The sequence below is a fragment of the Carassius carassius genome, chromosome 18 (genome assembly GCF_963082965.1).
Source record: "Carassius carassius chromosome 18, fCarCar2.1, whole genome shotgun sequence".
In the NCBI taxonomy this organism is placed as follows: domain Eukaryota; kingdom Metazoa; phylum Chordata; class Actinopteri; order Cypriniformes; family Cyprinidae; genus Carassius; species Carassius carassius.
Genome location: NC_081772.1, coordinates 10370731 through 10514909, shown reverse-complemented (window position 1 = coordinate 10514909; position 144179 = coordinate 10370731). Strand labels below are relative to the sequence as shown.

General features: G+C 37.8%; 5 protein-coding genes across 11 annotated transcripts; 4 read left to right on the top strand and 1 right to left on the bottom strand.

The window, feature by feature from the left end:
* Positions 1-14828: 14828 nt before the first annotated feature.
* On the top strand, positions 14829-38168 carry LOC132092346 (sorting nexin-3-like). Its single transcript, XM_059498530.1, has 4 exons — positions 14829-15048; positions 35244-35339; positions 35606-35730; positions 37372-38168. Exons 1-4 carry the CDS (start codon positions 14887-14889, stop codon positions 37475-37477), a joined length of 489 nt encoding a protein of 162 aa, XP_059354513.1. The 5' UTR covers positions 14829-14886; the 3' UTR covers positions 37478-38168.
* A 1533-nt stretch (positions 38169-39701) lies between these two features.
* Positions 39702-47486, bottom strand: LOC132092344 (nuclear receptor subfamily 2 group E member 1-like). Of its 2 annotated transcripts, none has more exons than XM_059498529.1 (9): positions 46991-47486; positions 43412-43557; positions 42909-42996; positions 42180-42415; positions 41882-42028; positions 41656-41752; positions 41371-41520; positions 41141-41246; positions 39702-40994 (listed from the first exon to the last, which is right to left on the bottom strand). In XM_059498529.1, the coding sequence occupies exons 1-9, from the start codon at positions 47046-47048 to the stop codon at positions 40832-40834; spliced, it is 1191 nt and encodes a 396-aa protein (XP_059354512.1). In that variant the 5' UTR covers positions 47049-47486; the 3' UTR covers positions 39702-40831. The 2 variants fall into 2 exon arrangements, 1 of the variants encoding a protein (XP_059354512.1); XR_009422217.1 differs by having other exon boundaries at positions 40863-40994; positions 41141-41281.
* A 26823-nt stretch (positions 47487-74309) lies between these two features.
* Positions 74310-77795, top strand: LOC132092343 (osteopetrosis-associated transmembrane protein 1-like). Its single transcript, XM_059498528.1, has 6 exons — positions 74310-74818; positions 75414-75528; positions 75746-75840; positions 75918-76028; positions 76987-77152; positions 77470-77795. Exons 1-6 carry the CDS (start codon positions 74456-74458, stop codon positions 77523-77525), a joined length of 906 nt encoding a protein of 301 aa, XP_059354511.1. The 5' UTR covers positions 74310-74455; the 3' UTR covers positions 77526-77795.
* An 8125-nt stretch (positions 77796-85920) lies between these two features.
* LOC132092342 (translocation protein SEC63 homolog) lies at positions 85921-103829 on the top strand. Its single transcript, XM_059498527.1, has 20 exons — positions 85921-86168; positions 87323-87422; positions 88152-88266; positions 88358-88470; positions 88769-88830; positions 88933-88991; positions 89122-89172; positions 89672-89780; positions 89859-89953; positions 90066-90198; positions 90378-90470; positions 90980-91125; positions 91214-91361; positions 91460-91542; positions 91840-91896; positions 92028-92192; positions 92804-92965; positions 93050-93250; positions 101033-101137; positions 101716-103829. The coding sequence occupies exons 1-20, from the start codon at positions 86045-86047 to the stop codon at positions 101851-101853; spliced, it is 2259 nt and encodes a 752-aa protein (XP_059354510.1). The 5' UTR covers positions 85921-86044; the 3' UTR covers positions 101854-103829.
* A 1471-nt stretch (positions 103830-105300) lies between these two features.
* On the top strand, positions 105301-128980 carry LOC132092341 (sex comb on midleg-like protein 4). 6 transcript variants are annotated; one of them, XM_059498522.1, is made up of 9 exons: positions 105301-105745; positions 111141-111378; positions 118667-118893; positions 119716-119842; positions 123111-123311; positions 123907-124107; positions 125245-125448; positions 125738-125883; positions 126963-128980. In XM_059498522.1, the coding sequence occupies exons 2-9, from the start codon at positions 111177-111179 to the stop codon at positions 127086-127088; spliced, it is 1434 nt and encodes a 477-aa protein (XP_059354505.1). In that variant the 5' UTR covers positions 105301-105745; positions 111141-111176; the 3' UTR covers positions 127089-128980. The 6 variants fall into 6 exon arrangements, with proteins under 6 accessions (XP_059354505.1, XP_059354504.1, XP_059354507.1 ...); XM_059498521.1 differs by having other exon boundaries at positions 125242-125448; XM_059498524.1 differs by lacking the exon at positions 105301-105745 and adding an exon at positions 118269-118339 and having other exon boundaries at positions 111241-111378; positions 125242-125448.
* Positions 128981-144179: the final 15199 nt, after the last annotated feature.

The window sequence follows — 144179 nt, the reverse complement described above, 5'->3', positions numbered from 1 at the left end:
GATTTAAATGGATAGTTCAGCCAAACTTGTCGCACACATCATTTTAAACCTGTATGATTTTCTTTCTTCGATGGAACACAAAATGAGATATTTAGAAGAATGTCCAAGCTGCTTTTTTCTTTTGACAGCTTTTGCCACCATTCACTTTCATTGAACGGAATTTAACAGCTTAGAGATTCTGCTAGATATCTGCCTTTGTCTTCCACAGAAACCAATAAAGACATAAAGGTGAGTAAATAATGAAATCAAATTTATTTTGGGGTGAATTATTCCTTATAACAAAAAAGCACATAGGAAATGGTTTGCTGATGAACTAAGGGTTTAAAGTTCAGATGGATGCTGCAATCGTTGTATTTCAGCCCTGAATAACACTAGATTAGTTTCATGTAATCCACACAGAAGCAGCCAATGACAGGTGTTGGTAAGAAAGGACGAGAGCAATAAAAAGCTGAAAAGGAGTGAGAGACTTTACGTGGATTATCAATAGACCTCAAACATCATGGCATCAAAATACACATATTAACCAAAGAGTGACTTAAAGGGGAGGTGAACTTTAAAAAGATGTAAAAAGGAAGAAATAAGGTCCTGACACATGAGATCGTGCAGAACTGGATTAGAACACGAGATGGATGTGTAGTTTAGGAACATGTTTTACTTTCTGGACACACAAAAGACTGAGAAGAATGAGAATGGTACGTTGGTCTATTGTTGGGAAGTTGGTAGCAAACAATACAAGGTGAAAAAGTAGAAGAGTCATGTGTGCAGTGTAGGTGACAGGTCAGTATCAGAAAACACTTAACCCTGGAAAATGATGGAGGGAATGAAAGGAATAAACTGCTTTTACTCTCAGATTTGTTTTTGCAAAAATGATTATGAATTATGAAGTCTAATTTAAATAAATACCTTTACACTTTTGGATCTGTGATATTTGTTAATGTTTTTGAAAGAAGCCTCTTTCAAAGGGTGCATTTATTTGACCAAAATACAAGAAAATGGTAATATTATTAAATATTATCACAATTTAAAAGAACTGATCTGTATTTTAATATTTTTTTAAATGCAACTTGTTCCGGTGATGGCAAAATTGAAGTTGTCTTCAGTCTTTTTTCAGTCTTTTCAGTATTCTAGGATGTTTTGTAACATTGTAACATTGTAAATTATGTAGTGAGACAGGTACATTTTTAACTTAACTTTTCAAGTTTCAGTTTATTCAGATCGAAAAATAAATAACTGCTTAAATAACTGCTTCAGAATCACAGCATTGGCTATATCTACCACCTGGAAAATAAAATAAAAAAGACAAATATTATTCATTGTACGGTATTGTGAAGAAAAACATTTAGTATGGCAACACATATAATCTGCATCAACATTTACTTTTCCTGCTCATGTAAAATACAGCATACCATCAGTTAAGTTCATAGGAATAGGTCAAACTGAATCTTTGGCTCTGAATTCTAGAAACTGCCAAACTGTAATAAGATGAATGAATGTGTACACTCACAGAAATATTTCACCCAAAATTTAAGATTTATGTAATTTTATTACATGACAAATTCCCATTTATATTTTTTTCATAATTTGAACACAAATCTACCAAATAAACTTTATACGATTTATTTTCATTAGGATAATAAAACCTATTTATTTTAAATGCATAATCCTCAGGTTTATGTAAATAGTTTATGTAAAGTGTAATTATTCTTAATTAATAATAAAAAGTTTATTTATTTAAAATACATAAAGTTTATTGTATAAATTGCATAATAATTAAGAGAACTAAATCAGGATAATTGAAAAAGTTAAATAACATTTATTTGAATCATGTTTAATGTATGCTTATATACTAAACCAAATTAAACAATGCATCACATTTATGCAATTGTTTCCCCATCTTATAAAAAAAAAAATAGAATTAGACAAACACAAAAACAACTCTATTAGGTTATTTGTGAACTTACCCACTGTGCAAAGTTACGTCCAGTGGACGTCTTTTTATGTCTTTGCAGACGTTGAAAAGACGTCCACTGAGGAGCCAGAATGAAAGTTTTTATGACGTCTTTTTTTGACGTCTTCTGTACGTCTGATTTAGACGTTCACAGAACCTCCTTACAAGGTTAAAAACTAGTTAACAAGTGGTCAGTGGAAATATTTCAACATCATTTAAGTTTCATTTAGACATCATTTATACTGTTTCTGGACCAAATCAACAGTCTCAGGATGCATTAGATTTAGACTCGTGTTATTTCAATGTAATTTCCAGACACTGTGTTTGTCCTAAAATCAAGAAAATAAAATAATCTTCATGAAATAATGAAATAACTGATGATTGAGCATGTGGTAAAATCAACTGCAAAACAAAGACATTAAATCTCTGAAGATCTCAGCAGAGGAGGATCAATTTACATCATTTACATCAACATCATTTGAAGTCACCATTGTGGTGGACAGTGTTTGGTTTAGTTGGGATCTTGGTCCTCATTCTTCTTGTGTTAGCTTGTCTCTGGCTGTTATAACTGTGTGTTATAAAACACTTTTATTGTGGCAGAGAGCATTAAGATCAAGTGCTAACATCTTTATTTTAATGTTGATTAAACTACAGCACAATAAGTTATTAATGTTTTGTTGCACCTATGTATTTATTTTCATGGACAGACACCTTGTAGAAATAAAGAATGTACTTATTTTTAAAAAACACATCATGTAGTCACACACAGACATCAAGATTGTGGATATGCATCACATCAATGATGACAATTAAAACTAAAAAGGCTGGAAAATAAGGATGAGTTTATCTAGAGAAGCTCTTATTGAGAATTAACAGAGGTTTAAATGTTGATATTTGATTCATTTGAAGTCACCATTGTTGTGATGCATATGCTAAATCTTGATGTCTGTGTGTGAGTACATGATGCTTTTGCTCAAAATATTTCAAACGCATGCATTTTGTAAGTATTTTGCTCTTGGTGCCTGTACTGCAGAGTCATAAGGTTTAGGAGATCCATACAAACAAATCACCAACAAAGAGCTGATAACACATGAGCTCTCTTAAATTTGTCTTTCTGTGCTACAACAACAGTGTTTCACAAACACACAGTTATAACAGCCAGAGACAAGCTAACACAAGAAGAATGAGGACCAAGATCCCAACTAAACCTAACACTGTCCACCACAATGGTGACTTCAAATGAATCAAATATCAACATTTAAACCTCTGTTAATTCTCAATAAGAGCTTCTCTAGATGTCTGACAGAAATAAAGTCAATCTAATGATTCCATGTTTGTGGAGATGTTTGATCCTCCTCTGCTGAGATCTTCAGGGATTTAATGTCTTTGATTTGCAGTTGATTTTACCACATGCTCAATCATCAGTTATTTATTTATAGTTAATTATTTCATAAAGATTATTTCATAAAGATTATTTTATTTTCTTGATTTTAGGACAAACACAGTGTCTGGAAATTACATTGAAATAACACGAGTCTAAATCTAATGCATCCTGAGACTGTTGATTTGGTCCAGAAACAGTATAAATGATGTCTAAATGAACCTTAAATGATGTTGAAATATTTCCACTGACCACTTTTGAACTAGTTTTTAACCTTGTAAGGAGGTTCTGTGAACGTCTAAATCGGACGTACAGAAGACGTCAAAAAAAGACGTCATAAAAACTTTCATTCTGGCTCCTCAGTGGACGTCTTTTCAACGTCTGCAAAGACATAAAAAGACGTCCACTGGACGTAACTTTGCACAGTGGGTAAGTTCACAAATAACCTAATAGAGTTGTTTTTGTGTTTGTCTAATTCTATTTTATTTTTATAAGATGGGGAAACAATTGCATAAATGTGATGCATTGTTTAATTTGGTTTAGTATATAAGCATACATTAAACATGATTCAAATAAATGTTATTTAACTTTTTTAATTATCCTGATTTAGTTCTCTTAATTATTATGCAATTTATACAATAAACTTTATGTATTTTAAATAAATAAACTTTTTATTATTAATTAAGAATAATTACACTTTACATAAACTATTTACATAAACCTGAGGATTATGCATTTAAAATAAATAGGTTTTATTATCCTAATGAAAATAAATCGTATAAAGTTTATTTGGTAGATTTGTGTTCAAATTATGAAAAAAATATAAATGGGAATTTGTCATAAATCTTAAATTTTGGGTGAAATATTTCTGTGAGTGTATTAATATATTAAAAAGGTCACTTTTAATTTCATGCTGACTTTAAAGCAACCTATACTGTTGTTTCCATTCAGTTCTCTGGGCAGGACTGTCAAACACTAAGGGAGCGAGCACAGATGATTTAGCTGAAGATGAGCGAGGAGCAACTCTCTCCCCTTTGCCCTTCCTCTGCCTTGAACTAATTACCACAATTGTGTGCATGCATGCATACTTGTGCATGCGTGTACATGTAAATGAATGAGCAAAAACCAGGTGTTGTTACATTTTAAAACCAAAGCCTTGGCCAAGGTCCTGTGACATCACACGCCCGCACACAGATGCAGGACAGACACAAAGCCACTCCACCTGACTGTAAAATGACCACACAGGCTTTCTGCTAGAGACAAGGACAAGTGGCCCAAGCGCTGAAGAAGGTAAATAATTGAATACATAAATAAAGAAATGAACAGCGTTTTGAGGTAAAATCAGTGGCACAATGACAGCCAGATGGCCACACAGAGACAAATACATACACACACAGATGCGCTCCCATTGTGCTCTTGAGGGCCTGGCATGGCTGTCCCTGAATCTCAGAAGCGAGAGGATGAGTGGTTCTTTCATTATTATCATTTTCATCATCATCATTCATTATTATCATTTAAACGTTGCCTTTTTCACAGCAAAGAGCTGTTGCCTCACACACATCTGCAGCAACACTGGGCCTGCTGACCCTTCCTTGACAAAAAGGAGCCCTTTAGTCAATAACACACAATGAGACCGACCATGGTCCGCTCTCATCTTCTCCCACGTTTCTGCTACTTTTTCAGGGTTGAAATGCATTTAGTCAAAGCACATATAGAGTTTCTCCTCGCTTCGCATTGATACTTTATCAGCGTTTGCATATCTGGCAACGAGGGGCCAAATTTGGGGCTGGGGATGTTTTTGTTATGTAGAAGATCTCCTCATTCACTGAGCTGTACTATTCTTAGAAGGACACACTTAAGACTGCCATACCCCCAACATATGTTGTTTTTCTTATATTGAAGTGTTTCCCTTTTTTGCATATTAATCCTCCAGCTCCATCAAACCCAATTAGCATCTTCTATAGTGGCCTTACGTGCGACAAGGTGGAGGGCATGCGTGTGTGTTGTCGGAAGGGTGGTCGGTTACAAAATGAGGTGCTATTGCATAAATTGGATCCCATTTCCTTTAACCGTCCTCTTCTATTCTTTATTTCAAAGGAGTCATTTAATTATGACCTTTTCATCCGTCCTGTATTTGTTTTTTGTTTGTTGCACAGGCACCGCGACACTCATGTGTGAGTGTGTATACACACACACTTTTAGTCTCAGGGTATTGATTGCCAGGTTGAGTGCAAGAAAGCCCTCTGTGTGGCGTTGTTGTGGACGACAGCGAAAACAACACGGATATTCAAATGAGCATCCAATTATGCCAGCAAAGAGTCACTTTTGTGTGGTGCACACGGGTGCCAAATTGCACTCTTTTGATCTTAAATCTTTACTTACACAACTCTGTCGATGAGTAATTTCACCCGGCGACTGACAGGGGCCTGAGACAATGCCTCAAGCGGTTTCTGCTCGCTCTTTCCTCTTTCTATATCTCTCTTGGTCCTTCTCTCAATACCTTGCATTCATTAAGGGAGTGGAGAGGGACAAAAGGGGAAGGCTACAAATTACTGATAATGATGCCGGACTAATGAAGAGAATGGAGAAATTTCATTAGCATTTAAGAGGCATGGATACATGCGACCCGCCATAGTTGTTCTCCATTACCCCTCACTCAAGGAAGCAAGAGAGACTGACTGAAACTCGATGCCTCATTTGCATACTTAAGTGGCAGTGGCTCCTGATTGGTAATGGGCTGTCAGCTTCTCATTTATGCATCATAAACAAAATCTGTGTGCTTTCCATAATGCGCTAGCGACGATTGGCGAGCAGATTGACAGAAGGTAGGCTTTCGGGCAATATTAACTAAATAAATATATATATAAAAAAACTAAACTAAATAAGCTTTTAGCTCTGAGGTAAACATTTAAATTTAAAAGCCGTTAAAACATAAAAATAGAAGTCTTTCATCCTTAAGGTAGAGAAATCTTGATTATCAGAAATTAAATCTACACAGGTTAGTGGAGTACTGTGTGTAATATTAATAAGATAACTGGACATTTTTTTAATAAATAGCTACCACACTGATTCTGAACCAGAGAATACTAAACGAGATAATAGTTACTATGCATATAATTATTTAAGGAAAATATTATCGATTGAGAAATGGACTGATTTCTGAGTTTAAAATGGCAAAAGTTTATGTGACATTTCATTTAATAAATCTTTTTGTGTTTGCGAAGAATAGTTTTCTGTTTAATTCTTTCTCATTTCGGTTACCTGTGGCCTCAGCATGTGTTTTCTGCTTTGTGTGAAGGTATCTGACTCCACTAGATGGCTCCAAAATGAGCAAGCCTTATATCTATGAAGAGCTATATTCCACACTCTAGTCAGATAAATATACCACAAGCATGCTGATTCTTACTTACAATATTACATTTGGGATTTCTGCAGCTTACATTATTTCCCTCACTCAGAAAATATGCATTGAATTGCAGCTTAGAAATTTTTCAACAATTTCACAAACTCCTCACCCTCCCAATTTCCCTACTCCTGCCCTCACCTGAAACCCAACAAAGAATAGTAGACAGGTTTCCCCTGCGATCTCCATAGCAACCTGGAAAGATGGGGTCATACATTGTCATTTTACCAATCTGTTGCTTTGGCAGGCTCTGTTTCAGTTTGTGGATCTTTTTATTCATCAAATAATCCTGAATTTTTTTTTTATCACAGTTTCAAAAAAAAAAAAAAATATATATATATTAAGCAGCACAACTGTTAACTATGATAAGAATAAGAAATGTTTATTGAGCATCAAATCAGCATTTTAGAATTAATTCTGAAGTATCATGTGACATTGAAGACTGCAGTGAAGGCTGCTGAAAATTCGGCTTTGCCATCACAGGAATAAATTACATTTTAGCATGGGCTAAAATAAAAACAAATTTTTAATACAATTTTTGAAATATATATATATATATATATATATATATATATTACTGTGACTGTCACACACCTGGACTTATTTTGTGTGTTTTTTCCCCTGTGACCCAGTTTCTGTCTTCCGTGTGTGGTTTTGATTAGTTCCCAGGTGTGTCTAGTCATTTCCCCATGTGTTCCATGTCCCTGTTAATTTAGTCATGCCATCCACCTGTGTTTCCCCAATTATCCCTTCTACTTAAGCCTTGTCCTTTCAGTTCTGTTTTGTCGGGTCTACTAGTCTACTTGTCTACCTGTCCACTTGTTATCTGTTACTTGCCACTTGCCACCTGTTATTTACTACTTACCTTGTTTATGTTTGATTTAATAAATCCTTGTTTCGTTTATCCCTCGGCTTCGTGTTCCTTCCAGCAGCGTAAGGCGTGACAGAAGACCCGACCTGAAAAAGTTAAAAACTGCGTGTTTTTCCTCCGTTTTGTTTTCCGTTTTTTTTCACAGTCTTTTTTCTTTGCGTAGTGTCATGGATCCCCTCTATCGCCCCGAATACCTCCTCCTCCTGCTGGAGCAGGAGGGACTGTCTCTCGAGGACCATACCAGACGGTTTCTCTGGCTAGCTAATGCCACCAGCTACCCGGACCACGCGCTTCGGGTTGTCGCCCGAAGATGGTCCTCGGGAGGATTTCGCCGCATTTATAGAGTGGAATCTGGTGAGAAATGGGTCACCTCTCACGGTCGGCCCAATGGAGGATCTCGCCAGGTCCACTCTGGACCCAGAGCCCAGCCTACAATCTCCCCACGGTACGAGGCATAAGCCCGAGCCCACCGATGACGGAGAGCCAGAGAGCAACCCGTCAGACCAGGTGCGAGAGCCGGCGACACTGCCCACCACGAGGGAGCATAATGTGGAGCGCCAAATGGGTCAAAATGTGGGGGTTTCCTATTCACCTATGTCAGTTTCTCAGTTAAGCCCAGGACGGACTCCTGATCTTCCGTTAAGCCCAGGACGGGCTCCTGATCTTCCGTTAAGCCCAGGAAGGGCTCCTGATCTTCCGTTAAGCCCAGGAAGGGCTCCTGATCTTCCGTTAAGCCCAGGACGGGCTCCTGATCCTCCTGTAAGCCCAGGATGGGCTCCTGATCCTCTGTTTAGCCCAAGACGGGCTCCTGATTCCCCGGTAAGCCCAGGACGGGCTCCTGATCCTCTGTTAAGCCCAGGATGGGCTCCTGATTCCCCGTTAAGCCCAGGACGGGCTCCTGTTCCCCCGTTAAGCCCAGGACGGGCTCCTGATCCTCCTTTAAGCCCAGGACGGGCTCCTGTTCCCCCGTTAAGCCCAGGACGGGCTCCTGTTCCCCCGTTAAGCCCAGGACGGGCTCCTGTTCCCCCGTTAAGCCCAGGACGGGCTCCTGTTCCCCCGTTAAGCCCAGGACGGGCTCCTGTTCCCCCGTTAAGCCCAGGACGGGCTCCTGATCCTCCTGTAAGCCCAGGACGGGCTCCTGATCCTCCTGTAAGCCCAGGACGGGCTCCTGATCCTCCTGTAAGCCCAGGACGGGCTCCTGATCCTCCTGTAAGCCCAGGACGGGCTCCTGATCCTCCGGTAAGCCCAGGACGGGCTCCTGATCCTCCGGTAAGCCCAGGACGGGCTCCTGATCCTCCTGTAAGCCCAGGACGGGCTCCTGATCCTCCTGTAAGCCCAGGACGGGCTCCTGATCCTCCTGTAAGCCCAGGACGGGCTCCTGAACCCCCGTTAAGCCCAGGACGGGCTCCTGAACCCCCGTTAAGCCCAGGACGGGCTCCTGAACCCCCGTTAAGCCCAGGACGGGCTCCTGATCCTCCGTTAAGCCCAGGATGGGCTCCTGATCCTCCGTTAAGCCCAGGAAGGGCTCCAGCCCCAGAGCTTACTCCAATGCCTGCTCCTCCAAAATTCCCACCCACTCCTGCCTCCTCCTCCGCTGTCGTCTGGCTGCCCCTCTGCTCGCCCTCAGCCTACCATCATTGTGGTGCGAGCTCAGCGGGACCGCCATCCTACAGCGACGCCTTGGTCGGCGTCTCCCTCACCTCCGCCTCCAGCCTCTGAGGCCTGGACTCCGCCTCGGCCCGTTGACCCGTCGGCTCCACCATGGCTCCTAGCTCCTTCCTCTCCGCCGTGGCCCGGCAGTCCGCAGGCTCTGCCTGGCTCCCTCGTCCCTCCGGCTCCGCCTTGGTCTGGCGTCGTCCTTCCTATGCCTCGGGACTCCACTCCTCCGGCTTCGCCTCATCCCTCCGTCCCTCCGGCTCCGTCAGGCTCCTTCATCCCCTCGGCTACACCTCTGTCCTCGGTCACTCTGGCCTCACCGCGGCCTTCCGGATCCACATCGCCGCGTCAGTCACCAGAGCCATCTGTTCCGCCTAGGACCTCCGGCTCCTCCCCGTCACCCTGGCTCTTCGGCTCTCCGTCTCCGCCTCGGGCTCCTCCTCCACTTGCTCCGTTGCCGTGGGTCGAGTCCCTGGAGTCCGTGACCATTCCTCCTCCATGGCTCCTTCCACCGTCGGCCCCACCTTGGGCCGTTATGGCTGTGGCCTGGGTCCTGCTGGGTACCTCCTGCTTCACATCCTTCCTGGCTCCTCCCTCCGTCATCTCCTCCCTGGCTCCTTCCTCTGTAGTCCCTGTCTGCTGGCCCCCTCCTGGGAGGCTGTCCTCCACCGGAACCTCCTCCCAAGTTCCCACCCACGCCTCCCTTTGTTGTTTCTACGGTGCGAGGACGCACCTACCGGGAGGGGGGAGTACTGTCACACACCTGGACTTATTTTGTGTGTTTTTTTTCCCCTGTGACCCAGTTTCTGTCTTCCGTGTGTGGTTTTGATTAGTTCCCAGGTGTGTCTAGTCATTTCCCCATGTGTTCCATGTCCCTGTTAATTTAGTCATGCCATCCACCTGTGTTTCCCCAATTATCCCTTCTACTTAAGCCTTGTCCTTTTCAGTTCTGTTTTGTCGGGTCTACTTGTCTACCTGTCCACTTGTTATCTGTTACTTGCCACTTGCCACCTGTTATTTACTACTTACCTTGTTTATGTTTGATTTAATAAATCCTTGTTTCGTTTATCCCTCGGCTTCGTGTTCCTTCCAGCAGCGTAAGCCGTGACCGTGACCAATATTACTAATTTCTACTGTATTTTTGGTCAAATAAATGCAGCCTGGGTGGACCCAGAATAAACTTCATTCAAAAACATTTAAAAAATCTCACAGACACCAAACTATTGAATGGTTGTGTACTGTATATGACCTTTCATGATGTGTCCACACTTACTTACTGCATCTTCTATGTGAACACTGTTGTTTCTTCTGCTTTTCACAAATGAATAAAAATGTCCATCAGCATTGTTTTCTCAGTGCCTCTTGTTTATAAAACAATAAAACAGAATAGGTATTAATTTGCCTCTCCAATGTAAGGTCCAGTCCAATCCCTCCAAAGTCGATGCATGTTTAAAATGACTGATTATTTTGTTCCCATAGCTAAAAAATGATCTCAAGCTTACCAACATTACCATAGATATAGGAACCGTGAGGAGAATGTGGCTTTGAGGACTCCTGTAAAACAAGAACAAATATACCATCTTCTTCAAAGCTGTAAAAAGCTTGTTTGGTTAACTCTGCAGATTCTAGCCTACATAGCTCATATCATAAAACAAATGTATAAAAATGCACAAATCTAAAGATCATAAAAACACCTGAAGGTTTTTATTTTGTCACCCACTAAGAAATACAATTATTTTTCAGGAAATTTAAAAGCATTAAGAGTCCCATTGACTTAACATTTCCAAACAATGTCAGCATTGCATTCAGCTTTAAGAGTACAAGGGGTTTGATGAGCTAGTCCAAAACTGTCTGTGGCTGCAAACAGTTGATTATTAAGGAAAGACAGAGAACCGTATTCTGATTTTTTCCTGGTTGGGTGAATGCTGTTTGAGCAGTGAAGCGCAGCGTTCTTGGATGACAGCGTGTGACTTCTCACTGACTTCCAGAACTCTCTGTAGCTCGTTATTGTGGATGGTGGCAGTGGTCCAGTCACAGTAGAGTGGACAAACACAGTGAAGACACTGAGCGAGAGCGGACACAGGCCCTCTCAGGGACGGGTCCACAAGGTGGAGTCATGCTCTACACTTTCACAGGGGAAAAGTTCAAATCCCAACACTCTTAGTTAGAAAGTCTGTTTTCCACTCACTTTAACAAATGAACTGTTGTTTACTCTGGTAATGCTTTAGATATACAATGACTTTGGGATTTTAATACATTTTTTAGGAAGGAATATCTTTGGTTAATATATTAACCAAATATATTTGGTTAATAACGATTAACTTTTAAATAAAAAGAATGCATTTATTCATCCCTTGCACTGTTCAATTCACCCTATGCACAAAACATTTAGCTTTTTTTGTCCTAAATAATCACCACAAGAGCACATTGCTGTACATGTTTATGTTTATTTCCCCTTATTAAAAATGGAGCTGGGAATCTCTTTCCCAGACAATAGCGACCTCTCATTACTGAGACGAGGGGTAGGTGGGGTGTCCTGACTCAGTAGGGGGCTATGCTGTGATCCAACAAGTGCTTGGTCTGGTCTTTCCTCCAACTCTCCACCCCCACAAACACAGACAGTCTGCTTTGACCTACAAATAACAATCCCACAGCAAATAGTGAATAGTGAAGTGACATTCAGCCAAGTATGGTGACCCATACTCAGAATTTGTGCTCTGCATTTAACCCATCCGAAATGCACACACACAGAGCAGTGAACACACACACACACACACACTGTGAGCACACACCCGGAGCAGTGGGCAGCCATTTATGCTGCGGCGCCCGGGGAGCAGTTGGGGGTTCGATGCCTTGCTCAAGGGCACCTAAGTCGTGGTATTGAAGGTGGAGAGAGAACTGTACATGCACTCCCCCCACCCACAATTCCTGCCGGCCCGGGACTCGAACTCACAACCTTTCGATTGGGAGTCCGACTCTCTAACCACTAGGCCACGACTTCCCCAGAAAAGGCAATGGCACAGTGCAAGCGCTGGGGTCTGACTGAAGGTTGGACTGCTAAGCATTTTCTTCATTGTAAAAATTCACAGAATACATTGCTCAGTTACGCACATACTATACGAACCACACCTCCTGTGTGTCATTAACATCTCTGTCTTCTTTTTCATTTGATTTTACTTTATTCTCCAGTTCTGAGGTGGGTTGACTCTGTAAACAGACCTAAAGTTTGAGAGAGAATTATTGGGAATGTTGTTATAGTCTGTCATCACTCATAACTCTGTTTAACTGTCCTAACTGAAGAAGTGCAGCTCTCTGTTGAACGTCCTCTCGCAGTGAAGTGTTAGTTTACTTAAATATGCTGATGACATGGCCTTGGTAGAACTTCTCACAGAAAATAATGCAGCACATGAGGAAGCTTATTTTAGCCAAGTCACTTTATTGCAGGATTGGTGTCAGACTGTTAAATTGGAAATTAACGTGACTAAAACAAAAGAACTTAGAAGACAAATGAAACCAAGAGGGGCCAGTAACATCAACCCTGTTGTACTTAAAAGCCGGCCTGTGGAAGTAGTTGAAAATTTTAAGTACTTGGGTACAATCATTGATCGTACTTTAAGTTTTAATGTCAACTCAGAGAGTATTTTTAAGAGAGCTAATCAGCGATTGTTTTTAATTAGAAAACTGAGGAGTTTCAGGGTCTGTCAGCATATTCTTGAGATGGCATATAGGGGCCTTGTAGAAAGTATTTTACAGTTTAATATAACAGCTTGTTATGGTAACCTGAATGTGAAAGATAAAAACAAGTTTTCTAAAATTGTTAATACTTTAGGGAAGGTGATTGGCAAGTCACAAAGGCAGCTTGGGGATGTATTTGATAAGGCGGTACTCAGGAAGGCCCGACAGATGTCAACAGACACCCTACACCCCCTAAACTCAGAGTTTGAATTGCTTCCATCTGTCCGTAGATTTAGGGTCCCAAGGGCGAGCCGGAACATCTATAAGAGATCTTTTATTCCCCATGCCATACAGGAACTTATTCTAAACTGAAATTGTTTTAAAAATGTGTTTATTGTAGATCGAAACCTATCTTATTTTAATCAGCTGCGCTGCTTTCCATTTTCTGTTGTTGTATGTTGATGGTGGTAGTATTGTACTCTTAACTGTGTGTATTTTGATGTAAGTTTAAATGTGGTGTCATTGATGTATTTCTGTTGGAGAAGTCGAAGACAAATTTCCACTAAGGTGGACAATAAAGTCTAATGAATGAATGAATGAACCAGAGCGGACAAGTCTGTCAAAGTGGCTGATGAGTCCGAACAGCCCAAGGTGCTGATGTAGTATGTCCTGCAAAAAATAAACATTTATTAGACATCTATTTAGTAAAGTATTTTTACAGTGCTTACATCACATAATACTTGATAATAATACATTACTAATTCACATTAAGACTTTGTGAATATGTTTTATTTATTGAATGCAGAACAACAGAACTAAAAAACGAACAAAGGTATATGGCAAGAGAATAATGTTAGCATGAGTAAAAGATGACCATTTAAATTTTGGGGTGAACTATACATTTTAGGCAAAACATACAAGTGGCCATATCTTGAAATAAAATATGGTCAAAATATGGATGATAATGAAATAGTAATGAATGCATAATCAAAAAAGCCATACTGACCAACACCTTCAAATTAAAAAAAAGATTGTTCAAAAGGAGATATTTAAACTTAAAAGATTTAAATTTGTGGAAAGATTCAAGAAATATGCTCTTATATGTAAAATAATACAGCACAATAAAAAGTTTGACAGACTGGTTATTCGTTTTTTAAATAAATATAATAATAAACTCTCTGTCTCTCTTTCTCTCTGACAGCTTTATATCCCTTTATGTAGATCAGATACTCTGCTTCTGCATGGTGCTCTTTCAGGTTTATGTGAGTTACATTATATGAGAAATCTATAATGTAGCAAACACGTTATTACATAAGAAATGTGTCTTTATAAATATAAACTGAGGCAAAACCTAAATCATATCTCATTCATGAATAAATGCAAGATATTATACTGCAGGCTGTTATAAATCGTAATTGAGAATTTATAGCATATTTTTAACATTACAGATTAACATAAAAACTGCACTGTTGTTGCTTTGACTGCACTTAGAATGCTGTCACGTGAACCTGAATGAATGACAAATATTCAGTTCAATTCAAGTTTATTTGTATAGCGCTTTTCATTGCAACGCAGCTTTGCAGAAAATTTAGGTTTCTATATATTATATTTTGTATCACTGTACAAAAGTTGAACATGACAGATTTTCTCCAAAAACTGCATTGTACTTGCTTTGCTAACATTTATCCAGTCACCGAGTATTTTGGCACGTGACCGTATAAACGCTAAGCATTACTCTTGGACGGTTATAAATAGTCATGTAACATAACATTTTTGACTTCAAAAATGTAGCCTGCCCTACACCAATAAGTACAATCTACTTGCTATGACAGCTTCCATCCAATCAAAGTACAGGGATAGTACCACGTGACCGTGTCGGTATGTCACATGTCAGCTGTTCCTCAGCTGATCGGAAGTGTAATCGCTTGTTTGCTAAGACCTAACAGAAAGCCATGGCTGAGGCCATAGCAGATACGAGAAGGCTGTATACTAAACCACAAAACCTGAACGATGCGTATGGGCCACCGAGTAACTTTCTAGAGATTGATGTTGCCAGCCCCGAGACGGTTGGCGTCGGTCGGAACAGGTTCACGACATATGAGATCAGACTGAAGGTGAGCAGCCAATGCTGGCCTGATCTCCTGATCTCTGCCACACTGATCTGATCTGATCTGATCAGATCAGACTGATGCTTGAATATTATCTTAATGCGATTATAAGGAGTGATCTATATTGTGATAGACCATAGTGTAGTATGGCTCGCGTTAGTTAATAATTCCATGACTTCTGTTGACTTGCGCGTCCAGGTATAACTTTATAAAACTTGATGGCTTGCTAAATATTTCCATGACAGTGTAATTGTTCAGCTTGGTTTTGATTTTGATTTAACAAAGCATTGAGGACATCTTCGTGTTTATCAAACCCATATAACTTTCTTTCTTGACTGGAAAACAAAAGGAGATGTGAACAGTTCACTTTTATTGAATGGAATCAGGTTCATTGAAAGGTGGCTGAAACTGGCAGTTGTTAACATTCTACTTAACATCTCCTTTCTTTTGAGTTCACTAATAGGAATGAATACATGTTTGGATCAAAATGAGGGTGAAGACAGATTATTCAGGTTTTGGTGAACTATCCGTTTAATTTTTCCACTTGACACTGACCTAAATATTTTCTTATGCCTGAACATAACAACTATAAACAACTATGTTGTGTAGTCGAGTACCGTACGTAGTTAAGTTGGCATGAAAGACTTTTAAGACAAGTTTCAAGGAATTTCCAGTAAGATCTCAAGTATATAGTCTTTGTATAAGTCCAAGATAATGGTGCTTATAACAATAATGATAAACCTGGTTAACGCTGAAGTACTGTGCACATGTTCTTTATCAAGTGAGACCTTTCAGTTTGCTAGTTAAAATGCTTTATTTATTTACAATTTTTTTTGTTCTCACATATGCCTTATTCAATCAGGAATTGGTTTTATGCCTGTTTCTTTAAGTTGTCTTATGATCAAATTCTTCTGAAGCCACTGTGTAGATTATGGCATATATTTTCCACACTTACACAAACCATTCCTAAGACCAGAGTCAGCTTGCCCATATGTGTGCTGATAAAATGCATACCCTTTGGTTTGTTGGCCAAATTATTCTGAATGCTAGAGGAAGTTTAGAACAGTGAGACAAAGACACATGTGGCTTCCGTCTGCTTTGTGTATGTGTGTGTCTGTGCATGCACGGTTATGCATTGAATCAACCTCCTAAATTCCCAGACTGTTATGGTAAAAAGGTGAAGTTATGGTACATGTAATTTGAATTCTAGGTATCCAGAGACAGCTAAAATTGCAAATGTTCATCCAAAAGCAAATGATGCCCAGACAGAGCAATGATACAATTTGGGGCAGTTGCTGATATTAATATGCCTAAAAAGTAAGATGAATTCTGATAGCATATAATGTGAATCAATAAGATCTTTGTAAACATTGTACAATGCTACTTACAAGCTTCTAGCATTATATTTAGTGTTTCAACACTATACTTTGCTTTCTGTTTTGCATTACTTCAGATTGCTTGTGCTTTCTGTTTTAAATTACTTCAAATGCATGAGAAAATCATTTACATCAAAATCATCAAGCAGGCCAAATCAGAAAGCAAGCTGACTCATGTCATCATTTTGTTTCCAGGGGCATTCAGTATCTGCCCCTGAAAAGCAGTGGGTCAGTTGGTGCAAGTAGTGTAATTCCTTTCAGGGTTTTCCCTGTATAGAGATGAAATGAAAAGAAAACAGAACATAAAAAGATTAGAAAGCTAAGAAAGGGTTTTTTAAAGGGAAAAGTGTTATGTATTTTTTATTTATATTTATTTATTTAGCTAAATATAAAAGGCTACAAAAAACTTATCTCAACAACATTATATGACACAAATGCAAAAAAGTTATTGCAAACACTCAATGGTGGTTTGAAGGGAGATTTGTCTGAAATCGTTGTATTAATCTTATAAATAGTCTTATGTAACTTGATGCTAATGTTAGCTCAGATACACCTGTTACCCTTCTGTGCTTAAATTTCATGATGTATTCTATCAAATAATTTACTTGATGTTGTAAGAAAATGTTTTGTTTTCTAGAAATCCAATTTTTAATAAGTGGATAAATGTATATTGGATCAAAGCGGTGTGTACCAGGAGACTCTTAAGGACCAGGAGTGGATCAAGGTTTTCAATTTAATGCAATGTTTAACGACCTGATGTTATGTTTACCTACACTGTATAAGGGCCCCTTTTAGCTGTTATGTTGTATTTAATATAATGTTCAACAGGTTTGGTTTGTGTTGCGTGTAAGAAGTGTTTGCTTCTGCCAGTTAAAGGGTGGGTACAATGTGTGCATGATGTCAATGTCAATGTCACCTTTATTTATATAGCGCTTTAAACAAAATACATTGCGTCAAAGCAACTGAACAACATTCATTAGGAAAACAGTGTCAATAATGCAAAAATGATAGTTAAAGGCAGTTCATCATTGGATTCAGTTATGTCATCTCTGTTCAGTTAAATAGTGTCTGTGCATTTATTTGCAATCAAGTCAACGATATCGCTGTAGATGAAGTGTCCCCAACTAAGCAAGCCAGAGGCGACAGCGGCAAGGAACCGAAACTCCATCGGTGACAGAATGGAGAAAAAAACCTTGGGAGAAACCAGGCTCAGTTGGGGGGCCAGTTCTCCTCTGACCAGACGAAACCAGTAGTTCAATTCCAGGCTGCAGCAAAGTCAGATTGTGCAGAAGAATCATCTGTTTCCTGTGGTCTTGTCCTGGTGCTCCTCTGAGACAAGGTCTTTACAGGGGATCTGTATCTGGGGCTCTAGTTGTCCTGGTCTCCGCTGTCTTTCAGGGATGTAGAGGTCCTTTCTAGGTGCTGATCCAGCATCTGGTCTGGATACGTACTGGATCCGGGTGACTGCAGTGACCCTCTGATCTGGACACAGACTGGATCTGGTGGCCACGGTGACCTCGGAACAAGAGAGAAACAGACAAATATTAGCGTAGATGCCATTCTTCTAATGATTTAGCAAGTACATAGGTTGTTATGGGAAGTGTTTCCGGTTCCGGTTTACCTAATTAATGCAGCCTAAAAATCCTTTAACGGATTTGGATAATAAAAGCATATTAGTATGTTATGTGTATGCCAGGTTAAAGAGATGGGTCTTTAATCTAGATTTAAACTGCAAGAGTGTGTCTGCCTCCCGAACAATGTTAGGTAGGTTATTCCAGAGTTTGGGCGCCAAATAGGAAAAGGATCTGCCGCCTGCAGTTGATTTTGATATTCTAGGTATTATCAAATTGCCTGAGTTTTGAGAACATAGCGGACGTAGAGGATTATAATGTAAAAGGAGCTCATTCAAATACTGAGGTGCTAAACCATTCAGGACTTTATAAGTAATAAGCAATATTTTAAAATCTATGCGATGCTTGATAGGGAGCCAGTGCAGTGTTGACAGGACCGGGCTAATATGGTCATACTTCCTGGTTCTAGTAAGAACTCTTGCTGCTGCATTTTGGACTAGCTGTAGTTTGTTTACTAAGCGTGCAGAACAACCACCCAATAAAGCATTACAATAATCTAACCTTGAGGTCATAAATGCATGGATTAACATTTCTGCATTTGACATTGAGAGCATAGGCCGTAATTTAGATATATTTTTGAGATGGAAAAATGCAGTTTTACAAATGCTAGAAACGTGGCTTTCTAAGGAAAGATTGCGATCAAGTAGCACACCTAGGTTCCTAACTGATGACGAAGAATTGACAGAGCAACCATCAAGTCTTAGACAGTGTTCTAGGTTATTACAAGCAGAGTTTTTAGGTCCTATAATTAACACCTCTGTTTTTTCAGAATTTAGCAGTAAGAAATTACTCGTCATCCAGTTTTTTATATCGAATATGCAATCCATTAGTTTTTCAAATTGGTGTGTTTCACCGGGCTGCAAAGAAATATAGAGCTGAGTATCATCAGCATAACAGTGAAAGCTAATACCATTTTTTCCTGATGATATCTCCCAAGGGTAACATATAAAGCGTGAAGAGTAGCGGCCCTAGTACTGAGCCTTGAGGTACTCCATACTGCACTTGTGATCGATAGGATACATCTTCATTCACTGCTACGAACTGATGTCATATAAGTACGATTTAAACCATGCTAATGCACTTCCACTGATGCCAACAAAGTATTCAAGTCTATGCAAAAGAATGTTGATGTTGCATGATCAGGATGGTACCACCTCCACCTGATTTTGAGCCAGGAAACCCCTGTCTTCCTTATAGTTTTTAGAAGATTCCTAGAACTAAGCATAAAATTTAACAGCTCTCAGTTGTCCTCAGTATTTTTGGGACTCATATTGGTCCAGACATACTGTTGTTTTCTAAGAGGGCGTTTATGTATCAGGTGCCGGTTAACTGTCTGTACTTCCACTGGTAGTCACACAATGCATTACTGCTTATTTTCATGAAGTTAAACTCAAGTTTGAACTGTATTGCTAATGGTCGAAGTTGCTCAAATTGCAGAAATCACCAGAAATAACTTTGTTGCTGTGTGTGAAATGTCTCTTTAGCAAGGATACATTTGACTTAGGTGTGGGTGTGTAGCGAAGTTAGAAGTCATCCTAGTGGTTAAAGATTAAGGTTGGAAAACAAAAGATTGCTCTGACTATTGTAGGGCTGCAACTAACGATTATTTTGATAATCGATTAATCTGTCGATTATTTTTACGATTAATCGATTAATCGGTTTATGTACATATATTTTAGTTTTTTCAATTTTTTCCCCAAGTAAATTATTAATAAATGTTATTTATTCTTCAGCATACATTTTTAAGAGATTTTAACCATTTTGCACTGTCATATCCTCATCAAAAATAGAGTTGTTTTATTGTGTTAGTAATCCTTTGTCGAGCTCTTCTGCAATCAGAACACTGACCCATACTCTAGCAAATTTCACAAGTAGATTTCAAATAATGTTTTCACCATGGCAGTCCTTAGAGCTCCTAAAGTAGTTTAACATCCCGAACAAAGCTTATTAAGGAATCTTTCAGAACATATTTTCACGAAGAATAAGGATAAAACAGAATAAAATTGCAGTGCATTGTATTTTATTATTTACTGGGAAACAGCTTTATAGCTTTTGCTGTGAAATTGTAAACAATCCTTCGAAAAAAAGTGCCAATGGCATGAAACCTGAATGGAACTCACAATTTAAAGTAAAATCCATCAGAAGGTTGTCCAGAAAAAAAATTGGACACACAAAAAACCTGCTGTGTGAAAAAAAGCAGTGAATACTTAGGAAAAAAAAGTACATTTCAAATATCTTTAAACATTTACCTCTCTCATTCAGTCATAATTAGGCTGCACGACTGAATTTTGAACTGGTAAACGACAAACTGATCACAGAACAGGTTTGTAAAGCTTAAAATGTTAACTGTTAAAAAGCAATGTTATCAGCTTTTACGACTAAACATTTGCAAACAACATTGTACTGGAGAATCTGCACAAATGAAAGTCTTAGGGGCCGTTCTCAAATCGCGCCTAAAAACGCATGGAAAACGCTAGGCGCACCGCTTTCTCCTTCTTTCCAAAGCGCTCGGGCAGAAGCGCCCCTGAGGCGTCTGCCTTTGCTAAGCAACCATGACGTGCTCTCTCCTTGAAGACGCGGAAATTTCAGCAAAGGATAAATGGATTTGCAGCTCAAAAAATCGCTTGCAGTAGCTCTGCTACTAAATTTATTTCAAAATGGAAATCCATATACAACTATGATCAGCTGTTCCTTTCATCTTGACTGAGCTTTTAACGTTGTTACGGGAAAGGATGAAGCTGATTGGCATTCTGAAAAGTTGAAATGTTTTTAACTCGATGCGGTGCGGTGTTGGAAATAACGAACTTGAGCGCGCAAAAGTCGCGATATGTGAACGTCCCCTTAAACAGTTCAGTAGTGCAGAGTTTACAGGTTACTCTTCTTTTTTTAAAGGCTCAAAGTAAAGTACTCCCACATCACGCTTGAATGCTGCAGAGACGCTGTTCGGGAAGCACGTGACATAAAACGAGGCCAGCTATTGGCTATTCGCTACTTCTCCTGCTGTACTGGCTGAGTAAAACCTCCGGTGGCTCATTACTGCCACACTTTGGTCACCGCAGATTTGAAATATGCACGAAATGAGCCGCTTACGGCAAATAAAAGTTATTTAGCAACGAATCGATGACTAAATTAGTTGACAACTATTTTAATAATCGATTTTAATCGATTAAATCGATTCGTTGTTTCAGCTCTAGACTATTGTGCACTCGCTGTCCCTGCAGCTTAACATTGCAACATTACCTGAAAGTAGTGGAAACAAATTTTCGCATTTCTCAATTGTTTGTTGGTCTACAATTGTGTTCTATTATCTGTTCTACTTTATTTATTTCTTGACATTTGTAACAATACTCAAAGGCTTTATACTTTCAGAAGTTATGATGAAAGATGTAATATTCATCGGACTCAGGTGTTGTTGTTGAAACTCTTCCCATCTACTGGTAACTAATTTTTTTTCTTCCCTTAATAGCCTAAATTCTCCTTTGAAATGTGATACTTTTAAATTTAAGGTGCTCGTCGAAAGGAGGCGGGGGCGAAGATAAGACATTGTCAGAACCCCTTGCAGTCCTAAGCAGTGATTTAACACAACTGATGAGTTGTGACAAGTGCTGTTGTGTCTGCTAATAGGCCACTGTCTTCCCTGCTTTCCTATAGTATTTTTAGCTTTCTCCTACCTACAGAGTGAGCCACCGCCTGCCATTAGCCCAAATCTAAAGCTACTGTACTTGATTAGCATATAATAATTAGCATATGCGTGTAATCAGTATTATTGTGTGTCTCTGAGTCGACGGAGACCCTGCTTTGCATAAGGGAACACCCCACACATCCCTCTCACGCTATCGCTCTCTCGCTCTAGCCCTCAAGACCGCGAGAAAGAGAGGAGCTGTCAACTTTTGATTTGCTACTGAAGTAGCCCAATCGCAACAATGAGAGGAGATAAAGAGATTCTGTTTGTATTTGTCATAGTAACACTGCCTGTGTTGATTACATGCTTTTGCGTGCCAAGGGCACCATATTTCTTTAACGCTCTTTCGCACCATCCATGCACGCTTTCTCTCTTTCGCTCGGTGGCCAACCATTATCCTTTCCATCGTCATATCCCACATCCCATAGATGATCCTGGCATGGTTAGTGAGAGAAAGAAGCCAAGCCATATTTGTGTCTGTGTGTCTTGGAGAGGGAGCGAGAAGCTTCTTAATCCCTTCTTTTAAAGTGGAACGTGTGAATGACTGTGGGGGTGCAGACCTCGTCTTAACCCCCTGCCAAACCCACCCCCCACTGGATTGCACAAACATGCCCATCCCCCGTCACCTGCTTCTCTGGTCTCATCTCAGGGCGGGCATATCTCTTCCTCAGTTCAGATAGTGATGGATTTTTAAAAAAGCTCTGTTGGATTATTTTTTTTTATCTGTAATTTAAATTTAAAGGTAGAATTTATTTACCCTCATGTCATTCCAATCTGAATATCAAACTGGCATAATATAAAAAGTGAATATTTCCAACATAATGAATCAGTAGCATTCATTTGAGCAGTATCCGATTTATGGACACATCTTGTTGTGTGAGTACAATCTTTGTCATCAGACAATCGATTCGGTTCACAAAACCAAAACTGAATGATTTGTTTGTGAACTGACTGACTCAATCAAACCTAAATTTTGTGTGTTCCTATAAGACTGTCATATGACTCAGAAGATATAAAAATGTACCACACAAGTTGCACGTACAACTTTTATGATCCTTTTATTGTTTTGCATCCTCTTTAAAGCCTCGATTCCCATTCTTGTAGTTGGAAAGTGCAACCAGTACAGTTCTTCAGAATCTGTCCTTTTGTGTTAAAGAGAGAAAGTCAATAAGGATTGAAATGACATTAGGGTGAGTAATTTATGACAATTTTAATTTTGGGAAGAATTGTTCAGGAGATTTTAATGCAGTAACACAAAGCAGGTATATAGTTCTGTTCAAAGGATACATTTAGTTGATTAATAAAGACTTTTGTTCATTCATTCATTCATTCATTCATTCATTCAAGGTCTTTTGAACTTTCTGTTCATCAATTCTAAAATAAAGCACTGTTTTCACAAAAATATAAAGCAGCACAGCTGTTTTAACATTAATGATAATACAAAATGGTTCTGATCACCAAATCAGCATGTTAAAATCAAACCAGCAACTTACTCAGGTAATTTAAAATTCAGCTTTCACATCACAGAAATAAATTGTTTTAAAATATATTAAGATAGAAGAGTTATTTTAAATTGTAATAATATTCGACAATAATACTGTTCTATTGCATTTTTGATCAAATAAATGCAGCCTTGGTGAGCAAAAGACACTTCTTTCAAAAACACAAAAAAAATCTTACAGACCCCAAACCTTTGAAAGGTAGTCTAACTTTTCTGTTTCTGCCTGATATTTGAGTTTGTCATACTTCTTTTTGCTTATGAGATAGGAAGCTCAAATAGAGAACAGTTGCTTTGTGTCATAATTTGAAAAAAAAAAAGTCCCTTTAGTACTTTAAACAGCTGAACGTTGACTTCATTGCCTCTAATCTTTCACTTTATGGTTTATGCAAATTTGGAACTGTGATATATTCACTTGTTCCTGGAATATGTCAGTTTTATTGGGTTTGTCACAGGCAGTTTGAGCTCATATTCACATGACAGCACATCATAAGCATGGTCTCTTTGGTAATGACTTTCTGTCGTAGAAGTTCTGTTTGTTGGCTTCATTTCATATAACTTCATATCCGATCCATATTGTGACCGTCTCACCATGGCTTTAATTCTTTGTTTGTGGCCACCTTGTTTACAGTGCTAAAGTTGCGTGACATGAGACCACTGATGTTGTTTACAGACAAGAGAATCCTCAGCCCCCCTTCTGCGTTTTTGTATACAACACTCTCTTTCCCTACCCATCTTTCACTCTCTTTCTCCTCTCTTCACCTCCTCCTCCTTGTCATCCCCCTTTCATTCTCTTTTCCAATTTCCAAAAAGCCCTCTCTCTCATTCGCTCTCCCTTTCTGCAATTACTAAAAATGGCTTGCTTGCTTGCCTGGTTGTCAGTCCCAGTCAAGTGTAATCCAAAGTCTGCAGCATCCTCCCCGACAACTATTTTAATGGTAATGGGCAGCATATTGTATCAAGGCTACCATATCCTACTTGAGATGACAGTATCAAAAGTGGGAGTTGATGCTATGGGAACAAAGACAGGGGGCAGCTTTTTGCTAGAGTGATGGTGTCGGGCGGGTGTGTGTGTGTGTGAGAGAGAGAGAGAGAGAGAGAGCAACTTGTGTGTTAAACACAGAGGGGGATGATGGTGGGGCGTGAGTGCTCTTATTGTCCCTCTGTCCTCTTCTCTTTGGAGCTATGATGCAATGAGATTGTATTGTGCTTCCATTTTTGCTACTTTTATTTTGAAAAAGAGAGAGCAGAGCGGAGAGATGAAATGCTCGCTCTTAAACTTGACTTGATCCGACTCGCTAAAAGCTAATGCATAGCCACTGCAGAGCCCTTCGCAGGGTGAGGTGACCCCTCGGCTGTTTTTTCACTGCCCTCGCTCTCCTCCTAATGAGGATACATCATTGTCCCCAGCACACGCATGCATCTGAAAAAGAGGAGAGAGACCTGGATTCTGCCATCTCCTCATATCGGCATAAGCCATGTGGAAGCTTTTAACAGTGCAGAAGAGTGACTAAAAGAAAGAACGCTTTTAGTGCAGCTTTCACACAATTGGCTATTTTGGGGTGTTGTGCATAAAACGGACTTGGTCTGTATTTCTCTGTCTCTCTCCGACTTTGTCTTACCCAGTCACTCTGTCCCATTCTTTCTGGGTTGTTTTGTTTGTGTTTTTGACACTTTTAAGGTATTTTTTTATCTAATTTGTTTGTACGAGATGAATGTGCTTATAACATTGATCATACTTGTTGAATCTTGAAGCCTTTTCCTCTGGTTAATAGACATAATTCTGACCAGTGAAAGGGCAATTTCCACACATGCTACTTTTTATTATCTAATTTTAGTCCATTTTGCAATCCAAACTGAGCCAAGAAGAATATGTCATGACAATATAGTCCTCTTTATTTATTTTTTTCATTTATTTTAAACCGCCTTATTGACTTACAGCCTTGTTTATTATTATCAATGTCGAAAACGGCTTATTATATTTTTGTGGAAACAAAATCTTCTTTCAGGATTATTTGATGAATTCAAAGTTAAAAAGAACAGCATTTGAAATAGAAACACTAAAAATAAGTTGCTACCTTAAATTAAGTCAGTAAGTCATTATCAACTTAAATTTTATTAAAATGACTTAACATCAAGTAAAATCTCTTTTATAACTTCATAAAGTTGAAACTGGTTCAACTGTTTTGATTAAGTTGAAGTAATGGAAAACATGTTGACATGTATCATTTTTTACTCTGAATCTTTTGTAACATTTTAAATGTCTTTACTGTCACTTTTGATCAATTTAATGCATCCATGCTGATCTTTTAAAAACATTTAATTTCTTAAAAAAAGAACTTATTGGCTTAAAATGTATCACTGTGTCTTTGGTCATCGCATTATGTGTGTAAAATGTATTGTTGTTATCCAGCCACAAAGGGTTTTTCCTATTAACTCTGAATGTGAAAATGCTATGCGATGTTACAAACATCTAGATCAGAACATATTTAAATGTTTAAAGGATTAGTTCACTTCTCAAATACAGTTTCCTGATAATTTACTCACCTCCGTGTCATCCAAGATTTTCATGTCTTTTTTGTCTTTTGTCACAAAGAAATTAAGGTTTTTGAGGTTTTTTCTCCATATAATGGACTTCAATGGTGGTCATTGGGTTAAAGGTCCAAATTGCAGCTTTAATTGGCTTTACATGATCCCAACCGAGGAATAGGGGTCTTATCTAGTGAAATAATTCATTTTCTTAAAAAAAAAAAAAAAAAAAAAACCTTAAAAAATGTATATCCTTTTTAACCAAAAATGCACCTCTATAATACATTTATGTGTAGCAGGACATTGAGGTTTCACTGTGTCTGGGCTACTTCTGATTGGTTAGTGTTAGGGGTTAATTTTTGTTAAAGCATTCACCTTTCACCACACCACATTTTGCCACGCCCATTTCTCTGTCCCAAGTCGCACCCTAAACCCTCGCGTTCTTCCTCTGAGTCCACACGTTCGTGACATAATGCCGCTTTGACTGATGATGACTGAGTAAATCACGCCGAGCATAAGGATACCGCTCCCCACAGTGGAGCAGCAGCGTGGTGGGAATCACTCGTCTGTCAGCAACTGTTGTTTGTGGATCAAAAATAAGCAGGTAAAATGCATATTTTCTGAACAATTGCTTCTAGCATTTAGAACTTTGTTTTAAGCGTCATTGTTTAGTCATTAGCCGTCTCATCTCGAAGGTTGCATCCTCTGTAGGTCAAATCTTCTAAAGGATATGTATACGGAGTGTCCTCAAACCAGAATTAAACGAGACGGCCTACACATTTATAGTGTTGTTGCACACTCACGCTAGTTAAATGAAGATTAAAATTTTGAACATAAATTTCATAAAACTAATTGTAGAAATCAATTTATTATAAAATTATTATAAGATTATTGCCTCCGTTCAGTTTCTGTAGCTAACAATATGAAAGAGACCCCTAACTGTACAATTCCAGAGGCAGGGGCATCATGCATTCATGATTTTTGAGGGGGCACATTTGGGGGGGGGGGGGGGGGGGAGTATAAGTCATTCTACGAAAGCACTGTATAACTGATATAGGCTTATTTTTTTTATTATTTTTTTTCCTTTTTATTCAAAACAATTCCAAACATGCTTAATAGATCAGGAAATATCTCGTTTCTCAAATATGTGTAGGTAAACGCGTTTTGCACCTTTATAGATTATTTGATCAATATATGGAAATTTAGTGTAATCTATTAACTACACATAAAAACCTAACTTTTTACTTAAGTGCCATATCATGCCATAAAATATTTTTAATACGACTGAATTTGCATTTAATGTAAATTTTAATAACAATATTGTAAGATACTTATTTTAACACTTTCATTTTACAGAGAGTAAAGAACATTTACATTATCAAAAAACATTTTCATTCAGTCTAGCCAGAGTTCAGGCACTCTCAAAAACTCCCATTAAAATCACTGAAGCACTTTACATTATGAAACGAATATCTTACATTCGTATGCACATCTGCACTTTTTGTTGTTTCTGATGAGAGAATTCGCTAAAATAATTCAGTCAGCGAGCAAGTGAACAAAACACCGCGTTTCAGTGATGACTCTTCTGGACGTCTCTCATTGGCCATTGCATCCATAAGCGCAACAGAATAGTTTCTGATTGGTTATCATGAAGCGTTGTACGAACGCAGATTTGAATTTAGCAGCTGATGCTGTGCACTGAACGATCTAATCACACCGCTGTGATTGTATCAAATATATAAAAAATATTATTCTGCAATTTTTTTTTTTTCGTTTGGAAGCTGCATTTAAAATCCACTTGGCTCAGAAATCTGAGGGGGCACTTGCCCCCTCACTTTGAATGGGCACGACGCCTCTGTCCAGAGGGTTAACCAAATTGAAAATTTTTCGCCTGGCTATAGCAAAGTACTGTTGTTTATGGTGACACAAAGAATTGCGTAACCTTCGAAATGAGACGCAGCAATTATTACACTTGATCTTAAATGTGTGTTTTTAAACTTTGATGTGGACTGTTAATCATTTAAAATTTGATAATGATTTTTAAATTTGAGGTCTTGTTTTAGTTAAAGGTGGTGTAGTTATGTTTGTTGCTTGACACTAGTCAAGTCATGCTCCCTATTTTGTTTGCTGTTGCATTTTGTCGAATAAGCTACTGCACCATGGTAATACTTTTAGAATAGGGTTCACTTATTCACTATTAACTACGGCTTTTCCCCAAAAAAAATTTTTTAGTTAGCTGCTTATTAACAGTTAGTAAGGTAGTTGTTAAGGTTAGGTTTTGTGTAGGATTAGGGATGTAGAATTAGGTCATTAATATGTGCCTAATTAGTACTAATAAATGGCTAATATTCTAGTAATATTCATGCTAATAAGCAACTAGTTAAGAGACCCTAAAATACCAACTGTCCTTTCTTTCATTCATATAATGAGGTGGATGGGGATGAGAACAAAACAAAACTGATTCAATTCAACAAATGTAGTAAGATGGAGGTGGTTACTCTCAAACCAGTACCAACCGAATGCCATCTGTAGCCTTTAACAAAAGTAATATAAGTATAACTTTAAGTAATATGCCTTAATAGGTACATTGATCATTATAATAATAATAATAAAGTTGAATTGCATGCTGGTTTCGTCAGAAATCCTCCAAGAATAGAACACGTGTAAGCCAGTTATGTGAACATATTTGTAATTTGATCACCCTTGCTTCACTTGTGTACATTTGAAGTATTTATGGTACTTATAAGTAATAAAAACTAATTAAATGTTGTTTACATCTTGTTTTTTTATGGCAAACTGTTTTAATTTTATCTTTCAGGTACCAATGCAGAATATGTGCAGAATATGTGAATAAATCTGGAAGGAAATGGCTATGTAAGTTACTTTTCAGACATTACATTATATGAAAAGACCATACAAGTGTCAGATATCTCAGATGTTCAAATGATCAGAAGTTGGTCATTTTGGTTTTTGTACATTTTTAGAATTGGAGGTTTTTGATTTTTAGGGGTAAGTGTATTCCTATACATTAACACAGACCTTCTCTAACCTGTCCTGAAGCCCCACTATTTAACTCCAAGAACAATAAATAATAAATATATTATAAAAAAATAAATATATTAGCATCCACGGAAAAGGAATGATAACATTCTGTTTATTTAAGTGGTTGCTGCAGTTAAATAATCTGCTGCTTTAAGTGCTTGACCTTTTTATGTCAGATTAGTTGTCAATGTTTTTATTGTTCGGTAAAATAAATATCATATAGTCACCATAGCTGTGGTAATTAAAACTTTATAGTGGGCCTTGACTGAATATATTTAAATGAGGTCAACTAAAAAGTAAGATCAAATCAGATAAATTGTTTGTGCATTTAACTTTGAACTTTATTTTTTTTATTTGGATTCCCTAGGAATTTGTTGCCATTGAAGATACATAATCATGCGAATGCCTTAATTATTCAGTGTAATGTGTATTCAGTAGGGGTGTAACGCTACACGTATTCGTACAAAATATTTTTGGGCCTTTCAGTAAAACAAATACATTGTTTTAACCACTGCATGAGTGGAACTTAATTGGAAAAGTAAAGTTTTATATATTGTTACTCATGTTAAAGGTACAGGTTTTAGGACCTGCCACTAGAGGGCGCACCACCAAAACAGTAACAGTCGCGTGGTTTGATGACGCTAAGGAGGAGCGTGGAACGATGGGATTTGTTGTCTTCTACCCAACCGCTGACGGCCATCAGATGGAAAGATAAATCATGGATTTAACGTGAGTTCAACGATTTGCCCTAGTAGATTACATACAAAGTCAATGTAAAGACGCGATCAGACTATGGATCAGACGCATCCTCGCGCGGGTCTAGAGGCGTGATTACCCTGGCATGTATGCCCCATTATACTAATCTTGTTGATCGTTATAATAGCATACGTTTTCTGTAAAGATACGAATCAAAACAACTCACCTGTCGAGTAAAACACGAGCGAGATCGGCATCTCTTTCTATTTGAAGTTTGTTGCGAAGCTACTTCCGCGTTTGTCCACGACACTGTTGTCATGTGGTTTCTACGTCAGTAAAGGCGGTAACAAAGGGTAACTAACGTCATTGACAGGTGACTGCACTGCCCCGTGTCACTGTTTAGAATGGGAATTTTCTCATGATTTACAAGTGATTGAAAACATTAGAGATATTGTTAGTAAACCGCTGGACAAAATATATAACACTAGCCTAGTGGTTTTTGGATATTTTACTTCAAATATCTTACAAATTGTACCTTTAAGAAACAAAGTCTTATACTTTAAAATTACATTATTATTTTTTTAAAGGAAATTCATACAATAAATGTCCTTTTGACACTCTTTGATGTAGCATGACAGATCGCATATAAACGCTCCAGTTCAAATGGCAGTGCGATCCTCCCTTCCTCTTTACTTCTAGTTTTAACATGAAATAAAAATGAATGAACATCTCATGCCTCATGTATTCACTCAGTCAGTGTTTCAACCTTGGAAAGACAGCAATAAAACAACTTGTAAACAAAATGTCATGTAGCATTTTAAAAAATGACGTAGCATTTCATTTACCTCAGGCAAGTCTTCAGTGTCCACAGCTCATAAGTGCACTGTAAATTAAGTCAAGACAAGAGCATTTTGCAAAGTATTAGACTATATACTCATTATATTTTACTTTACCTGTTAGTGATGTCTTAATTATTTAATGTTTAAATAAATCTGTTATGAAACGAGTTATGAGAGGCACTGTGCAAATGAATATATTTTAACAAGAAGTAGATTTTTTATAATTTAGAAGTAAATAAAAAACTACATTATATGCATTTTACATGATTGCATACTTTTTTTTTTTTTTTTTTTAATTGAGCGTTGCTTGTTATATTTAAAAAAAATTAAGAGTTATTACATTTTAGTTTTGGTTCTGTTGTTAACTGTAGCCTTATAGTAGGCCTAATGTAAAAGAGCTCACTAAAGTTAGAGCATACGTCAAAGTAGATTTTTATCCCTAAGAAATTTTGATTATAACTGAGTTTGTTTAAAGAAAGAGCAATTTGTTCAATAAACCACTTTTTAATAAGAAAAAAAACTGTACCAAAACTGTACCGAACCGTGACATCAAAACCAAGGTACGTACCAAACCGTCAGGTTTATGTACCTTTACACCCATATTATTCAGTGATGTGACCAGATAACTTGATCGTCAAAGTCATATGTCTATGTTTAAATTCTGTGTTATATGCTTTACATTTCTATGTGTTCAAGTTGAACCTGAATAGATAATTAAACCAGGAGATGGACTTTTAGGCCCTTGACACATGCTCTGTTGTTGATAAATTGTCATTCTCAAGAATGTTTAAATTGTACATGTAATATATGTGATCAAATGTTTATGGTATGAAATTTACAGTAACTAATACTGTTTTTGGAAATGTGAAATTACTCAGTATGCATCCTGCTGTAATGATGACACATTGTGATATGATATTTAATGTTCATTCTGTAAAAAATGTGATAATGATATATTTCAATGTTAAGTAATAAATGTGATGGAACAGCAATTGTGGCCTTTTTAATATTACTTTTTAATATTTTGATATTAAAATTACAGGAACAAACTGTATTTTAATTGCTGAAAATGTAATGTATCTTTACTAGATGGTTCTTTTCTGTTATTTCACAAATCTTTTTCTGGCACCTCAGCTTCCTGAATATTTCCATTTATTTTTTTACTTCAGAAAATTACCGTCCAGTTTTTCTGTTATTTTAATATATATTTTTTTCTTTCTTTTTTTTTTTACAGTGCAACTGCCAAAAAATCAGTTTAACATTAAAGGAACACTCCACCTTTTTGAAAATAGGCTCATTTTCCAAATCCCCTAGAGTTAAACAGTTGTTTTTACAATTTTTTAATCCATTCAGCCAATCTCAGGGTCTGGATGTAGCACTTTTAGCTTAGCTTAGCGTAGATCATTGAATCTGATTGTACCGTTAGCATCTCGTTTTATAAATGACCAAAGAGTTTCTATATTTTTCCTATTAAAAACTTGACTCCTCTTACAAAAGTTGTGATTTTCTAGGCTGATATGGCTAGGAACTATACTCTCATTCCAAAGTAATCAAGTAACTTTGATTCCGTACCATGGGTGCAACTGGCGTAGTGATATTACGCAGCACCTGAAAATAGTCCCCAGCAACTCTGCTATTGCTGCAACTACACAAACTAGCTAGGGACTATTTTAAGGAGCTGCGTAATATCACTGGAAAATTAGCCTATTTTCAAAAAAAGCAGAGTGTGCCTTTAAAATCACGTCACTCTTGGTTTAGTCACAGTGTTATGCTTAATGACAAGAAAGCTTGGTTTGTAGCAGGTTAGTTGGCATCTAGAGAGAATTTAAAATAAGACATCATTAAATATCCCACCAAGCTTATGGAATTAACATAAAAACCACCCAAGAGAGCATAGCTGGCCATCAGAGAGTCTGTAAGCATTTGATCGTGTAACACTAAGTCTCATTACCTGTGATTTAATCATGTCATATCATTCCCCACTTACCAGTACGCTCACAGGTATTGATGGACCTCTTGAAAAGCCCCATCTTAGCCGCAGTGCAAGGCTGCTGTCTTAATGAATTGGGCTGTTTTCATCTGCTCATTGAGTGTTTGATGTGTAAGGGCTTTTGTCTGTGTGGTTAACTTTGGTTGCCACGGTAATCAGGCCCTTTGTTGGGCTGTTTTGTTTGCTTGTCTCAGGTTTGATTGAGATCATTAGCAGTGAGGGGAGGACAGTCAAACTCTTCAGAGTTTACATCTGCAGCTGTACAGTGTGACATACCCCTCCCTTCTCTTTACACACACACACACACACACACACACACACAAATACAACACTGCTCCCATCACAGCATTTTTGTTGAAGTGTAATTAGTGGTGCTTGCAAGCATCACTATTACCGTTGCTCATACTTAAGGTGAGAGATTTGATCAAACTCCTTACCCTAAGTAGTAAACTTCAGTGTGTAACTATTCCTGTTAAGTTTGCATTAGGAAATTAATTGTTGCTTCAATCATGCTGCTTGTTGTGTAATGTTGCTTTCCTAATCGGTCAGATAGAATTTTCAGCTACAAAGTGATGAAACCGACAAACAAATCCTATTGGCTCACATTGAAATAGGGACAGGAGTTGTGTTTTTTTGGCTCGTGTCAGTCAGTAAGCAGGCACCCAGAACACCCTAGCAACTGCAAAGCAATACCCTGGCAACTAACCACAAGACCTGTCATCATGGTGGTGAGTTCTGAATAGTCAACTTCCACATTTTCTTCAGAAATGGTACAATTTTATATTTGGACACTTACATTCAAACTGTTTAATTTTCAGCAGTCATTACTCCAGTCTTTAGTGCCACATGATCCTTCAGAAACCATTCAAATATTTTGATTTGAGGTTCAAGAAATGTTTCTGACTGTTATTAAAGGAGCTATGTGGAGGTTTTTACTTAAAAAAAAAATCTTTAAGATAGAGTTTTCATTTGTACATGTATGAGCCAACCATGATGTAAAAAAAAAGAACACCTCGACTGTCCACCACGGTTGCCTCTATCAGCCTGTAGACTCAATTGTGTGTGAAGGAGTCGGGCCCGAATTGGCGCGAAAATTCACAAAATGTGACGTCATGCGCGTTCTCGTCTACTTGGGCTTACAACCGTACGGCACGCCAGCCATTATAGTAAGCAGCGGCAATAGTGTTTTCAAATGGACTCTGCGGATGGAAAGAAGCGACCAGCCTCCAGCACAATTCAGACACCGACAGACACTCCTCGTAAGTAAAAAAAAAAAAAAAAGAGCGTGCGCACTGAGAACGAGCATGAGACTGGCTGCAGTTCCTCTAACGGCCACTGGTGTCAGTAACGGTTAGAAATTTCAGAACCTACGCAATGCTCCTTTAATGTTGAAAATTTTTGAATTGCTTAATATTTTTATGGAAACCATGATCATTTTTTTTTTTTCTTTGGTGAAAAGTTTAAAAGAACAGCATTTTTTTCCCAAATAGAAATGTAACAATGTTTAAGTGCTACATAAATTACTTTTCTTTTTGGAATTAAAATACTAAAATTCTTCTTAATGTATAGAGATAGCTTTCTAAGTAAGGGATTTTTATGCTTTGCGTGTTGTTTGGCAACTTTGACCTGACCAGTCGTATGAGAGGCTGGTGGTACTACCAGATAGGGAGCGTTTTTGGCAAGTCTATTCAGATAAAATTATTATGTTTGCAATTTTATTATTGTAACTGCTAGTAGTCCAACAGAAGTAACACATTTTGGCCAGTTGCAGCTTGTCCTTTGACTAAGTGCCACTATATAGTTAATATATAATATTAATAATTGTCATCAACATCCATAGGCTTTCTACTCTTGAGCATTGGATTTTGTTTTCATTGACGTCTTGTGCCTTGGCCTGAATGACTTCAAAATAATACCTTCATTAGAAGATGATGTAAAGATGACATTTTTCTTTTGCAGATAAGGGGAAGAGATGATTTTTTAAATAATCTTGTCCCCTGTTATACTTTGTAAACACAATACTGAAGTTGTAGAGTGCAATAAGAAACATTCATGGGTCTTTATATTTTCTATGTGTGTGTTTTAAGAAATGTTCAAGATAAATGGGCTTTCACCCTTGGCCTAAGAACTAATTCTGTTCAATAACAAACTCTTCCTCTGTTTTGATTGTGCACCATATAATAGTTCTGAAACCATGACGTTATTGTCATGACTGTGTGTATTAAATGAACTGTTACTGTGATCAATTGACATAGGGATTAACTTATTATATATACCTTTTTACTTAGAATGTAAACCCAGTGCTCCAGCCATTCACAAAGTATTATCGAGCACCTCAGTGAGGTCACTACTAAACACTTCCTTGGCATTGCAGCTATCCTGCTCTCAATGACCGCAAGGGTTGAAGAAATGCCTAGATCAGAGTTATAAAAAATGCAAATGGTACTGGAGATCACAGGAATAGTGTGAGGATATAAATGATATGATTAGAAAACTTAAAAAGGATAGTTTACACCCCCCTGCGTCAAGCAAATCACCCTGTTTAGGAGTATTAATCTAAAATTTTATTCCCGTCCATGTGTTTGTTACTTCAGGTGCCTTTTGCCTCTTCAGCGTCTCTTTGAATGCTGTCATCATGCTGTTCTTTTATTTCATAAACACCTGCTTCTGCATTGACCCTGTTTTAGTTTCTCAGTGGGCCTTTTTGTGGACTCTACCTATTTATTTAATGCTTTACTCTAGACTAATAGTGAACTTGGTGTTATTGAAATAATGATGCTGTTCAGCTACACCATCAGTCTTAACATGTTTTTCAAACTACTTTTATTTAAAAATGTAGGTCTTTTTTAAACATTTTCCCTTAATCTGAGATGGACGTGGTGCTTCAGATGTTGTTTGTCCATTCTTGTTCTCCCCAGACAAACCTCCCCATCTTCAAGCTGAAGGAGTCACGTGTTCGGAGGAGATACAGCGACTTTGAGTGGTTGAGAGGAGAGCTGGAGAGAGAAAGCAAGGTGAAAGATTGGTGAAGGCTAGATTATGAATAAAATAATAGTGTTGATTTGGTTGGAACATGATGCACAAATGTTCAGGGTGAGGGATTGTATCATCCTTCTGTGCTGTTGTAAGAGTCCATTTCAACTAGAAACATTTGTGAGCACAGCTTTTTCAATCAAATTATGCTGTAGTTGAAGTAATCACATTTGAAGTGATTGTTAGAGACCTGATATTGTATTATTAGATGTATGTAACTTGAATGAAGTTTTTGTATTTCAAATAGGTGGTAGTTCCTCCTCTTCCTGGAAAGGCTCTGTTCAGGCAGCTCCCATTCCGTGGGGATGATGGTATATATGACGACTCTTTTATTGAAGAACGGCGGCAAGGCCTAGAACAGTTCCTCAACAAGTAAGTTACAAGTTCCTCCAGACCATGCATTTATGTTAACCAAAAACACATGAGGACAAAATTCCAAAATGTAACAATTAACAGGGATCCCTTCCAAATAAAGTATATTTTGTGCAGATTATGCACAGGATTCCAGGTGTACATTTTATCAGTTCATACATTGCTTGGCTGTCAAACTCATGACTTTTTTTAATGGTGTGCTACAATTATTGGCACCCCTGCAAATTCTTAGGAGTGAAAGTGTAACTAAGTATATTTCCATTCATGCTAGACATTTTTAATGTTATCTAAGTGATTAGAAATACTAAAGTGTAAGCCATGAAATAAAACTGGCCAAAGGTGCATGCACATTTGAGAAACAAAATGGTTTAGTGATGTTACTAATAATAATAAAAAAAAGTTATTGGTAAATACTTCGATGACAAAACATGGGGGACACAGAAAAGGTGGTGAACTAATGGAGGAAACCGTATGTACCCATGATGCAGTGTGAAAAAATAAATTTTTCCTTGCGATTTTATTCTCAAGTGTGGATATGACAAGATTTACATTGTCCTCTGCTGCGTGTCCTTGCTTTTAACTTATTTTAGCCTCGGCACATCTGAACTGTTTTTTATATAGAACACTGAAGCGGTTATCACGATAATGAAATACAAGAGTTTTTAGGTTAAGGTACTTCAGTAAAAAAGAAAAACAGACACTTGCCAGCCTTTGTGTCATCTGATGTCTTCCCTCACACTTTTTTCCTTCTCTCATAATTACCTACAGAATGATCGAAACTGATGAGAGGCCGCAAGTGCACCAGCTTTACTTTTTACATTTGTTTTATTTTTGATGTGTAATTTATGATAATTGCGAGTGAAATTACAGGCGTGCATACCTTTTCTCTACAAGATGTTGTGTGCTCTCCTGCTTATTTTTGATCCAAGGTGCTGTTCCCCCGCCGACTGAGACAATAAAAGTTACAGTTCGATTGTAATTATTTGCTGTGATTGCAGACTTTGCCATTATCTTTGTTTCATGTGCAAATGCGCCAGCTCTACCTGTTTGAATTTTAATACGAGACGAACAGCTGTAAATTAGGTTTGAAGAAAGAAAGGATATGGAGGTAATTAAGATGGGATTTTTTTCTTTTATCAAAAATTCCTGAATTAAATGTCATTGTTTGTTACTAATAGCATTCCCATCATACATCTAGACTATGTGTGAGTAGATTTGTACATTTCCTTGTCCCAAATCTGAAAATCATCCTCCGTCATCTTGACTTGTAACATTGTGAGCATCGTGTAATTTTAGAGGTGTGAGGGTCCTTTTTCTTCCAGTGGAAACTGGAATAGATTGAATGGTAAAATAATGAGTTTAATTAGCATGATGGCTCATTCTACTGTTTTTAAAGATATGCGTAATTAAATTTCGATATCATCGCTCTGAAATTTAAGCTGGATGATTTATGATCTGAAGAAGAATGCTGCAAAATGTCACAGCCTCCTAATAATTTCTAAGAGTTATATCTTGATTGGGGTCAAAGTTGATTCCGCCTTCTCTCTCTCTCTATCTCTCGTGCACTCTCTTTACAGTGTGTATACTTTCATAATATTTTTTATGGTGGCTAATATCCATTCTGTGGTCTGATTTTTCCAGAGTGGCTGGTCATCCATTGGCCCAAAATGAGCGCTGCCTTCACATCTTTCTACAGGAGTCGTCGATGGATAAAAACTACACCCCTTCCAAAATTAGACAAGCCTGAACCGGTCTGGACTCTACACGCACAAACACAAAAACATGGCCCACAAGCAATAAGAAATGTTTGAATCATTCTTAACTGGAACAGAATCTTAGCATAAACCACAGGATGTCCAAAACTTTTATGAAATGGTTGAAAACGTTCTCTACAATTACTCATTGTGCCACTTCACTTCTCCAAAAGATTTCTCCTCAAAGAGTGTTTCGGTCTTTTTGCTCTGATTTATAAATCCCTAATGTTAATATTACCACTTTAAGTCAGATCAAATACGTTCTTGTGTATATCAATGTGGTTAACAGTTATTTATGGTAGTCTTGTCTCAGAGCACCACTAACTTCAATTAGTATAAGATCAAACGAAACGAACAAATAACTATATCACAATTATGCAAGCACTGTATCACACACATTGGCTTTCCTGTGTTATTGTTACTGCCTACCTGTGTTGCTTTTAGTGCTGAAGAACATGTACAGCAGCTCACCATGCAGGATGCACTTAATTGGGAACCTCCTTTATATGTGATGGTTGATTGTGTGCCGTGTGTCCCACTTAGCTACAGACAAGCCTGTTTTTACTGTGTAATGGCGGTACACAGAAAGAGAAAGTGCTGCCTACAATGCATGTTTCAAGATTTGTATACTGCTGTGCCATTGTTTTGTTTATGAGAATTTTCCAATAAAACGGATCAAATACACACATGAATGATGTGGTTTGCAAAACTAAAGCACCTATGTTTGCTTCAACTAAAATATATTTTAAGAGATAGACAATTTGGTCTGCCTTTAAAAGATTTTTCTCTTCAACTGTCAGGAGTTTGTATAAAGTAAGTCACCATGGGGTTTTCTATGATCTCTGATTCATATAAATCATATTGGCAACACCTTTTGGATATATGAAAATCCATTAGTTTCGGTAACGTTTATTTTTTTGATAAATAGCATGCACCTGAACAAAAAAACTGAAAACCATAGAAAGAAAGACTTGATTAATTCAGAGGAAATGACTTGTGTTAGCTGGAGGAAAAGTATTAGTATTCTGTGTGCAGGATATATTAAAATAAATGTTTTCTCATTTTAGCCTTACACAATGCAAATAATTATACTATGTATTCATCCACAGAACATGGCCATTTGTCAGTATTTTACACTAAACAATATTAAAAACTGCATAAATTAATTTAGTTATTTGCTATATGCTTTATTCAAGTGTTTTAAAATGCACACATAACTGTAAATTGGGGTGATTCCATTTACTGATAAACAGATGTCTAAATGGAATGCATTGATTTTTTTTAGACTGAGGCAGGTGGCTTTGAAAAGGAGAATGGTATTAAGAATGGTTACTCAGAATAGAAAAGGAGTGGAGGAAGGAATAGGAGGTCATAGGACCCTGAATGCTCAGATACAGACAAGGAATCTCAAAGAACACAGGCAATACGAGGTTGTGAAGGTCAGTTCCTCCTCAAATGTCTTTTAAAAACAGTAGAGTAGAAGAAACTTTTTTTCATTTTAAGGCTTGGCTTGGTTCTGCTGTTAATTAATTGGCTAGTTGTTTCTGTATGTGTGTGCCTCTGTGTGTGTATGTAATATATAAAATATTTTAGGGTCAAAGTTGATTCATCGATTTACGAAAATGGTTTACAATAACTGGTTATTCAAATAGGGTAATTTGTTTTGTGTGGGTATTAATAGTGTAGTTTACTGAAACCAGATGACCTGAAGAAAAATGACCTAAAGTAAAGGGATAAACACTGCATTTATACTTTTTGGAAGCGTGTGTAGGTCTTTTTGTATTGTTTCTAATTGCTGTACAAGACACTGTAAGGTAAAGAGAAGGGCACAGCCGCTTGGCTCATGCAACCTTGGAGTTCACTCCACGTCAGAGCAGCCCATTAAAAAGGAACTGGGATAAAATGGATTGAAAGTTGTCATTGCAATCATGTTTCTTTCTATTGAATCCTCTCTATCAAAAAAATGAAGATAAAAAATGCAATTTGGGCAAAGCCCTTGATTTGTGAAAGAGTGCTTGAAACCCGAGCTGTGCAAAGCACAGCAACTTCATTCAAGGTCTAGGGTATTGTATTGGCAATGGTTTAATATGCACTTATGTGTCCCCATTTAATACCCCGTTTAGGGTACAATGGACCTTTCGCTGCTTGTAGAAGGAAGCCTTAGAAACCCAAAAAGCAGGAGGAGACAAAAATTTGAGTCGTTGAAGGACCAGGCGATCAATATTCAATATTTATTCTAATATCTTAAAACAACTTTCACAAAAATTATCACTGTACAACGAGAAATGTATTTACAGCCTACAAAAACAAATCCAAGTGCTGATCGTGTCTCTTTTCCAGGGTTAGTAGCTAGTCAAACAAAGGCTTCAGATGGTTACCTCTGACATGGGCCATGTATTGAGCAGAAACAGCTTTTTTAACATCAATAAAACTACTTTTTCAAATTGGGCGCACAGAAAACTCACAATGCCAAAATAACTGTATCCAGAGAATTTCAAATGCCCTGCCTGTGAACCCAAATTTCCTGTTAAGGTCACAGGGTGTGGGTGCTGTGGCTTTCCAGTCACCTCAATAGGTAATATGTGATGCATCAAGTCAGTAATGATCAGTCCTGCTCCTCTCTGCAGAGTTTAATTCCAACTTTTCATCGTACATTTCAAGTAAACCTGATGAGCTGGTTCAAGTGTTTTGATTAAAGTTGGAGCTTCTGCTAGAAGTTAAAACAGGAATGAACTTGCTCTGCAGTTCTTACTCATGGGCCTTTGGTTTTCAGCACTGTGTCAAAGGGACAGCGAGCTACTTCCTTGCAACATGCCTCATTGTTCCTTTTTTCTTTTTTTGGTTTCCTTCAAAGTTCTTGCAGAAATGTATGATAATGGTGCTGAAATCAAAACAGCATTGGTCATAAAGGTATTGGTCAAATGGACACAAAACATCCTGTTTTGAAATGAATGATTGTACATAACCTCACAGACACTCCATTCAAATATATGACTACAAACTAATAATTTTGTATTTAAATCTTGACAGAACAAGAACAGATTAAGCTTGTTAAATTACTTCCATAAACGAACTTAAATAGATTAAAAGTAAATCAATTAGAAAAAGTATTGGTTAAACTTTCATTTTTCTTTCTAAGCAGTAAGCTCAACTTTTAGAGATTCAGTCTTGTTTGTTCTATAGTTTCCCTGTGTAATAACATCTTTACATTGGTAGAGCTTTATTCTCCAAACAAGTGCGTGAAGTATCACATTAGGGTATCTGGTATCATCCACAGCGTCCCAGCGTCCATGTGAATGCCAAGGCCAAATATACATTTTGTTGTTTCTTTTCCCTCTCTCAGTAGCTCATATATCACTGGATTTGTACATGTCGGAGAGCAGTCGTGTGATGGGCACGTTTCCGATGGTCTTTTTGAAGAACACCTCTTCAATGGTGGATGAACCAACTGATCGTAGAGCAGGCAAGAGCAACAGCAGTTTCCCAAAACGACACGGCTGAGTGGGGTACCTGAAACGCAACCATTCGTTTTTTAAATAGGTCTACTCATATTCTACTCAGAATTCAGAAGTGTTCTCAGTTTTTCATTGCTCTTGCACAATAATTATTTCATGAGCTTTTTTCAAGGTCATTGTTTCAGGAAGTGATAGCTGTACCTGGTATGGATGTAGCTGTTTAGAGTCAGCTGGGCTTCGTCCTGAAGGGCGGCAATGGCACTGGCGTTGCGAAAGCTTCTCAATTCAGATCCACTGTGTGTTGGAACTGCAAGAACGGAAAAACGAAGGTTTGTTCGCCAACTGTTTGGCCAGTGAAGAAAGTTTCTATAATTATTATTAATAATAATATTTCGCTTTAATATTTAGTATTTTATTTTATCGAGCCCCACCTGCTTTAAAGGTGACGATGCACTTAAGGCACGCGAACTCGGTAGCGTCCAGTCTTAACTGTCTGAAGCGCGTCACGACCTCCTGCAGCGCCTGGATCTCTGCGATGATTTTGTTTAGCCGCTGGGAATCTGTGTTCTCGGTGTTCATTCCTAATTCGCGAGAACACGCAAAACATTACTCTTGTATGCATCTAACATTGGAAGTAGTAGTATTTTTACAGTACATAAACGTGACGTAAAATCTTGCGTAAATCTTAGGAGTAGGCTACATGTTGTATGGTCTACCTGAAACAGCTAGGAGAGTGCTGGAGTCCACTGGAATGGCCCACTGCGCTATGCCCAGCACGAACAGTTCCCTCCAGGCGTCTTCTAAAAGGATCAACTGCAAATAAATCAAAAATAATAACCTGCAATTTGGTTTGGTTTTACACTTGATAGCATATATAGCATACTTAATCTGTGTAAAATGAAACCTTGGCAAATAAGTGAAGATATTAAAACATTTGTTTACCTGGTCCGGTAGAGGCAGTGTGGAGAAGGCCGGAACGCTCTTGGCCCATTTAATGCTCATGAAGAGCAGGCGCGCGGCTGATTCGCACACAGACTCGGTCGCCACTTCATACAGGTACATGGGAGTGCCGCTAACTTCATGAGGATACTAAAAAAAAAGATTACATCATCACAGAAAATAAGCGAGGTTTTATGCATTCAGTTATGAGTTGAATTTTAAGTTCGTAATAAAATTCTTATTAATTGATAAAACATTTATTTAAACTATATATTGTTGAGAATGAAAACTTTTAGCCTACCTTCGGTGTGGGTTGGGCGAGTCCCACAATGGCCTGTCGTTCCGGTGTGCTTGTGACCGTGTTTAACTCCAGATTGTGAGGCTCCAGCTGGGTGACTGTAGTGAAAAACGGCGGCCCCGGGATAGACGTGGATGGGAAATGGGTCGACGAACCGTTCACCTCTTTATGCCCTCGGAAATACAGTGCCACCTGCTTTCGAATGGTTGAAGTCCTCGGTCCTCTCTCGTGCTGCACAGCTGTAACGATCAGTGACATGAGAAATGAGCGTTCCCATGATACCAAGCAGAAATCGTTTAAAAAATAGTTTAGGAGCCTGCAAAGTAATGCATTTGTTTTTGTTAGATTTATTAATTTTTTAAAAACGTTTAGAACATTTTCTATAGCATAATTTAATGATTTAATGAAGTTATGAATTATTTTACTTGCACATTTAAGACACAAAACACACATCTTGATGATTAGTCTACTATTTCTTTTCTACAAATTTTGAAAATAATTACTCAAATTAGTATTACTCCATTCGACATTTTTCATAAAAAGTTTAATTCAAAGACTGACGTGTTGCTACATATATATATATATATATATATTTTTTTTTTTTTTTTTTTTTTTTTTTGCATCTGTCAACGTGGATTACAGGCATCATAAAGGCTAGAGACAAAATCATTTTCTGTTCTCTAAAATTGATCGAAGTATATAAAAACGTCAACTGTATTTGCTAGCACTTACCATCTTTATTCATATTCACGTCTAGACACTTTTTCAAGCGACAGGCGCGACACTGATTTCTGTGCGTCTTGTCTACTGGACAGCCGCCCTGAGGAAAAAAGGAGGAAAGAATAAGGGAATACAGTAAGATTCGTTTAGCAGTAATGCCAGACAAACAGCCTCTTCTGCTATGCTCCGCTGGTCTCCACTCCACAGGTATGTGGGAATGGCAGAGTAATGACGACTATTGACTCGCTCCCCCGCCGCACGGCCAATAGTCTCATTCCCGCCTACCGCTCTCCAAATCCACCCATTCCTGCCGGTGCGTTAGATTGGATTACACCTGTTACACTAGACGGGGCAAAGGGCCCTCAAAGGCGCGGGAGGGGGCTCACTTCTGGCATAATCTTTCAATTATGAAAATCACTAGAGGTGTAATCTAGTACTTAGACTCGCTTGCTTAGATCAAATTAGCTGATGCTGTTATGGTTCAAACACAACGCTGTAATTGATTAGTAGCTCACCTGTGTGCCAGATTTGCAGACATACGTTCGGTTTCTCCTTATGCTTCTCTTGAAAAATCCCGAGCAGCCATCACACGCATAAACACCGTAGTGTTTTCCAGAACTTCGGTCTCCACACACTTTACATGGAATGTCCAGAATCCGACCTAACAGAGATGGAAAATACAACACTTATTTAAGGGGAAAAAAGCTAAACTTTGTCTATTTAAAAACATTGACACATGTTTTGTAAAATTAGAATATTTATAAGGTTTTGTAGGTTTAAAAAAATAATACTACTATAATAGAATAGTTTTTCACTTTAACTGGACAAAATGTTTTCGAAAGCCCAGTCCACACCCTCTTTGGGGCTTTTTCCAAAGGGTGGGAGCTGATTATCCTAATTAAGGCTTGAACACCCGAGAGGACGTCCGAACAAAAAGTTGGAGGTCTTAAAAGTACATAGTGTATTCTTTTAACAAATTGGAGCCTACATAGGCTACGTTTAATTAAATTTATGTTTAAAATTTAGACAAAGCTCATATTTCCACCTGGCCATAAATAGACACTAGAGAACAAAAATTACGATTAGGATGTAACCATAGCAACAGAAGGCTTCTCTTGCGCATTCGTTCAGGTTCAGTAAAGTGCGCTTTACCAACAAAACAAAAGTGGGCTATTCTTTTATTATTCGTCACTTTGTTAGATTTACTTAGACAAGTGTGTAACGCAAAAATAAATAGATAAAAAGTATTAATTTTTTGGTTAGTGTTTGATTTTCTGTGATAAGTTCCAAAATAAAAATTTCCTCAGACTGCGCCAGGTCATTTTCTACAGAAATTTCCTGAAAATCATTGTACAATTTGCACATTTGCCATAATAATCGTGCTAAATACTATGATAAAGGACGCACTTTTAATGAGTCTGTCCATAGGAATGTGTAGGCTAAATCCACAGGCCTAAATTAAGGGCGCGTTGGTGGGAAGCGTCATATCGCAGGACCCATAAAACAATGTTCAGTTGACGCGCACAATGGCGACATTAGGGAGAGTGTTAACTTAATGATTTCCCCATTGAGCCTCGTCTGACTGGCCTGGTCTCGACAAGCTGCCAACCCCGCTTCATAATAAAGCTCGACAACTGCTTTCTTCGCGCCGTCTATAGGCTCGCGGATTAGGGAGTGACACGGGAGAGAATAATGCGCACCGGCGCGTTTCAGCGACTCAAATGAAGTGTATGCAAATGAACTTGGAGTAAATGAAAATTGTGATTTTTCTTGTGTGTGCAGAACACTTTTTTTCTGTATTTAAGTCTGTCAATAGAGGTATATTTGCATGTATATGGGGGAGTCGTTTAGAGAAACGGCTATGTAATTACACTGACATATGTCCACCTGCTCATTGATTTTCCAGTGACCCGTCAAAAAGGGTAGCATGGGAATTCGGATATAGACCGGTAACGACGGAGAAGGAAAACGACTTCACTCTGACTTCTTAAAACAAGAAAAGAAAGAGAGAGAAAAACGATGTTGCATTTTAATGTAAAAACACATTTCTGTATGTGCATGTCAGATGTTCCTCGTATAGGTCCTTTCAGAAGTTAGAATTAGCCTATATTTTAATACAAGTTTTTGGTCATCACTTATAACGGAAAAGTGACTGAAGATTTTCTTGTGTGTGTATCTTATTTTAAAATTTAAGAACAGTGCGAGACTCAAGTAAACGTCTCGACAACAATGTAGATTAATTGAATATTTCATTTCATATGCTTGTATTTTGCATGAATGAAAGACAACACTTCTCTTGTGATGGAGACAACTTGTTCCTTTTGTCTCCGAGTCGTTTTGAAACTTGAGAATTGCTCCACAATTAGGCTACACTTTTTTTCCAGATTATAAAGCGCTTGAAACTAGAACGCCTGCATTTTAAGTGCATTTACAATTTCATTTTTTATGTCTGTTTAAGATAACTAAACCCATAAAACCAGACAGGGTTTTTTTTATCGAGGAAGTAGAAGTAAAGTCCTACTGTCCTCCATCCAGTTCAGCTGGTACTAGTACGTTGGTTAGAAACTATGAATTTAAGGTGGACTTGTTTTAGAGAAGGGGACACGTCTTTAACTTTCCCTGGTTGGGGGTCCCAGTCTGTCTCATTGTCCGCTGTAATTGTTTAAAGACATATGGCATATTTCATTACAGTAATCAGCATCAACCCTGGAACCTGCTGCACTGGATTACGTGCATGCAGATGTGTGAAACTCGGAACTTAATGGGCCTTCGACCACCCAAACGGTGGCACGATATCACCCCTGTAAAACAAGTAAAACATAAATATTTTTTATTTATAATACTCTTGTGAATTCTTAATATCAACTGGGACCCCTAGCCCCATTTTACACATAAGATCATTTTATTTATCAAATACGTGTGAAGTGTCAGAAAGTGTTTTTGAAGTAGGCATTCAAAATAATCAACGAAAAGTTTAGGCCTCAACGAAATTGTTCCAGCATTGTTTGAAATTGTTTGTTGCTCACCGGTGCTAAATAAATTACTCCTTAGAAATGTCATATTCATACAAATTACTCATAAAATACTAGGATAGATTTAAAAAAATGTGTTAAATCTAAAATATGTTCAGTTTTGTTATTTAGAAATCATTACTTGTGTGCTTTAAAAAGTGTGATTGGGTTAACTTATTTTCTTTGTCTTTCACTAGAATGAATTGTATTGCCTTTTTCACTTTTACTTAAACTTTAAAATACCTTTTACACTATTTGTTTTTTCGATTTAATTTCAGCCTAATGTAAAAATTCAAAGAGAGGCACACATTTATTTATTTATTTTTACCACCAGGCAAATCACTCACTATTTCATATTTCAATAAATGTTTCCAGTTAGACAATTCTAAAATTTTTATCTCCAAAACAAATTTTAACTGTAATACAATAAATTGACAGAAAACATTTATTATAGATGAATTTCAGGGCACTTGCATTCCTGATACCTTGAAATTAACTGAAAGTTAAAAGAGATAGGAGCAGCCTAATAAGGAAAACTTAGCAAATCTGCTTTAATGACATTAAGTTTACGCAAAGCTTAGGGCCACATTATGATATTTTAAAACTGTACAGGCTGGTACAATATAATTAGGTTTTTTATTTTTAGAATTTCAGCACGCACAACTTACCCTCAACAAAGCGTAATGGGGAAATGAGGCTGTCAAAACATTCTCAGCATCACTAAACGCCAACTTGTCTCAGATTTTTTGGGCTCATCCATTTATTTATTTTCTTACAATTTCACATCTAAGATGTATGCAAATAATAATTTATAGTGTGTTTTGCCTGCTTCGAGATCATCTTGTTTGTTTTTGGCAGTCGTGCTATCAGTCTAAGATATAGGCAACAATTTGACAGCATGTAAACATTTCGATTTGCGTTTGACAACTATGGAGTTTACGCGATTTTTGTCATCTTAACCCATAAGCAATTATTTTACTTTTACTTATTTCGTAAACAAAAAGAGACTGCATTTTTGCTTCGCTATCACGCTATTTCTAACAACACACAAAACTCGAAAGTAAAGAAAGACTATCTACTCACTGGATTTGACATTTAAAATATCCAGACAACCACTTGTTGAACCAGCAGGCTTGCTCATGTTGAAGACCTCTGCTCCAAGAAAACTGCGTTGAAAAGTTACACTTCTCAGGCCCAGTGGTGTCTTAACACTTTTGACTTGGTTTTAAAAAATTACAAGCATAAATTTAACATCCGATTCGCGGTGGACAACAGGGTCCTCTTCTTTCTGATGGAGTTTTCTTTGATTGTGTCCAAGTCGCTCCTCTTGTTTTTCAGCAAATAGAATCCGGATATCGTCTGACTGTTGATAGATGCGAAGGATGCAGCCCCACAGACAATATATGCCCAAACCGGTCCCTGGTCTTTCAGCGCCACGGGAACTTGGTGCAACTAATGGAGAAACACTGGGGCTTACGCCAGCACTGTACTGCTCAAAACCAGCTTAAAAAGTACAACATGAGCTGGGAAATGCGTCCAAGCCAGGAGCCTTGGTGAGTGACTTTGTGATGTGTACCGTCAGATTAAAGGTTTGGTAATATGTATGAGATGTATTAGAATAGGAGGGCGGGAAAGAGGGAGGGTGGGAGGAGAGCCCAACTTCCTTTGACCACTTAGCTTTTCCCTGCCTTCTGCTTCAACTCCTGCTCGCGCATATGACGTCACGGGGAAGAATGAAGTGATATTCCATTCACAGTGAGTCAGACACTGTCAGAGGCCAATGGTGCGCTCTATAGGAATTGATTGGGATCAGCAAGGCTGTTTAAATGACCGAATCAAACGTTTGCCACTGATTAGGAACACATTTCCATCCTCAGAGAGTTCAGTGACTTAACTGCTCCCAGACTGAAGTAAACAGTTTAAAGCATTCTATTAAAATAATCCTTAGAAACATAATCACCTTTTATTTTTTCAACGAACTTACTTTCTGTTGCGCTTTCTCGGATCCTTCGGTTGCGCGCGTGCACCTGTTGCGTTGCTAGAATGACTGCAGGAAAGAGTCCTCTGTCCTCTCGCGAGCACAAATAGCTATCAGTGTTTCATCATCGAGCTCTCTCATCTTGCTTGCCAGGTTTTCAAAAATTAAAGGAATTAGGCATAAGTGTATGTTTGTTGCATTTTATGAGTGAATCGACAGGTAAATGTGGCTTAGCCTATGTTATGGTTACTATTGGAGGAAACTACAGCAAACTAATGTTTCTGTTTTGTAGTAAATGCGCATTTATATGGCACTGTAATCTGTTTTATAATCTGTAGTTTTCCCTACTCTTTCTCCTAAATTGATAATCTAAATGTACACATAGTTTGTTATATTTATAGTTCTATATTTAAAACGTTTTTCTTTTTTTCTTGGGGGACAGGCAACATGTACTTATTTGTATATGACAAATAAAACTTTTAACCTACTTTTTTTCTTGCCGATAATTTAACATCATTAATCTTAACTTTTTCACTGCTTATAATTTAAATAAACCAATTGAATCAGATCTAATTTTAACATGTAGCTATAGTTAAAGTTATGTTATGGATTTTACGTCTATATATTTAGATTTATACTGCAATGGGGTCTATGAGAATTGTTTTATTTATTTATTTTATTTATTTTTTGTACAAGCCTTTAATACTGAATACATTTCACCACATACTCGGTTAAATTGCTTATAAAAGGAAACACAAAGAGAAGTCTCTGATAAATCAAGTGCGCACTCTGTTTTACAGGGGACACATGCGTGCGAGTCTCCCTCGTGGACTGGGAGAATCGAGAATCACAACTGTACCCCTTTGAGAGCGTGCGCAATGACATCTTGACCTTAACAGCGTGCCGTGTTGTGGCCTCCGCCAGTAGACACCCATATTTTAGGTTTAATTATGAACATTCCCACGGTAGCTCGGGGCCATTTGGGAGCCCTAAATCTCGGTCTAAACGTGGCGAACGGGGGCGTATCTAATCGCAATTAGTGATTGTCATGTCCTCCTTTAAACGGTGTTCTCAGTGCATTGAAAAGAAATTAGGATTTTTGACAGGTGAATGACAGCACATTCAAATGTGTGTTTTTCAGGACATTATGTGCCTGACTGAGAAAAACAGTGTCACAGTAAGATCCATATCTCTGTGGGCATCACCAGCAAACTCTAGGCCATGAGTGATTAAATCAAAAAGATTCTGAGTCTAATGGCTTTTAGATATATGATATATTAAGAGGATCTTTTTTATTTAAAAAATGCATGATTGTTAACAAATCCGATTTGACGACTTCTGTCCCATCTCTATTTTTCTTTTTCTTTTCCCACTTTCTCTATCTGTGTGTTTATATGTGTGTGTGTGTGTGTGTGTGTGTGTGTGTGTGTGTGTGTGTAGGTGTGTGTCTTAGGGGTGGGGTGGGGTGGTCTGCTCGTAGTAATCTGCTTAACTCGCCCTAATCCTGTCATTCATAGATAGTCTTTACACAAACATAACCAACATCATGGTTGCCCCGGCTGCTTGCTTTCACTTTTTGTGCTTGTGACTCTCCTCTCAATAACAGTCAATGAAAATCTCTGACAAAGAACTATCTGATTGTGTATCTAGTTGTTGGCTTGACAGAATCAGTATGCAACTGCTTACTTAGCCCTTAAAGTGGAGAGGGACAGCAACACCATCTCTTATACTTAACCACTCCTGTAACAGCATGTTGGAGATGTTGCAAAATACTTTTTCTGTGATGGCACTTTGTTCTGTGATGAACACATGTACAGTATGAGGCAGAATCAAACCAGAAAAAAAGATACAGGTTACTGATAACCAGTAGACTAAAAATAGTTAAGAGCTTTTGTTCCTGCCTTAAATACAGAGAAATGCCTACAATAATTGATCAAATGGGGGTAGCAAATTAAATATTTTAGATTTATTATTAGTATGAATTAATCTATTTTAAAAACAAACAGAACATTTTTAAGCATTGATATTAATTATACAAACACCCCAGTAACCTGTCAGTCAATTAGCAATGACAACATAAGGATAAAATCCTTTTTAACACTTGATTCATTGGTGTGAATTTTATGACACTGTAAATTTATTTATTAAAAACTGAAAATAAATTACTAATAATTACCCATCATTACTGGCCCACAATGAATTATAATTTCACTTAAGAATTAGAGTTGAGATCTCTGTCTCATAGATCATTGTTTAGGCTGTTGTGCTTATACAAAACGCTCTCTTAAAACATGCATGTCCATCTATATGTGTATGATGTATAAAATATTTCCTTTTTGATGTTAAGTAGTATATATATATATATATATATATATATATATATATATATAGTGTTTATATGTATGTGGGCTTTTATTACACATTCAATTTTTTACACTTTCCTAATTTTGTATATAAAACAATTCAATGCTTGCATTGTACCTTGAGATGTCTATTTGTTTTTTTAAACAACAATAATAATAATAAAGAAATATTACTGTTAAACTGTTTTGTATTTATGTCTATAATTATTTTATTTTTAGACTGCATTTGAATACTCAAAAGAAATAAGTTTCTCACTCAAGAGAGGAGTTATTTTTTTTTTGTAATATATTATTTTATATATTATATGCCATTCAAATTGTTGCCAATTGACATGATTCTTTATTCATTTTTTTTACCCTTTTTCCATTGTAGCTAACAATCGGATAGCCATTAACTTGTCTGTTTGTCATAAACTTGTCTAAATGTATTTCCCATAGCAAGTATAATGTAACAACTTTGTCCTTTTTCTTTCAAGTACTGTAAAATGAACCCCATATTTTACCCTTTAAATATATTATCGAATCACTTATACATATGTTTTAATTTTAACGAAAGTTGTCCTTAGACCTGATACCAAATATATATATAATATTTTTATTTTTTATTTTTGACACTTTTGTAAGCCATTGAAGTATTCATTTCAGCACGCACCTGAGGTTAGACCATCATGCATACGTTTCTCTACATACCTGTATATAGTAGTATATAGTATTTTCCCATTACATGGCCTGCATTTCTAAAATGATAATAGTAATGAATGCCTAACACAACCTCGCCCTGTCTAACTGGCAAGTCGATGGATGCTTTCTGACAAATCTATTTGGGGCAAATTGTCAGTGAGAAACTTCCGCCTGAGCTGGCCCGGACAAAACTGGCTGTTGGACGGACTAAATCCTACTGCAGGAGGGTCGGGACAATAGGCTCTGAATGTGTTGATGTGCTGGCAGTGGCTTGGGCCTGACAATGGCCGGATTAATTGGTCCCTTGGCTGACTGATTTGAGATGGCTTCACTCGGGTCCTCTCCATGGGGAGCCCCATTGTCCTTCTCCTGATTCCCACTTTTCACAAACTCCAAACAAAAGTCAATTTCTTTCTCAAGGGGGTTTGGAAGAAGAGGAGAAATATCGAGACCTCGTGGTTCAGCTTCGCGAGAGGTGACTTTAAAAGAGAGCTCCTTTCTCCCCTCATCGTCTAAGTTTTTAAATGGATGACTTAACTCATTCCGTTTCCCTTTCTGCCTGTCCTCCCTCTCTTTAAGGCCCAGAGCTCCTCCTGAGACTTAGAGGTGTTATCGTCAGCGGGACAGGAGAGATGTTGTCGGCCTGTATGCGGAGAGGATCTGAGGCACCTGTTGAGAGTGCTGTCAGGCCGAGCCGAGGAGCTCGCTCTCATTAATATTAAAACATCAGAGATGCCATCATGTTGCTGCGCTGAAATCGGTCTGATGTTGTCCCCCCCACCGACTCGGCTCCCTGGAGACCAACTCTCCGCTTCCACAGTCAATCACGAAGGGCGCCCCCTCTATCCTTTCTCACTGCCTGTCTCTTTTTTTCTGTCCTCTCATTATCATTCTGCTTTTTTGAAAGGCCTCGTTAACAAATTATGACAGCTGGCTAAAGAGGCTTTGGCCGTTCACACCATTTCAGCAAACAGTTTAGGGGCACGATATGACAAACTTTATTCTGCTGTGACATCAAGTTTCCTTTATTTGTTTGCACACTCTAATTTGTCTCTTCAGGTGATGGCGTATCAATGGCATATTTCACAGAAATAATTAGCCTGCCAAAGCCAAATTTAAATTTGCCAAAGCAAATTTAATGGCTTTAATGTGATATTGTCACCCGTGTGCTGGTGTGTAGAGTAACACGCACGATGAAGAAGATATATCAAAAGAGTTCTTTTAATGCTCACGGGAGAATAAGGCACACCCAACACAAATCATCAAACATATGATATCACATTAATAGAGGACAAGGAGGAACTAAACAGACAGGGTTTTTAAACACCAGGAAAGTAATCAGGGAAATGGAAACAGGTTTTGTTAATTAATCGAGGAACGGGAAACACAAAAGGAACAGAAAGTCTATGATTGTGACAGATATATGGTATGATTTCTTTTATATTTTTGACTTGTGATTTTAGTTTTCATATTTGCAACACTAACACTAAATAATCATATATATATATATATATATATATATATATATATATATATATATATATATATATATATATATATATATATATATATATATATATATATATATATATATTTAATGATAAAAATAATATTTATAGTATATAGCAATTTGTTTAACATTAATCTTGGTCAAGTCACCTTTATTTCTGTAGTGCTTTATACAATACAGATTGTGTCAAAGAAGCTTGGTAAAACTCTACAATAAGGTCCAATTAGTTAATGTTAGTTAATGCATTAACTAATGCAACTAAATCAGCAATACATTTGTTCTTTTTAATATTTAACATTAAATAAAAATACAACAGTTTATTTTTAGTACCGCTCCATTAGATAATATGAACAAATAAAACTTTTGATTGTAATAAAAAGTTTTTATTAATTATTATTGTTAATCATGTTAACTAATGTAGTTAATCAGTGTTAACAAATGAAACTGTATTGTAAAGTGTTACCAAAATCAAGTAAAAAGTGCTTTCCTACTTTCCATTGCGTATGTTAAGCTGTTAAGCAACAATTATTTAATATAAAAAACAAATACAATACAAATATTTCAGAGATTTTGATCATTTACTACATTTTTTCAAGCTCACTTGTGCAACTTTTGTTTTATTTTGACATAAATAAAACAACACGGAGAGGTGTTGGCGCAGTGGATAAGACACTTGCCTTTGGTGTGAGAGACCCGGGTTCGAATCCACTGTGAAACACCAACGTGTCCCTGAGCCAGACACTTAACCCCTAGTTGCTCAAGAGGCTTGTGACCTCTGACACATGTAGCAATTGTAAATTGCTTTGGATAAAAGCGTCAGCTAAATGAAAAAAATTTAATGAATGCAGTGTTCAGCTACAGAATAAATATAGGAAAGGAAGAAAAATAATAATTCAAATGAAAACCGATACGTAATGTATTTATTTACTTTTAACTTAATTAAATAATTTTGATCCTCTTATAATATTATCCTCTTGTCTTGGCAATTTCATTTATTCATGTCCACCAATTTTGAAAATGATTATTATGCAATAATATATTCAACTGACTTTAACAGCTAATAACATTTTAAAATATATATATATATATATATATATATATATATATAAATAGCTTATTATTTTATTGTATATGATCATGTATTTATTTTACACTAGTGAAGTTTTGGTCATTGGGCCACCCAAGTAAAGTAAAGGTCTCAAAGATCAGAAATAGCTGATGTTATGATGCTGAAGCTGGCCTCAGTGACTGTGGGAAGATCACACCCAGCTCATTTCATGAAGAGGCTTGGTTTTTTGGGATCAGACAGAGGGAGTAGAGGGAGGGGAGGGGAGGGGAGGGGATAGGGGAGATGATATCAGGGCGTGAGCGGGGTGGAGGGGGGCATTTTTATGTGTAACTGATGGATTCATTGTTTTCCCAAAGAGTGATTTGTGTTGATGTTCTGTTGATTCTCCCTGATCGGCTTTTTCTTCATTAAGCATAAATTACATCCGTTATAGGCCATAGGCCAAATACATCCACTATACGTCCAGATTTAAAACTTCAAATTTCTAGTCTTCTTATAGTGAGAAATGGTAATCATACAGTTGCCAGACAGACCAGAAAGGTCTGTTCTCAAAAGGTTCAAACACAAATGGTACACAGAAGACGGGCCCTTGTCCCTCACTCCTTAGACCCCAAACTATCATTCATAACCTTTCTGCATTGCTCCGAAAAGGAAAAGAGGAGAGGAGAGAGGGAGGGGAGAGGAGGACTGTGGGGAGGACCATGAACGCTTATTTAAAAAGACTTCCTTTATTGGACCATGTGCAGGCAGTTCACTCACAAAGGCTTTAAATAGGATATTTTCTGTTCCCTATAGTTGCTTTCCCTTTTAAGTGCCGAGGCAAAAAAAGTAAGTTTACAACTCCTCTCACAATGAAGCTCTTCACTCCCAGGTTGCTGAGACCCTGGCTGACCTGGGAAAGTTAATTAGGAGGCCAACAATGAGCGAGCCCAAGCAAAATACCTCGCCTCTCCTCCAGCCAAAGATGTCATCCATTAATTAGGCAAATCTTTAAGGTGGGCTTATTGAATTTACAGAAAGGCCGCAGTTTGGGCGGGCCACATTTTTTGATCAGGCCCTCGCCTCAAACAATGCCTTCTCCTGGTTAAGGAAAAAGGCAGGGGATTGGTGGAAGCAGAGGAGGAAGAGAAAGAGAAGGAGGGGAAAAAGGAGAGGGAGAGAAAGAAACGTATGGCTTGTAGAGGCTTAATGGGAATAAGGATGGGAAGATTCACAGGGGCTTGGTGGGGCATGCTTCAGCGATGATGTCATGCAAAGGCAACCTGGGGGCTTGAGAAGAGTGGGTAAGAGTGTTTTTGGGCAGGGGAGGCCTCTCAGAGTTAACATGGCTGCATCTGGGCCAAAGTCTTCTCTCTAAAGAAGCAAAATGTATACGCACCCCTGCCGATCAGAGCCGGTTTCACCTGGCATCTGCATCCCACCAAGGGCAGATTTGCCTCAGTGTGTTACCTTAGATCAATTAATGACCGGTTATGCATTACAGTTTTAGATTTATATTAGTGTTGGTATTATATTTTGTATTGTCATATTCCAGAACAACTGTTGGCATGACAGCTCATCATATTTGTCTTGTTTGTGGCAATTACAATTTCATATTGCTCTAACAAAGGCATAATCACGTCATGAAAAAAAAAAAAAAAAAAAAAAAAAAAAAAAAAAAAAATATATATATATATATATATATATATATATATATATATATATATATATATATATATATATATATATATATATATATATATATATATATATATATATATGAACAGAGATAAGGTAGTTTCCATTTGCCAGAATATGTTTTTAGCAAATATTTTTAGTAAAAATAATTGTATATTTTATATAAATAATTAAGATTCCTCTAATTTTTGTTATAGTAGTGTTTTGTGTTACATTTTCTATTATTAGATAATAGCTAATACCATCTATATTGGCCATGTTTTATAAACTTGATGATTTAGTATGTGGCTTTCTATTTCACCACCTCTATTATCCTGGTGGTTATCAGTACATTTTAAGGTAAAAGCAAATTTTCAATGTCCAATTTTTTTTTCAAAGTGCCTTGGTACATTGCCATTACATTATTTATGAAATATAAGGTTGTAAGATGTAGTAAAATATACAGGCAACAATATGTCCTTCCATTATACACAAAATGTATATTTTGAAATAATTTACAGCACTTTTTTTCATAGTACATGCAGAATATATTCTGTTGCATAATTACAGAATTACAGATAACAGTTGTTTCACTAGTTCACGCTTACATATAAGCATGAGGTATGGTATGCATATTTGGAGTGCTGTCCGGGGAAGGGCTCCGAGCTCGGGATTGGCCCGAACCTAGCGTACACCCCCTTCTCCATCTATTTATAAAGTGAACTCAAAGTGAGGAGATGGGGTGGAGGAGGGATGCTGATAAACCGTCAATGGATAGAGGTAAGTCAGCGATATTTATACTATGGGATTGATTACTTGATTATGGTCCACCTGTGTTGATTAGGCTAAGTATCTGACGCGCTCCTCCCGAATCTTGTTGATAAAAACATAATTTCACTACTTCACGCTTACATATAATTGGCTGAGGTATGGTATGCGTATTTGGCGTGCTGTCCGGGGAAGGGCTCCGAGCTCGGGAATGGCCCGAACCTAGCGTACCCCCCAAAAAGCAAATGTACAAGAGGACAGCCGCCAGTTTAAAGAACCCCCCCAAAAAAATAGCATAGAGTACTGGCGGGGGCTTATTTTAATTTTCTGAGAAGTCGTCTCGTTGGCAGGCCAGAAGGGCCTACGTACTCCGGTGGGAGCGACTTAGGCTTTGGAAGAGTAGGCCCTACCGGCTGCAGGTAGTGAACTACGTGGTTGTTGGCGCCCGGTCGGTAGGGCTCAAGCCGATGCTCAACGGGAGCTTGTGGCGTTGGAATGGTGAGCCCTACCGGCCGATGAGGAGGTGCAGCGTGGTTGTGGTGCCCGACCGGGAGGACCCGAGTTGCCTCGACCGGAATAGGTCACGGTGTCTGCGTACGGGCCCTACTGGCTGACAGCCCCTGCTATTCAGTGGGCGAAGGGCCTAATGCTGACCGAGAGGGCCCATGAAGCCTCCGACAGGAGATTGAGACTCAGGATGACGGACTTCTGGGTCCTCTCGGTTTGGCAGATAAAAAGCTTTGGGCTGGCCGACAAGGAGGACTCTGACGAAATCCGAAGGGAGATCCCGACTCATGGCATTGGATGGATGAGACTCGCTTGCGGCCGGCAAGCATAGACCCGACCGGGAGAACTCTCGCCAGACGTCTGAAGGGAGCGCACGCATCAGACTGGTAAACCTCGCCGGACGGGGAGAGTGGAAAGGAAAACCCGAATGGGAGGACTCTCACGGCATCCGATGGGGCATTAAACTCAGAACATCGAACCAGGCGGGGTTAAAAGATGTGAGGATAGCTGAGAGGTTTTTTTTTTTTTTTGCAGGATTTGATGAGAGGTCGAGACTCATAGCGTCGGATGGTTAAGCCTCGCCTACCGTCAAATGGAAAGGTAAGTTGCGTGGCCGAGAGACTCTTACCAACATCCGAAGGGAGCACACGCATCGAACAGGTTAAGTCTCGCCGACCGTAGAGTGGAAAGGTAAAGGTTGTCTGTCCAGGAGGCTCTCGTCGGCGTCCGAAGGGAGCACACGCATCGAACGGGTAGGCCTCGCTGACCATAGAAAAGGAAAAGGTAAGGTTGTGTAACCAGGAGGCTCTTGCCAGCGTCCGAAGGGAGCACACGCATCGAATGGGTAAGCTTATCCGGATGTGAGACAGAAAAGGTAACATTAAGTGGCCAGGAGGCTCTCGCCAGCATCCAACGGGGACTTCCTGTTCCTGGAAACAACTGGGTAAGCCTCGCAGGCCGTAGGATGGAAAAGGTAAGTTTGTGTGGTCGTGAGGCTCTTGTCGACGTCTTATGGGAGTTTGCTACTCATGGCATGAGACGGGTAAGCCTCGACGACCGTAGGAAGGAAGGAGGGTTTATTGTGTGTTTGGTACTTGCGGCATCGGACGGCTTGCTTATTGGGTTTTGTGACCTAGACCACGTGGAATGGTAGTGGTTTTCTGGCCAGGAGGCTCTCGCCAGCGTCCGATGGGAGCACTCGCATCGAACGGGTAAGCCTCACTGGCCAAAGGATGGAAAAGGTCAGGTTGTCTAGCCGGGAGGCTCTGACCGACATCTGATTGGAGCTTAGCTCCAGGAATCAAACGGGTAAACCTCTCTGGCTAAAGGATGGAAAAGGTTGTCTAGCTGGGAGGCTCTTACCTTCGTCCGACAGGAGCTTAGCTCCCGGCATCAAACGGTTAAACCTCGCTGGCCAAAAGACGGAAAAGGTGAGGTTGTCTAGCCGGGAGGCTCTCACCTATGTCCAATGGGAGCCCCGACTCCATGCATTGGATGGGTAAACCTCTCCATACGTAAGACAGAATGGCAAAAAAGGTAGCCGGGGGCTTTCACCTACGTCCGAAGGGAGTGTGAGCTCCTGGCAACGAATGGGTAAGCCTTGCTGGCAGCAGAATGGAAAAGGTGAGGTTGTCTGGCCGGGAGGCTCTCGTCAGCATCCGATGGGAGCTTGAGCTCCTGGCATCGAAGAGAGAAGCCTCGCTGGCCATAGGATAGAAAAGGTAAGGTTATCTGGGCGGGAGGCTATAGCCGGCCTCTGGGTTTTTTTTTTTTTTACATTTAGGACACCGGATGGGTGGTCTCTCCAGCCATCAGAGGGAAAATTGAGATTGTTTTATCTGCGAAGCACCCGTTGGTGTTCGGCAAAAGCTTAATTTGCTGTATTGGATGGGTACGTCTTGCCATCGGAGGGAACATTTGTTTTAGCTGCGATGTACTCGTTGGTGTTCAATAGGTAAATGTCGCTGACTGAAATAATTGTTTTATTTTTTTTTATTTTGGGTTAATCGGGCATTAATGGGGTAAGCTTCGCTGGTGGTTGGATGGAAAGTCCAAGATTGCTTAAGCAGGAAAGCATCTGACAGGAGAAGGCAAAGGATGGCTCAACCGGGAGCACTCTTGCAGCGCCTGACAGGGAGTTCAATACTAAGGATGATTTGGTTGTCTAGGGTAGACGCTGTGAGGCTTACTTGAATAATTGTTTAGCAAATCCAATGAGCTGCTTCCGATAACGAGTCAGAAAAATCTTGGTGCAGTCATTGTATTCGAAATTAAGCGTGCAAAAATAAATTGGATTTCCTGTGCCAGTGTACCCCGAACAGGTGCCATGAATCAGCGATGTGGTCATTGTCGAATCGTCATTGTCAGCACGTGAGATCGATGGTACATATCGACGATGTAATCGTGCATGGGTGGAGTAAGAGAAAGATTCTTTATTCTTGTCTGAGGTTACTATTTGCCATTTTAACCATGCAGGTGCACGAAAAAGAGCCTATGGAATCACCAATAATCGAAAAAATATACTTCCGGACGTACTGATAATCTGGCATTAAATATAAAATACTATATTTAAAACAGCTAGTTCATGTAGTCGGCACTACTGTCATCTCGCTTGTCCAGTTTTTTTTTTTTTTTTTTTCTTTTCATCTGCGCACGGAAGTTAGTCTAAATGTTCTGCAAAATCAGTCAATGGTGTAAAAACAATAGTAGATTCCATTTAAAGTCCAACAATTTAACCCTAATATGGACGTACAGTAAACGAACGCCTCATATATTTCGAACGAAGTTCATATATTTGGAGTGAGTTCGGTTGAACTTATGCCTTGGTCATACGCGTTCCGGACCACATGCCTCATGATGGGACCGACACGCCGCCCTGGAAACAAGAATGAGATGCGTTCTAACGTAACTGTGGCATTAAACTCTGTTAGTGAGAGCTTGTTTAAAATATGGCACGTATCGGATTACCTGTTAAAGTACGATGGAATACCTTATATCTGCAAACAATGTATGTCTATTTGTGGATGGAGACTTCTTCGCCACCTACGGGCTCACATCATCCTTTGAGAGCACGGGCGAGCGTGAAATGCAGTGCTGAGATGGGATAACGGTGCGGTTTGATAGCCGAATTATGGTAGGCCGCCTAATAATGATAATAAAAAACGTTGATTGGAGAATGAGCCTAATACCGTCTTGGCTATCGTCGATGCATGATACTATCACCGCAACCTAGGATGCATGGCATACCTTTTAAGCAGGGGTGATGTCGTTTTTTTTTTTTTTTTTTGCATGTAAGCAGACACTGCTGCGGCAGTGGGGAGATACGGGAAAGGCTACTGCGGGAGCAGACACTGCTGCGGCAGTGTGGAGATACGGAAAAGGCTCCTGCGGGAGCAGACACTGCTGCGGCAGTGGGGAGAAACGGGAAAGGCTCCTGCGGGAGCAGACACTGCTGCGGCAGTGGGGAGATACGGGAAAGGCTCCTGCGGGAGCAGACACTGCTGTGGCAGTGAGGAGATACAGGAAAGGCTCCTGCGGGAGCATACACTGCTGCGGCAGTGAGGAGATACAGGAAAGGCTCCTGCAGGAGCAGACACTGCTGCGGCAGTGAGGAGATACGGAAAAGGCTCCTGCGGGAGCAGACACTGCAGCAGCAGTGGGGAGATGCGGAAAACAGAGAAGCATGAGCATGAGAAGAGGAGGAGAGATAGCTGTTTGGGCCACCTGCGGAGCTTGCTTCGGCTGCTGTAGATGTTGGCTGCGGGAAGAGTAAAAAGGGTTAGTAACATTTGATGGGGCAAGCTAAAAATGAATGGGTAGCCTACTGTGTTGCCAGCTTAGCAATTGGTTGCCTGATTTGACAATTCCTTAAGCCTTGTCCACATTATTATGTCCCTGTTGGAAAAGCATCTTTCCTCTCATTTGGCCTCCGGCCTTTTTAGACGGTCTCCAGAGTGGATACGTTTGGAACGCTGTTTTCACATTGTAGTATGGACTGTGGAAACAGAGGCTTTTGGAAACGATGAAGCATGTTTAGTCTTGTAAGACGTTGTACCGAAAGACATGATTATAGCAGTAACGTTAACCCCTTACCAGTCACCCCCCATTTTTGGCATGGAGACAGAATTACATACCCAAAATAAAAAATTTTCTGCTCATGATTCTTTCTGACTAGATACATGATCAACATTTGTCCATGAGCTGACACTTCGACGTTTACCGTTCAGGAATCGGAATCATTTTCCTGACATAAATTACTAAATAACTGTCACTGAAATGATGTTTTATCGAAATATTGGTCAAATATCAACGCCAGAGTCTTTAGACTTTCAAGTGATGCACGGTTTATCCAGATCAAGTAAGAGAGTGATGTTTAACGTGCTGTGATAGTGAAACGATAATGAACTGGGGGCGTTGGCGATGCTTGCAAGCAAATGGGTTAATAGCAGTTATCGGCTTTTCGCTTCCAAGTGGTTTCTAAAGATATTTACTTGCCTGTTTTTCGTATTACGGTCCTAAAAAGGCAACAGTAATTTTACTCACACTTGCTATCCTGCATCAACACACGAGGGCAGATGCTTTATAGATGATCACGCCGGTGAATGATGAAATAGGTCCCTAAATAATTTGGTCCTGCCAGAATACTTGCATGGAAAATAAAATAAAAAATTAAATTAAGCATTTAGCAGACGCTTTTATCCAGCGACTTTTAAAAAAAAAAATATATATCATGGAACTTATGTCTGTATCATTTCAGTGAGGTTTAAACGTGCGCGGTAAAGCGAATGTATTGTAATAGCTTGGACATTTCAGTGTGGATGAAGACTCTGAAAATAATGCCTTGGCTTCGTGGTTAAAAGTAGTTTCTTCATCCGACAGAACTACATTTTTGTCTGTCTTCCAAATCTATGCGCACTCCACACTCCAGATCAGCAGGTGGCGGTAATGCATCTTTACGCTGGTTTGCCAAAACCGCCATAAAACACTAGTAGAAGAAGACGGAACTGCGTCATGACGTCGTTTAACAAACTTTAGCCGCGAACCTGCTTTTAGCGTCTTCGCCTGAAAATGTATTATTCTCTTTCAAGCATAAGTTTCAGTGTCTCACTATGGGATATGCCCCTTCCGCGTATTCCTCAGAAGCCCAATTCGATTACGCCAGCCCCAATTGGCTGGCAGACATGACGTTGCGTCAGGGAGTGGCTCCCTCCTCTCGGTATAAAAGGAGCGACGCAACGTCATTACTACATTCAAAAACCTCTTCTCGCTTCACACCAGAAGCCTACCCAACTCTGATAGCTATCAACTAGTCTCCACACTGGTTGCTGGCTAATCATTCTGGTACTGTGCATATAGACGATCTGTTGGCCACCACGCCGCTTTCGCCTACCCCTCAATCGGCATTCCAGCTCATTGTCAGGGTCATTCAGTACCGCGACTATGACAGCAGCAATGCAGACTACCGTAGCTAGTGAGGGAGATTCGCGGCTTTGCTCATGCGGGAAAAAGATCTCATGCAAAGACACACACCAGGTCTGCTCTGCATGTCTTGGGCTAAAACATGCTGAAATGGCGGTCGATAGTCCCGGTTCCTGTGAGCACTGCGCGCGTTTCACAATGAAGAGCCTCCGTCGCAGGTTAGCACACCAAGCTAGCTTGTCTGGCCATGATCCCCTCATGTCAGCTAGTCCCGCACCGGTTCCCGCCCCTAAGGTACCTATTCCTGTGGAGCAGCCGACCACGGCAACTTAATCGTGGGGTGAACAACTGGATGTATGCGCCCCTCTGGCCGCTGTCCTCAGCACGGACGAGGAAGGGAAGGGCGCATATGAATTTGAGGAAGATGGGCAATCGGATTTCCTTCTCTCTGAAGAGGAGGAGGATTTCGAGGATTCCCCTTTTCTCCCCCCTGCGCAACCGGCACAACCCCTCATTACAGCGGGATCCACGGAGGGGGCGGGCGGGGCACCATCCTCTCCGCTTCTTAGTGTAGATCTGCAGGACATGTGCAAACGCGCTGCAGAGAAGCTCAACATTCCGTGGCCGACCGTAGTAGCTGAGACTGCAAAGTCGCGCTATGAGGGGAAAAGGCTGCCGAGAGCTAAACGGGCAGCGAGACAACTCCTTCCAATCTTTCCAGAGCTTCTGGAAGAGGTTTCTGTCACCTGGAAGGACAACCCGTTTACTAGTAAAATGCCCGTGCAAGGGGGGTCTGCGCTCGACGTGGAGGGTATGGAGAAGGAAGGCCTTCTTCGCATGCCCCCCATGGAGCCTTTAGTCGCAGCGCACCTGCATCCAAAGCATACGGCCGCTGCGAATCCAACATTGCCATCAAAAGTGGACCGCTTCCAGTCAAGCATGACGGAGCGCGCTTACAAAGCAGTGCTCTCTCAGTCCGGGCCATGAACGCCATCTCTCTGCTCACGGCATACCAGGCGGAGCATTTTTGGTTCAGCGCTGACATGGATGCAGAAGAGATGCGAGGAGAAGAAAAGGGATGACGAGGCCTTGCAGCTCTGCATGCCAAGAAAGATGCAGACTGCGCCCCGCCACCTCCTCGGCAGACTTTTGCGCAGGCTACAGCTCGCCCACCCCCCAGCTTTCGCATTCCAAGGCGACAGAAATTGCGTGTGAATGCAACGGCAGTTCAGAGTGGCGTACCAGAGCAGAAACCCACCTGGCCCAGGAAAAATTATCCGCCCGCGGCTGCTTAGACGGACCAGCCGGCCCCTCGCCCTACCCAGGTGATGAGGAGGAAGAAGGAGGCCGTTTGAGGGGGTCTTCCTGAGGGAAGGGGGCTCACCTCCCCCCCCCCCCCCCCCCCCGCCCCGTTCACTAGTCCCCGACCCTCAGTTGTTCAGCGTTCAGCAGAAAACAAGTTCAGATGTTTACAGATGTTCTGTGGGGAAACCAGAGCCGAGCTGGTCCAAGGGATGCAGAGCAGTGAAGAGAACGAGAGACGGTGCAGTGGTGTACACCCACCCACTAGTCACAAGCACTTTACATGCTCAGAGTTCAGTAAAGTTTTCACTGTTTCCCCCACAAATGTTGCAAAACATAATGCCCCCAAAAAATGTTGCAAAACACTTTATCAGAACACAACGTAACACCACCTCGTGGAGTCATCGCCACTTCTCCCCCGCAGTTCAAGGGAATAATTTATTCCCAGGTGCGGGCAGCATTGATACATGTTCTTCAGGACAAAATTACCTCCCTGTTGAACAAAAAGGCAATGCGAGTGGTTCCACCCGACGAAAGTCACATTGGGCTTTACTCAAGATATTTCCTAGTCCCAAAAAAAGGGAATCGAGCTCTCCCCCCATATTAGATATTCGTGCACTGAACAAATACCTAAAAAAGTACAAGTTCAGAATGCTCACTCATTCTACACTTCTGAAACTGACGATTGGTTTACGTCAATCGACCTGAAGGATGCATATTTTCACATAAAAATATATCCACCCCACAGGAAATTTCTGAGGTTTGCATTCCTCGGCGTGGCATACAAGTATCTAGTCCTTCCCCTCGGCTTATCTCTCAGTCCGAGGGTATTCGTGAAATGTACAGAAGTGGCCCTTGCTCCACTCAGGGAGAAAGGCATTCGTCTGGCTACTTACATAGACGACTGGCTGGTGACAGCTCAATCAGAGCACAAAGCGAGAGATCACACAGCCGTGCTCCTGGAACATCTACAAAAACTGGGATTAAAATTAAACACCAGAAAGAGTGTTTTAGTTCCCAGGCAGTCAATAACGTATCTGGGGTTGTTACTGGACTCAGTGACATTCAGAGCGCAACTGTCAGAGGAGAGAGTAATACATTTTACGAAATGCCTGGCCGAATTTCGGAAAGGGAACAATGTTTCTTTTCGCACATGCCTCAGACTATTAGGTCTGATGGCCTCAGCTCTAATAGTCTGATCCTTCATCCCTTTAGGCAGACTATTTATGAGAGATTTTCAACGCTGGGTAGCTTGTCTGAGACTAGACCCGTTACTGCATTCCCGGAGAAGAGTGAGAGTGACATCAGCGGCAGTCTTGGCACTGCGTCACTGGCTGCGCCCGTGCTTTCTGGTACAAGGGGTGCTGATGGGCGTTGTCCAGACCAGGAAGGTCATAACGACGGACGCGTCGTTGTCCGGCTGGGGGGGCATTCACGAGTGCAGGGCAGTGGACGGGAGATGGGGTCCCCATCTGAGCCACTGTCACATAAACTACTTGCTGGCCGTCTTTCTAACGGTGAAGCATTTTCTTCCTTTTCTGAAAGGACATCATTTTCTCATTAGAACGGACAACACTACAGTTGTGGCATACATAAACAGAAAGGGAGGTCTCAGATCACTTCCTTTACACATGTTGGCACGCAAACTGATTTTGTGGAGCCATGCCAGTCTTTTATCCCTGAGAGTGACACACGTACAAGGCATCATGAACCGGGGTGCAGATCTGCTGTCCAGGGGACATCCCCTTTATGGAGAGTGGAAGCTGAACACGGAAGTGATTGGTCAAATTTGGAGCATATTTGGCAAGAGCGACAGTGGATCTGTTCGCGTCGCTGGACAATGCTCAATGCCCTCTGTTCTTCTCTCTGAAGGATCCCATAGCGAAACGCATGCTTTAACCACGGTTCTCTGATAGCATTAAGTAAGGTGTCTCACCAGATCACCCTCCTTGCTCTGTGAAGCGAGGAAGAGGTGTGCTTGTTTTGAATGTCGTAATGACGTTGCGTAGCTCCTTTTATACCGTGAGGAGGGAGCCACTCCCTGACGCAACATCATGTCTGCCAGCCAATTGGGGCTGGCGTAATGGAATTGGGCTTCTGAGGAATACGCGGAAGGGGCGTATTCCATAGTGAGACACCTCACTTAATGCTATCAGAGAACCGGGGTTACGCAAGTAATCTATTGGTTTACGTCGCGCTGTCTGCGCCGCTAGAGGAAGCGGCCTCAAACTGCGCCTCGGCCGGAACGCCGCAGTGAAAGGCTGAGCCGCGGCGGGAAGTGAGAGAGGCTTGCTGCGGTTAGAACTGGGGTGTGGCCCAGGCTGGTTGGATTCCTGCTGCTGCAATCCAGTGCTCGAGGAGAGCTCGGTCTCAGGCGGCACGGTCGTTTTGTCAAGCAAGGCGAGCTCGGAGCTTGCGCGGTCTATTGGCCATGATGTGTGGTTTTGCGAGGAGAGCAGCTGTCGCGATGACGCTTAATTGATGCTCAACAGCCGTGTTTGGCTGGGTAGGAATGATCGCGGGTCCAGCAAAAGCAGCAGGTCTGATAAATCCCCAGAGTAGCTCTCTTCGTTGGTAGGAAAATTGGGTCTGTGATAAGGTGACAGACGAAGCGAACCAGCATGCTGATAAACCGTCAATGGATAGAGGTAAGTCAGCGATATTTGGGGGAAGTCGTGGCCTAATGGTTAGAGAGTCGGACTCCCAATCGAAAGGTTGTGAGTTCGAGTCCCGGGCCGGCAGGAATTGTGGGTGGGGGGAGTGCATGTACAGTTCTCTCTCCACCTTCAATACCATGACTTAGGTGCCCTTGAGCAAGGCATCGAACCCCCAACTGCTCCCCGGGCGCCGCAGCATAAATGGCTGCCCACTGCTCCGGGTGTGTGCTCACAGTGTGTGTGTGTGTGTGTTCACTGCTCTGTGTGTGTGCATTTCGGATGGGTTAAATGCAGAGCACAAATTCTGAGTATGGGTCACCATACTTGGCTGAATGTCACTTCACTGATTAATAATAATTTATTTGTACTATGGGATTGATTACTTGATTATAGTCCACCTGTGTTTATTAGGCTAAGTATCTGACGCTCTCCTCCCAAATCTTGTTAATAAAAACATCATTTAACATTCTTTACATTTTAAGTCAAGTCTTTGAGGGAAGCCGGAATGTGCATTAGTAATAAGTTCACTTGACAATAAGAATCTCACTGACTAACATTACATGGCACACAAAAAGGAAATTCCTCCAGAAAGTATATTGTCCTCTCCACATAAAGCCAAACTGCTCTTATTATTTGATTATGACTGCTATAATTCACCAAGCAAAGCTTCAAATTGGATTTAATCTTTGTGGGATTTGGTCTGCGTGCTGAGATCTAGCTCTAGGAATTTCATTGATTCTGGAATTCCAGGCTTCTCAGACTGAGCACTGGTGTGGTAATAGCTAATGCTGACACTTGTACGCAGGCAAGCGGTAAAGTGGGTATAAAGCTTGGTAGGGGGAGGCTGGCTATCTTTCTGTCCTCCTCTTTGACATGACTGGTCTTTGAGAAAAAAAAAGTTTCCCTTGAAGTCCATACCCCTCCTCTCATACCCCTCTTCGCTTTAGGGGACTGACTGGGTTGAGCAGTACCTCCCTAAAATACACCCTCCCCCTGGCAGTTCTAATCGGAGGGGTGGATCAATGTGTTTTGTTGCTTGTCAAAAACAATCACTCTTTGGGCCATTACAGTTGCTGCACGTCCTCCTTTAATTGGTGTAACGCACAGAGGAATGAAAGCAAGGGCAGCCCACAAAAGCCAGCCAGTGAATAAGAACCAACCCACACTGAACTGCTCTTCAGGGCAAAAAAAGTTAATAGTTGGCAACTAACAAGAGTAGGGGGATCTTTCCTTCAGCGATATCACTGGCCAAACTGTCAGCACACCAACCTTAAAAATGTATTCACACTTGTATTATATTGGATTAAAGGTAGCATTTTGTTTCAGTCAAGTGTAAATAAAAATATGATGATAAATGATTAAAACATATTACAGGGAAATTGACTAAGGCTCTTAAAGGAGCAATTTTTCCCTCTTTGAATAAGTTTTACATTTTTCATTTTTAAAAGTATTTTTAGCAAATTATTTATGTTTTAAATCGGGTACATGAGATGAAAACTCAGTAAATGAGTAGTCTTATAAAAGCAGATTTATTTTACACGAAAGGGGTCTCCTGATGGAGGTGGCCATTTTGAGATCACATGACCAGATGAATCCCATTTGCTTCCATTATTGGACTCTTTAGCTTCGTCAAGCAGGCACTTCTTTTGAATCAGTAATACTTTGTGACTGTAAAAAAAAACGTTCTATATAGTGTGATTTTTGTATTGTAAGAATTTAATCCACATACTACATTTGCCATGTAGTCATCATCATGTGATATACCAGGATCAGTTGAGTCAATTCACTGTCATTCACGCAACAAAAAATGATTGAGTGACCTTTAAAATATTCTGTTAAAATGTTTTGGTAAACTCTAAAATGCCATTACTAACCCTTATTTTTTTTCAGAGAAAGCTCACTCTAACTGCGACCTTCTCCCTCTGTGATTGGCATGTGCTGGAAGTTTTATGTCCAGTTCCCTGGAGCTGAAACAAGTCAGCATCATGTCTTATTATAAAACAAGACGTCCTTGCCTGGGGTGACTTCCGTGGAATGATGGCCTCGCTGTGGTGCTCCAAAGAGGCGACCGACAGCGAGGAAGTCAATGCACCATTGTGTATCAAGTTCGTCAGCTACATGTTTGGCAATTATCCTGACTGTTTGTTTTAGACTTAGATCTGTGAGCCAAGCAGGCCAACAGAGTACAACACCATCAACAAAGATGAATTTATTCATGAATGGTCAGCATGTCTAGTTGAGGGAGACAAGCTCAAAACATCATTGATTAGTGCTACTAATCAGTTCTCCAACAGCAAATGTCACCAAATTTTATTCACGGTGGATAAAAAAAAAATCACACATGATTTGTGCTTTTTGAGAAAATATTCCTCTAACATATGTTTGTTTGTTTTTTTTAAATCCAGCAGCATATATAGCCTATAGTTGTAAATTATATTTCATTTTTGTGAAGGGGTGTTTAGTCAGAAGCAGAAGTTTAGCCTGTTAGCAGAAGTTGTGTTTTATATAAGGTTTTATATATTAATCCACACTCTCAGAAAAGAAAGTACAAAAGCTATCATTGGTTAAGTACTCTTTTAAAAGGTACCATTTAGATATAATATTCCAATATAAGGTACTGATATGCACCCTTCAAAGATGTACCTTTTGTAAGGGTACTGCCCCAGTGAAATGGAGCTGGCTTTACATGGTAGCTACACCATCCAGGTCATTTATGGTCATTAGCTGATCCAGATTATGGATTGGACTGTGTTTGTGGGCAGGCAAGTTCACGACGAAAAATGTAAAATGTGGGCGGACATTATGCAAATGTGTTACTTTGTGACATAGAGCCGGAACAAAATAAGATTCAAATTTCTGACGACTTTGGGCGATTAGGAGTCGACATGTTGTCTCTCTATTACTTTGTATTTATTTATCGTGCGTTGCTTTCAATTCATCTTTGCTCCACCCAACGGGTCTACCAACATGCACATCTTTTGGATATTTGAGGTTATATTGAACATCTACATGGCAATCTGAGAAGACTATGTTGTCATGCTCCTCTCTACTTGGAGGACATACCTGCCTTTCTCCACCGCCCCACCTGCACTACTCCCCGGAAGAAAGGCAGAAATCGCAGAAGACGTGGAAGGCATGGAGGAATAGCCCTCAGACTAAAGTCCCATCTGCTGCTGTAGCATTCGTCTGCTTGTCTGCCTTTTCTTTCCACTGCTCTGATCAGAGATTGTTTCATTTATTGGCGCTCTCTGGGTCAGCCATATCTCTGGATTCGACCGGTTACTTCAGACTATACCTGCTGTTTCGATGCTGGGTTTAAAGGTGGTGTAAATCCTTGTAATCTCTGCCAGTTTTCTCACTATGCACAGCAGACCTATGATACGGTTCAGGCCAGTATGGCGCTGACCAGTGCTCGCTCACTGTTGAATAAGACCTTTCTACTAAATGATTTTATCACGTCAGTTGCTTTAGATGTTTTATTTGTGACTGAGATCTGGCTGGAACCAGGTGATATGACCCTGTCTCTGAACTTCTGCCTCATGATTATGCGTTCATAAATACACAGAGGGAAACGGGAATAGACGGAGGGTTAGCTCTTATTTTTAAAAATAAACTTTTATGCCGGACTCTACCCACAAATGCCTTCCACAGTTTTGACTGCAATTATATCAGTTAAATTCCTCTAACCCATTGGCAGTGGCTTTGATCTACCGTCCTCCAAAACTTTTCAAGGATTTTATTGAGGAATTTGCAGTCCTTTTAAGTGAACTCTTTATTAAATATGATCAACTGATAATACTTTGGGACTTAAATATTCACATTTGCTGTGGATCTGACTCTTTGTCTAAGGAATTTTTAAACCTGATTGAATCATTTGATCCCATACACTGGGTGAAAGGCCCTACTCATATTCAAGGTTATATGTTAGACCTGGTTTTGTCACATAATCTGCTCATCTCTGATGACTATCTCTGATCTTAATTTCTCTGATCATAAGCCTCTTCTCTTTTCTGTTCCTTTACAAGTTCAGCATGTAAAACCACAAGGTGCAGCTAGATGTTCACGTATGTTTAATTGTAATACTATCAATATTTTTTCACAGATGTACTGTATAGAGAAAGCTGCTCTTTTGACCTGTTAGAAAAACCCCTGAATAATTTGGACATGTATGATCATCTTGTGCTTTTTAATCCCACCAGTCTTAACATCTTTGAATCTGGTGCCCCATTGAAACTTAAATAAATGAAAGTTAAAACAATGCCATGGTTAAATGAAAATACTCTCTCTCTCTTCGAAATGCAGACAGGCAGAACGTTAATTGAGAAAGTTGAAACTTCAAGTTAACTATGAAGCTCTGCAGTTTGCATTATCTAATTTTCAAAAAGCATAAAAAAACTGCAAAAATTAATATTTTTACTCAGATATTATTAATCAAAATTGTCATAAGGCTTGATAATTTTTGACTCTGTTATCAATCCACATGCAAAAGTTCAAATAGTATCATTTTAACACACGAATATTTCCTCCAATTTGTCCTTAATAAGATCGCTAATCAATGATCTCAGACTGTCCAAATTAATATTAACACTCCCAAACCTCCCTTGCACTCTTTTTGAACCCATCTCATTGCCTGCCCAACAAGAAATCAATGCTCAGCTAAAACCAACATTTTGCTCGTTTGATATCTAGCTCTTGAATTAAAAAAAAAACAGTTTGATACCTTTGGGCCTAGTCTGCTGGCAATTTTCAACAAATCACTTAGTTTGGGTACAATACCAGCAGATCTTAAACATGCTTTATTAAAGATTTTAAACTATATTTATATGGCAACTGACAGGATGCGCAGTACGTGTTGATTTTAAAGGCAAGTGCGAACAAACATAGACAACAATGGTGGAGTACATGGTTCTGTTGTTTGAGTTTGCTAAAGCTTCATCAGCAAAGTGTGGATTTACTTCACATTATTACAACCAACAGTGGAGATGCATCATATACACATGGCAACAGGTACTGTTTACTAATAAGGTGATATCACCAACTACTGGCCTGGCATATGTAATACAGCATTTTCAGCTGTTTTCGCGGATATTTGTAAATGCAAATCATTTTGAAAATGTTGTCATGTATAAGCCTACTTGGACCTTTTTAAAAACATTTTTTGACTACATCATTGTGATGTAAACATTAAAAAAAGAGGTGAATGTGCTTTGTGCAGTCGTGGGACCTAAACTCTGGACCTTTTATTGTATGCTAAAAACCTAACACCACATTTTGCCTTTGAACTATCCCACTTGGAAAAAAGAAACAGTTTCTAACTCCTTAAAAGGGTACTGTCATACAGAAATAACTATAGCTACGTATTACCAACTCTTTCCCACTCTTGTTTTGTTTTAATGGGGCAACTGTAGCCTATGTAATTTCCCCTTTAAATGTTGTCTGAGTTTTGTTCAGTTTTTTAAATATAGGACCACCATTAATAGCAAATTAGTGAGGTCCTGATATTAACGTTTTAACAAGAAAGTTAGGAGTAATTAATTAGGCTGCTGGGCTCTCTAAGCTATTTCGGGGCATCCATTCATTGAACATTGAGACTGCGTCTCTCCTGTCCAAGGGCTTTTCTCCTGTCCAGCTCTTCTCAGTTCACATTGCCTCTCAGAGGGAAGAATAGCCCAAGCCTTGATCCTCATCAGTTGTCATCCCCAGTTCGGGCCACTTTGGCCACTGCTAGTGGGGAAGTCAGGCCTAATCCCTGGAAGGAATCAAGGCAAAAGAAAAGCAACAATAACCAAGTCAACCGTAAAAAATGAAAGCAAAATCTCTATTATCAGCCCCAGCATTTCCCAGCAATAAAGTGAAATCAGGCTGGTTTGTCATTCGAGTCAGACACCGTCCTGGGGGAGAAAATTTGGGGTCGCTTTGGGTTGGTAGACTCACACAACGTTTAGAGAGCAATATTTTGGTGAAAGGGGGACTCGCATTTGCAAAATCCCCCTCACATCCCGCCATAAGCATTAAATGCGGTCTGACTTTATGTTGTATAGGCAGTGCAAAACAAGAAAAGAGGCACAGTTCTTGCATAAAAGAATGCGGTTTTGGAGGATTAGGGATGGCCCAAAGGATGGAAAATAACTTCTGCATAACTTTACAGCTCCTCTCTTCCCAGGTCTTCAGTTAACCTTTAACTGGTCCCTTATAGTAAAGAGTCATGAATTACCAAGCCAAAATACAGCTACTGAAGTGTGATACAGTCTATACACTGCAGAATAAAAAGAGACCGAATATAGTTTTAATATGTAATATTTATATTTCATCAAGATGTATCAAGAAGTCATTAATTGTCAATTAATTTATCCGCCAAAGAGAGGAGACAAATGATCAAATGAATCCACATTCATTTGTGTAACTGTTAATCCAAACGTTTATTTGGATAACAGATTTTTGATGTAAGGTTTTAAACGCCTTAAGAAAAAAATAATGATAATGTCATCACAATCACTTCCCTCATTAAGGCCTATCTCAGAAATGATTGTAAGGGTCAGATGACCCATGAAATCAATGTCTCTTGTAGTTCCCTGAAAACCTGCTTTTCGTTTTAAAAAAATCATTAGGATAATCTTGAGCCACACACATTTATAATTTTCTGAATTTAAGCCAAGTTATCCAGGCTCATCCCTTTGCTTAAGAGCTCTCCAGTCGATGAACATAGCCTACTTCACTTAGGTAGCCTAATTAGTGATTTTTGTCCTTGTTCAATTGCCCCTGTCTCCGCTGTGCATTCAAATGCACATGGTAATTGTAGGCCAACCTAAAACCTGATTCGTTTCACACTGATCAATAATCTTATTTCTTCCAGGACATGTGAGTTAACATATAACTAGACCTATATATTTGAGCATGTGAGGTAACACATAGATAGGCTATATATACATTTTGTGTATTTTCACCTCAATTTTCTTCCTGGTATCTCTGTATAACTGTGTATATACCACGTTCATATAGCCTGAGCTTTGCTTGCAAACCGCTGAATTCAGCTGCTGGGGGGAGGAGGGATGACTTGGATCATCCAATTTAAGGATGTTTATTGTTAATCACAATAACAGAGCTGCTACATTATAGTAGTAGAGAGCTAATGCCACAATCCCCGACATAAAACCTGCCGAATTTACCCTCAGACATCAGCGCATGCAGCAGAATAGCCCTTAATGCGAGGCATTCTGAGTCCCCCATTTCCATCAAGCTCTCATGACTGCAGAATTGCCGCGGACTGAAGTTATCAAGAGGCACTAATTTCACATTAAAGACCATTGACTGCAGTGGCTTGATTCGAGGGTTTGCGACAATTAACACAATCAGAATCGGAGCCCAGATCGTTTACCTTGACTCCATAATTATTTTTTTTGGCCGAGCGCGCTAACACATTCGTAAAATTGCGCGCAGTGTCAAAAACCGAGAGAGAGGATGCGGCGCGTTTTTATAAAACCACTGTCTCCAAACACACAGAGAATAATGAAACAGAAAAAGATTACAGTCAGAAATTGATTAGACTGTTTATTTATCCCGATTTTAAAGAGTTTAAATTAGGTTCCTGCGTTTGTTGTAGCTACCTTTTAAAATTCGCATCGATTTTAGATTAATGTTGATAGTGATAATTAAAATAAATTGACTACATTCTGTGTGCATGATCAAAAACTATCACGAAAAGACTCATTTTGCAACTTTAAAGAAGCTATTAAATTTCTTATTAATTGTATGCCTATTTATTAACTCCAATAAAACCGTGACAGCACCATATAGGTCTATTTTCTTAAAAAAAAATGAAAATTCACAACGTTATAAACTAGTAGTTAAATGTATATTTTATAAAAAAGAGCATCAAAGGCTATATTTTACTTTAAATAGATGGACAGGGGTATCATTGACCCCATTCAGCTTTTTCTGTAATAATTAAGTGCAATATGCAGACATTCAACTCTTAAGTAGAAATCTAAATTCAAGCAAATTTGTTTTATTTGAATAATAAATTGTAACTTGACACAAAACAACTGGAAATGGCTGAAACGTGACTCAGTATCCAATTCTTTTTCACTTTGGATATTACAGGGGTACCTCAGAGCCATAGAGAGATATATATTATTGATATATATATGATATATATTATTATATATACACATTACATATTTCAAAAAAAGAAATTCGTTATTTTATAAAGAAATTAATTATGTTTCTTCATCACCAAATCAGCATATTATAAATATTTCTGAAGGATTATGTGACACTGAAGACTGGAGTAATGGCTGATGAAAAATAATCTTCCATCGCAGGAATAAATTACATGACATGCATTAAAATAGAAAAGTTATTATAAATTGTAATAATATTAAACAATATTGCTATTTACTGTATTTGTCATAAAATAAATGCAGCTGTGGTGAACATAAGAGACTTCTTTAAAAATCATTTAAAAAAAAAAGAAAAATAATAATAATAAAATAGCTCTGTGCGCCTGTCATTTGAAATCCCGTGCATCGCGAGATTACCCTTACCATGTGACCGTGACCGAGACGTCTGGAAAGGAAAGAAAACAGGAAGCTGTTTAGAGTCGCGAAGCGGTAGCGTGTTGTATTTAGATTGTATACGATATGGATGTGTTAACGAAATTTACATTTGTAATAGCATGCTGGGCTGTTACATTCATTACCGTTGCTGACTGCTCGAATTACCCATCAGAGATGAGTGGCGATAGTGCACGAAAGCTGCCATCAGCAGTCATCCCTGTATCGCAGGCGAGCACTTTGGGATCCTTCTACTCTCTCAGTCTTTCATCTTTATTTCCAGAGGACTTGGACGAGTATTGTATTGAACTGCTTCGCATCTACCGTCAGCGTTACGTGACTTACGCGACCTGCCTGGTGACTTATGCGCGACCTGTCAAAGTCTGTCAGAACTGTTACACTGACTTCAACAGTCTGGCGGACATTTATAAAAACATATCATCTGACCAAGTAAGAGCTCAATCCCAGTTGAAATATCAATTTATAACACCAAAGTGCCTATAAATGCTCTCGCTTGGTTTTAAGGTTGACAGAATTGCCACCCGCTGGTCACATGCACCCATGTCTCGTGATTGTGTGTGTTCACTGTTTTTCACCCGACTCACACTAACTCTGAAATACTTTAGTATGCATGCTTACAGAGCTATTTTTAGTAATTTTTCAAATAAACTAAGTCTATTTAAATAGTTACACATACAGTATCATAATCTGATTGTACCTTTTCATTGTACTTATTTTATAACATCACGTACAATCAAATAAAGCCTACTAACCAGCATAGGTGTCAATTTCTTTCTGTTTATATATATACACACACACACACACACACACACACACACACACGCACACACATACATACAGCCAAGTATGGTGACCCATACTCAGAATTTGTGCTCTGCAAAAAAAAAAAAAAGATTTAACAACTATGCTGGTTAGTAGGCTTTTTTTGTCATTGTATGCGTGTTATTATAAAATCAGTTATGGACTGCAGCTTAAGAAGTTAATGAAAATTTCTTAACTTGTGATTTATGTGTTGTCCTTTTAGCCTGGCCCTGGGAATGTCAGTTGCCATGACAGCCTGATGCGTTCAGATAGGTTGATGCTGCTCTATGCCCTCTTCAGCCAATTAGATGAGATCTGGACATCAGCAGCATGCAAGCGTAAGTAACATAGCCAGAAATATTATAGGTTCTTTTAAAACCGCTTCCCTTAAACATGAATCTTTCATTTTCACTCTTAACCAAATTATATACTTCTCACCACTTGTCGTAGTATGAAGAAATCCAATCAGTTTTTGAGTAACAATGTTTGTTTTTATTTCATTTATTGAATGTTATGATTATTTGGAGAATAATTCTAATATGTTGTGCTCATTAGAATGCCTGACTAAAGAACAAGAGGCTCTTTCAAATGATACGGTTTACTTCATGACCACTCTGAATCAGTCACTCTCCTGTTTTGAACAGTATAAGGTAATATCAAATGGCTCATATACATCGGTACAAGCTCAGTTAAAACATATTACTTGAGTATCCTGTTCTCTTAATAGAAGAACCACTCTGAACTGTGTAAGGACTGCAAAGCCTCGTACAAAAAGTTGAAAGCGCTCTATGGTAGAATGGACAAAAACCAAACACTCTGCATTGATTTAGAAGACGCAGTAAGTATGCACTAATATACACAAACCCCTGTCATTTGACTCAAACACATTCCTAAGTTTTTAGCAAATAAATTTTATGATGTGGAATTTTGGGAGAATCGTAAAACAGCACCCTCCTTAGCCATAAATCTGTACAAAGGAAATGCTGGAATACACAACACTACTTTTGTACAGATTTTTGCCCTGATTTGCAGTCTGGACCAGTGGATGATAGTTGCCAAAAGTCAGAGCCAGTCTGCAGATTTCACAGAAAATCTTTTTTTTTTTTTTTTTTTTAATTGTTATTATTTATTTCTTTTTTAGCTTCAGACTATTATTCTATTTCAATTTTAAAACACATTATTTTCATTTGTCATTTAGCTCCTAACATTGAAGCACATGTTTTTGTGTTAGTTTGTTGTTTTCAGAGGATCCTAAAAGTCTGGTAGTTTGTGAACCTCAGTCATTTAGTGTATGATGCCCAGTTTTCCTCTGTAACCATTTACAATGTCGGCAAGTGTATGATGCCTAGTGTTTTACAAGCTGATCAAATTGTAAAGGAATGGTTCAGATTTTGATAAATTTAGCATTGTATCACTTTGCTCACTAATAGATCCTCTTAAAATAATGGGTGCCATCAGAATGAGAGCCCAATTAGCTGATAATACATAATAATGCTTCCCCCAGTAAAAAGTAAATGTTCATTTTCCTTTAAATAAAATCATAAAACCATCTGTCAAACACATTAATGTAATGTAACACACTTATCCAAAAAAAAGCATTGTTTTTTTTGTTGGTACAATGTATTTTAGAATTATTATTTTTTTGTCTAAAATCAACCGTAAGTGTCTTATAAAGATGTTGGCATTAGAAAATTAATTAATTAATTTTTGTTGATACAGTGTGAACCAGCCTCAATGGTAGCAGGTTATGATAGAACTATCAGATATGTGGTATCATTACCTTTCTTACTTCTCAGATGAATATAACGCAGCAGCTGTGGAGTAAAAACTTTAGTTGCCTGTTACCTCGGGAGGAGACGGTGCCTGTCATCGCAGTGTCCAGCTTCATGCTCTTTCTTCCCATCATCTTCTACTTAAGCAGCTTCCTGCACTCAGAACAAAAGAAACGCAAGCTTATACACCGTAAGTAACTTGCCTAACTGTGCAAATTGTGTCTGCAGAAAGCAGAAGTAAAAGGGCATAGGTCTTGGACAGTGTTAATTGAACTTGCTTGATTCGTACTGCTTAGGTTTCATGGTCAATCACTTTCAGACAGTATTTAACCAAGTAGTCTCGGACATGACTAGTTTTTTCATCTTTTTAAAGCATGTAGAACACAAAGTGCATTCTTAATGCTCTGAGCAGTCTCTGACGTCAAGGTTAAACTGTGCATTAATTATTCTGTTGTTGCATCTCTTCTCTTGTCTAGTTCTAATCTATTCTCGTATCCCAATCCACAGCCAAAAGAGCCAAGTCCAGCAACAGCCTAATGAATATCCAAGACAAATTCAACTGAGTGGAGATTAGGCGAGGAGGGGAAGAGAGGGCACTGAATCTTTGGTTCACCTCAGCAGACACTTTCAGCATGGATGGGTAGGATTCACGTCTTCTCCTGGACCCCAAGCACATCCTGGTTCAAAGACTTTATGATGCTCTACAGCTGCTGTGATCACAGTCTATTTAAATCAGTTTTTTGCACTATTTGTCATTTGCACTAATGATATAAAGACGCCAATTGCAAGTTTTACTGTTTTTTTTTTTCTTCTTCTTCTTTTTTTTTTCTTTTTTTTTTTTTGCTTAGCGTTGAAAAATAAGATAGTTCTACAGTTTTCACAGAGGATAAGTGATGATTTCAATAATTATGATGGATGTTAGTATTACATTATTGTATTTAAGGCATGAAAGACATATGATCCCAAAAGAGGGAGATTTATCTTTTACATCAGACTGGTTATGCTGCATTTTTACTGCACCAAGGGACCATGTTACGTTTTATATTTTAGAATATCCTAGGTAATAACAAATGGTTACACTCACGCGCACACACACACACACACACACACACACACACACACACACTACATGCCAATGGTACCACTTCTGGAAGCACTTCATGTGCATTAGAGAAAGATCTTGTAACAAATACTTTATTCAGGCTCAGAGGTGTATGCAGTGAGTAGTCCATGTTTCTTTTTTACTTCACTTTTTGCTTTACAATGGACTTGCCATAGTCTACCCTCATTGTGTGGATATATACTCTACTGTCAGATATTTGATGATCACAGACCAGTTATTCTGAAAGGAATAGAAAAGTTTAATTAATAGTGATACATCAGAGAGATCTTTTATTTTCTGTACTCAGATGTTGACCATAGCATTATCTAAATTAAAGTGTTATTTTGTTTACTCTGAATGCAGTTAGGTTTATTTATAGAATCTTTGCATACTTCTATAGTTTTAAAATAATTTTCAATTCAATAGCTTCCTCATACCTCTATTAAAATGTTAATTTTGCTTAACTCTTAAAGCCTTCCTTAGTGCAGTTGACAGGCTCTTTGTTTTCAGGGTTATGTGGACTTTCCATGGACTGCTAAGCGCCCGTTTCCCCAGTCATTAGCAGCTAATCTAAATGTAGGATAAAGTTACTTGGCCGAATAATTGTAACAACACATCCGTTTAAGCTGCATTGGCTTTTTGGTCTTATGGAGCCAAGCCATTGCCTATCACACTGCCTGTTAAGCGCATTTTGTTCGATTTATCCAATCATATGATCATACAGGAAGATATGGGGGAAAAATAGCCTTTTCATTTGTGGCTCATGAGTGTAATGTCTTAACAATAATGACAGCTTTCATCCCTGCAATGCCAGATCCATTGGTAAAAGTCATCACTCTAGCCCTGACAGCCAAATGTAGCAACCAAGCGAATTTTATGGCCACGTGATCAAGGAACTGACGCAAAACCTGAAATACTTTTTGAGATGTGTGACTCGAGCCTTACTTTACCTGACATGAACCTTAGAGAGGATGAGGGGAAACTGGTGGGGCATATGAGATTATCCCGCATCACGTTTTGCCCTGGTAAGAATCAGAGCAGTGACTTTGGACCTTAAGCAGTGAGCCCATTATGAAATATCCCTGAGTCTGAAAGTCAGCAGGGACTGATCCAACAAACCTTTAAAGTAGCTGCTCCATTTGTTTAAATGTTGCCATTAGGATTTTGGATGAACTGTCATTATAAATGAAAAAAAAAAATGTGTGTTGATTAAAGATTGCTTTGTGCTCTTTTAGAAGAACTTGCATACTAACAAAAAGTCTGATTGTATTTTGACGTTTTGTAAGGCTGTAATTTTATTAAGAATAATAAAAAAAGATAATTGATTCTGAAAGTGTTGCATTGTATATTTGTTATTTATTTATTATTCATATGTATAGTTTATAAAGCATATATTGTACGTGGCATGTTTAGCAATGGAGTTCTTAAGCAATTTGTAAAAAAAACAAAAAAAAAAAACCTCTGGCCTGATTCCAAGCACCGTAATCTACCCAAAGGAGCTTTAATAGGAACTGACTGAGAAAATTATTTTTATCTGGTTATTTGGAAAATGTAATTTTGTAATTTGATTCCATGTCAGTCACCCTTTGCCTCAATATTTCTTGACAGTTATTTGTGAGGAAAAAATATGACGTTGACAGTAGTATGTATATGTCATCATAAGTTGTTATTTTGTTTATTTTGTGTCAAAATTAGTACAAATTAGATATATTGCAAAACATGACATTTAACCTATCATATTAAGATCAAGTATTATGTTGGGGAAAAAATCTCAAAGGACAAGTAATCAGCTCATGTATTAGAAAGCAAGAAAAATTATGCAGTGTAAACTTGTATGATCGCAATATCAAAATAAATATACTACTATTTTTATGTAATAGTATCTGGGATATAAATGAGATCATCACAAAATTAATTCACTAATCAATTTTCTATCTCTTTCTCATTCATCCTTTCTTGATTTCTGTAATTTAATCATCCTCTGAGATTCCTTCATCTACTGTAAATCAGATTTCATCAACCACACATACTTTCGATGTAACTTTGGTAGTTATACAAACCTTATAAAGCTTTCAATTGGCTAAAGCTGAATATGGTGCTTTGTTGAAGAAATATAGCTTTATAATAAGAGAATTCTCAGTTAAGAGCCAACGTGTTGCTGAATGAAAGGGGCCATTATGACCTCATAAGGGTCAGAGTCTGAAGATCATGGGATTATGGGATTATGATAGATTATAGAATCACTTCATCACAGTGGCACTTTAGCACTGCTGATGGCTACAGAGCTCTCCATTCCAGTCTCCATTTGTTGTTAATCATTCTAAAATGTTCCACCTCATTACAAAGGTTGTATGAGAGGTCAGCTGGAGAAGACATCGCAGATGCTGATTGGTGTGTCAGAAACCTAAGGTGGATGACTTCTGTGCCCCGTAGCTTCTTTTAATAAGACAACAGGATCACTGTTGGCAAGGCTTACACGGTCCCAGGGGGTCTGTCAGAATAAGAGCTTTTGAATAAGGGGCTATGGCATAAGGGCAGAAACATCTGACCCTGTTGGGCACCCTGCCCTCTCATCTTTGGGTACAGTGCAGCTGGATAAGACGGTTATAAAGCCTCTTGACTAGAATTATAGACAAGATTTCAGGGAGACAATAGGTGGCCACTGTAGTGCTTCATCATCATCAATTGATGGGCTGCATTCAATACTATTTCTATAATGAGTTTGGCATCTGAATAGCTAAGTACAACATAACAGAAAACGCTGGATGAAATAAATAATTAAAAATAAAATAAATAAATAAATTGCTTCACCAATAAGCCTATATATTCATGGCCATTAATTTACTCTCAAAAGTTTTCTAATTAAAATGTTTGTTCACTCTCTATTTCGTATTCATACCAAACAATTTTACAACTGTATATTATCTGAAAACATCAGTTAAGAAAGAAAATTGTCAACCAAGCACGAGCAACAATATTACAGTAATATTAATAAGTTTCCTTTACTCGGTCTGATATTCAACATCGCCAAGCATGAAAATATTTGAATGTTAAGTATTCCAGAGAGCCTTGTAATACATTGTTAACATGCAAATATTCTTCTTTTAGGTTTCAAGTGATTCGACTACATGTCAAATGCATTAGGAGCATGATCACAAATATTAAATATTTATGCAACTGACCTTTATTTTACAATTTCTACAACTGAATATCCACTGGGACGAACTGTAAAAGTAAGTTTTAAAATAACCATGTCATTCATTAGAAAAAGAACATTTACTTAGTATATTTATGCATGGAACAAAAGGAAATGTCACAGTCTTAATTTCCATGCAACTTATTATAGTTGATTTTTATACAGATTTATGGCCTTGTAGTGCATAACCTCCATGTAATAATGTGTAAATTAAGATGAGGGGTTGTGACCTGCACAATTACTCCCTGCATATTTAACTCTTGTCTGATTAACGCAGGATGGTAAGAGCATCTCTCAAGTCTGAAGTAAACAGTCTCATCACTGTAGCTCTTATTTGTTATCTTGTGCTGCCATCATCATTCAGGTCAATGGGATTGAAGAGGAAACGGCAAAGGTTATTGAGGAGGGTTTCAGCATGATCACTTTCTCTCATATCAGTATACACACTTGAAGTTTTTCTCTCTTTTGTAAATTATATGGAATTTATTTACAGTTGAACCACCTATCTACATGGAGATGAATCATACATCAGGTTCATAATATTACTCTGGTGCCATCTATTGATGGAATATGATTTTAAGCCACACTTTGTTTAATGCTTATATGAGTGAATTAATAGACTGAGACAATATATGTTTTCATGTCATCACTGCTGAATAAAAATAAAATAAAAAAAACCCTACTTAAATCAGACTTTGTTGGTTTTCAGCCTGGTCACATGGCTGGTTTTAGTTGGTCATTCTCGGAGATCAGCATTTAGACCAGTTTAAACCACATAAGACCACCTAACAACAGGATGGTTTAAGATATTTTCAGCTTGCTTAATTTTTTTAAAGATCATTTTAGCTTGCTTTGTCAAACAAGTTTAGTGGGGAAATCCATCACGTCATATTGCAACAGTCTAAATCTGGAAAACATGTTGCTGAAACATACATTGCGTTTTTATTAGCTGACAGTTATGATGTTGAAGATTTCTTATTTTTCAAGAAAAATGCAAGTTGCAAACACTGGAAAGTAAGGTGAAAAAACTGTATTCTATGTATTGCTATGTCGCTCCATTTCGTAAACAAACAGAACGTTGTTTCTTTTAATGCTCCCTTTATTTACTAAAACTGGCAACTGTTTGACATTTGGAAATATTTCTTCAGTTGTCCAGCCTGTTGAAAATCCAATTTAAACTGTTGATATTTTGAAACGTGGTTGCTGGTACCTTTAATGTTAGCTGTTGATTGAAGACCACTAATGGCCAGCTATAGAAACCAGCAACCAAAAGGCTGCTTTAAATTTCAGGAGTGAAAACCCATTGATGCAACTAATTATTTTTTATATTAATTTATATTTTTATAGAATGAAGCTGAAAAATGAACCAAGCGATAATCTGCAAAAGTAAGATGATCCACACATTATTTTATATTAGAAAGATACTGTTTATAATAAACATTAGATAAAAGCATTAACTTTTTTTCTGTTTCACGTGTCAGAGAGGACGACAAAAGAGATTTTTTCAGTAACGTGCTGCAAAGCTTGAAAATAAGTGATTGTAAGAGTCACTTCCAGCTGACTCCAACTCAAACTGAGATACTTTAGTTTATGTTTGTCCAATTTTCTGCTAATCACACTTGTAGTTTGTAAAACAAAATAGTTTTTTTGACTGTGTTTGTAGGAGTTGGTACGGCTGTTGGCATTTTGGAAATGGACTGCCATTATGCAAGAGGAATAGACAAGTGTGGCATGCTGTGCTTGCTAGTCTGTGGGCTCTTTTTACCCAAGAGTCTTACCACAATATGGCAAACCGCTTTCACGTCACTCGTTTGTGATCAGCTGGATGAATTCTGCACCCTTGTTACCAGTATCTTGGTTAATGAAATCACATCTTTGGCAATTCAACCTCTCCACTTTCAGAGCACTTTCTGTCTCCATTCCCAGATTATGCAACAATATAGGACAGAAAAATGTATGTTATAACCAGAAAGTGCAGTCATCTCTTGCAGTGGCGCAAGGCTCCATGAGTACTCTGAGAAAACCTTTTCTCAGATATCTGCAGAAGCATTCCATTTTTAAATCCAGTTTAGCTGTGAAGACCTGCTGTATTTCATACAACATGTTCATAGAAAAATAATGTGCCAGTGGATTGCACTGATAGCCCAAAAACCTTTCCATGAACTACCCTATGTACAACCCGAATTCCGGAAAAGTTGGGACGTTTTTTAAATTTTAATAAAATGAAAACTAAAGGAATTTCAAATCACATGAGCCAATATTTTATTCATAATAGAACATAGATAACGTAGCAAATGTTTAAACTGAGAAATTTTACACTTTTATCCACTTAATAGCTCATTTAAAATTTAATGCCTGCTACAGGTCTCAAAAAAGTTGGCACGGGGGCAACAGATGGCTAAAAAAGCAAGCAGTTTTGAAAAGATTCAGCTGGGAGAACATCTAGTTAATTGATATCAGGTCTGTAACATGATTAGCTATAAAAGCTTTGTCTTAAAGAAGCAGAGTCTCTCAGAAGTAAAGATGGGCAGAGGCTCTCCAATCTGTGAAAGACTGCGTAAAAAAATTGTGGAAAACTTTAAAAACAATGTCCCTCAACGTCAAATTGCAAAGGCTTTGCAAATCTCATCTTCTACAGTGCATAACATCATCAAAAGATTCAGAGAAACTGGAGAAATCTCTGTGCGTAAGGGACAAGGCCGGAGACCTTTATTGGATGCCCGTGGTCTTCGGGCTCTCAGACGACACTGCATCACTCATCGGCATGATTGTGTCAATGACATTACTAAATGGGCCCAGGAATACTTTCAGAAACCACTGTCGGTAAACACAATCCGCCGTGCCATCAGCAGATGCCAACTAAAGCTCTATCATGCAAAAAGGAAGCCATATGTGAACATGGTCCAGAAGCGCCGTCGTGTCCTGTGGGCCAAGGCTCATTTAAAATGGACTATTTCAAAGTGGAATAGTGTTTTATGGTCAGACGAGTCCAAATTTGACATTCTTGTTGGAAATCATGGACGCCGTGTCCTCCGGGCTAAAGAGGAGGGAGACCTTCCAGCATGTTATCAGCGTTCAGTTCAAAAGCCAGCATCTCTGATGGTATGGGGGTGCATAAGTGCATACGGTATGGGCAGCTTGCATGTTTTGGAAGGCTCTGTGAATGCTGAAAGGTATATAAAAGTTTTAGAGCAACATATGCTTCCCTCCAAACAACGTCTATTTCAGGGAAGGCCTTGTTTATTTCAGCAGGACAATGCAAAACCACATACTGCAGCTATAACAACAGCATGGCTTCGTCGTAGAAGAGTCCGGGTGCTAACCTGGCCTGCCTGCAGTCCAGATCTTTCACCTATAGAGAACATTTGGTGCATCATTAAACGAAAAATACGTCAAAGACGACCACGAACTCTTCAGCAGCTGGAAATCTATATAAGGCAAGAATGGGACCAAATTCCAACAGCAAAACTCCAGCAACTCATAGCCTCAATGCCCAGACGTCTTCAAACTGTTTTGAAAAGAAAAGGAGATGCTACACCATGGTAAACATGCCCCGTCCCAACTATTTTGAGACCTGTAGCAGAAATCAAAATTGAAATGAGCTCATTTTGTGCATAAAATTGTAAACTTTCTCAGTTTAAACATTTGCTATGTTATCTATGTTCTATTGTGAATAAAATATTGGCTCATGTGATTTGAAAGTCTTTTAGTTTTCATTTTATTAAAACTTAAAAAACGTCCCAACTTCTCCGGAATTCGGGTTGTACACTCTGGACGTCTTGATGGAATATCTAAAAGACAATACATTGCAGCCACACTTGAGCGAACCACTAAAAAAAGAAAATGTATAAGTATTATCAAGCAATGTTGCATATGATAATGAATGCAATAATATGTTGACAAAAATGTTTAAATTTAAATTATAAGGTGACTGTTTTGTTAATCACTGTAGTATGTATTTTTATTTATTTATTTTTTTGTTATGTGTACTACTATGTTGGAATGACATCATAAAAATAGTTAAGTTGAATTACAAAATCAAGAAGGACAGGTTTTTGTATAATAGGGATCTAAAGTTTTCATCTGTAAATTAAAACCAGGGTTTTCAACTTGGGGTCTGTGAGCAGATGTGTAAAACAGGATTTTATACTATGCATTCTTAATCCATTATGCATTAAGGAATGTTAATTATAGTTATAAATTAAAAATAATACAAAATGCTATTTAAGTCTTTGGGTTGACTATTAACCTGTATGAGGGATCCCTATATCTGTACAGGATGAAATCCCCTCTTTATTTGAAAGAAAAGAAAAACTAAATCTAAAAGTACGAATTGTGTAAAAACCATAGACTGTATAAAAAGTAACAACATGTACTACCATAGAGCACATGCGTAGAACACGTACACTGCTTGGCGCATACATTTGTCGTGTTTCAGAGCGTCGACTGCAAGTGGCGAGACGTTATTAACACGCTATAATAAAAGTCCATGTTTTGTTAAACGTGGAAATCTAATAATTATTTATACTAGCATCACGTGATCACAGTCTAATAAATTAAAAACGCGTTTTAATAAATAAACTCAGATTTTTACACTAACAAAGACCTGCGGGTCAGTCTTAAAAATTACACGAAAACCTTTTATTTTGAAAAAAATCGCTATCGTTGCAGAAAGTGCCTGGATGCTGGCTTCCCTCTCCAGCATATGTGACTAGTCCTACAGTGGGGCGACTGATAGGGCGGCAAAGCGGCTGAAAAAAAACGGGGTTTAAAGCAGCTGCGAAATGGCTGGACAGCAGTTTCAGTACGACGACAGTGGCAACACCTTTTTCTATTTCCTCACGTCCTTTGTGGGACTAATAGTAATCCCAGCCACCTATTACCTCTGGCCCCGGGATCAGAATGCGGGTAAGGCCCCATATGCTAATACACGAAGAGCTAAACTGTTCACGTTACATGTCTCTTGATGATAAGTAACGTTAAGTTACTGATAACTAGATTGCCACCTCTTTGAGGAGCATTTTCTGACATTGCAGTATTCAATAAAACGAATACCTAAGGTAGACCCAGTAATGCCACTAAGAGCTTGCCTAATTGTTGATATTTAACTTAGCATTAGCAGCTCAACTACACTGGATGAGATATTTCCAGTATTTTTGAAGTGTAAGTTATCGATCTTAACGCAGATACTTTTAAAGAGACTTCAGTTTAAATGTCTATTTGAGCATTGCTACCCTCACGTACAAGCGTCCTTCGTTAAATTTGAGTGACTTGTCTTCTGTTTAATGTGTGACAAACACATTGCTTTAAGATCAGTTGATCTGATCATATAATGGTCGCCATTGATCATTACTTGTTTCTTTCCCGTCTGCATGGCATTCACTCCCACTCGCTTTTCTTCATGTGTTATGAAATGTTGCAAGGTATCTGTTTATTTAGTTGTTCATTGTGGTATATGCACGTTCTTGTGAATTGTACTCTCTCATGAACTGCACTTTTGCATACTGTTTACATGCATCAGATCGACAACTTTAAGTCAGTCGAAGTCAAATTCACAATAAATGAACCCATGTTTGCAGACAATGGTTTGTAGCTTATGCAGTTGTGCTAACAATTATGCAGTGTGCACAGTATCGAATTTATACAAGAAACGCTCATAGGTTTTTGGTTTTAAAGTCCATTATGGCTCAATATCTGTCGGACTGAAAACCTTTCAGATATCAATAAAGATGGGTCTATTGTACACAAATCCTCTTCCTCTGTTTATTCTCTTATATAACAATACAATTTTGGCATATTTTGAGACCGCTTTTGTAATCTTGCTCTCAATGTAAGAGAGGTACACAGGGACACATTTTGCAGTACCTCACTAACTAAAAAGTAACAGTGCTATACCATGCTTTTTGAATATGTTAATACTATTCCTTTATATAATTTGCTATTATTGTACAATGGGACTTTACTGTAGAGGCAGGATCTGTATGTTTGCATGGTGGGTGTGAGTTAGATTGCACAATGCTGCTTTTTTCTCATTGTTGTCAGTTATATAAATAAATTTACAGAGCAATTAAGATTGAAGAGTTTACGACGAGTCCATGGAAGATGTCTGTGGTATCGCCTTCGGCTGATGAAATCACAGCAGAGCATTGTTCCAACACTTAAGTAAGTGATTATGTTTGTGTGAAATTAAAGGCATTTCAGGGGAATCAATCTCCTTTAGCTTATTGCGCCTACTGTTATTATGACACACTGCACTTGTGTCCTGTCTGTTTGCTGTTTGTAAACATTTAGTTTTTAACATGCACACATTTTTAGTAGGTTTCTGGATGTATACAGTGTGCACTGGGCAACAAAATTAATTGGATATCAGTATCTCTTAAAAATCATGCAAAGTGCTAAAATATTTAATTAGCTTTTTATGCATTTATCCATTTAGTATATTAAAGGATATAAAAAAATCATATTTTGTATTAATTGTTAACATTAATTAAATGCAAGAGGACAACAATGCTTTTACGAGAGTCTTGCAACAGATATCAATTTATCATTTTATATGATTAATGAATTTTCGGACACCAACCAAGAGTCATTTTATTGTGATGGTCTGATTTATTGATTTATTTTTGGCTATTGCTGTAGCACCTGCCACAATGGTCAAAATGAATGAAATTATTTATTCTTAAGCATGACAATGACATCAGACACTCGTCAAAGCTGTGCTCCGTCTATTTAAAGAACAAAGCTTGAATAAGATGTATTCTGAAATATCCCTTCTTTCATGGCTTAAATCTGCTCTTTTATGCTACTTAGTCATCATGATGTATAGCAGCTGCTGTCTATTTTATTGTAAATTTTGGTCACATACTAAAATGTACTTCTCTATCATTTTAGAAAAGCAGCCCTGTTGTTTGGGTGGGCAGTATTTCTTCTCCTGGCCTATAAGGTGTCTAAATTAGATCGAGAGTACCAGGAGTATAACCCCTATGAGGTCCTCCACTTGGAAGCAGTAAGGATGCATTTCTTGTCTTATTCTTTGTCATTTTAATCTCTAACCTGCTTCTTCTAAAGATTAATAGATCCATTATTTTTCTGTTTAGGGAGCGTCTGTTGCTGAGATTAAGAAACAGTACAGAGTGCTGTCTCTGAAACACCATCCTGATAAAGGTGGAGATGAGGCCATGTTCATGAAGCTTGCTAAAGCTTACTCTGCGTAAGACTGCTGTCACCACCTCTTTTATTTACTGTTACCTTTTACATTTAATGTCATGTTATTTATAGCAGTCGCAACTAATTTTTCTATGTGGGTTGGTGTTGGTATTGCAGTGTGTAATTATAGGTGCAGCACAATACCGTTCATAAAAGCTATATGTAAAAATGTCATTCACTGAGCCAGAATGAAACACTTCTTAAAGTACTCACGCAGCACCTTTCTGTTATTGGTCAATATTGCGCTGCGTGTAATCATCTGAGTTTTTGAAATAGTTTTCCATGCTGATACATTCTCACAGTTTAACGAATGAGGAAGCACGGGATAACTGGGAGAAGTATGGCAACCCTGATGGCCCAAGAGGTGACAGTTTCTTAACTTGTCAACTTATTTCTAAACAATTGTTCCGTTAGTATAACCTATGTTGAAAGTTCATCATTATTCTGTCTTTTTACTGTTGATCAGTGACAAGTTTTGGAATCGCTCTTCCTGCGTGGATTGTTGACCAGAAAAATTCCATGCTGGTAGGTTCACCCACTCATTTTTTCCAGCTGTCAGTTAAGTCTTGACCAAATTTAAGTGTCAATTAATAATTAGATAAATACACTAAGAATGCAATAACTTGCGAAACCTGTTTGCATGTGCCTTTCACAGGTGCTGCTGGTCTATGGGTTGGCTTTTATGGTTATACTTCCTGTGGTTGTGGTAAGCCATTCTTTTAGAGCGATAAATAACTTGGACATGAGATTAAATTAAATAAAACCAGTTTGGGGTCAGTAAGATTTATTTCTTTTTATGTTTTTTGAAAGAAGTCTATTATGCTGACCAAGATAATTGATCAAAATACAGTAAAAACAGTAATATTGTTTAGTATTATTAGAGTTTCAAACATCTCTTTTCTATTTTAATGTGTTTTAACTCATTTATTTCTATAATGGAAAGCTGAATTTTCATCATCTGTGTCTCAAGCTAGAGTAACATTATAATTGTCAGTGGTGATAACAGTTAGGATAATTTGTATAATTATAAATGTATCACTAATGATCAATTTAATGCATCCTTGCTAAATAAAAAGCGTCAATTTCTTAAAAAAAAAAAAATGTAAAAAAATGTAGTGTACAAGTGCTTGGAAACTGTAGTATAGAAGCCCATTCTGTTCATTAATATTCTGATAAAAACAATAGTAACGAGCCTTTTTGTTTAGGGCACATGGTGGTACCGCTCCATCCGCTACAGTGGTGATCAGATCCTCATCAACACAACACAGCTTTTCATGCACTTTATGTACAAAACGCCTACAATGAACATGAAACGTAAGTTGAAGAAAAATATTTTATGACCTTTTTCGATCTTTTAGATACCTGCGACTGAGTCTTTTCTGTGTTTGACAGGATTGGTGATGGTTTTGATGGCAGCATTTGAATTTGATCCTCGTAGTAACAAAGAGGCCATCATAAGACCAACAGACAACATAGAAGTTCCACAGGTAAAATGTTCAAACATATATATGTATTTTGTGCTAAAGATTTAGAATGCTTAATGAAGTGGCTAGTGGATAATGATTAAATTGAATGCTCGTGTTGTGTTGCTTTGTGCAGTTGATTCGGGAGCTGGGGAACATTAATGTGAAGAAGAAGGAGCCTCCGTTCTGCTATCCCTACAGCCTGAAGGCTCGAGTTTTATTACTTACACACCTTGCCAGGATGGATGTTTCTGAGAACATAGAGGAGGGTATGCATTCACAAACACCTGTCAAGTGTCAACATTTAATCCTGTAGGATAATAGCAGACCAACTACCAGCTTACAAGCTATATATTAAACCAAATATGTTATCCCTGGGAATTAAATCCATGACCTTGGTGTTGCTAATCCCAAGCTAAATTAATTAGCTGTTTTGTATCTTCTGCAGATCAAAGGTTTGTGGTGAAGAAGTGCCCTGCTTTACTACAGGAAATGATCAATGTCGGCTGTCAACTTACTATGATGGCAACCAGCAGAGGAGGTAATTATGTAATTAATATGAGTATATACATTACTGTTTATAGGTTTGATCAGTATGATTTATGTGATGAAATTAATCTTTTATTCCGGCAAGGATGAATTAAATGGAGCAGAAGTTGACACTAAATACAACATTGTTAAAAAAAAAAACTTCCTCAAAAATATTAAGTAGCACTACTGTTTTCCGCATTGATAAGAAATATGTCTTGAGCACCTGAAAACATATTAGAATGATTTCTAAAGGATCATGGGACACTGAAAACTGGAGCTATGATGCTGAGAATTCAGCTTTGCCATCACAGGGTCAATTAAATTTTTTTATGTGTTAAAATAGAATAGAGTTATTTGAAACTGTAGTAATATTTCTTCATATTGCTTAATGTATATTTCATCATGCATCCTTGGTGAACATAAGAGACTTTTTTTAAAAACATGAAAAAATCTTTTGAAAGGTAGTATATAATATGATGCATGATTGAAATACGATTTTTGCTGATTTTGATTTTATAGGTCTTCGGGCTCCCAGGTTGTCATCCATAGAGAACTGCATGAAGTTGTCTCAGATGGTGCTTCAAGGACTGCAGGAGGCCAAGTCTCCTCTGCTTCAGCTGCCCCATTTTGAAGAGGAGCACCTCCGATACTGTATCTCTAAGAAGGTACATCTTTCTCAGAGGCATCGCAGCAAAAAAAACTCTGTTAGATACCCCAGTTAAATTTCTAAATAGGGCCCATCTTTCTCTTCAGTATAAGGTACGGACATTGCAAGATCTTGTCAGTCTGAAGGACTCTGACAGGAGAAACATGCTGCGATTCCTGGGGGAGGAGAAGTATGATGAGGTTATGGCGGTCCTCGGGAGCTTTCCCTGTATCAACATGGAAACCAAACTTCAAGGTGAGATTGTTCAGCAGCACTTGAACCCTCATACATTCATTAAAAACCATTATGTGTGATTTAAAGACTTCAACTCTTTGTGTTTCATTGCCCCATAGTGTTGGATGATGAAGATAGCAATAACGTCACGGCAGGATCCATTGTCACAGTTACTGTCACCTTGACAAGGAAGAGAATGTCTGTAAGTAGCATATTTGAGAGCCACCATTTCCTATCCAGATGTTTATTTGAGGGTGAGAGTTCAATGCTATTCAAATATAGCAGTTGATTTATGTTATATATGTATTATGCAAAGTGATTATGATCATGGTATAGCACATCTTGCAGTTGCAGCAGGCATCCACAAGAGGTCAATGCTATGCTTCTTTGGTTTTTAGGTTGAGAATTCATTTCAAGCAAGACTACCTACTACCAAAACAGTCTGTATTCTTTTTAAAAAGCGCAACAACATTTGTACTAAATTTCTGTTTGTATTTAGGAGATGTTTGAGAAAGAGGATGCACCGCTACCTACAGAGGAAACTAATGCAGAGGAGGTAGTAACGCTATTCAAGCTATGTGTTTGGCAGACATAATTTTATAAAAAAATAAAAAATGCATATTTACATTTTGTTATTTGCTCGTAATGATGTCTAAAAGTATATGAATATTATTTTGTAATTTGCAGCAAGGTGATGCCAAAAACAAGCCAAAAGTTTGGCAAAATAAGAATAAAGGAGCTAAGAAAGCTGCCAAGTCCAAAAAGAAGAAACTGACTAAGAAGAAACCAGTCACCCAACAGCAAGCAAAGGGAGACAAGGCCAAACACCCCAATGGCAATGTGGCAGGAAATGTAAGGATTCTAAAACTATAGACCTGTAAATGTTCTGTGTTACACATTTTTTTGTCTTTTAAAGAAACAGACTTTCATTTTATCCATTCAGAAAGTTCCGAAAGATTTTTCTTTTTCTTTTTTTTAAGAAATGAATACTTTTATTCAGCAAGGATGCATTAAATTGTCAAAAATGAGAGTAGATTGTTGTAGATTTCCATTTCAATTAAATTGTTCTTTTGAACTTAAAAAAAAAAAAAAGTATCACAGTTACCACGAAAAATATGGGGCAAAACAACTCATTTCAACTTTGATAATAATAATAATAATAATAATATTTTTTTCAGAATATTACAAAGATTTCTGAAACATATGGCACTAAAGACTGGAGTAATGGCTGCTGACAATTGAGCTTTGCCATCACACAAATTAGTTATATTTTAAAATTAAAATAGAAAACAGTTGAAATTGTAACAATAGTTTTATCAAGAGGTTTGATTCAAAAACATAAAAAAAAATCGGCAGCCCCAAACTTCTGAACAGTAGTGTATATTATGTTATATTCATTCATTTTAGTCAGTTTTACTATGATGCTCATTTGCATCTGCATGTGCTTATATTTTCATTCACAGGATGTTGCTCCTGCATCAAAAGTGGAAGAGGACGATCTTTCTGATAAAGGCAGTGAATCAGATGAAGCAGAGGGAAATAAGGACTCTCCCAGCGAGAGAGATGAGGAGAGCGACAAGCAGAGTGACACTGAGGTGGACGAGATTGCCGGAGATGATGAGGAGGTGTGTGTCATATCCTTCTGATGTGACTGCCAATGGTAGTCATTGCAGTGCATCTTTCCATAACCAGCATGTCTTTTTCTGTAGGAATGGGAGGCACTACAACAGAGCATTCAGCGCCGTGAAAGGGCACTATTGGAGACCAAGTCTAAGGTCACACATCCTGTGTACAGTTTGTACTTCCCTGAGGAGAAGCAGGAGTGGTGGTGGCTCTACATTGCAGATAGGAAGGAACAGACGCTGGTGTCTATGCCCAACCACGTCTGTACACTCAAAGACACAGAGGAGGTGAGGCCACAACCACCTGTTTGTGCTTTACCACATCTTTTTTTCATTCGGAAAGGGTGACATTGTGTTACTCAGTGGAGGGGAATTTAAAATTTTCTGGGCATGGAAGTGACTTAAAACTTAAAAGTCGTGGAAATTTGAGGAGAGTTGCTCAAAAATGTTTTTACTGGCTAGACAACATTTTGAGTAAAGGCTGTGCAAAGTAAATTGTGCTAACAAATCATAGTGATATTTAATTTGTTAGCAGTGTGATTTATTAATATTTTTAACTAGCATTTATATTTTCATTTTTTTTATATCTATCTATCTATCTATCTATCTATCTATCTATCTATCTAAATATATCTATTTAGGTTTCTTTTATTAGGTTTCTTTAATTTTTAGAAATTTTATTTCAGATAACCAAAATGATTTCAATAGTTTTAGTTTTAGCTAACAATAATAACCCCATGTAAGAGGGAAGTTATTTGAATTGATCAAACTGGTCCATCTGAATCAGACTAATTAAAAAAAAACTTTTCCAGTAATAATAATTGATTGGTCATTAAAATAATGTTAATTTTTTATTAATTTAATTTTTTAATACTACTATTAAGGTTTAATTTACATTTATTTCATTAGCTTTTTGTTTATTTAAAGTTATTATGTTTGCTGCTTCAATTTAAACTTATTTCAGTTCAACCTTTCTAGTTAATTACAGATTTATTTCAATAAAGCTAAACAACCAAATGTTTAATAGTTTTTGTTAAAGGGGTCATATGTTGTGATTTAAAATGTTTCCTTTCTCTTTGGAGTGTTACAAGCTCTTGGTCTTACACACCCTCACATGTCTATGTAACGATGTGGGAAGATTTGAATAACACCGCCCAAAATGTTCACGAAAAGAAAGGTGTAACTTGTAATCTAGCAGTTGCCGCCGGCACAATGTGGTGGAATGCTGTGTGTTTCCTTGTGAAAGTGAAACTACTTTGTTTGGCCTTCCAAAAGAGGACACAACTAGAAATTAGTGGTTAAGTTGTATTTACAACACTGTTCCAGAACAGTTCAACCCAAATATTCAGAATATTTGCAAATGTGCAGTGCATTTTATGGAGGACGAGGACTGTTTCCTGAACCATAGCCTACAATGCTTCTGTGCACAAAGGCTATAACTATAAAGTGGGGCAATTCCAACTTTGCATGGACAGTCTGGCGCTTCTGACTCACAGTCTGTAAGTACGTTTACATATTTATAGAATTTGTCACTGATTATTAAAATGCAAGATTTGAGCAGTGTAGAGTAGCGCTTGTTGTTTGTAATTTCTCCGATCACAAATGCAGACATGGTTTTGTTTATGCCAGCGTCTGTTTTACATTATAATCCTATAGAGTAAACAGTGTTTTCAAAAAAGTCTTGAGTGCTTTTTAAAACATCACTGCCAGCATCTTTTTCTGCAGCTCAAAGCGTCTTTTCAAGTTGAAAAAATTTAAACTTTCTGAAAAAAAAAAACATCCTACTTCAAGCGCCTTTTTGACAGCTGACCAATGACAACAAGCGAGTGGCGAGTCCTTTCCATAACAACAAAAACAACGAGAGAAAAAAAGAAGATAGCTGGTAGACAGATCATACTAGTTTTGGCACAAGGAGTTGTATGATATAAGTAGGGATGGGTACCGAAACCCGGTATTAAACTGGCCCTAGGGCTAAATTATGAAAGACCGTAGTATCAGTAAGATCTGACGCTATTGGTTCTGTTTTCGGTACTGGAGGGGGAAAAAAAATTATGTAATATGTATTTTTGCTTAATAATGTTGTCGTGCACATTTTATCTCACCAAACATTTCTAATGTGCGATTATATTAAGACGTTTGTCTGTGAGATCTGCGAGATCTCTCATGCGTGCCGCGGAGGCTGTCTGTCAGTCACACACACACACACACACACAACACAACGAGCGCGGCGCACGCACATGACACGCATAACAGTACGAAAATTCCCCCTTCATAATAATAAAGACTTTCTGTCAGTCACACACACACAACAAACGAGCACGGCGCACACACACGCATAAGGGGCCGTTCACATATCACGTCTTTTGCGCGCTCAAGTTCTTTATTTCAAATGTAGGCGTGCGGTATGCGCGAATGGAAGCGACGAGCACGTTTTTTCCAGGCTCGTCCGCACCGCATCGAGTTGAAAACATCTAAACTTTTCAGAATGCCGCAAGTGCACCGCAGGTCATGTAGCTTCCAATCCTCACCTTTTCCGTAACAACGTTGAAAGCTCAGCCAAGATGAAGGAACAGCTGATCATAGCTGTATGTAGATTTTTAAATTAATTTAGTAGCAGCGCTACTGCAAGCAATTTTTAGTGCTGCAAATCCATTTATCCATTGCTGAAATATCCACGTCTTCATGGAGAACGCAGGTCATGGTTGCTTAGCAATGGCAGAAGCCTCAGGAGCACAAGTGCCCGAAGGCTTTGGGGAAAAAATCAGAAAGCGGCGTGCCTAGCGTTTTCCACACGTTTTTATACGCGATATGTGAACGGCCCCTTACAGTACGAAAACTCCCACTTAATACAAAGAGTGACGATGGCGGAGAGAGCAAAACGTTCCAAAGTGTGGTTATACTTCACTAGAGTTGATGCAGACAACGCCAGTTGTCATAAGTGCAACAACATTTTTGCATGTAAGGGCGGCAACACAAGCAATATGTCAAAGCATCTTTCAAAAGTGCATTATGTGCAGACAGAGAAATGCAAAGTTTTCGACTGCCTAACACAACACAAAGTAACACAACTAGAGATCGACCGATATGGGTTTTTCTATAGCCGATGTCGATGTTTAGAGGTCAGGGTCAGCCGATGGCCGATATGTGCTGCCGATTTTTAGGGCCGATATCTTGAGTCAATCATTTACATAAAAGTTTTAGAGCATTTATCAAGTAGAATTTTTCAAGTTTGTTGGAACATAAATGTAAACTGAAATATACATTTAAATAAATACAATTTTAGAAATAAAAATGCATTAAACTGATAAATATAAAAAAATGTAAATATATAAAAAATAAATAACAGTAGTGCTGCAAACACACTAGCAACATTTGTGTTTGGTATAAATGACACATAACATCTAAAGTGCATTCTAATTTCAAACTTACATCGCAGTCTGTTCATTATTAAAAAAAAAGTACAGCCAACCAAACATTTAAAAGGTCACATTGGTCAGTTTAAATAGACCGTAGTATACCGGTCCACTCTGCTGTTATGCATGTTTTTGCTCATGTGAAGAGGATGATCTTTTCCGTCTAGTTTACATTAAAAAAATCAAAAATATTGTAGTTTAACATTCAGATACATTGCGAATATGGAAACATTTGGATATGTGCAGAACGAGACGTGAGCAATAACCTCCAAATACATCTAGTCAAACCCACGCTCGTTCGTCCTTGTATGGATCGGATCATTTTTCAGATCAGCAAAAAAAAAAAAAGACCAAGAAAAAAAAACGTACGTTTTTTTTTTACATTAAATTATAAAATTAAAATATATGAAATCAACTTATAGTGCACATGGCATAATATCTGCTTTTTAACATAATAGCCGGACTTCACATCTCCCAGTCTGCTGTGATGAAGTGAGCAGTTATCGTCACATAGCTCTCCGTCCCCCTGGACGTCCACCCGTCTGTCGTGAGCACAACAGAGGATGCTCAGGATAGTTCATCCACAACTTTTTTTCTTCTGTTCATAAAGATCTTGCACAATCTTTTCGCTGAAGTGGGTGCGCGACAGGATGTCGTAACGTGGCTCTATGCACCGTCACAGTTTTACACTCTAAAAACAACCTCTTTCCTTCATCATTATATCTGATAGGGAAGCCAAAATGCGCGGGGCGTTCAAGCTCCTCCGTTCCTCTGCTCGCCATGACCACTGAGTGTGGACTGAACATGCGCAACTTTTTTTTTTTTTTTTTTTTCATAAATCAATCCGCGGGTCACGTGTGTGCCGAACCGAAGATATTGATCCGAATGGATCACGGATCAATGATGATCCGTTGCACCACTACTATAGTGTCATTTGAAAACATTGCAGTTGTGTTTTAAAATACAACAACAAGCACCAGGAAAGCACTTAAAGAGGCGCATTCAGCGGTCTCCTTGACTGGAAACAGTCAACAAAGTAAAATGATCTCCAACGTATGGCGCGCTCTCTTCATTTTATCAAATGATCATAATCACATCTATTAATTTTATAGTCCTGCTACTAGCATTTTATTCAGACTAAAACCCCTTTAATTCGGGTGAGAAAGCTTTTTTTCCAAGTGGCTTTTGCACATAATAATAATAATACCGCTGCAGACGCATTTTGCAGCATTAAGGTTATTAATTGATCGTTAATTTAAATGACGATCGATCATGGAAATTATCGAATATTGACATCCCTAAATACAAATGAGTTGGATGGAAAACTGGTTATTGTCTGCATCAAACCATGCTTCCGAACAAATGTGATTCACGGTTCTGGGCTGCTCCAGGACAGTTGTCTCTCCGAGCACGGTGCTGTCTGTGAGCGAGGTGGAGTAACGTCAGAGACAGTTTACTTTGGTAACGTCATGCTGCAGTATTTGTTAGAGCTGCCAACTTCTCCACCCCATTTACTGAGTGAAATTCTCTGACTACCTTTATCTCCCAGGACTGTTGTTGAATCTTCCAAAAGTTTTGGTTTCACATGCGGCAGCAGCACTTTCCACTGCACCAATAACACGGGGCTGCCCGCCGACATGCCTGACTTTAAATTGGCGCTACTAAACACGGATATCGGCCGATGCCGATATATTAAAAAAATGACAAATATCGGCCTGATATATCGGTCGACCTCTAAACACAACACAAAGTACCGATAAGAATACAGTTAAAGTACCGGACCGTTAAGCAGTATCGGTAAGAGTAGTAATACCATTAAAACCTTAAAGGCCGTGTTGCAGGGTAAAAAAATTTTCGAATTTGTGCAATTTGCTTGTGGGTAATAAACATTTAAACTGTTATCCATTGTATTTTATGTTGTTGGGTATCACAAAACGGAATATAATACGAAAAAGTAGGTACTATTTTACAGCGGTCTCCTTTCCCCCATAATGCATTGCATCATGTCACGGTGGGGAGAGAATTTACCAAAGCCCGCCTTGAGAGCATTGAGAGTGACTAGAGAGAGACGAGTAGTAGACGAGAGTATTCAGATAGCGCAGATTATAGATAAATAGATAAATACATAGATATAGATAGACAGACTACATATATAGATAGATAGACAGACAGCCAGATAGATAGATATCGACCAACAGCGACCCAAACGGACTCACTTCCCCTACAGCACAAGCTTTTCAGCGCAGTTTCCATGGGACAGCACCCACACAAGCACCTGCCAAACACAGCGACACACACGCAGCTACGTTTGCAACAACATTTTCACCGAAGGAAGAGATAAACGCTTAGAAACGTCCATATAGCTAGCATGTTGCCTTCTATTTCTAGATGACAAAGACAACGTTTACCAGTTCTACGACACTATACAAAGGTTACCGGTACTTATCTGAACTAACGTCATGATCACTGCCACCTAGATATAAAGAAAACGTTGATTTTTCACTCTGTGCTACTCAATGACAGTAAAAAAAAATAATAATAATATATATATATATGTGTGTGTGTGTGTGTGTGTCGTTATTGTGCACTGCTGCTCGTAGACTTGCTCCAGTGCTCATTGCTGCGATGCTAAACGATAGCAACTCACCAGGACACTTCACCAACTCTCTACTCATTCTCTTCGGACCATGCATTTCATAAGCTTTGACGGACATCAGTTCTTGGCAATTCCTCATTTGCCCTCTCACGTCTGGCAGGTTCGAAATTATACAGCTGCAGGTCATCATACATGTTGGCTCTTGCCACCTCTTCCTCATCCCAGTCAGTCGCTACAGTTCTGATGCTGCGTTCCAGGCAGGTTTTTGAGCTCGTAATCACTATTTCATACCACTACTAACGACTTTGGACCGTTCCAGGCAAGTTATGCCAAACTTTCTGAGTGCAAGGAATTGTAACTAGATTATTTTTTTTTATTGGAACAGTACATTGACCTAAAATCATTTTTTCAACGTGTGCCACTTGCATAAACACTGCATCCGTAGGCAGTATTATTCGTAGGGGCTGTCATTGTTGTTTCACGTGCTGTGTGACCTCGGAACTCGGAGTACATCGATCTAGTACGAGACACGAGTTCACGGGTGGGAAGTCACGAGTTTGATTGCCGTTCCTGTGCACTTTCACGGGTTTAAGGTTGGAAAAACACGGGTTACGGGTTGCCTGGAACGCGGCATCATACTAGACTGAGGCTACCTTTCCTCAACTTCTCCCCAACGTGACGTCATCGCCGAGTTGCATAAAAAAACCGCTAATACCAAAAACTAAAAAAATAGGTCTTTAAGACTATTTTTGAGACATTTTAAAAATGATATACATATCTTGAGTGATTTATGTACCCATTAATCGAAAGTGGTGGTTAACCTGCAACATGGCCTTTAACGATACCCATCCCTAGATATGGGTTCAAAACTCTGTATTCTAAAAAAAAAAAAAGAATATGCAGCAAACTGTGCATCATCCAACCAGAGCTCCTAGACTAAATTGTTGAAAGCACCATACAGTTTCCTTCCCCATAAAATGTCGCGGTCCCACAAATGTCATTGTGAACCGACATTATCCTCCCCGTTAACTTTAATATTAACTAACTGAACATTAACTTCAAAAGCCCACATTTCTGCAGCACACAGTGCTAGGCTACCATTGGAGCTGTTGTTATAGCAACAAAGATGCCCTCGGCTGCTATTTGTAACCAAAACGCTGCCAGCTTTTTATTTCACTAAAGCACTCTTGTCAACTTTTTCTTGTCAAAAATATAGTATTACTAGTCATTATAAACTGTAAGTATGTAGCCACTGGATCCAAAAAATGCCTCGTTTGTAATGGGTTTCATTGGTTTTGTCTCGTCGTTCCAGGATACGGCAAGTCAGGGCATCACAGTATGGTAACATCGTAATATTTCCATCTCACGCTTGAGGCATTCAGCCAATCACAACGCACTTGATAGCTGGCCAATCAGAGCACATCTCGCTTTTCAGAACGATGAGCTTTGTAAAAATCAACGTGTTTCAGAAAGAGGGGCATAGAGGAGCAACTATAATGTACATTATGTGGAAAATAATGTGTCTTTTGAACTTTAAACCACACAAACACATTGCATTACACCAAATACACAAAATAATATTCTTTTTAGCAACATCATATGACCCCTTTAATGGTTTGTGAATCTGGGTTGGGGGGGGGGTCTTGCAATAGAAATAACAAAGCATTTAGAACCAGAATACATAATGGCAAAAACAAATTACCATACTAGAATTAATTGCGATATGGTGTAATGTCATTAAAATATAGTAAAATGTATATTTAAGTGTGTTTAAGACTGGCTGAGTGGTCTAGCTACATTGTCTCCTGCACAGCAGTTTTCCCCATAGCCTGTTGCCAGGCAACCTCCATACTGCAGTCTCTGTCTGGTTACAGAGCAGCCAGACGCCTGTCATAATTCTGTCTGACACACAGAGGGCTTCCTCTCTGTGAGGAGCATGAGAATGCAGTGTAAACAAAAGGGTCATAAATTATCCCATATCTCCCAATTACTTCTCCGTTTTAGGTTTTGCAGAGTTGTGTAAAGTGATCAATGATTATCTAAACTTCCTGTTTGCCTCAGGTCGAACTGAAATTCCCCGCTCCATCCAAAACTGGAAACTATCAATATTCTGTGATTCTCAGATCAGATTCATTCATGGGATTAGATCAGATCAAGCCACTCAAGGTCAGTTTTTATGTATTTATTATAATAATACTATTTTTTTTTAAAAATATTTTCTTCTATATCATATTTTTCTAAATTATTGATTTAAGTATTTATACATTTTATAAAATATTTTAAAACCATGCATGTTTAAAGTTTTGGGTTGGTTAGATTTTTTTTAAATGATTTTTAAAGTCTTTTATTCTCACCACAGCTGCTTTTATTTTATAACAAATAACAGTAAATAGTTATATTGTTAAATATTATTACAATTTTGAATAACTTTTTATTATTATTTTATATTTTTTTATTATTTTATTTCAATGTATTTTATGTAATTTCCTGCGATGAAAGCTGTTTTTTCATCAGCCATTACTCCAGTCTTCAGTGTCACATAATCCTTCAGAAATATTTCTAATATGCTGATTTTGTGATCAAGAAACAGTATTAATTTCTTTAAAAAATATAACGAAAGAAATATGTATTATAAATGTAATATATATATAATATATAAAATGTGTATATATAATAATATATATTATACATTTTAAAATATTCACCAGAACCTTTGTGTTTTTTTTTTTTTTTTTAATTTTCAGCTGGAGGTTCATGAGGCGAAGGCCATGATGGATAACCACCCTCAGTGGGATATCCCAGAAACTGAGGAAGAGGAGGATGACCAGGAGGACAGTGATGGCATTGAGGAATCTGAGGAAGATGAAGAAGACGACGACTAAACCAGTCATTTCATGCAAACTTGAGCACAGCTCATACACCCTTGTGCCCACTCATGCGCGCACACACTCACGCTCCTACACATCCACATAACCCCAGACATTGACGTCTTCTGGGTCGCTACACACTAGAGGCAAACAGGAGACAAGGATGTTGACGCCCCATGTTCCTGTTTAAAACAATCATGAATCACAAATTTGTCCTCCAGTCAAAATAAGACATAAGGAACTATTGGTTATCTTTCCCTGCGTTCATCCAGTCGTTATCGGTTGGCTGTGACAGTGGTTATTTGTGGGGTCCAGCTGTGTTTCAGATTCCTCTCTGCTTGATGAAAAAGATGCATCGATGCAACCAATGCATCGGAAAAATAAAACCCAGAATACCGCTGAAAAAATCACACACCTCATGACTGTCATTTTTCAATATCACCGTCTATGCTTCAAGGGTGTTTTCTACCTTATCATTTTGTAGTTTTATGTAGTTTATTAGATATCAGATTTACCAGGTGTTTCCACTTTTTACGAGGCTGTGTGATGTGTAATCTGGAGTAAGCATGAACCACAAGGATGTGGATGTTTTCTGATCTTGAGCAGGAATTATGGGATGAAGGGTACTGCACTACTGTGGGTTGCATCTCAATTTGTCTTTATGGTCATCAAGTGTGAAAGTCCAATACATTTATAAATCTCACCTATAGTAACAACTTCCAGCTTTTCTCTTCACTAGCACAGGTTGTCTCAGCCTCACGAAAAAAAGACTGCAGACATTCCACAGCCAGGTCTATGGTTTAGTCCTGATTTAACTCCTAATGTCGCTTTACCTAGAACTGCTGTCTCTCTGTTCCACAAAATAAGCAAGCTGATATCAGAAAGATTTCTTGGCACTATGTAATAACAGTCTAAATAATCCAAGGTTTGGATTTGTGAAAAAGAGCATTTTTTTCTTCTCCTTTCATCAATTACACTAATCTCTTGGCCATGGGGCAGCAAAAGATGGTTGGGTGTCTTTTTGAACCTAAAAATGATTACATTAATTTGTATTTATATATAATTTTGTCTTGCATTCCACTCTCATCAAATATGAATGCCTTATTCGATGTACAAATTTTTTTAAGCCACAAATATTTCAGATGGTTTGTTATAGAAACATCAGTTTGAGTGATATGAATTATTTAGGGTCAATGTTTATTTTTGCAAGTTTTTGTGCGTGGCGGGATGGCAACCATGCTCAAAATTGAGGGTATATTTAGCTTTTTTTTGTGGATATGATTATTTTAATCTATTTTAAATGTTATTTTGCACCAGTGGAAGGTCTGACAGCATTTTGGAAGTGCTGATGTAGTGGTTATGAAAATATTGGTCTGGTCTGTTCATTTGTCAATTAGTGGGAGAGGTTAAGATGACTGATAAGAAATTATTTGAGTTGTAAAAATGCGTATGAAATGTAATTTCAATTATGGGTATTTTTTTTCTTTTTCTTTTTAAATCATGAATTAATGACAGGAAATTGAATTTTCTTGTTTGTTCCCAATAGTTAAAGTATGTAGGTACATTTGGAAAACTGCAAATGTCATTAGAAAATCCAATTTTACTTATTTTCCCCCCTAGTGTTCATTAGCATAAACACAATGCAATCTTTACTGACATAGGGAAAGTGTCATTCTGGTTGCATGTAACACAACCAATTTTATAAAATTATAACGGTTTAACAGATAAATAGACATTTTAGTATTATAGTTCTGAAAAAGATTGTAGCCTCATAATTCATGCTGTGTTCTGAAAGCTATCAACCGAAGGGCCCAGATTATGAGAAATCATCTCTTCATAGACACACAGAGAAACTCACTGGCCAGAAAAGGGGTGAATTGCCTAGTAAACAGTATCTGCCACTTGTGTTTACAAGAAAACTGTCATTGTAAATGGAAAATATATATTATTTCTATTTAAATAATTTCAAATAAAATAACTTTTTAAAAGATTTTCTTTTTGATTACACATGATTGAAAATGTATCCCCTGAAACGGTGTCTTTCTTTGATAAATACATGGTTTTAAGAACTTGCCAAGCTTTTTTCTGAAGGTAGATATTTTGACATTTTCATAAAAGGAATATTTGCTAATCTGTTCAGTATTAAACAAAGGAAAATGAATATTATGTAAAAGTGCTAAAGAGAACATCCTGCTTTACTCTCAAACAATCAATTACTAAGCTCGTGCCAGGCTAATATCTAATATACATGTCTGTCAGGTTTGCAATCTGGACTTTAGTCGTTTGAATTAAGATGTTGTTGAGAGGCTCTTCCTGAACAATCCACATTCATCCACATTTTTGGCCACTTGTAAGTAGGTTAATTGTTGCCGTTATAAGAATATTAATGTAACCTATTAAACCAACAAGTTGAGTGTGGAGAAAAGTTAAAACTTCCCCCGAAGACACGTCAACATTTTTAAATAATAAAAATAAAAATCTGGAAATAACTAGATTCGCTATAGATGAGATATAGCTACAATAAGGCTCCATTATATGGAACTGATTTTCCTAATAATAAAGGTTACTTTGTCACATGTGCCGTATTTTGCACGTAACACGCACACACTGTTGGCTATGACACGGACATGCAATATAGGCTAAAAGCGAGACCAATATCAGTTTTTGTCCCATTGACCTTGTATGGCGTACCGAACAGGTTGCTATACATATTCAACACCCAACACCAACATAGCATATGCGAATCTTTCTCTTTTCGACCCCCCACTTCTGATTTTCAATAGCTTTGAGGACATGACCACAAAGAACAGTGGCATATTTTCAAATAACTGGTAAATAAATAAATAAAGACTTGTTAGTCAACTGAAACATGCAAGTGCATGAAACATCAAGAAAGGGAGCACATTTTCATATAGAAATATGAGTAAAATTATTTAATCTGGGAAAAAAGTAAAATAAAAATAAATCAGATAGCCATATCACATTGACAATGACCGTGCATTTTGGTCTTAAACATTGCGAGATCTTTCATTTTTACAGAAAGACGGGCTAATTAATTTAATTTTGAATTCATATGCTGAAGACGGCTGGTTGGTAAAATTATTATTTAACTTACTGTAATTTAGAATAATATTTGCACTGAATTTCATTAAAAAAAAAACAGATCTGTCTTATAGTGTAGGCCTATTTTTTTTAAAAAAACGAAACTGATAAACCTAATTATATTGGCCTTGTTTTATGCAATGGGCTCTTATGAGAGTTGTTGATGTAAACATCAAAAAAAAAAAAAAATTTACACTGAGTCTTCTGTATTTTATTAGGCAACATCTGTGGACAATATAAAACAACCTAGCCGTTAAACATCTTAAATTCAGAAACGTTAATTAGTGAATATAATCTGATCTAAAACAGTGTTTAAATTAGCCCACAGTCCTCCACGGAATTTCACAAACAAGCTTTATGTGGGCTCAAGTGGGTTTGTTCCAAAACCCAAGAACCGAAGAGAGATTAGATTCCTTGCTCCATATTCAGACACATGCAGTATTTTGAGCAATAGATTTTTGGGATGCAGTCGGATATCCTGTCTGGGTTTTTTCACTCTACATCGTTTTGCATACCTAGGCGAAATATAGAAACGTTACACCATACGCCCCAGTGGCTTGCAATTTAATTAGTTCCCCGGGGTGCGGATCAGTTTGGCACCGTGTCTGCGTGCAAGCGAAACCGGCTGTTTTTTTTTTTTTTTTTTTTGCTCCCGAAGCCCTGGCCGCGGTCCTCGCGCGACTTCACTTCTGCACCGGCGGTGCGGGAGGAAATCAAGCCCGCAGTCCAGCTGCTGCAGCTGGGCTAAATTCCGCACGACTCCGACAGGCGACAATCTAAGCGCTGCAGAAGTCGACAAGCAGAGGTAAATCAGTTTTGTATTTGCTGCTTTTTCCAAGTGGATCTTTGCAGATGTCAAGTTCGTCGATGCAAATGTGAAATGGCCACTGCGATGTCGGACTGGTGATTAATCAACATAGGTTGTAATAATTTTAATAACTTACTGTTCAGTACATGTCTGTCTATTTTTAAAAATATTTTGAGATTAGATTTGCATTTATTGATATCATTCTGCTATCTACGTTGGTGCAAGTATTTAACAAAAAAAAAAGAAAAAAAAGAAACAGATTATCTGATTGAGATACCTTTACCTTGGTACATTTAGACACTCTGCAGCTTGCTTGCTTGCTTATTCGTTTATTTATTTATTTATTGTAGTTTCCTAATTTTATGAAATATTGTATCATGAAACCATGTATCCAGGGGCGTCGGACTGGGGGTAAAACCAGTACTGATTACCAGGGCCCCAAAGGAAGAGAGGGCCCTTGAAAAGTCTGGAATATATATTTTCGGGGGGGGGTGGCTGGGATCTTGTGCAGCGCCCCTGCATGTATCCACACGAATTTTATAGCTCTGTACTTTGTCAAAAGTTGTCAATCAGGAGAAATTCTGAGGCGAAATTGATATTTAAATGAATCATCATTGAGATCTCCATTATGTAAGTCTTCTGATTTATGAAGGATCAACCTCTGAGCAATCAACATTTCCTTTGGGTAGGGTTGTTTATGTGTTCTGTCCGCTGGGACAATCTATCCGCCCCACCTGTGCTGGCTTTTGTTTCGCTGTCATTTTCTTTTAAAAACTAAAGGACTGCAGTTCAGCCTGGGGGCAATAGTGAGATTTGTGAATAAGAAAGCTGATAATTATTTTGCTTTATTGCTTTCAGCTAAGCAAATAACTTTTTTACTGACAAAAAAAGAAAGAATGAAGAGGTTTTAATGTATTATCAGAACCATTTGTGGGCCCTAATTTCTTATTCCCCATTGGACTTTACATGACTTGAAACTTACAGTCCCGTTTTCTAATAGTCATCATTCTGGTATAATTATTAAAACATTAAAGTAATGTTTTTGGAAAAGAGCAACTTCAAGGATTAAAATGAATCCTGTGAAGGTCCTTTTCCCTCTTGACATGAACACACACATACACGGTGCAGTGGTGTGTGTATTAACAGACCCTCAGGCACTGTGTCAGAGTGAATAAGTGGATACACACATTCTTTATTATTGAACCAAATAAGCCACTAGAGATGGATTGTGGGAAAGTGTATTTGGTTACAAGGTTAGAAAAACACACTGCATTCACAGAGCACTTCAGGGTCATGCAAAAGCAGCCCTGCCCTTCTACAGTTTATGGTATGGATAGTGTGAGGAAATACCACTAAACAACAAATAAATAATTTTCTTTTGACCTCGTGATGAGGCATCAGAGATATCAGCAGGATATTGATTCACACTCTGGTCTGGAAATGGACCTGAAATAAGACTTGATTGTGGAGTAATTGGCCCAAAAGTGGCTAATCTTTTTTTATTTTTTGTTAGACAGAGTGCTTTTCCAAGTGTCGATACAAATGATTCTTGTGAGTATGATTGCGATTGAGATTTAGCTGGGTGAAATTATTGAACCTGAAGGTCATTTCGATGATCCTCACCATGAACTCCCCTATTTATAAATCTGTTTACAAAACCTTCCCCACATGACCTCATTCACTAAGACCCTCCCTGTTTCTGATTGTGCTACTTTGAAGAAAAACAACAACATGAAATTGCCTCTAAGTGGCACTTTTGTATACAGCGTCCTTCTAAATCTTGCCTTTTGACCCTTGGCTCCCATTCTTACTTTTTAAGAAGATATTCAAATATGTCTCCTGTTGTGGAAACACATGCAGTAAAGTTAAAGGAAAGTGTATTTGAATAATTTTAAGATTTTGTTGTTTATGTGGGTTTGTTAAATTCATCATAAACTTATATATATATTTGTTTGTTTTTCTTTTTTGTTGTTGCCCACGTTTTATTGCGCTCTCAATATTTATAATTTTTTTAGATATATTTTAATGCTCAGCAATGCGGCATTTATTTAATCAGTAAAAACAGTAATGATGTGAAATCTTTTTTATAATGAAAAAAAAAAAAAACTATTCTATTCTAATATATTTAAAAATTTAATTAATTCCTGCTGGCCAAACAGAATTTTCAGCAACCATTAATTTAATGATTTGTTTTTTATCTAAATAAATTAAAAGTAAAACCTTAAAAAACTAAAATCTATAATTTATAGAATTTATGCATAAAGTGAAAGTGAAGTGACATTCAGCCAAGTATGGTGCCCCATACTCAGAATTTGTGCTCTGCATTTAACCCATCCGAAATGCACACACACAGAGCAGTGAACACACACACACACTGTGAGCACACACCCGGAGCAGTGGGCAGCCATTTATGCTGCGGCGCCTGGGGAATAACAGCATTATAATTTACAGCATTAAAATGTATAATTATTTTGATATTTTATTCAAAATACCATAAACAGTGTTATTAAATTATAAGTGTTTAACTTTAAGCCAGCATGTAATATTAACGTCAACCTTTATTATGTGACCCCCTCAACGTAAAATAAAAGTAATTTTTAGGCCACTGAGTCATGATTACATATACATTTTAGCAAATAAAAAAATTACTGAGTACACCTTTAGGCATTTCAACATTCCAGAATGTGTGTGTATAGTGAATATGAATCAAGAAGGTCAGTTTGCACTTGTCCTGGGCACAAGCAAATTTTTAATGTTTAAATTTGGAATGTGTCTGTGTCTCCAATTCTGTCTTTTGCTTCGAAAGTAATTTCTCAAGGGGAACCTAAGCCTCTCTGCACATACAGAGCACAAGGGCAAATACGAATAAATATGATAAAATATGGATGAATGCTAATAAAGCACTGGCCAAGTATGGCCCTCAATAAAAGGATTATCTGGAAGGGCACACATTATTACAGGGACAGCTGCCGGTCTGCTGTGAGAGCAAAGCATGCAAACTTCTGCATCCAGATTGCTCATCTCTGTTTTTTTATTTTATATATATATATATATATATATATATATATATATATATATATATATATATATATATATATATATATATATATATATATATATATATATATATATAAATAATAACTAAAAGGGATGAAGGTTCAGGTTTGATTTTAGGATAGTGAAGCAGAGCTCTCTTTTGCACTGATTTGTAGTACTGAAGGCTTAGGAAGTTCAATTGTAATCCGGCTCTCAGGATGTGATATGGCACATATCAGCTAGGGCCCATTACTCTAATTAAACTACATAGAAATGGTTCAGTATTCAACCCCCTAGTGAAATGACTTCCATTAGTCACTGTTTACAATCCTTTGTTATCTAGAGGCTAGCAACCATTGATTCATTGATTCTGTTTTGCTGTGCACTTCATACACGTACAGTTATGCACAATTTAAATAAATAACTACTTTAAACATGCAATGCAATGTAATACTCTATGAAATGGTGCAGCACTTGCCTGAATACTTACAAATTTAACTGTAATTTGAATTTTTCCATTTGGTGCACATTATGATGCACATTTTAATATCAAGTGTTTCTCCAAACAGGAAATCTGGACACATAATTAAAATCATATGAGTGAGCCAGTAAAATAAGCACTTATGAGAACTAGATTGGAACATGGTTAGCTTTTTTTTGTTGGTCATGGTTCGAATTTTTTTGTTGGTCAATTGAACTCATTGTTTTTTTCAACCCAAAATCAAGTTCTAATTTCATGCTGCACATGTTGTTGCTAAAAGCAATGGAAATGGTTATTTGTGGTTATAAAGGACTTAAATCTGAGAGCTCTTCATATGCAGAATAGAAACAATCAGAGTTTACATTTACATTTACAATACGCGATAGGAATTTCTTTGTCAAGTGTTTTTTAGAGAATGTTTTGTCCAATGAGTGTAGCAGATACTAGAGGTTGCTGCTACATTTATACATTTGTGTATTGTAAAAAACAACAACATGAATTTAATTAAGGCTTCTTCTATTGAAGTAAATAAGGTGAATTCTTCTATGAGTATATGTAATTATTAGACCTTTTTTTTTATACAGTATGGTTACAGTAGGAAGATTTTCTCCACTCTGCTTTTTAGTTATTAAAGCAATTCTGGACTGGTAATGCTTAATTCAGTACAAAGTTATGGGACACCGTTTGCCCTCTTCAGCTGATTTCACCGTTTCAGTGTCCTGTAAATTATATACCTGTGAAATGGCCTTTGTTGTGGTTGTCAAATTTCCTGAAAAATAGAGACATGAATTTAAAGACATGAATGACTTGGTGTAGTAGTGACTTCATTAAACAGGGAACGTGTAAGTTTGCAGTGGGGAAACTCATTTACATTACATGTTTGGATTGATCATTTTGAAATCCACAGTTGCCTGTTGTGGTGATGTGTGTGTGTGTGTGTGATGTCCTGACCACTTTGGGTCATCTTTACTTTGAAGATGCATAGCATCACCACTCTGTTAAATAACAAGCATGCCTACTCAGTGAGTGGGTCAGGAATGGGTGCCAAGACCTTTGCCAAACAAAGCACTTGGTCTGATCTTTAATTGTGACAAAGATGCCTGAGAAACTCTAATGCAATGACTTCTTCAATACCCTGATCTAGTGTCAATGAAAACATCCCTTACACTTCAAGAGGTACTTACCTGCTTGATTCTATGTGTGAAACTTAGAATAAGTTTGTATTTCTAGTGTGTATTTCAAGCTGCTGGAATTTGTTACCCAAGTCCAAATGCTTTATTCAGATAAAGCTGAGTTTCACTACCTTACACATATGTCTATAAGGACTATTTTAACTAGAAATACAAAGATTAATCAATCATAGATTGAACAGCTATTCAGTTTCACCATTTTTTTGTGAACCATTGTGAACATCCATTCAGGTCACTGTCCAAGATGTATCTATTGAAGCTTGATGTTGAAAGTTTCTTGGCAGTGTTATTTAGTGTATCATTGGCAGTGTATCATTAATATAATATTTTGTTAATATTTGGAACCTACTTTCTGGGGGGGAAATAGTTAAAATGCAGTATTCCTATAGTTAGAACAGTAAGAATTTATTTTTTCAATTGCAGATCTTTAAAGATTTGTGAATACAGAATTATTCTTTATATAATACATTTTATAATTGATGATGACAGTACGATGCCAGTGCTATAGTCCTCTCATCAGAAAGTGGTGGAAACCATAGAAAATTTATTGGTAATTTTGTTTCAGTCGGATATTAGACTAATGTTGCCTTAAAAGAAATAGAATATGTCCCTCAGAGATGATTGCTGAGAATTGTATAATGCACACTGGACTGTTCTTGACTGTTCGTGTCTTTGTGTCTCCCAGTGTAATGTTTTGGTCGAGGTGTGAGTCGCTGTGGGAATGAGACTGCGTGGCAGGGATTTGGAGGATTCCACTGTCTCCTGGATACCAAGTGTCCTGGGTGTGCAGAGCGTCAGGCTCCGCCTTCGCCTTGATCGCCGTGACGACAGGGGGAGGGGCCTTTGGCAGCTGGTTGACCTGGGAGAGGAAGTGCAGAGTGGGCGTCGGATACGAGATAGGACTCCTCCTACTTGTTCTCAAAGTAAGACATTAATTCATGTTAACTGCAGTTCAGCAGCTGAGTTCACAAACACATAATCTATGCTTGTTCCTAAATTTCCAAGGTGTTTGAAATTCTAAGATCTTAATGTGGATGGTTAGGAGTTATATTAGCGTCCTTGAAGCTGTTTCCTCACTTCCTGTTCATGAATGGGAAAAGGTCACATCTATAGTGTATAAAATGTAATATAATATATATGCATACAGACACCTGTTTGGATAATACTCAGGGTTTTAACATCATTAAGAGGGATTTTGATGGTTCGCCAGCCGGTTAAAAGGACCTGCAAAGATATTAGAGAAGAATAATTGGGCACAAGAGGGGGAAATACAGTATTAGTGAGGATGAGATGAAAGACAGAAAGAATGAAAGAGTGAGAAGATCTTCTGTTCATTATATTGGAGCCTGGGATTCTGCACTGCTTGGCTTCAAAAAGATTAATGGAGATTAATTTGTGCCCGGCTTAATTATTGCAGTCCCTATTCTTATGCTGTATGTAAAAAAAGGCAGATGTTCCTTCCCGGTTTATTTATTTATTTTATATATATATGTTTAGTATATAGGACTGTACTTGTCTTACACATATTTTACACTAATTTACAGTAATTCTACACTAATTTTTGGTGATATTTTTCATATTTTGATCAAATGGTGTTCAGTATCAGGTTTCCTTGGTCTGTTGCTATGGCAACATGCCATTAATGAAGTAAATAACTTCTTGCCGTTTTTTGTGAGGGGTAACACATCAATTTAGATATTTTCTTTTCTTCACAAAATCCCTCCTCTATGCTAGGTGTTGGCTCGAGTTGCTTGTTTTTTTTTCTTTTGTTATTTTGGTTTGAGTTTGTAGATGTGTGTATGTGTATTTGCACTGTATTGCACATTTTGTGCATGTGTGCAATCAGTGGGAATGTTTTAGGTATAATTTCATGTCAGTGGCTGCAGGCAATTCTGGGCATGTGACTTTAAAACCAGAAAATTGATGATCATTCTCTCTTTAGTTCACCTAGACCTTTTGTTGCAGTCAAAGCGCCATTTTGTCGACATGTCAAATACATATTTTAACACAATGTGAACATTATAAAATGCTAGTTGAACAATTAGCTTTGAATTCAGTTATGCTTAATGTCTGAATGCAATGAAGTATTCAGATGCATTAATGATTTATCTGACTCCACATGCCGTTGTCTTTTTTTAAAATATCCAAACCCATATAAACTAAGGTATTGTAACATGCTTCAGGCTTTTGTCAATCTTCCTCTCCTTCTCTTTCATTTGCATAGACACATACATGAACACACACAGGCACACACACACACACACACACAGTAGTTGTCCCTCATCTGCAGTGTTAATGGGTTTGAGATGATTGGGTCCCACTAAAGATGAATCCATGACTTTAATTAACTTTTGATTTATTGGCTTCTGTTTTCCAGGCATTATTAGAAATTAAATATAGCAATCAGCTGGACGGGTGAATGGCGCCCAGCTCTGCGTCAGGCTGTCTAAATGTATCTCACAGAGTGCAGTGTCCAGCGAGACGCTCGTGAATATCCTCTCTCTGGGTTATATATTTTATATTCTATGCTTTAGTATTCTAAACTAATTTTATGCTATATTAGGTCACCACTTGGTTCTAGTGTTAAATTTGGGTGCTGAAGCAAAACTTGTAGAACTGATTTGTGTAGAGGCTTTGGTTTTGTGAATACTTTGTGTCAGGCTAGCTGGGTTTCTAGCACAGTTTCCATGAGTTTGCTCTTTGTTTGTGGTTTGTGACCTCTTAGTGGCCAGTAAAGCTGCTCCCTAGAAACCACTGACTCTCAGCCATGGGAGCGGATGTGATTTCTGTGATAGCATTTATTGCTCTGCCAACATGATTTTTCACAAGTCCCAAAGATAACCTTTCTTTCGTTCTTTCTTTCTTTCTTTGCTTGCTTTTATTTTTGCATTGGCAAGTGCTGTTGTCATAGCAGCCCACGTAGATTATTGATCTTGCTGATGACCCATTTGATATTGTGTGTACATCTATTGTATTTTGAACTTTGCTGGTGCTGCTGTTTCTGTGTTCACATGATCAATCATCCATTTGTTGTGTTTAAAGCATGTGGCTCTTTGTTGTAAAGGGATTGTGAGTAAATAGAAATATATGTAAATATTGAAAACAAGTTATTTTAGTACTGTGTTTGTTGCATTAATTTATTAATTTATAACATTCAATGCAATTTTATTAAAGATGCACATCTTAACTAGATTTTACACATTTTATGATTATGACTTATGCATTTGGCAGTATAGTATTTTATTTTCATTGTATAAATTATATATTTTTTCATTCCACTGCAAATTTTGGCAAGATGATGTTGAACTTGAACCGTTTTATTTTTTGTTTGTGTGTATGAATACACATTTGTGTGTGTGTGTGTGTGTGTGTGTGTGTGTGTGTGTGGTTAGACTGGAAAGACAATTAGCTTGAACTTCAGTTGATCTCTGGAAGCAGTTTATCACATGCAATTATCCAAGTGGGAGGTCAAGGACAGGTCTGTTTGATAGATGCTGTGTAAAGAAGTGTGTGTGTGCTTTGTGATGTAAACAAGAAAGTGTACTTGTCTTGTGCTTGTAGTCTTCCTGTAGCATTAAAGTGCTGATATAGAAGGGGCCCAAATGTAATTTATTGCCTCACTGCCCAATGGGCTTAACCTTTTCATATTAAGACTTTTCCTGAATCTTATTTCACTGCCCAGCTTACATAGTGGTTAATCTTTTGGTTGTATATCTAACAACATTGTCCTGGACAGAGCAAATCAACAGATACAGGACTATGCTATATGTACACTCGCCAACAAGTGACCGTGTTTGTGTATGTGGTTGGAATGAGCCAGACCCCCCCCCCCCCCACCCCCCCCACCCCAAACACACACTCCACCAACTCAGGGAGTGCTACACATTCCCAGCGTTCTTCTGAGGGGGGTCGGAAGAGAAGGAGGACGTTTATTTCACTCTGTACAGTGCTAGGACTCAGGCCTTCAGAGCAATGATGAGATTATCCCCAAGTTCAACCACAACTCTTTCGGTTCAGGACAAGAATGGGGGGCTTTGTGAAATCATCTGCTTGGGTTTGTCTGGTTGAATGCATGTGTATATGCTCTATGATTTGTGAAGCTACCTTCTCAGTGTCTAAATGACAAGTGACTAGCACCACCACTGATGAGCTAAAGGGTAGTCTATTGAACACAAAATAAGATATTTTGAAGAAGTTGGTAAGCAAACAGTTAACGGTAGCCAATGACTTCCATAGTATTTTTTTATTTTTTTTGCATACTATTTAAGTCAGAATTTTCATTTTTGGGTGAACTATTCCTTTAATGTTATTGCAAAGTGAAAACTGATGAAACTAATGTGCCTTATTATGGCTTAGTGCTCGGAAGAAATTCAGGCAGTGCTGATATGTGCTTTTGGTTCAGTGTTTGTGTTGTTGATAATAGACAAGTTCAGTATTTGCTTCGGTTTGCCTTTAGGGTTTAGGCTGGCGATTTGTTCCTAAAAATTTTTTTTAAATACAATTCTTTTTTTATTCAATTTATAGTATATTAATTATTGCATATAGGCCTATGTCCAATAAGGGAAATGAGTATTTGGACGTGATCTTTCATTTGGTGGTTTTCTTGGATTTTATTTTGCTGTTTGTGGCATTAAAATCTTACTGTTTCTGTTTTTTAAATCTATATGTAATAATACTTATGATTTAATTTTGTAGTATTCTACTTACAAAACTATTAAGTAGCGTTGGGCCTTCTGTGATTCGCAATGAAGCAACTGAATTTTAATAAAAGAGGGACAGCATATCATATTAAACTAGATAACACCCCAATTATTCAAAGATAATATTAAAATTACACACATCAGTTAAAATATTGTTCTCAAAGCTTCCATAAAAGTAGCCTGTGTGATTATATTGCAAGTTGGGTGTTTAAATATGGGGTTTAAATATAAGTCCTTCATATAAAATTTATCTCACCGAAATGAGAATAGTGCTTTCAAGAGCTGAAGAAAGGCATTTATTTATTAATTTATTTGCCCTTAAAAAGTAAACAAATATTTTAGATTATTATTTCTTAACTGTTAAGTGTCATTAAATTATATAATGCCACTCTGTTTAAACTATTAAAACTGTTTGTCGTAAAAAGTATACATATTGCCAACATAAATAGAGGTATAATAAAGGTAATTATAAAAATATAAATAAAGGTATAATTCATACTTTTTACAGTACAACTGTTTTTTTTAATTATAATTATAATATAAATTATAGCCTAATTTTTTTTTACCTTCAGGTAACTAACAGTTAACCAATGAACAGCTTTATTTGTATATAATTTATTTGCAATGTAGTTGCATTGCAGGGTTACAGTGTTCATCATATCTGCAGTATTGTGTACATTATTTAAAAACCGAGAAAGAACTCAAAATCGGTTTCATGCTCACATTATGTGAGCAAACGCATGCATATTTTATGTGTCTCACTACATCTAGGCTGGGGATTTGTTCTAGTTCAGCCTGTAAATTTAAACCTGTGGGGAGAATCTGCAAATTTCGTTTAACGCATTAAAAATGTTGTTATTATATATATACAATAAATATCCAAAAAATAAATCGAACAAAACGAGTAGTATTTTTCAAATCAACTAGCCTAAAGCAATTAAGGCCATTAGATTTTGGCAGTGGTCATAGCGTTTTGGGAGTCTTGGCTGCTCTAAACGCTGCTGTAGTGTAAATTATTCTGCAGGCTCTGCATCATGATCAGCATATGACTATGGCAAAGGGAGGTTGTTAGGCGCCTAGTTGCCATGACGACAGAAACGGGACGACGTAGCGACTGCGGCGCGCGCGGTGGTATCGAGCCGAGGGCAAGCGGGGGTTTCAGAAGCGGCCGGTCTGTGAAGCGACGGAGGCACGGGAGCGGGCTGGATACGCTATTGTTGACATTTGCTGATAACGAATCCGCTCCAACGCTGAGTGGTCGGTGAGTGTTCATACACTTCAAATGTGTTTACGAGCCGCTGATTTCGCGGTGAGATTAAGGAGATAAGGAAGGAAGACCTCGCGCAATGCAACACTGCTCGTAAACATGAACGTGCATGTGGAACGGTGCTCTATTTTTGACGCTGTGTTTTTTATGGCGAGGTCTCTCTCTCAGGCTGCTTGCTGAACGTTGCACCAGGCATCGGTTTTCTGTCATTGGAATTAGAAAAAAATATTGTAGCTGTTGGAAAAACGGTTGTGCTTAAGAAATAGATTAATGTAATTACGCATGGCCTGTTTATATTAATTTTATATTAATTTATTAATAACGGAAATAATCTAATGTTTAGAAAGTGCATATGAAAATAATTTGGAATTAGGGTTATCCCTATCTGTCTTGTAAACAAATAATAATAACTAAATTAGACGATTCCTTTATATTTCGTTTATGTTTTGGCATAATATACCCACATCACATGGCATGTGTTACTTGATGTTTTGTGCAGATAACTTTTTGCATTCTTACCATTGGTCATGTAGTCTAATGAATGTTTATCTGAAAAAGCAGAAAACGTAGATTCATGTCATTTTGTAATCTCACCGCTGAGCTTCAAACTGTCTATTGTCTGTGCGGATTAAAGTGAATGCACTTTACAGATTGCATGGTATATTACTAAAGACCCACCCTTTAAAAACCTGAATATGAAATTAGTGTGTTCTGTGTCAGTCACAGAATCAATACAAATAATTAGAAGGTAGCATAATAATTAAAATGTTCAATAATTATCCCAGTTTTATTATTATTATTGTTGTTATTATTACTTTAGTCATGAGATTGTGATTTAATTCATAATATGCATTTCTAATTTCTTTGCCCAAGAAACCATGATTAAATAATTAAATCCTAAAATTACACCTTAAAAAGTCCCGGTTTAACAAGAGTTCCAGGGAATACTTACTTAAAGAGAAAGGATGAGGAGAGAGGAGGAAAGCAGGGGAAGCCGTCTGTCAGAGCCGATCTTGAGGCCAGGCACCACAGCTGGAGGGGGAGGGGAGGAGAGTGAATGAGGACTGGGGGAGGGGACTGACTGAGAGAGAGAGAGAGAGAGAGAGAGAGAGAGAGAGAGTTCGAAGAGCGGAGGATAGTGAAGATGCTTTTATGTGGCTCAGTGTCTATTTCTTCCACAGTGTGCAGTTTAGGCCACCCCACAGCTTCACCATCAAGCTTTTGTTCTTCAAATAATTCATACCAGCCCGGTTTCATATGTGTTGAGGTATGAGAATGCTTTTCTGCTATTTAGACAATAAATATGATTGCAATATGTAATTATTGGCTGTTTGTTATATTTTTTAGCATTGTTTTTATTTTTATTTTATTTTTTTATTGGACATACATGCAATATAGTAGTACTAAGCACTCCTTTCATGTTTGTGTTATTGTCATGTTTCCAGGAAAGGTTGCACTAGAGGTTGCAGTGTGTGGGCTTGGTCATGTTTTTGGGTTGAACTTCTTGTGTTTTCAGTTTTGCAATCTCAAAATGAGTATGTTAAAGCAAAGCATTGACTGTTGCTTTACTTTAAACTGTTATGGTTTAGGTTGGTTTGATGTTTGTTTTCTGTGAATTAAGTGAGAGGGAAATTCCAGGGTTCCCACGGTCATAGAAAACCTGTATATATCAGGGAATCTTAAAACTTGGATTTCTAAGCCTGGAAAATAATATATAAATATAAAATAATTAGATATTAATAATTTAATATCTTTTCATATATACTATTTTAGTTATGCTCAGTTTTAAAATTTAATCTGTTAAAATTGCTACATTGTTTATTTTTATATATTTTTTTTCTTTCAGATTACTAAAATTATCCAGTAATCAGGAATGACTGACGAATGAAAAAATCATGGAAATTCATTGGTCAAAAGGTGTGGGAACCCAAAATTTCATACTGACTACCTACATTTCTGTGTATGCGTGTTTTGGTTGGTGGTGTGTTTGAGTTTTATGATGAATTCATGGTTGGGTATTAAAAAGTTGTATTTTTCTCTTGGTTGTTCTTTATATATTATAATTATCCAATTATTCAAATAATAGACACGTGTACTCCTACAATTCAATGTATTTGTAAAGTAAAATCCCCATCACATGATGCAGAATCACAGTACATGTGAACATGCAAACTATTGTATTAAAAATGAATAAATATCTGTGTAAATAGTTTAACATTCTGACATTGAATTTTTGTCTCCCAGGTCTGATGAGTATTCCTGCTGCTGCATCAGTTCAGTCAGGGGGTGGAGAGATGCAATCACCTGGGGCACTTAGCCCCTCCTTCCTCCCGCCCCCAAGTGGAAAAGTTCCAGGTCGCAAGAGGGGTCGCCCACCCCTGAAGAGGCACCCGGAATATCAGAGTCGCTACCCAGAATCCTTCCCGCCCATTAAAGTGCCTAAGAAGAGAGGGAGGAAGCCTGGCTTTAAGGTCAGTAAATATCAGAGTGTTTGTCTGTTTAAAAATGCGCATACATGTGTAGGCCACAGAGATAAGGCCTTTTTACTGTTCAGATGTGTCTGCCAAATGCATAAATGTCATCAAGTGGTGCATTTGAGTACATAATGGTGCATGTGTAACACTTATGATGGTTTAGCTAGAGGAACAAAGTAATGCTTTGCAGGTAGGCCTATCTGATGTTGAATGTACGAGAGAAGGAGGTGATAGGGTGGTTGTTCTTTGACTGATGTATCTGTAGTCTGCTGCGGAGTTATTTTTAGCAGTGTGCCTGAGCACAAGCCTCATAATGTCGCCGCTGCTGATTTAAAGAGCAACACGCTACCACAATGTGTGTGCATGTTAGCAGATTTGCAGTAGACACAGTGGAAATACACTCTTGTTTAACCTAAACCTGACGGCTATTGCTTTTTATAGCATTGTTAGGGACAGTTTATCTTCCATAACTTCTATTTAACAGCATTTCACATTAGAGTTATTTCCTGTCTTACACATATTTTACACATATTGTGTAAAAATGGGTTAAATTGGGATTTCGGACATGGGGAACCATAAAATCTGGTGATGATTTTGGTGCCCTAGGTAAGATATGGTCCATGATAACATTAATTATACACTGGGATGTTTTTTTATTATAATATAAAAAAACATATAAAAACAAATATATATATATATATATATATGTGTGTGTGTGTTTTATAAATATCAAAATATGATTATATAAAATATGATAATGATTATTATTATTATTAATAATAGTAAACTTAGTGTTTTTTGTTGTTGTTGTTTTCATAGCTGAAGTCTCGCTTGATGACACCCCTGGCCATCTCTCCTCCCAGTAGCACCCCGGAGCCAGACATGAGCTCAATCCCCCAGGACGCTGCTACTGTGCCCCACTCAGCCACCCCACAGGTCCTCACAGGTAACAAACACACACAGACGTCTGCAGTGTTGCCATGCCAATCCCAGAAACTAGTAAAAAGCTCTTACTATTAAGGGAAAGATAAAATGTGAGCTTTAGAGGAATCACTGTCCTCATAGGAGTCACATTATGACTCTGTGCCATCTCATTCTTTTTTTAGTGGCCTGTAGGGACTGTAACTCTACCAGTATATCTGTTATGATAACTTTTATTTTATCAAGATGATATAATGGGATGTGTGTCTCAGGGGGTGAGAGAAGACCACCATCACTGTCTTAATTACATCCAGCTCAGATATTGTTCCTTATTTAGGACAACGCTCTCTATTACAATTAAACTATGAGGATGTATTGCCTCTTTTGATTAATTTGTATTAATTATCTAAACTAAACTAATTTTTAAAAAAGTTCTTTACAATAAGCCGCTCCCTTTGAATTTATTGATGAAATGTATTTCCATCGTATACTCTATGGTCAAAACTTTTAAGAGGTCTGTAAGATTTTTTTTTATTTTGAAAGAGGTCTCTTAGGCTTACCAAAGCTGATAAAAAAAAAAATATATATATATATATATATATATATATATATATATATATATATATATATATATATATTATATATTATATTTTAAATAACTGATTTCTAATTTTGCAATGCATTTTATTCCTGTGAGTCAAACCTGGTTTTTCAGGCATTGATCTTCAGTGTCACATGTTCCTTCAGAAATCATTCTAGTATACTAATTTGATGCTCAAGAAACATTCTTATTATTATTATCAATGTTGAACACCGTTTTTCTGCCTAATATTTTTGTTAAAATCATTTTTTGAGGATTCTTTGAAAATTTCAAAAGAGCAGTATTTATTTGAATTAGAAATCTTTTGTAACAGTGTAGCTCATTTTTGATAAATTTTATGCATTCTTAAAAATAAAACAACAACAACTTGTGCCAGATATGATTAAGACTTTAATCCATTGATCTGTCAATCTGAACTCAGTTTGTGTGAATGTAGCCAGTAATGATTTCATACAGCACAGGCACACTCAATCTTTGATGTCACGACCCAGTGGTCTACACGGGCTGCCCATCCAATTGGCAATAACATCCATCACTAGAAGGAGAGGGGACAGAGAGAAAAGAATAGTTTTCTTATTTTAAAGGTTAATAGGATTAATGTCAAGGGACATTATTGAGTGACCTGACAGCTCCTGCCTTAGAGGCATTAACATCCAATTTATCTCCTTATTTCAGTGGAAAGATCAATTCTGTTCTGCTACAATGTTTTTTTTTTGTGTAATAAAAAAATATTAGTGTTTAATAAAAAAATATGAGCTTAGAATCAATTCACTTGCTAACTACAGCATGTGTGATTTAAATTCTGACTTTCAACATTAGTGGAGACTACATCTCAATGCACCTGTCTGGTTCTCCGCTACCACGCTATTCTAGGTCTACTTTAAACATGAGAAGATGTGACGGTACGGCTGAACTCAATCCTGAGTTTGAGTTCTCAAAGCTTAATCCTTTTGCTGTAGGTAGCAGTTGCCGAACAAGAGGCTTTTGTCTGCCCACCAGGTTTCTAGACTTTAATTCTTTGTGCAGCGGAAAAGTCACGCTCTCTTTTGGTCCCTTTCATATATTTCAAAAACCATGTTCATTTTTTCTAGATTCATGCTAATGCTTTCATATGTGTGACTTCATCATATTGTCTTAAATTTCTGTAAACTTTTTGGCAGAAATTTGACAAAACATCTCAATGGTCACAAATCTGTGTTCCGATATATGTATAATTTCGATGGGAGATGTCTGTCTGGGGGTCACCAATGGACTGCTGCTGCTGGTGGACCTTGACCTTGACCTTGATGACCTGAGGTCATTGTTAATGGCTTTTGTGCTTGAAAACTTGTTGCATTATATTGCCTTTCCTGAGTGTGCTAAATTTAAACCGTCGGAAATCCTACATGTCTGGCATGTCAATAATCTTGCTATCAGTTATCTATTTTAAGACTTTGTGTGGTGCATGTCAGCCCTCCCACACTCAATATTCATTGACTTCCTGTTACACATTCTCAAACACACACACAGGCTACTTCTTGCTATTATTTTAACCCATGGGGGACATGGGGAGTGTGTGTTTGTGTGTGTGTGTGTGTGTGTGTGTGTTTGTGTGTGTGTATCTGACTCCTGGTCATGGTGCTTCTAGATGACAGACGATGGAGGAAATCCCTCAGCATGGCAATCTGTCAGATTAAAGCATCCGCTTGCTGCAGACGAGCGAGGGAAGTCAGTGGGGACAGTTGTGTGGGAGGCATTGGGAGGGGGTGCGAGTGATTAGTGGATTCCTACACAGGCTGCTTTCTCTCTTTTTCTGGCTCTCTTTTTATTTCATATAGTTTTATTCCTGTGGTAATGCATTCAAAACCTATTGTTTATGTTAAGATTAATCGCTAATGGTTGTATTTTTCCTAAGTAAGTCACTTGAGATAAATAAATATATGTAAATGCAAATGTTTCCTGTTGAGGGGGGTTGGTTATATTTTGGGCAATCAAAAATGTATTGCCTCCGGTTGGCTCATAAAACTGCAGATGATTTTTTAGGTGTGATTTACATTATGTGATATAATTTAAAGACATTAACAAAAGCAGCAGGATATATTTGTATAATTTTTTGTATTGTAAGAGTTTTTATGAGGTTAAAAACATGTCTATGTTGAGAGAGTATTTTAATTATATTTTTAAAATCAGGTTTGACTGAATTTTTCTTTTTCATGTAAACAACTATCGAAATACACAGGATAAAACACTGTTCATGATACAAGAATCCTATGTTGTCACGAAAGCCGAGATTTTATTTTATTTTAGTTTCTTTTCTCCTTTGCCCCGTCTTTTATTGCTTGTCTCTTGGGTCCCACGATAAGGACGTGATATCTGTTTGATTTCTTCTATGAAATGCAGTTCTTCTTCTTTCCTGACCTCTCAAACATTTGAAGATTCCTTAACAAATATTTGAGTTAAAGGATTTAAAAGTAAAATCTCAGACGTGCACTGTGTGCCAATATTTTGGTGTATGTGTGTTGTACAATTACATGTAGACATTGTCTTTATAGATTGATTTTACATTATTGTGGTCTGTCTGTCTATCTATGGCACTACAGTAGTTTTATATTGTGCTTATTCTATTATAAATGCAAATATTGCTGAATCTATAGTTTAGTTTTAAAAATGTCTTTCTTTCTTTCTCTCCATCTCTCTCTCCATGTTATTCCAGTGTGTATCTATGTGAATAAGCATGTGAACACGGGTCCTAACCTGGACAGGAAGAAGGTGCTGCAGCTGCCCGATCACCTGGGTCCTGCCAGGCCCTCTGTGGTGCTGCAGCAGGCAGTACAGGGCTGCATTGACAGCGCGTTTCAGCAGAAAGCTGTCTTCACCCTGCTTACCGAGGGCTACGGGGGAGAAAAGATCTCAGGTTAATTTGCATGCGAAACACAAATGTGTGCCTCCATTCTAATTATCATTCTGCATTCTGATGTTCATCCTTTATAGGCACTGTTTAAAAGCTTGGGGTCAGAAAGATTTAAAAAATATATATATATAATTAATGCTTTTGTTCTGCAATGATAGGAAAGACATTATAGTGTTATATAATGTTACAAAAGTTTTCTATCTCAAATAAATGTTTATTTAAAATTTCTATTCATCAAAATAGAAAGTTCTATATATATTTTTTATTCAGCCTTGGTGAGCATTCATTTCAAACACAATTTGTACAAGTTTAATTAGTAGAAACGTGATTGACAGGTATATTGTACAGAGCATATTAATCTGTCAATATTTGGCCATTTTGATGTTATCAGCTAATAACTATGCCCACTTAAAAGATCAGATCAGATAATATTATCAGATAATATTACCATCGTCTTTAATAATTGATATTCCACAATTTACATTTTCACACTTTATAAAGACAATGTAAAATTAAGTCTTACTGTACGTGTATTAACACAATTTCCAACAATGTTCAGTTTACTTAAAATTCAACACTCTTTGTTTCTCTTCCTCAGCAACCTTTGACGGTAAGCAGCATTTGTTGAGTTTGCCAGTGGTCAACAGTGTGGGTTACGTCCTCCGCTTCCTCAAGAAGTTGTGCCGAAGCCTGTTGTGTGAGAAGCTCTTCAGTGACCAGCCCATCGCCCCTTCATCGTCTCCCTCCTCTTCTTCCTCATTCCACACTGAAAAGCACTCAGACGGACAGCACAAGTCAAGTGCGTGCTCATCATGCTTTTATGTGACCTGTGTTCTTCTACCCTTTCATATCCTTCTTCTTCTATACGTTAATAGAGCTGTATTTACATCTACCTTATCCCTATGCAATGTGCAGAGTAGAAATTAGGTTTTATATATTAGACTGTTTTTGTCTCATTTTGTTTTTGGATGTTTTGTAAATTTGGCTAATTTGATTGGATCTGCCCTCTTTTCTGTTGCTCTTCAATTTTGCCCTTCGGAAAATGCAGAGGAGGCCTTTAGTGAAAGCTGAGCTATTTAAGTGGCAGTGAAAGGTTGAGTGCCTCTGTGAGTGGCCTGTGGTTTGAGTGTTTGAATTCTGTTGGCTCCATCTCTCTCTCTCTCTCTCTCTCTCTCTCTCTCTCTCTCTCTCTCTCTCTCTCTCTCTCTCTCTCTCTCTCTCTCTCTCTCTCTTGCCCCCCTGAATGTGGTTTTGGAGCTCTAGAGATAAGAGCATTAACTTCAGTATAACACAATATCTCGCCGCACAGCAACAGAGGCAAAGGTTCTGTCCCGACTCAATCCCGTGTCAATGGTTAATGTGGCTAAGTGAGGAAAACCTACTCTAGAAGGTGCCTGTATTACTTAGCACTGTATGTTAATCAGTGTTTCCTGCAGAAAGCTGTGTTTGCTGCTGCAGAAACCACTGTTTATCCCATAATTTGTTCTACACAAACTACATAAAAAAAATGCTACGATTACATTAAAAAAATACTATATATAGTAATTCTTTCTTTAATTGTTTAAATTATTATATATTTTATTATACATTGAGACCTTAAGTCCACAAATATTTTTTGTCAGACTTGACAAAATATTCAGTGAGTTTATTTGGTGAAGAATGTGTCAGACTGATTTAAACTCGTAACTGTGCATTTATGCGATTAAATAAAAGCTTGAATCAGACTGCACTAGTCATTCTTAAAAAAAATATTTTGAGGGAAGAAAGACAGAAAGATGTGTTTTCTTTGAATTCACTGTGTACTGTATGTATATCATTTGGTTTGGATTAATCCATGCATACCAATTTACTCTCAAGAAAGCAATAATTAGCCTGAGCCAAATGAAGCCTTTACATGCATAATTTTCCCTAAATTGCATTTCTTTTTGTGCAGCAGATTCAATGGTGGATGATTACCATGGTGATTCAATTAACCCTAAGCGGTATTCTGCGGACCTCAGTGACTCTGCCTATGGTGCAATGTCCTCACTGTACACTGCGAGTAAACCTGCTTACGGTTTTCGATCTGGTACCTCCTACTCTGGAGGTGTGTGCAGGCAGGCAGCCAGTCCCAGCACTTTCACGGAAGTAAACAGAAGTGGTAAGAAAGAGGAAATGTCCACTTGTATGTTAGAAGACACCAAGAGAAAATCAAAACACTGAAAACAAAATGTTATATACGATACTAGTGGTTCACAACCAAGGAGCCGGTGTCCAATAGGGGGCCTCAGCAAACTTTCAAGTAGCCCTTAAGATTACTTAAAATGATGTAAAACAAATGTAGTTTGAGTGACGAATAGAGCTTAAGCTTAGTTCAAATTTGATGGCTATTTGTATGCAACCAAGAATAAAATCCTTGCCATCTGCTATCCTGATTTATCTCTATCTAGCCTACAGTCCATCCCCAGAAGGAGGGGAGGCAAAGCCCCCATCCAGTAAGGATCCCTCCAGGTGGAGTGTGGATGAGGTGGTGTGGTTTATCAAGGATGCAGACCCTCAAGCGCTGGGCCCGCACGTGGATCTCTTCAGAAAACATGTGAGTTTAATTGACACATTTATTTACTTGTGGCAAACAAACACCATGTGTTGAACATGTCGTCAGATAAGAAATCCCTGTCTGGTTAACGTTAGCACAGTTTCAAGATAGAAAACCTTGGATATGATCATCTCTGTTTCACAACTCAAGCTTTCAGAAGCAATTCAACTTCACAATTTTTTTAAATAACCACCTGAGCTGTATGTTACATGAAAAAAAGACCAGAAGACTTTATTTAGACCAGAACAAAAGCAAAGTATAATTTAACAACATCTAATGAAATTGCATTTACTCTTTCAACCAGAGCTGCCGAATTGTAAAAGGCCTTGTGTCTTATTAAAGTGCGAAAGCCTGTGATTTAATTAAATGTGGGAATGTGTCCATCCCAGTAGGTGTTCTGGGTAAGATGGTGTTGTGTAAATTGTAACTGGAAAGCACTGCAGGTTCACTTTAGCTTCACATTTACATAATTCGCGTAGTTTGATACAAGTGAAGAAATAGAGGGAGAGATAATTATTATTATCCAGGTGCAGTTCAAGTCAGATTATATGAGTGAAGTGGAATAAAATCATTATATAATTATGTTGGCTTGACAAAGTAAAATGCTTGGAAGCAATGACCACCAAACTCAGATCAGATGCAACGTACTATCTTCAAGCTAAAATGTGCTAGCAGCTTGTTAAAACACGATCAATGTGCAAAACATGCTAGCGGTGTGATGCTAACATTTTGCTAAATTGTTACAATTTTATTAACTGACTTTGTGTATATAACTTTCAAACTTTATAGCTTTTAAAAGTTATTTTAAACTTGTTGACTAGACTTTGTAATGTCAGCATTAGAATTTGTCTTCAAACTTAAAACCATTACTGCTTCACTGTAAAGTTCTTCAATGTTTGTTTGAAACTCTGCTTCCACTCACAAAACTCTGTTTCTGTTATTGCAGTATTTGTTCAAATCATTGTCATTTTTGGGCCAGATTTTATACAGATCTTCTCTAGATTTATTGGGGAAAAAACCTCACTTGTTTCATGTGTACAGTAAGCATTTTGTTGTGGAAATTGTGATTACTTCTTCAGGAGATTGATGGGGATGCTCTTCTTCTCTTGAAGAGTGACATGATCATGAAGTACCTGGGACTTAAACTGGGCCCGGCTCTCAAGCTCTGCTATCACATTGACAAGCTAAAACAGAATAAGTTTTGACCTGTCTCTGAACCCTACAAACACACGCAGATGGATTCACTCACAGTATTTACTGTCAGACTCATTTGTTGTAGTACAGGACGTTTTTGTCCCCTCTTCTCTGGTCATTTAAGGACAAGCACCAGACCATTTTTTTTTTACTCGTTTGGTTTGTCTGCCTGTATATTGGGACATTTCACTGACCAGAACATTTCCTTGTTCTCATTTTAAGTGTTTTATTGATTACTTGATACCTGAACACTGCTCGAATCAAATGGCAAGTCATCTCAACTGCCTTCTGGGATTTGAGTTATTTTTCCTCAAGCCAGAGTTATGCAGATGAGTTAAAAGTGTACATGCTTCTTCAAATGGACGGAGTAACAAAGGTATTAGGCCACAGACAAACTCGCTCCCATTTTAACAGCCATGGACATGGACTGTCTAAAATCCCTGTGAACTTCAGCCACCTGCTGGTGAAGTGGAGTCACTGCAACTCTTTGACATTTACTGCTATTCTAACCAGGAACCATTCAGTTTTTTCAGCTGCTTCAGAGGCTGCTAATCTGGGAGATCAGTAACACACACAATTCAGAATTGTGCTCTTAACTAACAAATACAGTACGTACACAGTTTTGGTAGGATACAACTATGAACAGTTACAATTGCAACCAGCAAATAACAGGCACAAATGTAACCCTACTCGTCAGTGGACCATTCACATCATCTTTGGGAAGCCTCCTTGGCAGTTTAAGTCAAAACTAAACAGGACACACTACAAGGCAATTACTGTTACTGTAAAAAATAGTGCATTACAAACATAGTAATGTGTACCAGGTGCTGTTTCTCAACCAGCAAGTCAAGTTTAACGAAACAATTATAATAGTACAGTACTTTATATTTCATACTGTGGACCAAATACACTGATTGTTCTCATAAGTCCCAACATTTATTGTTTTCCCTCTTTTTGGAGCAGAGGCCTCATATTGAAAAGCTGCTCTGATACAACACAAAAGTAAACTTGTGATTTTCTTAAGAAATATGTACTGCTTTACAATGATGTTCAATTCATTCAGTACATTGGTATCATGAACTAACAATGAACTATACTTTTACAGCATTTATTAATCTAGGCTTACCATAATTTCTACATATAGTACTGTTCAAATTTTGGGGTCAGTAAGAAATAAATGGAACTTTTTTTTTTAACCAAGGATGCACTTAATTAATCGAAAACTGACTGTAAAGACATGATTTCTACAAAAATAATAAGTAGTACAAATAGTGAAAATAACAAGAAATGTTTCTAAAGCACCAAATCAGCATTTTAGAATGATTTCTGAAGAATTAAGTGACACAGAGGACTGTAGTAATGACTGCTGAAAATTAATAATGCATCATGAACAAATATGAATTAACAATGCACAAAAGTATATTTATAAATTACCATTAACATTAATAAATGATGTAAAAATGTAAGTCATTGTTAGTTCACATACCTAATGCATTAACAAATGTGAAAAAATTGAACTTTATTGTAGTGTTGCAACAAAATGTGTACAACATGTTTGAACCCATTTTTAAAGTTCTGTAATATTTTGTATGTGGGTTTGAATTTTCTCTCTACGTACAGTAGATATGTGAATAGAAATGTGTGAACGAGTTATTTAAATCTCCTAAGGCATTTCAGGAAATTAATATTATTTTTATATTATTGGTATTTTTTTATTTTGCAAAAATGGCATTTAGAATCACTGTATTGTTTTTAGACAGGTGAACTTGAAGGGATTGTTTATGCAGAAATGATTATTTTGTCATCATTTATTCAACCTCATGTCGTTCTAAACATGTATGCCTTAAAGTGAAATTCAGTTCTGTTCCACAGGAAAAATAAAGTCGTACAAGGTTAAAAATGACGTGAGGGTGAAGAAATGGTGATAGAATTGCCATTTTTAGATTAACTATCCCTTTAAATCTGCTCTAAAGATGTCATACATATCCCATAGTGGATTAGAAAACCCTGGCTATGATCATATGAGTTTATGTAGTAATCGCAGATGAAATCTACCATTTCTTAAGTTAAAGAGCAATTCAATCAAGTACAGTTTATATCCAATCATCTGATGAACACATCCAGCTTTAACACGAAAACAGCTACCAGCTTTGCTGCGCTAGACTTCATTGTTCTTCACTACAGTCTGCCTCTAAAAGCGACTGCTATGCTAACCTAAGCACCTGTACAGAATCATTGTTTATAATTTTGGAACAGGGAGGCTTTTAAATAGTCCTTTTTTTCCCTTTTTAATGTAGCATCAATTGACCTGGGTAATAAGATCTCTCAATGGAAAAATGCACATGTGGAGAATCATCAAAAATGTAGGCACCAGAAAGTAATCAAGGGGATTAATCAGTGAGCTCTTAAATCTGGTGCCACATTAAGAGGTTAGGGTTCTTCATGAGTAAATTTACTTATTTGAAAAGTAGAGTATTCTTTTTTTGCATAAACCGTCTCTTCTGATTGGTTGGAAAAAATTGGAAGGAATAAACAATAGATTTTGGGCTTTAAATGGCCGTTCATGACCTCATGCAGATATTCTGCTGATATTGATTAGCCCTGATGTTTCTGGCTAGATATTACCAACGTTTGTGTCAGGAATATGAGTGGGGTTTTAGGGATAATCTTTTTTTCAGTTCAGCTCTGCATCATTTTGTGTGTGTGCATATGTCAGGCTTGCGTTTGCCTCCGCACCATGTCATTCCTTGTCATTTTTTATATATAATGGAAAATGTAAGTGTACATTTATGAATGCTGCTCTTGATGATAGTCCCATGTAAGATTTGTCAACTTACAAAAGAGTTTTAATGGAAAAGGTGGGGCTACAACACGGACCATTCATGTTGGTGCTATAATATGACTGTGTATTTAACTAATAATGATTTTATGCATATGATTTTATGGTTAGTTTGCTTTATTTCTTCAGATAGGCTTCAGTGTTGTGAACTCTCGTGACTGACATCAGGCTCTGCACTGCGTGTCTGTTTGTGAGGTTAATATAGAGCATTATGAAAGAGTCAGAATAAAGCATTATGAACACCCTGAAATCTTACTGTATTTGTAGTTCTGTATATACATCGCTGTTTGTATTTCCTGTTTTTCTTCTCTTGTGCAGACAGACACAACTCGGAACATACAAATGTTGCACTATGTTCAAGGTCATTCTTGAACTTTTTGAATAAAGTCTCTTCTGCATTTGAGAGAATGTAAAATGTTCAAACACCTCCCAAACTTCATGCATCTAGTCTTGTTTGGAAGAGCAACATGGCTGTTGTACCAGTTTTTATAAATTTAAGGCACATTCACAAGAAATAATATTACTGGTCTTGTTGTGTTGTGCTGACTGTCTTCTACACATAGGTGGCACTGTTAGGTCTTAAATATGCTGTATGTAAAATAGCCCCAACACAACATGGGTTAATATATCATACTTCACTCTCTTGTCTTCATGTATAAATTGACAAGTTAGACAAAACACCCCTGGTGTATTTAAAAACTATGTTATTAAGTGTGGTGAATTGCAATTATTTTGCACCATTGATTCAAACCTGATGACAAGCAAATAGCTTTCAGCCAAATGCATTTATTTATTTATTCCTTCCTTCATTGACAGGACATTATATGGGAAAGTTGATATTGACCACTTGTTTTCATGGCAGGGAATTTTTAACCTGAAGATACACACCATGAGCGTGCTCTGTTGTTGCTCTATTTTCACTTTATTTTTTATTATTGTCTATTTATTTTGAGGCTGTTATTTTGATGGCATTAAAGCACACCCACAAGCAAGAAAAAGATTACGAAAAATCAGACAGGTCAGCCTTGCTTTATACTTTTTGAAACTGGAGTGTTCTCAGAACACAGATGCAACTGAAATGAGTGTGTATCGTGCTGAAGGGGAAGCACACAAACTTCTCAAGGGTGAAACAGCCAATTGAAGAGAACATGCAACAGAACACCACACACAAAACACCACTGCAAACAAACAAACAAAACAACAACATGTGCCTCTGGCCAAGTGTTTCTGAGTAGAAAGACAAATAAAATTTACAGATTCTGAAGAAACTCTTAAATTAATGTTGAAATTATACAGTATGCAACTCGTAGGCATGGAGAAAAATAATTTGCAGAAAGAGTATATTGCAGAATATTACCACCAGTGGAAATGTAAACATGCATAGTAATATGCATGTGTTTGTATGCTTGATAAGAAATAGTTAAATAGTGTTAAAGTTTTATCCATCCATCCTTTTTGTCGATCGTTTTAGCATTCTATCAAACGTTTTACTAATCTATCAGTCTATCATTCTGTCTGTCAACAACCTTTGCTTTTCTAGAAAAAATTTGGTTGAACTTTGAACATTCATTTATTTTAATTCTACTTAATAACATTCAAATTCAAACTCCACTTCTGTTTCTTGCTTGATGTCTCAATTTATTTTTTACAAAGTAATTCATAAGGTAAACTCATTTCTGAATGACAATCAACATATTCTAAACAGTCTAAACCTTAGACTGTGACCACAATGTATCATCTTTCATTACATTATTATTATTAAATGTTTTTGCTTTTATTATTGTTGTTTTTTTTTGCCTCTATTTATATGGAAGTGAATACTCTTTCTTTTGTTCTTTTTTTTGCAGTTTAATTTACAATTTTCAAATTGTATTGTCAGCATAAGAATTGTTCAAGTTGAACAGAAAAATTGGCATGGATGTCAAAATTTGTTACAAATTAAACTTTTTTTTTTTTTTTTTTTAAATCCTTAAGATTTTGTTTCCAGGTTTAAATACATTTTTAAATCCATATCTTCAATGTAGCTGTATATCATAACACATGAAAGAAAAGGCTTCAGGAAAACATGCCTACAGCAGTGCAGGCTTCTTTAGATGAGCGCTGTAGTCTTATCAGTCGACTCAAATGAGCTCTTCTCGATGATGGCAGAGTGTCAGAAGACCGACTCTCATGTATATACAGCTTATCTCTCTAGGACAAGATAGATAAGCTGTGCTTTGGCACAAATATCTCACATAAAGATATTAAAACATCTCCGTCTGCCTCAGAAGGCGCACTCATCTGCCTCCATCTTCCCTACACCATCCGTTTGGAGTTCATGTGGAATGTGTCTGGAGATGTTTTAAATGGGGGGACAGCAGCAGATGAGTAAAGAGGAAGTGGCTTATTGGATTTGACAGACGGAGAGTGGGATATGTCGTGCCCTCCCTCTGGGTTTTCTTCTAAATCCTGTTTGAGTAATCATTTTATTCTGAAATAGTTTGTAAGACATCCCCTTTGCCTCAGGAAATAAAGATGAATAGATTACTTTTATTTGCTGTTGCTTCATCATGTCTCTTTATTTCTCTCTGATTTACTTTCTCTCCTGTGACAATTGCAAATGGTCATGCAACAGTGTAAAAAAAAAGAAAGGTTCTGAATGGAGGGAAAAGAGCTGGGATGTAAAACAAAAAAACAAAAACAAAAAACAAAGATGGTTTGTGATTTGCTTTATTACTTAGAGATCAGTATGTATGTATGTTTCCTTTCATCAGAGCCTGGCTTTTTTTGTTTTAGTGATTACATGCATCATGGAACAAATGACAGAAATATAACTATATCGAAACATGATTACAGAGAAGATGACAGGCGAAGCGAGTGAGAAACGGGCAGGGGTGATTTCTGTGTCAGTTCCTTCAGATTTGGCATGAAACTGTGCTTTCTGTTGGGCTGAAATGAAGATGTTTCCAGGGTTTTACTGACAGACTGATGGCCGCACAGTTTGCATTTTGAAGATTAACGTTCCATTACAGCTGCTCCAGGCCTGATAGATACATCAACTCTTTCAGCACTCCCACACATGCACATGTCTCGTCTGGTTGAGCAGGAGAGCCAGTTCTCTCACCGTTGGTACATATGACCAGAAAGGTCAAAAAAAGTTGTTGAGTTTGCTGTTTTAGAATCATCACGTGGATGTTTGATACTGCTAAAGATAGATATGGTCAGGGCCGCTTCTGGCCAAATGGGTGCCATAAGCAGGATTGTATTGTGCCCCCCTTCCTCAAATATGATGATGGAAAAAACACCTACTATAGGGGTGAAAATAGAACTTTGATAAAATAAAAAAGTAAATGAATAAATTGTATTGTTTACAAATTACAATAGTAGCTCTCGACATTTACCTATGGCTATAACTTTATTATGACTCTAATTTATTTTATAGTCTCAAGCATTCAGAAATAATACAAAAGGAAATTAAGCAGTTTTACTATGATAAAACCATGGTCTATTTTTGTAAGGGTTGTGATATTCACGTTTTTTGTTGAAGAAATTATAAAGGCTGTGTCATTTAAAGCAAAAAGTTGCCCAAAAATGAAAGATTAAGTAAATATTTGAATTAAATGTTTGGTCAGTACCCTAAACAAGGATTTGATTGTCCTTTAAGTGTAAACAGCAGCAACTACATGGGCATTTGGCTCCCTTTGCAGGCATTTGTAATAACATGTACATAAATTGTTTATTTTGTATTTGCCTACATTGTGTATTTTAACAGTGTTATTATTAACCAATCATTATTGCCTCATTGTTTCTTATATAATGCATTTAAGTCATTTTAAAGTCTATTGATGGCTTAGGTCTGTTTTTATAGCAACAACAACAACAATATATATATATATAACTCTTTGATTGAGAAGGTGTGTCCAAACTTTTGGTCTGTACTATATACATATATAAAAAAAAAAAACTTTCCCAGGAATGTGCCTGAAAGTGATAAACGGGCCTTGTTTTTACCTAAATGATTTATAATTTATTTTAATATATATTGAAAATGTATAAGGTGTGCATTGTAGCTGACACCTATGAACACATTACAATTGTTTTATGACTGCAAGTCTTTCTCCTCAAATGGTATTGAGCTTCACATTTGCGTTTGAGCCCATGTGGAAAAAGTAGCATAATTTACATATGATTTACAGTTTATTTTAATAAATATCAAACATTCAATTCAATTGTGCATTATAGCTCATACCTAGAAATATTAAACATTCAATTAAATTGTAAATTATAGCTGACACCTAGATGAACAATTACAGTTGTTTTTATGACTGTAAGTCATTCTCCTCAAATGCTACTGACGTTAGAAAAGTGTATACTAATATCGCATGTAACTTTAGAGACGGTCCCTAAATTTGAGACTCTCGAACGTCCAATCTCAAGCCAACTTTTTGCCTGTTTTTTTTTTCTCTGCGCCGAATTGCTGAAGTCCTTTACCCGGGCGTAGATGTCCATCCATCAATTATGAACATTCAGCCGCAAACATGAGGTGCGGGTTCGAGCGGTCGCGAGCGCGTATGGGAGAATGGCGCATGTTTTTTTTTTTGAGCAACTGGGATGGTGCCCCCTCTGGGAGTTAGTGCCCAACGCAGACTGCGTACTCAGCGGATCGGGAGCGGCGGTACTACTGCTTATGGTAGTTTGATAAGATACACTGTCAGGAAAGAAATTGTACCTATTAGTATCATCAAAGATGCATATAAATACACAACTTTAAATGGATAGTTCCCCCAAATTTTTCATTTGCATGTCATTCAAAAACTGACTTCATTTCTTCTTCTGTGGAAAGAATATAGTTTGAAGTTTTATAGTTTTTTAGAACAGAGTTTAGATGAAAGACCAGACTTGCCAAATACTAAGATAACAACATACAGCACACCTCAAAAATAATTTTCTAAATCAGTATTTTTTATTTTGTTAACCGGTAAAATATCTAAACATCCTTAAACAATAGTTGTAGAAATACTGTATATTTAATCTTTTATATACATTTTATTTGATCATTTATAAGCTTTATTAAAATTTGATATATTTAGGCAAAATCAAAGATTTATTTAATTAAATTTGAATTCTTAATATATAATGCAACTTTGCTTCTCAAGTTAATGCATCTTTTTCTATGAATGTTTATATATGTTTTTAAGGCAAACATTTTGATTAATGATTATGGTGCTTTTAAAGGTTTCTGTAATTAACTTTAGTATAGACTATGAACTAGTGAATGTACTAATTCAATGTAAAATAAACACCAAAATTAGATATTTGATCTAATGGTTTGATCTATTTGGTATTTAGAAATGATTGTAAAGGCAAAAGAGTTATTTTTCTCTTTCTTCACCAAGATTACAGATAACACTAGTAAATGGATGTTATAGTTTGGATACGAATATCTCAAATGTATTTGTGAATCAGAAGATACTGGCTAGTATCTTCTGTGTTCCACTTCAGTCTCACTAGCTGAAGTGGGATTAAAATCTAAAATGAATGTCTATCAGTACAACAGACATTAAAATATGATGTTGCCATCATTTCATCAAATAGATGTGACATTTTAATACCATCTCTATAGAGGGGAAAGATTCAGCTGTGGGTTGTCATTATGTATATACGCTGACTGTAAGCCACAGAGCAGCAGTTCAATAATGAAGTCTGCAGAGGAATGTCCTACTACTGAGCGATAGTGCTTAAATCCTCCTGGAGACCGAGCAATGATCACACAGACAGCTTAGGTGAGATTCCCAATCTCCAGCTTAATTGAAATGGCAAAAAAGAGCTGTTCTACATGTATGAGAATGACAGGTACAATTTTTCAGCCCCCAGTTTTTGCATCTGCACCTTTGGTTGTGGTGGCTGAGGTAGGCCTCGCTTTATTCCCAACAGCCAATCCTTGTGCTGGGAGTTTGGGATCTATGGATGAAATATATCAAAGAATTAGAATTCTTGTTCTGTGGTCTGGGAATTACTTAAAGGAAATTTACATTTGAGCTTAAACCACTGTGTTGGCTGCCAGCTTTTCAGCTTCAGATTTACATATGAAAAAGAGGACATATAATCAGAAAGTATGGCGTGCTCTGCTGGGAAATTGTGTTAGATGTGTTGTGCAGGGTAGCTTTTAGAAAGGTTGGCAAAAGTTTTGATAAATTGTGAAGTTAATCTGCATGTTACTTGGAGTTTGGCACAAGGATGTTATGTGAAGCTAGATTGATTTCAGTCATTGCATATAGACAAGGTTACATTGTTTTCAAAGTAATGCCAATATTTCACCTAGACATTCTTTTTATACTATCTGTCCAAAAAAAGTTTCAGCACAAAGTTTAGATAGAATATCAGACTTGACAAGTTATAATGTAAAATAACTTTTAATCAGTATTATTGTCTTGTTTTCCAGTAAAATATTGAAACATCCTTAAATTTTAAATAATTTACTTTGTGAGAAAGAATCCAGAATACTTTGAATCGTTAATTCAAGATTTATTTTCATATGCAATTTTGCTTCTCAAGTAAATGAACTTTTTTTAAGCATGTTGATATATTTTTACTGGAAAACAAGGCAAAAATTATTATTGATCATTAAATTACAAAGGATTCATCATAATTGGCATTCGGGGTTCCGCACTTCAGTGGTTATTGTCATAATTTACCAATAGAACCTTTTCTGTAGTGATTGTGGACTTGTCCTCCTCCACCACTTGTCTCTCGTGTGAGGTGCCACAAGGTTCTATTCTCGGATCCGTTTTATTTCCAATTTACATGCAGCCTCTCAGGTCCATTATAGCCAGGCATAACATAGCTTTTCACTGCTATGCTGATGATTTGCAAACTTATTTGCCTATGAGACAACAAAATGCTAACGCATCTGGGTCGCTAATTGTTTGTATTTATGACATTAAACTATGGTTTATCTAAACAAAGAAAAAAACTGAATATATTTTATTTAGAGAGTCTGTAACTACTGACTTTGAAGTGCTGACTTTAGAGCTTAGACCAACTGTCAGAAATCTCGGTGTGAATTTTGATAGTAGCCTGAAATTTGATAAACAAATTGACAGGGTTGTTAAAACTAGTTTTTATTTCATGTCTTTTGACCATTTTTGAATCGCTCTGACCTTGAGAAAGCTATTCATGCTTTTATCAGTTCAAGATTAGATTATTGTAATGCACTTTATGTTGGTGTCTCACAGTCATCCCTCAGTCACCTTCAGCTGGTGCAGAATGCTGCAGCCCGTTTTTTAACTAACACATGCAAACATGAGCACAGTACCCCAATTCTTTATTCGCTCCACTGGCTTCAAGTTTCTTTTAGAGTTTTTATTTTTATTGATTGTTTTTAAAGCCCTTGATGACCTTGCCCTACCTTATGTAACTGAAATGCTGGCTTTTCATCAGCCAAACAAGACTCTTAAGTCAACAAATCAACTTTTGCAAGAAGTCCAGAGGTCACAGTTCAAACTCTGGGGTGACCAGGCTTTTTCTGTATAGCTGGGCCCAGACTCTGGAATAAGCTTCCCCAGTATATGTGCACCATTACTGACCTGGGCCTTTTTAGAGCTAGGCTTAAAACTTATTTATTTAGACTGGCTTTTAATATCTAGCAATTGTTGGGACATTTTTGTATATTTTATGTATTTTATTGTTGTTGGCTTTTATTTTTGTTTTGTTTTTTGCCCTGTTTTATTGGAAATAACTTTGGTTCACCTTGAGTCTGGTAAAGGACTGTATAAATAAATGTTGATTGATTGATTGATAATTATCTTATGGTTGTAAATCCTGGCATTTTTTACAATTATTGATAAAATGATTAAAGAAATAATACTGACTTATGCAAGTAATTTATCTTCATCAGAATTACAAGAAATATAATCCCATTGTCCAAAGGAAATCCATTCTATTTTACACATAATAAAATTTGAAAGCACTTTTATGCCAAGAGACTTGTAACTTTATTCCATTGTCTGTAATAAAATACAGAAATTTCAGACATGCAGCAATATATTGTTCATACGGAGGTAATGACAGTAAAACATTTTATGAAGTGCAAAATAGATTGGCATGGGAAAAAGAAAGTTATACTGCTGCTAGAGAACAAAATAATTGGACATTAATTTCCATTAGTACTATTTAAAATTTATGTTTGTACATTTACAGATTGATGTTCGATGATGGTGTCTGGCTCACTCACCGCTCGAATTCATCCCAAAGGTGTTCAGTGAGGTTTAGATGTGGTTTTCCACACCAAAACCAAGTAAACTTTTTCTTTATGACCCCGCTTTGTGCACAGAAAAATAGAAAAGTCTCTATTCTATTATAAATATTTGGCTGCATGGCTGTATGTTGGATTGTTTTGCAATTGTTAGAGCTGAAATAGCCAAACCCGTTAATTAGAAGGGGTTGTCCACATACTTTTGGACCTTATATGTATCTCAGATCTTCTAAAGCCTGGTTCTTTTGAGTAATATGATGCTGATTGTATGTGTACACACACACACACACACACACACACACACACACACACACACACACACACACACACACACACACACACACCCAATTGCTTGCAAATGTGTCTGCACACCTGAGAGGATCTGAGAAATCCCATGCTACCAAATAGGCATTTGATGAGAAAATGTCTGAAGGAAGGAAGAATGCAAGTATATTTGGCTGCTTGTGAAGTGTGTGCCTTTGTATGCTTGAGAGAGAATCCATAGGGCCAATAGGGCTTGTTTAAAAGTATTTTAGCAAAAGTGAGGTTAGAATTCAGCCTTTCTGCAGATTTGTGCTGCTGGACAGAAAAAGTGCCTTGACAACTTAAAAGAATATACTAGGCTGGCATACAGTGGCTAGTAATGTGTGCTGGCTAGTGGCTAGTATTAGTACTCAACATAACACAACACATTTCCCATTGCATTAAGTCTTAACCCTAAAGCTATAATCAGCTATGAAGGACAGTGGTATAATTTTAATACTGAAGCATTATAACACAATCTGTTTCCAAGAACTATAGTATGGTCTGTAAGATTTTGTAATGCCACATTTATTTGATTAAAAATAAAATAACTAAACAATAATAATGTGAAATATTACTATGATTTAAAACTACTGTTTTATATTTTATCATAGTTTAAAATGTAATTTATTCCTGTGATAGCAATATCATGATACATTTTTTCCTGAATCCTTTGATGAACAGGACATTTGTATTATCATTATTATTGTTATTAGTAGTAGTAGTAGTAGTACTAAGGAAGTAAGTAAGTAAGAAATAATTGAAGACAGGCCATTGAATTATTAAAATATAATGGACACCAGAGGTGGGGATGTGCGGAGTGGGCATACACTTCGTAAGTGCATTATTTTCTAATAATTCAGTGGACCGGAGTCAATTATCCAGTGTATACTATGGTTAACACACCTCAAATATTGTTATGTATCTCATCCCTTGCCTCTGTTTCTAATTCCAAAAATGCTTGTTTTAAGAGAGAGAGAGAGAGAGAGAGAGAGAGAGAGAGAGAAAGATATTAAGCGTGTGTGAATTACCTGAATCTGTGTGTCTCTCAACAGCGTTCGGGAGCAGTGTTTCTACTAATTGCGAAACTGCAAGTTCATCTCCATCATCAAGAGCAGCGTTTTGGTTCTTTTGCTGTTGTAAGGACCTTTGAAATAACTAAAATCATTTGGCGAAATGATATGGACATATAATGTGGTCAAGACCTGCCTGGAGCTACTTTAGCCATGTGTTGTCCTGAAAATAATTGCACAACTTAGAATGTTCATCAGCCAGTCAGAGTTAAGCATTCAACAGCCCCATAGTATAATAATAAACTGCAGACTGCAGACTTTTGATTCATTCTTACTTTAATAAGATTTAAAAAAAAATCTCTTCTATTTGATGGTTGGACTTTCCTGTTGTTTTATAATGAAAAAGTTTATTGTAGAAGAGTTCAGAGTTTGAAAGGAAGAGGACAAAGGGATCGGCTGGACTGCTGACGTATTTATTAAACTAAAATAACAGAAAGCTCACAAACACCAAATGATGACTTTTACTCTGACACGTTCGCACAACACTTTCGGTTTACTCCTTCCAGTTTCCGTTTCCGGCTCGGGTCAGCAGTCCGTCTCTCTCTCGCCTGCTTCTGTGGGTGCTTCTCAATATCCCTACTCGTCTCCTCGCTCCTCCGTCCTCCATCCTATGACCCGGAAACCGATCGAACACAGCCATCTTGAAGGACATCTCAATTCTCTAATGAGACAGGGCATCTTGCTTTATTAATATTTATTATGAATGTCTTAATTAACAAACTTTAACAACATAAGGGCAGATCCCTTTAATTACAGCTGATGACACTTTGAAGTAACGCTGAAGGGAGCGAGGATAAATCATTTCACTTGATTCAAGTCCTCCATCCTCACGTCTTTTCCTTGCGTCCTTCCCTCGCATCCTGAAAGGGTGGAGCTAAGACACGAGGAAAGGAAGCGAGGAAAGGAAACGAGGATGCACAAATATGAATTGAGAAGCACCCTGTCTCTTCTGGCGTTTTATACTCTCTCCGCGCGAATTACTGAAACAAGAAACAGGTGTTGATAGTTTTTGCCCAAACCACTCACTTACCACTCGTCTCCTGATTCTCTCTCCCGCTGCAGACTTCGCTAAACCACGCCCCCCCCCGCCACATTTATCTTCTTTTGTATTCTTTATATCCTGATGAAGACTATGTGTGCCAAAACACATTGATTTCATTTAAATATTATTCCCCCAGCAACAAGTGTTGATCGATTTACCTTCTTCAGAAGTTTCTTACAGGTTTCTTACAATTTCCATTTACCTTGTTTGTTAGTAAGGTTGCACCTGACTAGTTATCGGTCCTGTTTTACAGTCCATATTGCCCTTTGCACACTGCAAATAACTCTTCCGGGCTTCTTTCTCACCTCAAGCCCTGTCTGTTTGAGTCATATCAGCCCACCCAACCCTTTACCAATCAACATTCAGCTTGAAACAACTACACTTCATCTCAGCAAGCATCAAACATTCTCTATCAACTGCCTTAAATCCATCCTGCTCAGCCACCTCTCATAGACACTCATTCATCAACATCCTGCCTGACAGCCACATCTTATGAACACCAGTTCTCCTGCTCTCATCGCTCCCCCAAAATGGCCCATCTAACAGCGTCTCAGCTGTTAGACCCTCCAAACACAGCAACTGCATTCTCATATCACATCTCTCCACACACCCACACATACACGCAGTCTGTGTAATGGGCTTGAGGAAACATACTGGGAACACTATCAGTGTGTTTGGAGACAAAGAACGATGACAGAAAGAGATGCTCTGATAGAAAGAGAGAGAGGGACGTGATGATGATGCAGAGTGTGGGAAAAGAATGCGGAGAGCCAGAAACAGCATGGAAAATTCAAATTAAGAGAGGTGGCGTGGTGTAGTGAAAAGATGGATAGCAACAAAGTGGTTGGGAAGAACGATATGAAAATGATAAATACAATTTCACAAAAGGGAGAGGGAGAAATAGCATGAGTCCAGAGCTAAGCAGCATGCAAACAGTGAGGTGTTTTTCAGATGATTATTTTATATATTATGATGATTATTATTATTATTATTATTATTGTTATTATTATTTTGATTAAAAAGTCATTTTACTTCCTGAAGAGCATAGATAATGCATAAGTAAGCAGAAGGCATAGGACACACAGAGCTCACTCTCACACTGTGAAATGGCTGATTGGGCTTAATTGGAAGTAATTCAGGGTTAACAAAAAAACTAGATTCAAATTGTTCTAAACTCCTTGCTGCGTCCTTCCCGGAACATTTAACCTGGGAAAAAGGGACATGCCAGAGAGTGCTTTCACACTGTGAGCTGAGCAAATCAGACTCATGAAGCTATGCAAGCTGTGAGTGTATAAAGACCAAATAAATCTCACTCTCTGTAAAAGGCAGGGAATATTCTACTTCAACCTGAGTGCTCTCACACAATCAGACCTCATTCAGAAATGTTTGCTCCATTCACATCATGTGAGCCCAAAACAACCATAAACCTTGTTTATTTTAATCAGATAAAGCTTTTCTTTTGGGCTAGAGTCCTAATTAGAAATAGGCACTTCAGTTTGGGCATGCATTAGATTAATAATAATTTGCATATTTAATTAAAATTTTATCAGAAGCATTAATTATGATGCTCGGGACAAAAGTGCATCTGCAACCAAATAAAGATCCAAGGAGAGAGAATGTACGTCCTCTGTGAGGGGTGATTGATTTCAGGTCTTTATTGGTGCAGGAGCAGATACTAATCACTACTAATTAATATGCTAAAACTTTCCCTCTAGCAATTATCTCTCACCACAGCAGCCTGGTCTTAATTATTTCATTCGAAAGATTTGAAAGAGATTCCTTTACAAAGCAGTGTGACATATTTTAATGCATACATATATGCGACCCTGGACCACAAAACCAGTCTTAAGTTGCTGGGGTATATTTGTAGCAATAGCCAAAAATACACTTTGGGTCAAAATTATAGATTTTTCTTTTATGCCCAAAATCCTTAGGACATTAAGATGTTCCATGAAGATATATTGTACATTTCCTACTGTTAATATATCAAAACGTAATTTTTGATTAGTAATATGTATAGCTAAGAAGTTCATTTGGACAACTTTGAAGGTGATTTTCTTAGAATTTTGATTGCAGCCTCATATTCCAGATTTTCAAATAGTTATGGCCAAATATCCTAACAAACCATACATCAATGGAAAGCTTGTAGATATATACATCTCAATTTAAAAAAAAGACCCTTATGACTGGTTTTGTGGTCCAAGGTCACATATAGCCTGACCCACATACTGACCCGAAAGCAGTGTACAGTATGTTTCATTTATAATACAAGGCATCATGTTAACTTCTTTTCTGACAATAAATAAATAAATCTACTGCATACCTTCGCCTACTTTTGGATTTCTTTTGGAACTTCTGTATGCTCTTCAGGAAATAGAAGGATTTTTTTTAAAATCAAAATAACAATAATAATGATAATATATTAAATAATAATAATAATAAATATTAACTAATTTAAATACATAATTAAATAAAAAAAATATTGGCTGGTTAATGTGCATGGACAACTGTAAGTTGTAATGAATGACAGACGGGGAGTATTCAGAGTATTCAGTTTGGTCATACAAGTGATGCACATTTCACCTTTACAGCTTCATGGACTAAAAGATTGTGTTCAGATGTAGGATGTTATTACCTGAAATTATGATGCAATATGTTGGAATACTATTGGTTTTGAGTAATGTTTAGGTTTCCTACAGTTCTTGCTCTTTATCGAGACCTCACATTCATGTTTCTGCAGTCGCTTCATGCGTATGCTTAACATTTAATATTAACACCCATGTTCAACAGGATAAAAGGATCCGTCAGGAGGACCAACCTTTAGGGTGCCTTTTAAAAGTGCTTTTCATATTGCTCTACTGCCATGCCAATCGCCTTATCTAACCGCAGCAGTAACTAGAGAAAGCAAAATCTACAACTTAACCTCCAGGCATCTTATCATCTTGGAACATCAGGCCCCTTTCCTTAGCCCATATCCGAATTCCAAATAAATAAATAATGCAAACCCTGAACATGCCTGTTTGTCTGTCAGTGTCATTTGCACTTCAAAGTGTGAGGAATGAAACCGGAGAGCAGGCGTCTCGTTGTCAAGCATGTTTGGGTGAATCATTTGTTTGCCCCGCGGTTGTCTCTCTTTGGTTTGCGTCTAGCTGTGGTTAAACCTGTAGCATTGATGCTGGCTTATCTCTGCCACTCAGAGACTCCACACACACTCTCTCTCTCCAGAGATTGCCCTAGAGGAGGATGTGGAAGGCACACATGAAACTGACAGGATGTACGTCTCGAAGGAGAGAGGGATGAAAAAATAATAAAAGTAACATCTTAGAAATATTGGAAAACAAACTTGTTGGGGGCCAAGGAAGGGCACTGAGATCTCATCTGTTATAGTAGTGTAGAAGAAGTCTGAGGTATATAAACAAAAAACGTGTGCAGATTTTATGAAGGATAGTAAAAATGTAATCATGTTATCATTTACTCACTTTCATGTCATTCAAAATATATATGAATAAAATGTTGTCATGAAACTCTAGATGGCGTTGGTCGATAACTCAGTCTAATTAATTACAGCATCATTCACATGGCACAGCTGATTGGTTTCTTTTTGCATCAGCC

Bases quoted from the DNA above. Each gene is read 5' to 3' on its own strand.
- LOC132092344 (XM_059498529.1), bottom strand. From the start codon at position 47,048: ATGAGCAAGCCTGCTGGTTCAACAAGTGGTTGTCTGGATATTTTAAAT. The intron at 42,997-43,411 runs GTGAGCTACTAA...TTTTTTCCTCAG, and splicing joins TCTGCAAATCTGGCACACAG to GGCGGCTGTCCAGTAGACAA. The intron at 41,753-41,881 runs GTAAACAAATGT...ATTTATTTGCAG, and splicing joins CACTGCCTCTACCGGACCAG to TTGATCCTTTTAGAAGACGC.
- LOC132092342 (XM_059498527.1), top strand. From the start codon at position 86,045: ATGGCTGGACAGCAGTTTCAGTACGACGACAGTGGCAACACCTTTTTC. The intron at 88,992-89,121 runs GTAGGTTCACCC...TGCCTTTCACAG, and splicing joins ACCAGAAAAATTCCATGCTG to GTGCTGCTGGTCTATGGGTT. The intron at 91,362-91,459 runs GTGAGATTGTTC...ATTGCCCCATAG, and splicing joins CATGGAAACCAAACTTCAAG to TGTTGGATGATGAAGATAGC.
- LOC132092341 (XM_059498521.1), top strand. From the start codon at position 111,177: ATGAGACTGCGTGGCAGGGATTTGGAGGATTCCACTGTCTCCTGGATA. The intron at 118,894-119,715 runs GTCAGTAAATAT...TTGTTTTCATAG, and splicing joins GGAGGAAGCCTGGCTTTAAG to CTGAAGTCTCGCTTGATGAC. The intron at 125,884-126,962 runs GTGAGTTTAATT...TTACTTCTTCAG, and splicing joins TGGATCTCTTCAGAAAACAT to GAGATTGATGGGGATGCTCT.
- LOC132092346 (XM_059498530.1), top strand. From the start codon at position 14,887: ATGGCTGAGGCCATAGCAGATACGAGAAGGCTGTATACTAAACCACAA. The intron at 35,340-35,605 runs GTGAAAGATTGG...TATTTCAAATAG, and splicing joins AGCTGGAGAGAGAAAGCAAG to GTGGTAGTTCCTCCTCTTCC. The intron at 35,731-37,371 runs GTAAGTTACAAG...TGATTTTTCCAG, and splicing joins CTAGAACAGTTCCTCAACAA to AGTGGCTGGTCATCCATTGG.
- LOC132092343 (XM_059498528.1), top strand. From the start codon at position 74,456: ATGGATGTGTTAACGAAATTTACATTTGTAATAGCATGCTGGGCTGTT. The intron at 75,841-75,917 runs GTAATATCAAAT...TTCTCTTAATAG, and splicing joins CCTGTTTTGAACAGTATAAG to AAGAACCACTCTGAACTGTG. The intron at 77,153-77,469 runs GTAAGTAACTTG...CCCAATCCACAG, and splicing joins GAAACGCAAGCTTATACACC to CCAAAAGAGCCAAGTCCAGC.